The sequence below is a fragment of the Brachyistius frenatus genome, unplaced genomic scaffold (genome assembly GCF_029030835.1).
Source record: "Brachyistius frenatus isolate BFR_SWC_R1_liver_20210118 unplaced genomic scaffold, ASM2903083v1 Contig_45, whole genome shotgun sequence".
NCBI classification, from domain to species: Eukaryota; Metazoa; Chordata; class Actinopteri; family Embiotocidae; genus Brachyistius; species Brachyistius frenatus.
This window is the reverse complement of record NW_027210644.1, coordinates 342,992-466,066: the sequence shown is the minus strand read 5'-3', so window position 1 is coordinate 466,066 and position 123,075 is coordinate 342,992. Positions and strand designations below refer to the sequence as shown.

General features: G+C 39.4%; 1 protein-coding gene across 1 annotated transcript; it reads left to right on the top strand.

Annotated features, from left to right (window-relative positions):
* The first annotated feature begins 25,782 nt into the window (after positions 1–25,782).
* fbln2 (fibulin 2) lies at positions 25,783–89,120 on the top strand. Its single transcript, XM_069703176.1, has 19 exons — positions 25,783–25,830; positions 28,271–28,450; positions 31,543–31,549; positions 31,645–33,492; positions 56,220–56,343; positions 57,040–57,169; positions 58,063–58,249; positions 62,119–62,328; positions 63,388–63,516; positions 66,647–66,748; positions 73,869–74,003; positions 76,419–76,556; positions 78,137–78,280; positions 79,130–79,258; positions 81,273–81,398; positions 82,205–82,321; positions 83,804–83,932; positions 85,282–85,405; positions 86,767–89,120. The coding sequence occupies exons 1-19, from the start codon at positions 25,783–25,785 to the stop codon at positions 87,125–87,127; spliced, it is 4,368 nt and encodes a 1,455-aa protein (XP_069559277.1). The 3' UTR covers positions 87,128–89,120.
* Positions 89,121–123,075: the final 33,955 nt, after the last annotated feature.

Below are 123,075 nucleotides of genomic sequence, written 5' to 3'. Positions count from 1 at the left end.
TCCGACGGTACCGTGGGTTGCCCACTAATTGTAAGGTCGGTGGTTCAATCCCCAGCTCCTCCTGTCCACATGCGGTTAGCATTGTTGCCTCAGAGCGAAGAGGTTCTGGGTTCAAATCCAGGGGGTTTGCATGTTCTCCCTGTGCCTGCGTGGGTTCTCTCCAGGTACCCCATCTTCCTCCCACCATCCAAAAGACGTGCATCTCAGGTTAATTGGGGATTCTACAAATTGCCCTTAGGTGTGTGTGCAAGTGGTCTTTGTTTCCATCTGTCTCTATGTGTTGGCCTTGTGATAGAGTGGCAACCTGTCCAGGGTGGCACCCTGGTGTATCCTGTCCAGGATCCATTATAGATAATGGCTGGATGGATCCATAGTTGACAATTGTGGACGCAGCTAAAAGAAAGGTCGGTGTGATATCATTCGCCCACACAGACCTGCGATGATTCAGAATGAGAAACGCCCGTGTGGATGGACATTGGATGGTTTATTTTGTTGTCATTTGCTCACTGACAAGCAACCTATAATTTATTGCACTAGCAGCAGTGTTGACAGGGAGCTGTGCTGACAATCAAAATATGGTCGCTTCTGCTTATGACATCAGGAGCGGCTCCCTTTTTGCCATCATTATGCATATATACCCGGCTGTTTTGCTCTTCAAAAAAGCTGCAATGTTCTCGAGTTACTGAACTCAAAAATGAATGGTAGAACGCTGTGTTACAAGCTGAAAACAAGAGCCACTGTAGCTAATTTAGAGTAATCACCATGATGTATGGCACAGAACTCATTATAATAATGAGCTCATTTATAATGTTGGTCTTTTTATTCATTAGTGCATATTTAACTAACATCATACTAAGTTGCGGTTATTAAGTAGGAGCTCATAAATGGAAGAGTTAGTGGTGTGAGGATGAATTATCTGGTATTGTTATATTTATTCTATTCCCAAAAATGTGTCTACTCACAAACAAACAGAGCTCATTTCATGCAGACCATGTACTGGTGTGTTGGGACGAAGACATTTTGCAGGAAGCTTAATTAAACCTGATTCCCTGACTGGCTGCATGGCCCCTGGACGCCATCTAACCTCAGATGAGCTGCTATGGGGGTTCAGCTGGACGTGGGCTGAAACTGCCGAGTTCTCCTCGTCTGTGCTGCATCGACCTCTCTAGGAGAACCAAACCAAGGGAGGTATGAACAACATCAAAAATGTTTTACTTTCACGCTAGGCTATGATAGAGAGGTGGAGGGACATTTATACGGTATGGTTGGGGGGGGGGGGAGATGACCTAGATGATGTTTATCTCAGCTTAAAATGTAACTTTTTTTTTTTTTTTTTTCCAGAAAGTTTGAAATTCAAATTGTCACATGAAATGCCCTGTTGAGTTACATTGTGGTAAATGTAGGGTCAAAAAAGTTAAGATATCTCAGCTACTCCTGCTTCGATTTTGACCATTATTTTAGAGCTTGTCTAGTTGTTTTATGTCAGTCGATCGACCGCAACTATGAATCAGAACCGAAACAATTATAATTATTTTGATAATTGATTAATACATTTAGTCATTTTCAAGCCAAAATAGTGGAAACTTTGCTGCTTTTCTTGAGGATACATTATCCATGTCTTTGGTTTATGAACCTTCAATTGAATAAAACAAGTCATGTAAAGACATCCCCCGGGCCTCTGGGCAGTTTAAGTCATAGAATTAATTGATTGATTAATAATGAGAATAGTGTTAGCTGCAGCCCTTGGAAGGACTGTTATGGAATCATATACAGACATTCATGATACTAAATGAGATGAATAATACTGACTTTGATGATCATTTTAAGCCCCACCCTGAGGCTTTTTATGGGTAAAATATCTCACTAATTATTTAATAATTTAATAAGTTCTCTAATTATATACAATACAAGCTGTTTCACTATCCTTCTATATGATTTGATGTATCACAAAATAAAAGATTTTCTCTCCTCTAGTTATAGTGTTAAATATTCCCTTTACATAAACCACACTGTGAATAAATGGGCAGCTTGGTGACTCAGTGGTTGGCATTGTTGCCTCTCAGGTCCTCTCTGTGTGGAGTTTGCATGTTTTTCCAGTGTTTACATGGGGTTCACCAAGGTACTCTGGTTTCCTCCCAACATTGAAGACGTGCGTGCAAAACGTAATAATGCTATCAGTACCCCAAACCAAGGCACTGGGAAAAGAACTAAAGTTGGTCCCCGGTACTACAATTTGTGTAGCTTCCCACTGCTCCGAGTGTGTGTGTGCATAAAATGGCTCAAAATGCATCGGGACAAATAAAGTTGAAATTACAAAAAGGCTTCGGATTGACAGGAATATTCCCGCTCAACGATCTCAGCATCAACATTGATAAGACCATTATCGAGCAACATGTGACACCATGGGATCCTGTATGCGTTGGCAGTATGAAGTACATCAGTCCAGCCTGCACAAGAGAGCGGGGGAGGCAAAGTAATCTGGATGAGAATTTGATTGGACAGTTGAATTAGACATTGCTCAGGTCTTAAATCAGCAATTACCAGCATGCTTTGCATAATGTCAGATCTGGATTTGCGTCCGATACAAGCCCATGAGAAATGTATTCACTGGCAAACAGGTTCAAAGCAGTGTTGCTTATGCTTATCTATAATCCGGAAATTCACGATAACATTGTCACTCATTATTGTTTTCCAAACCACGTGCTGACCTTGGCAGTCACTCAGAAATGCGCTTTTGAAAGAAAACAAGAAAGCTGCTGGTGTTGACTCGATGCCTGATTTGAGAAGTGTTTGTTATGCCTCTGGCCTCTTCTCAAAAAGTCTTCTGCAAAGATAGTTTCACTAAGTAGTTTTAATGACTGTTTATAACAGGGGATCAAAGAGGTTTTCTGGCATGGACACATAATAACTGAGAACATATTTTGCATGAAAGCACCTCATTTTCTGGGTTATTGGCCAGACATTGACTTAATGTTGGTTGACCTGAGAGCTGTTGGTCTCTGGTCGAGCAGAAAGTGTTTTGAAGGAGATTCACAATGATTCGGACTTCCTTGGTTATTTAAATCAGGAATTTAACCAGCCAATCTCAAATATTTCCCTCTGGAGTTTGTGGTAACAGGCAATAACTGAACTGTAAGTAGAACACAAGGAGTTGTTGTTTTGACAGTCTGTGTGGGTGTTTTAGAGGCGAAAGACTACAGTATGCACTGACTAATGTGGAGATTCATTTTTGTCTCTGACAGCTTTGCCAAAGGGGTTTAAGCACTTACAACTGATTTGCATTGTCAAATAAAGATGAACACACCTGCAAGCTATGCGCCCTAACTTAATGTTTACGAGTTCATGAGGATGTACTAGTTTAGAAACATATGCACCTTTTCAGCCAGTGAGAGGCTTGAAAAACTATCCCCTCATAGAAGCTTATATGGCAAACACATAGTGGTGACAAAATCTCAACAAACCAAATGTGGGGCAAAGAGTATGTTTTTGGGGGAACAAAGTGGGACATGTTACCAATGCTGAGAGGTAATCTAAAGTTTTGACATGTCTATCTAACTTAGAAAATAAACACAGTGGACATTTAAGGTTACCGGTTAGGCTGTAAGCATATGAAGGAGTAATGAAGGACTCATTTGAATGCAACTTTCCAAACTCCCACACAAAACTAATACAGTAAGAACACATCTCTTTCGGAGCCACACATTCATTGAGACTCACTTGTACTGTGTTGCTTCACGACGTGAATTTGAGACATCATTTATAAACAAAACAAAAAGTCTCTGAGAATTGCTTCCACTGTTTTCACCTAGTTTTAAGTAGTATCTGAGTCATTGCATTTAGTTTTCTTTCTTTCCTTCATATTTTACAGCTTAACTTGTGACTTTGTGGTCATACTGATAGCAGCAAAGACGGTGACAGACAAACCTGCACTGGACGCACCTATACATAGTTTGACTGACATCCAACGCAGCCGACTGACATGATAACAGCCTTCCCTGCTTTCTTTACAACCTTTAGACAAAAGCCAGATTTTAGAAAAGCTTTCAGTATTTACGATAAAAGAATTGCCAATGAAACTGAGGGACATCGTCTTAATATTTGGGACATGGGACAAGGCATAAACATGCTGTGCAGTCCCTAAAGTGGGACACTTGGTCACACATAGGTGGTGGAGGGAAGGAAGAGGGAGGGACTCACACAGTAAGGGAGAGAAAGTGGTGTGATACTCTGTCGTTAACCAAACTATAAAATCAGGAAAATATCAGAAATTCACAAATGACTGATGGGATTAAAAAACCAAAAACCAAAAAACAACACACAGCTGTATTTGAACCCTTATTTCAGACAATAATAACAGACCTACAATGTGTCAATTTGCCGTGTAAGAACTGTTTCTTTTAATCAGTGTACATTTTTCTCTCATCTGGGCTGAGACACACACTGACCCTGACACTCATCTGCATGACGGTGGTACAGTTGTTTACAATGATACCAAAACTGGACACCATGGGAGCTCTGGTTACCTGGAGTAGGATACAGGAGGCAGCATGTGATGAGTGTGAGCACAGGACCTACAAAATTCAACGCCAAGTTTTCCTATTTTTGTTAAGTTTGCATTTCAGGTGTCAAACATTATTTAACTTCCAGTGGTTAAATTGGTTAAAAGGTCCAAATTCATCAAAATGAGTTAAGAAACCGCAATCCAAAACTCTTGTAGGATGTTGTAGCTGTGTTCCTACGATTGCAGGCAGTGATGGTTCTTCTTCGCGTTGTATTTATCATGAGTGCTCCGGTACTTTGACATGCCCCACTATTGTCTCGTGTCGTGGGTACATCATCTTCACAGGCATTGAATTGGAAATCCTGCAGTAGAGGGCAATACCTGCACAGTTTGCGCAGTGCCCACAAACTGCAGGTATATTTTCTTAGATGCAGATTTCTGTGGCGTGTTTGGTTGTGTTGCTCTTCCTTGTTGTCTTGATAATAAACCTCGCTGTTGAGAGATGTGTTCTTCAGTTGTAAATGTTTCCTCCCCACTTATCAAGCCGTACTTATGCTGTTCTGCTGTGACATTACTGTGCTGTGACATCATCAGATTGTCTTCTGTGACATCATCAGATTGTCTTCTGTGACTAATGAGGTTCTCTTCTGTGACATCATCAGATTCTCTTCCTTTAATCTCAGATGAACATTCTACTACAGTTCTAATGCCTCAGAGGCAGCTGTTTAAAATTCCATGGTTTATCCCATTACTTGAATAACACAACTGATTTTGTGCACCTCATGCTCACATTTACACCTACGGGCAATTTAAAATTGCCAGTTAACCCACCCTGCAAATCTTTGGACAGTTGGGCAGCCGTGGCTCCGTCTCTATCTCCTTCCTGTCCACAACACGTCGAAGTTTCTTTTATCAGAATTCTTAACCTTAAAAGATGACTTGGGCCGTACATGGTAGCTCCAGATATCGATGTCTGGGCGTGTGTGAAAGTGAAATAGAAAACAAATTCACTCTTAAAAGTTTTTCTTTCCCAATTTTAATACAATTATAAATATTTTTCGAATTTTTCTTTTCGTATGTATGTATGTATAGGGTCCTACTGGATGGACATGTTTTTGGTAAGGTGGTTTTCTAGTTTCCCTGTGTGCATGTGTGTTTTCAGTTACGTGATCTATAAAACATAACGATCAATTTCATCAGTAACTAGAGTCAATGAAAATGTGGGACATCGTCTCAATATGTGGGCAGTCACACATAAAGTCACTCTGGGGGTGAATGAGCTCCACAACAGAGTTGAAAATACAACACACAATGTGCATATTCAGCAGATGCAAGTTTAATATTCAGCTCTTCAGCTGCTAAATCTTCAACCGTGACCCTGTACACGCCCGGCATGATGATGCATCTCCACATGCTCCTCAAGTGACCACTTGTGATCGGATCTCACTTCCCCACCCTAAATGCAACTGAACATCACGTAAGCAGACAACTTACGGGAATAGAAGGAGAAGAGCTGAATCAACAGGCAACTGATAAAAGCACAGACCTCCAAACACTCACTGCAACACATTCAAATTAAAAAGCCAGAGGCATTTTTTTCTGACAATTTATCTCCTTTTCTCAGACAGTAAAAGGTACTTAAAAAAAAAGGAGTGAATCATCATTTGAATTTCTCAGGCAGCTGTGCTAATGCTACGTGAGCTGGAACAACAGACAGAGAGAAAGAAAGTATCAAACAGCGAGTTTAGAGGCATTAACTGGATTTCCTGAGGAGAGCCAGTGTGTTATAATATTGCAAAGCAAAGTCTCCTCTAATAACTTTACCATAGACGGAAATAATACCTGTAACCATGATGAATTAAAAATCACAAAAATAAAACTGAAAATTCTTCTGCGGAAAATGGAACAGCGAGAAATTGCATATGGGGAAACCTACAGAGATTGGATATAAGTCTTTGTTGATTTATGGTGAATAGAAAAATATCCATCAAAATTATTTCTCTGGATAATCCCATTGACACCTGTTTTCACCCGCAGAATACCTGACTCAGACCCTGAGCGTGAAGAATTGGTTATTAAGTTAATAGCGTTTGTTCACAGTGTGACATCACTGTGGGACATTTGTGACAGGCTAGCTTGTGTTCACAGCTGGCATGTCTGACAGCAAAACCCACCCAAAAACTAGACAAGTCTTGTTTTCCATTACACCTTTTCCCCTTCTCGGTGTAAGTGTTGAGTGATTCAGATGTCTGTGAGCCCAGTAACAGTGAGATATTTGTGGCAGATAGACCACCTGGGGTGACCAATGGGAACTTTGTGTCATCGTTTCCCTCCAATTCAGTGAACGCCTCAAAGTGGCATTTATTTACAACCTAATGTATGATAGATTTTGCAATTTCTCCTCTGCAATGCAGTGGAAATATTACGTGTTTTTTGCACTATTCTTGTCAGATCTGTGTTACAAAAAGACTGCCTCCTCACAGCTGGCTATTGTTTGGTTCTTACAAGGACTTTGCAATAACCTTCAAAGATATTAAATAAATCATTTATTTTTAGTGGAGCACAGTCTGTCAGATAGTAGTTTAAGAACAGATGTGTTGTGCACTAACAAAGAGCCTGTTCCTTCCACCTCAGAAGCCCATTCAGTTCAAGGGAGAAATTGTCTGAATTTCAGAACCAAACTCAGCTTCAGGAAAGTCGTACGGCAGCTGTCAAAAATCCCTGTGATCACATAATGTTCCTGCCTACCTCCTTTGCCTTACTAAAAAATACACAGGCTGATTTGAATACATTAAATGCAAGTATACAGTTATCATTTGCACCAAAAGGTCACACTTTTGGAATTTAGGTGTTTAAACTAACCGGCGAGCAGTTGATAAATCCTCAAATCAAAGCCAGAATTTAAATAACAACATTTAAATAAGAATTACCGCCTTAAAGTTGTATGCCTCTGCTAACCATTCAAGTTGTAGTTCACGTGCATATCTGTCCAAGTCATATAGATGTTGCTGACAAGAAGCTATACATTCTAAAACATGGATGTTGCAAGCAAAACTTCAGACCTGACAGCACAGACGGTCTATCATTTCTAGATTGACACCCTGGGGTATTATCAACAATTTAGTAGCCATCCTAAATATTAAATATGGTGTCAATCTCCCCCTCTGCTCCTCAGTTATTGGGTTCAATAATAGACAGAAAGTAATATTAATAATTTCATCCTTTTAGATATTTGTATGCGATGTTGTCATACTTATGAATTGTTATTATTATTATTATTATAGAAATGATTGCGTTATGGCCACAAATGTGTTTCGTGAGGTCCCAGTTACTTATAATCAGTTTATCTTTGAGTCGAAGTGAATGTCAATGGCACTTTTTAAGAAATTCCTGTAAGGTGTTCCAGAGATGTCACATTCATAAGAATGGGACTGACAGATAGGATGGACATTACACTATTAAACATTTCCTTTAGAATAAAATAAACTGCACAAATCCAGGTGTGCAAAGCCTGCAAAGACATAACCAAGAAGATTGCCGGCAGAAATTAAAGATTTTAGTTGCTGATTTTGAATAACTTTTCTTTTTTAGAAAATAAATATTTCTACAAAACATATTAGTTATGGGGCATTGAGTGTAAATTTACAGGGGAATGTCTACAATATAAAGTGTGCAAAAAATTAAACGGTAATAAACACTTTCGAGGTGACTGTAATTAAAGATTTAAATAGATAAACACAATTCCAGAATCTTCTAAAGCGCATGCAGTTTTGCTGGGAAATTCAGGATTGTGACCTCAGACTTTCCTCTACAACTAACGGCCCTGGTTTTTCACAAATAAAAAACACCACACCTTTTCCATTTTGATGTTTCAAACTAGAGTCTCTTTCTCACAGACATACATATACAGACACACATATACACAGTACATTCATAGACGTGCATCTAGGGCATTTTGCCAATCTTCCCCTTGTCGTCTTTTATCTTATCTCATTTTTTGCATATGCCTCCTGTGGCAACGATTTTAGTTCAAACAGTTGTTGCCAGGATCTGCATTGTTATTCATGACGTGGAGCCAAAAGAGCGAAGCCAGCAGCTGTGTGTGATTTGTTGATGTCTTGAATGGTATGACTCAGGCTGCCTTGCTGTTTTTAGGGATGCTCTGAATTGTCCCACCTTATGTCCATAGATGATTCATGTTTTTTTAACATGTAATTGTGGCCCCAAACCAGCAGGTGGCTCCCTGAAGAGGGTGGGTACTGTGTGCTGAGTTTATAGTTGCACACTTTGTTGGACTGAACATGCTTTTTCATTTTTTTTTTCTTCAAAAAATTAGATGTCGTAACGTTTAGGTTATGTGAGTGTTCTGGCCAACAGAAACCAACAATACAAAGGCAGGAAGTATGAATAATGGATTCCATTCCCACAACACAAACACTACACGACAATTAAGACTCATCACTTCTGTTAACTATTGACCCTCATTTGTTCACAGACATCATTAAATACACTCTGCCTGAACAAGATCTCATTATGTCTGTGGTGAGAATGTGAGACAATAAGAACATGCACAAGAATGAGGAAGTGCAGCACAGAGGAAAACCGCTGATGTCTTTGTTTTATGGGATGATGTCAGACTTTCATGAACAGCCCCTCTTGTAGATGAATGTGCCATATGGCTGGAGATTGTTGTGGGATTTTGTACATTAGATTATAAAACATCAGAATACAAGTTAACATTTCAGTAGCACTTGACATTGCTGCTATAACTGTCTTTCAGCCAGACTCAATGATAACAACTTTTTGACAATGCGCACAACCATATAATAATATATTGAAATAATCCATTAATTATTGTGTTAATTAATTATTTGTTTGGGAATAGAATGTGAAAACACTAGTAGAATTTATATACTACATCCCATGTGATACTTTCAGGTATCTTGCTTTGTCAGACTAAAAGGCCATTGTAATACCAGATAAAATAACAAGGGCAAGATCCTCAAGAAGCTGGAAACATAAAATGTTTGGTATTTTTGATTAATAACTTATTACTTCTTATGTTTCATATATTCTTATTTGATCGTTGAAATAGGACCGTCCTTGGTACTTTGTCACCTTCATCATGGTTCCAAGCGAGCTGAGCCAACACTAAAAGGTAACATGAAGACACTGAAGATCACTGATTGTACGTAGAGACTCTTTACCAGAATCATCATTGGGTCATAAATGTGCAACACAGGGATATCCTCCATCCTTAACGTTAAGCTACTATACCTCCTAAGCTACTATTTGTATTTTTTTTTCGAGGAGGTGCAGATGCTCCTCTTTTGATAGTCAGTCAAAGAAGCAAGCGAGAGTTTGTGTGTTGTGTTGATGATGGCCATCACGTCATCACTGAGGGGGTATCTACAGCAAAAAATATAATCCAGACAATGTCAATGTTGAGACAATCTCAACAGTAAAACAGAACTATGGGCTGTAATACGCTTCTTAAAAAAAACTATCTATGGGGTCTTATTGACAAAACATTATATGGAACCATACAGGATACCATAGGAAACAATCAGGAAAGATGACAATAGTCACAATAATTACAAAATAAAGTGCAACCACTTGTGGAAGTGTTGTTGTTGGGGGTTCCTGGATGTTTTGGTGGCCTCTGTCTATTTAACTTTTATACTGTTTTAATAGTTTGGCAGAACATGCATGATTGCATGTATATACTGTATGGAGCAAGTGAAAACCAAAAACTGCTCAGGGGATTTTCTTTTTTCTTTTGAGTCTAGTTAGTCTAGTTCATAGCTGGAGCATACGTTTTCATATGATCATACTGTAAGATTCAGGACTTAATCCAAACATTCCTTGATCCATTATTGTGATTATTGGCGCAGATGTACAGTAAATGGCCTACATTCCAAGGTTACAAATTAAGGAGGAGACCAGATTCCTTGACTTTCTGCAGTTCAGCCCATTTACAAAATCTATGGTTCCTATCCTGTTACTGTTCGTGAAGCTATGTATTCCCACTCCTATTTTCTCATAAGATGTATGTAGGTGTGTTCAAGATCGGATGAGGCTGCCAAAGCTGAGGCATCTAGAGCTGCAGGCCCACACAGGGCTCCAGACTGAGCTTTCATCCTTCAATCCACCAACAGCCGCAGAGACATGGCCCTCTGCCTGGATGCAAACCGAACAATAATCAAGCAAGCTGCTGATATATCTAGTCAAAACACTGCCGTCTTCCAATGTTGGAGAGTAAGTGATGAGGTTTTGTTGCTGTAACAATGTTATCTTTTGGGTTTTTTTGAGAGACCACCCTTCCTCTGTTCTGTGGAGATTCAGCAGGTAGTTTTTAAAGGTGTCTGTCCACAAACAGCAGTGAGTAGTTAAGTGTTTGGAAAGTCTGACCTTCAGTAACCAAAAAAATCAAGTAACGTGATGATTTTATAGCAAAGCATAAAAGCCCTTGATGACACATGACTGAGTCTAGCTTTCTTTGGCTGGTACACTGACTGCTGTTCAGAAAACGGTTTATATTTTACTCTGAAGAATGCTCCAACATTTTGGGAAATCTGTTGACAGTCTCTCTGACTGAGAAGTAGAAGGGAAGTTCAATGTCAAATCCATGTCTATGGGTTAAATGAGACAGCTCCTTGATGCATTTAGCTTGTTAGCTTATGCTTAGTACAAAAGGCAGGAGGCAGGGGTAAACAGCTGGGGTCAAAAGTAATCCCCCCCAAAAATAAAAATAAATTTAAAACTTCACTTGATTTGGATGTATATTTCTGGTGAGCATATGAATTAGACATACATCCAAGAGTCAGTAATGAAAGGTGGCTTTTAAGGTCTAATGCCACGTGACTTTCCGATGAAGTCACCATGGGTCGGCCAAATGCCACAGCTTCCTGTATCCTCTTCAAATTAAAAGCCCTTCAGCATTTTAAAAAAAAAACACCCAGCCATTTACCAGGTTTTGACCTAGGCTTATTAAAACATTGAATATACACACCTCTAGAAATTAAAGCTTTGACAATTTTAGCCTTCTTCCGACGGTGGTATGCTATGGCTAAAATGTTGATTGTACTCAAGTGCAGATGCAGATTTTTACACAGACAGTAGATGTGCTGGTGCTTTTATTTGCACTACAGTCAGGTTTAGCCTATACGTATGCAGACAAGTTCAACACCCACACACTAGGAAATAAAATGATCACCCCCTGTTAGCAAGACAGAAAGCTAATGTGTTGGATTTGGCTAAAATATATGGAAAATCTCACAACGGAATGTGAGAGTAAACAAGAAAGACTAAGTACCTAAGAATTCTGTTTTCTTTTGTGGCAAATGTGCAGTGGTAGCGTGGACAGTCTGATTGATCAGAAATGGTGGGCTGCATGCAGTCATCGACGTCCAAGCAAACCCTCGTGAACTTGACCGTCATACCGACAGCTGCAACCATGCAGAACCAGAAACCGTGAATCTGCCTTAACACGTCCCTGTGGGGATATTGACTTTCTGGTCGAGCAGTCTTGTCTAGTAACTCCAGGAAGTAAACAAACAAGCAAAATGTTTAAATCGTTACTTTCTTTTTTTCATTTTCTGTGGCTGTTTACAAAAAGACTACATTTTTAAGCAAAGTTTGTGGCTACATGTCTTTTGGGCTGGGCTCGGTTAAATTTGTTTAACCCTAAATAATCAGAAGAAAATTACTTATTCCTTACGCCAGAGAAACCTTCGTGGTTGCCAAGAACTGTCACAATGTTCCAAGATTTCAATTACTTTGGCGAGTACAATATTATCATAACTGCTCGAAAGAATGGCATGAACTTCAAAACTAAAATTCCTTAAAGAGTTGTGTCCAACTTCCACAAAATCCCAAAACACAGCAAGCAAGCTACAATTTATATACTTACCAGACAAACAGTTGCTAGTTCACTGTTCACTGCTGACCAAGAGTACCACAGAGGTCTTATCCAATTCACCATTTGGCCCCTGTCAAAGTTGCTCAGGTTTTTACACGTCCATTTCTCTTGCAGCCAATAACACAGCGGATGCAGAAGATAATCAATGTTATTCACAATGCAAATGGTCTTAATGTTTTGGCCCATTGGTGTAGGTAGCTATAGCAAAATGATGTCCCCAATTATACTGTTTTACCTATTCTGAGTGTCATAGTTGGAGACTTGGTTTCAGATTCATGTGACTTTCTAGGACCAAAAAACAGTGGTAAAAATGTTTTGAAAAACTGAATATCAGCAAGAGAGAGTGGTGTTCATGTAAACGAGACAAGCAGGGGAGGGTGTTTGGAGACTCAGAGGTTGATTATCTGACCCATTAAAAATATTCCTCTGGGAAACCGGCTGCTCTTGCTGCGCAGACAGAAGGAAGTCATGTTCTAGCCCTCATTTGATTGGACTACTGGTGGGCCTCGGACAGAAGCCAGGTGTTTTTATTCACCCACCTCAGACAAGGCTGTCAGGTACTGTCTGAAACCGAACAAGCGGAGAAAAGGCTATCCACGTCCAAGCAACCACAGTCGGTTAGGAGCAAAGAATTAGGAAAACAATAGGTCTCTCATAACAAGGCAGAGTTTATTAAGTTTTTCTGTGAACTCCAAATACTCTGTTACTGTTGGACAGTGTGAATCTGTAATATAGCTTGCATGATAGTGTTGTGCATTCACAGTGCAATATAACTAAAACTACTTAATATACATAGATTTTGCATGGTCAAGAATACATAAAAACAGTTGATTTTAATTGTAATTCACAGGCCTAACTAAAACACTTAGTATTATATGTGCAACAGGGCTTCATTTATAATTCAGCCAGATTGTGTTGTAATGTTTCTCATTCCTTCCACCAACTGAAGCTGATTGTCTGCTGTCACATTTCTGGACACATGAAGGAATGAGCCAAATGCAACCAGATGGTGTTGCCTGGAGTCTCATGCTGTTGATTCAAAACTTCCACCTCAGGAATTCTTGGCAGGACAAAACAGAAGAAACCTGAGTAAAGAAATCCATGATGTATTCAAGCTACACAATGTCAGGGCTTACAAATGAGGTAGAGCACGACTCTGGATTTAATGTAACGAAAAAATGAATGCATGCTGACTGTCAGGGGGATTATTTATATTTCTCAAAGATTTTAATCAAAAGCCAGAGGCCATTGCAACTGCTCCAAAATGTTAATATGTGGACCAATGTTAGATTACTTGGATCTATGCCCCACTATTCCAGGTCTGCAGGTCATCCATGTGGAGTCAGTGAGGAGAATAATTGTGTGCTTAACTTCAGCAGAAGGTTTAATTGTTTTTCTGACAGTATGGACATTATTTAAATGAGGTTGTCAGGAAAAAGACAGTGGACAATTGTCAATATAATTTTGATGATTTTTGAATGCAATTTTTCAAAATTTGAATTAACCCTCTTAACAACAAAAAGTCAGAATCTACCACAAATACCCATTGCAAAAGTATAAACATGACAATGCATGGATTAAGGTTTGATTAAAGGATAAATCTCTTTTTAACCTGGCATATTTCCCATTTATGGACTCTATGGGTCATGCAAACATTGCATGCTCCACCTCCATTATAGAGGTTTCAGGGAAATGAGGAGTTGCGGGGGGATGAGTCTGAGCTCCCTTCAGCTTTCCATAAAGCATGATTTGTACATGAATCATCCTAGACGTTTGTTTTCGAGTTTGACTGAAAGTAAACGGAGAAATTAGTCACCTATAATGGTCATTTCGTGAACTGTATGAAAGATGTCCAGCTAGGAAAGTGATTCTCATCCATGGACATATGTGGAATTAGCAATTCTAGCATTCACAAGGTATAACTCTTTGCAACAAAAGCTTTTATTCTCAGAGCAAAGCAGTAAGCAGCAGGAACACCAACACTTCCCCGGATACGTTGTATTTCTCCCCCTGCCTCCAACCTCTGAGTTTTCTTTTCCATTTGATTTAGCACCCCACCTGAGTGTTCTGGTTCTGATAATTACAGTCTAACATCAAACGGAAATGAGTTGCGACCATCCTCATAATATTCCACTGGGTAATCTGCCTTTGTATTTAGCTGCTTAGGTTCTAGAAAGTCAGACTCTCACATTTAAACACATTGGCATGCTTGGATAAATAAGCAGCTGATTAGGTCAACCAGCAACGACACTTGGATGAGGATCCCTAATGCAATTTGCAATTTGCGGCTAATTTCTGTTTACTTTTGGGCAGACTCAAAAATAAACATTTAAAAGTCATGGCAAAATGATTTCTTTTTAAACTGTGGAGAGCGTGTGCTTTTTGCTGCAGCATGTACTGTTTTGTGTGACCCCTGAACAGAGTTGGAGAATGCAAAGTTAGCATGACCACAACAGGTACATTATTGGGAAACATGCCAATGTAAAATAAACCAGAATTATACTTACATTTTTTGCACAAGAACCAACTTGGATGAGCTGCCATACTCCATCAGATGCTTATGGGGTGATTTGACTACCTTTTGAGATGTCTTCCCCCATACTTTTCCTTTCCCACGTTAGAACTGAAGGATACTTATGATGGTTGGGCAGGTTTTTGAAGATGAGGAAGGAACTTTACCCAACAGTTTCTGTCTTGAACAACCCAGTGTAACATTATGCATGCCTTACAGAAAGAGACTGTCCTCAAAACTATGCCATCATTCCATTTATCTCATTGGTAACGCTCTATTTCATAGCCCCTACCCCATGAATATGTGGCTTCTGGGCATATGCTGAACCATGTCAACGGATCAACTACATGAACGTTACATGAGGCAACAGATTGAGGCTGCAGTTTAAAAAGACGAGAAGATCAGGAAGCCTTTATTTATTTATAAATGTCCTGCTTATTTCACTGTGATGTATGTATGTATGAAGAGAAAAACTACTGCGTGCATCATTTTTAAGATATTAAATTGAGTTCCCTTGTCAATTTTAATATACATGAATCTTCATTTGTATACACCCTAAATGAGAGTTGAGAAGGTATTAAATTAGAGAACTGGTGTTGCTCACTCAGCTGCCACACTGTCCCTGCAGTGAAACCATAAAAGCAGCACATGCTTTTCCTGCCATCTTTGAAAATCCTTTATTTTGGCTTGAATAAAGAGACAATCAAGGACTTTTATAGGGGTTATCAAAGTCAAAGGTGATACCTAAATACTTTTCATGAAGAGATCAAATGGAAAAGCATGTACTTTTATTGTGAAAATCAATACTTGAAGTGCTGATATTATTCTGCAACATATCCTCTCAGGTGTTTGAACTTCCCTTTGTGACACAGTTCTCCCCTGCAGTATCACAACTTTTGCTACAAAGATAGAGAGGTTAAACATCTTTAGTTGAACAAAGAGGTACAGATGACCTCTAAATGGTCATGCTATGAGATGAAGCAGATGCGGGGCAAAAATACATTTCCGTATGGGACAATAGCACCTCAACAAAAGAAAAGCCTCTGCAGACTTCCTGCACGTCTCTGCTTCCAGCTCACTGAAGAAAGAAAAGCGTTCTGTCTGTGTGGAGTGCAGGAAGTTGTGAGACTGATTAGCTGCTGAGATAGATGGAGTTAGCTGCGTTCCAGTGAAATCCTGCAGGCTGCCCATAGTCTCAGTTCCCAGGGGCCTCAGCAGAGCTCTGGATCACATAAGATGCACCCTGAGAACACACAGAGAGCCGCAAGGAGGTTTATCCCATTTGCCAACCAAAACCAGATTTCCAGGACCACTGGGAGGGTCCACCCTAAAGGGGAATTATTTGTATATCTCTTGTTCCATACTTAGGAAGTTAAGACGTTCTCTTAACATCATTTTGAAATAAATATCCATATGCTCTTTAGCATTCGTTTTGCTTGTACTTGTGGACCAACTCAAATCCAGAACATACTGTACCATTTCAGGTGATGGATTGCTTCTACATAATGTTTTGAGACAATCAACCAATTGCATGTGTGCAAAGACAATCTCAAAACCCTAACCGGTCCAGAAATAGCACATGCTCCTCTCTGCACAGAACAATATATTCACTGGCAGCTGAGGGAGTGCAGATCAAGAAAGGCTTCGGAGCTAGATGCCATCCACTCAATGTTTAAGGTCCAGGCCATTGAGCTTGATCAAGACCAGCCTTCCAGCTCATGGACCATAAATGGACCCACACTGTATGACTTACTGTCATTATAATATGTACATTTAAAAAGGCATGTACCTGTTCTGTATGGCCAGAACAGCGGTCCAGTGGATAGCATCATACGGATGGACAAGATATGATGAATCGCAAAAATGGGGACGATTGGTAGTCATTGTGGTTACTCTCAGGTGCACACATAAAGTTGAAGCAGGAGTTCTGTCGATAATAACAAAATAAAATGCTTGAGGAACAAATAGTTATGTTATTCCTTCTCGCTTCTCTTTGTCCCTTTGTCCCCTCAGTTTTTAAAAGGTTACAAAAACTGTCGAATTTTGTCAGAGTGCCAGTGTGAAAAGGTGCTCCAATGACACCTGAAATCCCCATCAGGGTGAAATTACATATCAATCCTGGTATAGAAACACCTCAGGCCTCCCCACAGGAAGAGCTGAGGCAGGTGGTTGCACAGGAGGACATCTGGGCTACTGACACCCCAACAGAGATGTAGATAAACTAATCAACAGGCTTTAAATGAGATTCCTATCAGATTGTCTGAATCCCTTTACCCTCTCACCTTTTGTTTAACCTTGGAATGATTATAACTTATTGTAACTTTCTGAAATCAACAACCTCACAGGCAAATCCACTTATCCTTATAACTTTATACAACCAACTTTCTTTCATTCATCTCCCTGCTTTAGCCCAGAAGATGGATGGACAAATTACCTGGAAAGTACAAATCACCTGAATAATTGCATTGGCTGTGTGTGGCTTGACATGATTCTTATCTATTCTTTTCATCTAAAGAAATGTTTAAATTTGTCTTTGCCTTTTTGATAACCCTTCTTAGGACACCAAGGTGAAATCATGATCATGACGCCAGGATCACGTTGTCCTTCAGCCCAAGTAGCAGCCACAACATTGCAACTACTGAATGACTTGACATTACATTTTGTACAAACATTCATGGTCTCAGGATAACTCCGTATGTCTTTGCTAATCCCTATACTTCTCTTTTGAAATCAAGAAACTATAGTGAGCCCCCAGACTCTTTTCTAGCACCAACATCAGGTTGAAATTTTAATTTGTCCAGTACTTTGGTTTGGTTAGATTAACACAAAATACCTGCAAGACTGATATAATTGCCATCTGCCTCATCTGTACTTTGTGTTTTGTTCTAATTGGCAGCATGTTACGCTAAAGTAAGATAGTGAAGATAGTAAACATTTTAGCTGCTGAACATTTTTAACATGTTAGCCTACGCTGACATTAGCATTTAGCTCAAAGCCCTGCAGTGTCTTCATCACCGAACTGCTCCTCTTTTTGTTCACTGGTGTTACTTGGTTTTTAAACCATGTTCTTATTTCCTTTCATTTTTAATTTAATTGTCAGTCCTGTATATCCGCATCCCCTGTTTTATTACCCCTGTAATGTGGTGCACACTGGTTTTGTGCTTTGTAACTACTATACAAAAATGGTAACTTGACTAATAGACAAATATGCAGATATGGATGTCAGTTCAAATCTGTCTTGCATGTTTAAATAACCTTGGTTACTCTGGTGCTGTCATCAGCCCTTTCCTGGCTGAAGAAGCAGTTTCATTAAGACATGGGGCCCAGGGAAAGGCTGCCACATAAGCTGGTGCTGAAACACACATCGAAGTCTGACTTTTAACAAGATCAGACGTTGTTACTCTTGAGTTTTATTCTTTGTGCAAATGTACATTGAAATTTGTAAGGTATTACCATCAACACATAATGTTTATACTGTGTCAGATACTTTGTCTGGCCAAACTGGCCCTGCCAGACTGTAGTGACACATTATGAGTAATTTATTAATATCTCCCTAATGTAACACATGGTTGGCACTCTGCCTCCGGCCCTTGCCTCCGGCCCTTGCCTCCAACTTAGTGAATGCCCAGACAAGTCACAGTGACTGAAGTCTAAATGCAACCCCGGTGTATCCACTTTTACACTTTGTGTCCTTGTGTACAGACATTCAAGTTGCTTCTAAATCTTAAATTGGCACAACTTTCCTGCCAAGAAATAGTCCCAATGAAACCTAGAACACTGTTCATGTAAAGCTGTTGAGTTTACACGTCATATTTTTAATGTTTTGAAAACCAGTTTTTTTTCTCAATCAGCCTTTTAGTAAATTCAATGATAGAGATGTTGAATACAGGGACATGCAACTTTCTGCAAATGGTCACCCATGATTATACTGCGAACAGGAACTGTTAACAATTAATTTCTCTCACTTTAATGGTGCCAGTAGGCCAAAGTGTCAAAAAAATATAAGCTAAAAAGACAAGTCTTAAGTTTTGGCCCACATAACTCACTCAGTCTATGTCAAAATAATACTATACAACATTATACCCAAAAACAATATGGGAACTGTGTAACGAAACATACAGCATGATTATCCCCCAAATAGAAGTAGGATAAAGAATAAATATTGAGCTTGGGATTTAGCACCACATACTTCTAAAGAATCAGAGTGGGTGCATAGGTTTTCAGGGATATCTCGTTTTGGACAATGGACTCTTCAAATAAACATTTGCTTTTTCCCAAATCGTCTTTGTTTTGGTGGTTAACCAGCTGTGTTGATAGTTGACTTGCTAAAAAGTCTGGTGTATCAGTAGTAATCGTGAGCTCCTACAAAACCCCAGAGCAAAACTCAGTCACGTCTATCTTTTCCTGCTGAGACAACAAAGACGTCCATTTAGAAACACGAGCAGATGTTCTGTTTTTTATTGCCCAAGAGCTGAAGACCTCCAAGATGGCCGCCCAGGGGGTGCATTAATGTCATGTGAAAGCCCTTCTTATGACCATGCTTGAATGTCCTGAAGCAAAGATGTCACAGCAACATGTTTTAAATTCACATTTACCACTAACAGTCTCTATAAATTGTGGATTTATTACGATCACACAGATGTTTTTGTGCAGTCATCTCCCAGACAGTGTTTCTGCTTTCACTCAGTGCAGATGACACAGGCCAGCTATGTAAACTGCACACATCATTAAGGTGAACACAACCCTGGTCGTGTGGAACCGATGTGGCTCATTGGGTTGCATAGTAATATACCAAAGTTTGTCCCATGCATTCCCAAACAGGAAATGCAGAATGCCAGCAAAATAATGCCCCCCCCCCCCACACACACACACACACACACACCCTTCAGTTCCTGCTGGATTCTGTACTGCAGACAGCTGTGTGGTGCTTCAGGTGGATCTGCTGTCCATATGGGCAAAGTTATGTCCAACTTTATCCACAATCACAGCTTTTTCAAACAGCCTGCTTTGCTGCAGAAAAGAAGAGTGTACTGTTGACATTCAATGTGACTGTTGATTGGGTTGACATTTTAAGAGTTCAAGGGCTTCTAATTTGAATAGCTGTTATAATGAAATGACGGGAGAAAAAAGACACACACATGCAGAGCTGTTTTTACCTTCTTTTTGTTTTTAAAACTGATGAGCCACATAGCACAAATTTATGTTTTTCCGTTACATGTCATGAGTGGTCAATACTGTTGATATTTATGTGAATTAACTTAAAGTAGATTTAATTAACTGAATAATGATTTTAAAAACTGCAAGGAGGAATTTTCCAAAGCAAACAGCATAATATGTAACAGACCTTGTACAACAGCAAAAACGTTCATTCAAGTTGGGGTCAGAGTATGATGACATGAACAGCTCCATGCTGAAGAGGTGATGTTTTTCTGCCTCGCAGAGAGAAGGAACAGCTGACTCTCCTCCAGGTGTTGGTTTGTTTTCCATGTTTAAAGGCTGGCTTTGTCCGCTAGCTCAGCACTGGCTTCTATCATGACAGAGGGAGATGACAACAGAGGCTGTGGATGTTCGCGTTACTTAAAGACCCATTCATCAGTTCATGACAGGAATACATCCACCTGTCAGCACAGGCGATTGAATCGCCGATGTTGTAGCCAGTCTTTTGGGGCACAAGGGTTAAAAGGACAAATAAATATTTGAGGTCGTCTGCGGTTCTTGATGTTAGAGTTTCACAGTCTGAAACTTTTGGGCTGTAATGGCATGGCTGTTTCTTTGCTGCAGTGTAGAGGGCTGAAGACACAGGGAGCCAATTTGGAGCAAGGCATAATTTGGATGCCTTCTCCGTATAGAGCAACATCCCCTGGAAAGCGAAGCTCCCCACTGAGCGCCTGCTGGTAGCCCATGCATATTTCATGAAATCAGAAGCTGATTAACTGAATGGGCACGAATAGTCACATTCATCAAAACAATCACACAATATAAAGAAACATCTTTTTTTCTTAAAAATATAGGTTGACTAAACTTTTACATCATACAGCATGATTCATAAATTTGAATTATTTTTTTATATTTTGCAATCAAAAACAGAGGAAAAATTGGCCATCTGGTGGACAGTAAAACTAAATTCAAGTACTTTCGCTAGATGCCTACAGAGCTGCAATATATAACTGAAGTTTGGGAAAAATTGCATTTACCTTGTTCTTACTGTGTAATTAGGTGAGAAAATGTGAAACCAGTCACACATTATACTACTTTTTCTATGTGTAATGTTAATTAAACATTAAAGATTAGATCTCTTTGATGCACCTCTAGCGACATATTATATCAATACAGGACTTTATTATGTGGTAGTTTTTAACCATGAAAAAGAAGCTCAGACTTGTTGACGTAGCGTCAGACCATTACACATACATTACACAGCTTCACAGTTTGATGCACGTTATGTACGTAACTTATGCACAGCAAGGGCAAGCATGGCTAAAAGTGGCTCCATAGTGGAGGAGAATATAGTTTGAAAACTGGGAGTGACCTCAGTGGTGTGGTAATGGTTTGGATACACAAGACCAGATGTAGAACAAACTATACTGGATATTTGAAAGCAAACTGTAACATTAATGATGGCATGTAACACCGTAACACAATTGTTGGGGTTGTATGTTCTTGACATTAATTATAAAGTACTTTTCAGTATTTTCTTGTGTCATTAATAATACTGATACATATACTGTTATATACTCCTTAATTGTATTATAGGCTACTTATTTCAGGAGATATTACCCACCCTTCGTCAGATGTTTGATATAAAGTTTTACACCCAAAACACGCGAAGCAACATTACCATTGTCTCAGTTTAGCCCCATTATGCTTCAACTTTCCACTATATTTAACAGTCAGTTGTTAAGTAAGGTTACAGAGAATAAATCAGAAACACTAAATTATGAAACAGAACTGGAGAGTTGGCTGACATTTTTCTGTTGGTTTTACAAATTACATCTTTCACAATACACATAATGATCCATGTTGATATAAAAATATTGATGTGCAGCTTTAAGCATGTGCTTCCAGTGAATATAGAGTATAATGTTTCCATGTAATGCTCCTATTATATGTTCCATATCCTCATTTCATAAATTTGTTCCCTCCTTTTCCCTTTGACTATTTTATTCAACTGTAACTCACAAATCCGACCGTCTTAATCTTGACCTAAATGCTACATTCCCTTGTTGCTTGTTTATTCCTCAGTAGTCAACATTAAGCTATTAATCTCAATCAGTGCACAGAGGATAAAAGTCTCCAGCATCCTGTTAACTGGCACAGGCAGTAGTGAGAGCACATGTCTGTCAATGCCTCACTCTTAGCTCACTCTGCTCTGTCCAAACAGACTTTGCTGCCAAACAAGACAGGTCAGCCAGTAACTAAGACAAGCTGACACACTGGCAAACACAGACTGGGCATTATGACGCTCATTTGTCCAATTTGGCCAGTTTTATTCAGACAAATATGCTCAGATTTGGTTTGGTGACTCAATGTTTTAATTATTCTAAGTGGAAAGTTTCATTCCATTTTGTACAAAACAACAGCCTGAGGGCAAAAGCATGATCAAGGCATTAGGCTTTTATTTTTCGGCAGAGGTAGCAATGTGCAGAGTAAAACAAAGATGTAACAGCATGGATCAGGCCTGTGCAATGTTCACCTGAGTCTTGACTTCAGCACATATTCTTATAAAACAGTCCAGTGACAGTGTGCTTCGCGTTTGCTTTTAAAAGGGCCCTCGGCTACTTTTCCAAGTGTTGAGAGAATCTGAGACATGGGTCAGGGCTGCTCTGTCCCCTACAGTGCCGGGCTAATGGAGATTCCAGAGCACGTCACCACCCACTTCCTATTTCTCTTCAGAGTTCACTTTTGTCCTGCAAATCACTGCGGATAACCCTGCAGACGGGGGCCCATGTGAAGGTCACTTCTCTCCAAGCCTATGCTACACAGTATTGTCTCTTTTTGCAGTAGACATGTTTCTGTAATGCTGCATTGATGCTGTCAATCATGGTCTACAGAGGATAAACAGTACAGTCCAAACCGCAGTATTCTGTAGGAAGCTGTCAGCTGAGATGTTCACAGAGAAGAAGATATTTCCACAACTTTTAGTCTCCCACTCAGTCAGTGACAAAAACTATTATCTTTATATGTTGAATACATTACTGCCTGAAAATAATTTTATGCATTTATTCACCAAACTTTTAGCCAGTAACATACGGACTTAATCAAGGACATTCCAGAAAGTTATTATCTCCATTATGTTGCACTGGGGTTTATTTCCACTCACAATTAAATAATGCTATTCAAGGACAAACCAGAGTTTTCTCAGAGGAGACAACAGCAGAGATGTAAGTTACATTATGATACATTATAAAGATATGTGTAAATGACAGAATGTGCAAGTCATGATAATCATGTAACGACAGCCGGCAGCCAATTGGTGACCTCTGTGTGAACTGCTAAACAGATGTTGGCATGTTGTATGTGACTTGTGGCCTGTGCAATGAGGGAGCTGCGTCATGAGGTGACGAATGTGCCCCATCCTCTTTGTGTATGGTGTTGATGAAAACTCAAAAAGTTAAATTAGTCCTAACAACATATAGTTTCATGTATAAACTACCAATGTAATAATATGAGTTTCGAATAGTTTAATAAACTACTATTCTGACCAGAATTAACATTATTGAGGTCAGCAGAGCCCTCTGGTGGCCAAAAATCATAGCGGTAGTACTAAAAATAGCCACCTGGGGAATAGCCTGGCGTGACCCGAATTCATTGTGTGAATACATGGGTCTTGGTAAGCTCCATCTTACGCTTGCATACTACTGGGCAAAGTCTTAAGGTTAATTTTAAAAGTATTGGAACAGCTGTAACCAATTGGTATGCGCCGAAACCAGCTGAAACTACATTTGGTAAAAAAAAAAGTTAGATTTTTAACATCGTTGCACTTAACCATTGACACTCGTTTCTGATGGATCCATCCTTCAGAGTGGCTGAGTGAATGTCAATGCGTTCAATACTACCTTTTTGTCACAATCCGCAGGCACCTTAGAGATACACACATGGTGCCTTAGGTTTAGGCACCAAAATCCATGTGGTGACGAACACAACAGCAGTTGCGGGGTTTAAAAATGCAGTGGAAACACACTTTAAGTCACTTATGGCAAAATCTACTTATGTTTTTACCAGAAAGCTTTTACCTTTTACCTGGCTAAGCAGAGCAGTTTGTCACTGATTCATGATGGGTTTATAGTCATTGCCCTTTTTGTTTGAAAGTACAACACATTTAACCATCTATATTAGTTGTATAGGATCATAAAACCATATGTATTAGGTTTACTGTGCACTGGACAAAGTGCAGGGCCATCAGTCAACAGCAATCAGTAATCTACTGTGTTAATCAATCTCCTTCACTTTCAAGAGCAGAGAATGTTTGGGGTCACAACAATATCCACCCTTCTGCTTTCTTCTAGCAACCAAAGCAGGGAAGTCAGCTCCTCCAACAGGATCCGGGGACAATCCCAGGCCAGTTAACATATGCAATCTGTTCTGGGTCTACCCCGTGATCTCCTACCAGTTGGTTGCGACCAGAATGTATCTTGATCAGATGCTCAAATCACATCTAGTGCTGGTTCCTTTCACCAAGAAGAAGTGGCGGCTTGTGTCTGAGCTATATTACAGCTGGTTTAGATCAAATGACATTAGCTGATTTATCTACAAATACATCTTGCACATATATAACTGACTTTTCTTAAACTCCAGCTGTTTTGGAGAAGACAATGATAATAATCTAGCCAAAACTGGACATGTCATTTATCTTAAGATTGTTTCTTAAATGTTCTTATAAATGCACTGAACTGATGTCCATCCTAAGTAATCTCAACCGCAGGTTACACAGTATAGATACATTACTTGCAGAACATTTCTTAGAAGAACTAAAAAAAAATGACTCAGACATCGTTCCAAAACAAATTTTGAGCCCCCAGCCAATAAAGCATATGAGACGGACACCAGTGAGTCCAGAGCCAGGGGCTCCTTGGTGACCCCACACGTGAAGCCTGGCTCCCCGAGCCCTCCCACCCCATCCTTCCCAGCTATTTCAAAGGCTTGCCTGTGTCTGATGCCTTTCCCCGGAGATCACACCAGGCTTCCACAAATCTCACCCATGCGTTGTGAAGTCCCACTTAGTGTTTTATAGCAGGGCTGAGCCTGATCCTGTTATGCACATGCAAAACCCAAATTTGCCCACTACACCATGGCAACCTCTCTCTCTCTGATCTTGTTATCTTCCACAGCGTCATCTGCGACTTTAGACAAAACTGCAGTTAACTCCGCGGAGCCATGGTGTCACAGCCAAGTCTATTTTTACAAGTGAAAAAAAAAGACGGTTCGCCCACAGTACAGTAGATTCAATAAAAAAAATGAAAAAATAATGAAAAAAAAAAATGTGGGCCTCTTGGCAAGTTTTGACATGTCCTTCCACTGACCCAACCCTGAATACTCCAGATCTATTGTTTTACCTCATCTCTCATCTCCAGTTGAAAACCCACTCCCTTGGCAGTCATCTTATCTGCGAACAGATCAAATCTGTGTATCATAGCACCGACCACCGCTTCACCTCATGCCCTGACAGTTCCCATTTAGGACCTTTACATGAGCTGCTGGGAGGGGTCCAGACTGATGATTGGGTCACTGCGCTCCAACATAATGAGTGAGTCCATTCAAATGTCTAGCATGCCACATTTTATTCCAAACAACACTCACACTCCCTGCGCTCTTTGAATTTAGACGTCCTCTGGAGGTGCCGAATTTACGATGCCCTACAGAGGGGCCACTTCAAATAAAGGAAAGGGCGTCGTGAAAGTGAGATACAAGATAGTTTTCAGGTCGTAAAATTGCTTAGTGTTCTGCCATTTGCTGTTTCAAGAACCCTCCAAAAGGTGGGAGTATATTAAAAAATGGCCAAAGGATGAAATATTTTCTTTTCCCCATGTGAATGCAGAGACATGCTCAGTTGAATGACATGCATTGTTATGCCTCCAGGGGGTGTATAGCTAGTGTGGGATCAGTCACATAATCAAAAACAGGCTTGTATTTGAAGCAGATTCGGATTTTTGTGTGCAGTTGCAATAGCCTATGGCCTTGTGTCTTGCATGGGCTGCAACTGGCAGGAGACAGACAGCAGCATGAGTAATGATGTGAGAACAAGGCTCTTGTTTAGCCGAGGTTATGACCTTCCATTTAAGAGGTGCAATTTTAAAAGGGAAAAACATTGATTTTGTGCCTTCATCTTTAAATTTCACGCAACTTTCATGCTCTATGTTATCTCTTTAGAGACATTGTTTGTCATTTTGATAAATATGCACTCTCTTGCTTTAAGTAGTTGTGAAGATCAATACCATTGTCATGCCTGAGCTTAAATTAGCTTAAAGGGAATATTTGCAGCTTTTTATGTGGATGTTCACTCGGTGTTCATGATAAATGTGGTCAAATGAAACAATACATTCTTCAGTGTATTGTGTATAGACCGAAAAAGCTGACTTGTTCTACGTTTTCCTGCTCGTGGAGCCGTGCTGGCAGTGACTACATGTGGAAGGATGCATTGTGTGCGAGGTAGTGACACCTAAACCCAAAATCCTTTTGTTTCTATGTGGTGTGGCTCAGATGGGAGAACAGGTTGCCATATGATTTTCACTTAAAGTACTGATCATATACAATAAAGCAGCAAAAATACTCCTTGCCCTGCTCTGCCACCCTTTTGCTCAGTAAAAAAAAAAAGTACTCACTCACTCAGTTCTCTGCCCTCTCCGCCCTGCTGGTTTTTAGTTGTCTCTTCCACTCCACGGTATCGTGAAGAAGTTCTCCTGCACCCCTATGTTCAGGTGAAGAGAAAACGTTCATGCATAGTGTCGCACACACCGCTCTCTTGCTCAGCGTCAGTGAAATTCATTTCAGTAGAATGATTCAGTTTCTGTTGACATCAGACTAATGCAGCAGCAGCAGCAGTAGCCTCTCTCCACTACATTTCTTTGGCCGCATACTTTGGCTTGAATAAAAACGACTGAAAATCGGACTCAGCCAAAACACTGTAAAATATATCCTTGTCCATAACATCTTCTGCACTGCCATCTTTGCTGTTGGGAAAGTAGCTAGTTGCAGTGGCATCTAGAGTGCAGACAGCTCAATTGGTTACCAAATGGTCAACGTCAACTAACTCTACTGATTCATCTTACCACTGACCAAATCAGTAGTTCTGGAGTAGTAGCTGGAGTGATTACTCACTTTAGGTCACTAAGCGCACTACTGCCAGCTCCATTGTGACACTGTATGTTATTTCCTTATTAAAAAAAAACAATCATGTGATATGTTGCAAATAAGCTGAGCTGTTTACTTTATGCACCAGACAGTGCTTGTACAGGCTGGTTTTGTACTGAACTAAATGATCTGAAGGTGCCATCTTAAATTAGCAAAAAATGGATTGACTACTGAACGGAAGACAGTCAATCAGCAGTGGTATGAATGATGAGACCGTTGAACTGTGGTGCATTCACTCTTTCTTTTTAATATATTCTGAAGTCAACAAATGCCTTAGTGTAGTACGTGCTGAAGCACATTTGAACTAGGATCCGTTTGCTTCTTTTAGCGTGTTAAGCTTAAGGTACTGAAGTGAATTTGAACTGCAATACATTCAATTAATGTTGTACATACTGATGTGCATTTGAATGGTCTTTTACCTTGGTAAATACATAGATACATTATTGATATTTATGTGAAATTACTTGTATGGAAGGTGTGGACAACAGAACCACCGACAATGAACATACACATTCAAAAACTAAGCAGAAAACAGTGGACAAACTGCATAGTCAGCGATAACAAATCTTTGAACTGACCAAATGACTCAAAGCTAGTGAGTTTTAATTGTGCATTGTGTTTAATTGTAGGTTTATCTTTAACCTTTTGGCAGAGCCAATCGACTTGTTAGCCTACTCCTTTCTTCTTGTCTTTACCCTGATCTTAAGACAGCTGTCTCCTGGCTTCAGCTCCACACCTCATGCACACATATGAGACTGCAGTCTCCTCAAATAAGTCTGAGTTGACGTGCATTTTCAAGCAGTTCATTTGCTGTGTGCTTCGTTTTGCATGTTGTACTCTTGTCTATTGCAATCCCCTTTTTCTGCTTTAAGCAAAACATTTGTTTAGTCTTCCTCGGATAAAAAGAAAATAAAATCTCCACTATCCAAAGCTGACCGAGTCAAATCAACCTCTCCATCCTCACCAGTGGTATTGTGTGGGCCAACAGCGCCTGCTCTTCATTATAGATCACGATGGGATCTCCTGCGGAATCTCCAGCAGGGGAAACTTTTCGTACCTCCCCCTCCGCCCGCCTGCTTGGTCCCAGCAGCGCGTCGATGGTCAAAAGGTTCACACTTGCGGCGCTCAGAAGACCGGCAGCCTGCGGCTCTCCAGAACCATCGACAAGGTAACACAAAGCGTTGTCCCGACGCGGCTTTTCCCATTACTTAAACACATGTATTCCATGGATGTTGTGCAAAGAACGTTGAGTCGACTTACACGGATGAGTTTTTCTCAACTTATTCCTGTGGTAAGCTTTCCCCCCTCTTCTGCTGCTGTAGTTTTGAAATCAGTGATTCAGAAGGACAACTTTTTGCAATCAGGTGGAGAGAGACGGCAGGTTGCAATGCAGCTTGTGCAAGATTCAAAGCCTACACGCAGTCTTTTTTTTTTTGAGTCGTTTTAAGTTTGCCATCAGATATTTAAAGAACGTGTTTCATGTTTCTAACTGCATGCAGTCATACTAAAATAAGTAGGCCTACAATTTTGTTTTGTTACCTCAAGTTTGTTTGCAACACAGTCAGGAGCTTTCAGTGGGTAACTTGATTAAATATGTATTTAAGTGAGTTTATTCTGACATACAAAGAAGCCTGCAAAGGCTCTCTTCTTTTTGTCATTGTTGGCAGAGCTGCGTGACATCAGGGACAGTTTAAATGTCGGATGTGTGTGTGTGTGTGTGTGTGTGTGTGTGTGTGTGTGTGCGCGCGCGCGCGCACGTAGGCAGGGAGAAAGGGAGGAATCCCCCCCTTCCCTCACTTATCTGGGAAACACCAGGCTGCTTTGACTGCTCTGTTTGCATTCATCTGCAGCCATTCCTTACCAGCTTTCATTAGGCCTGTGTTTTGTACAGTAACAGTGTGTGTGTCACTTTCACTGACAGAAACTGCGATCCTTACTTGCCGGTTTAACTCAGTTACTGACACAAGGCCTCCAGGGAAGGATGGAGCAGGAGCTCAAGCTCTGAATCTGAAAAGTTTTGAGTGAGAATGCCAATTACTCAACTACTCTTCCTTTTCTTTGCTTCATAGACTGTATTCTGTATTTTGAACTATTTGGCTTTGATGGCGTAAAACATCAAAATCAGACTTTTTATTGGTATTTATTATAGAGTTTGTCAGGGCTTTTGTGTGACAGTTTTTATTTACTGCATTTTTGCCATGACAAGGAGCCTAAGAAATATATGGTGTACATTCATTATTTTTGTATTACTGAGAGTGATTGACTATGCATCTGTAATAATTTGATAAATGTTTAGTCCATAGCTGCAAAATGTAATAATTGGTTAGCCAAAATAATCACCTCTGCATCGCAAAAGATAGATAGATGGATAGTTATAGATATAAAAGAGGAGATATGTTTTTATTTGTCATGATGAATATTTGTTTTTTTTTGGATTTGGCCATCAAAAGAAGACATTTGAATATGTCACTTTCAGCTCAGGTTTTTTTTTTTTGTAGCCTAAACATTTTACAGACCAGAAAATGTATCAATTTGTCAAAAAAATGTATCTGCACAAAAGTTGATACTGAAAATAATCATTAGTTGCAGCCTGAGTTTTGATAGTTGGCTACAAAAAAAACAGAAATGTGGCTGATGACAAACACAAATGCCTTTGTTGTCATATTCAATGGTTTAGAATATATGTATTACCTTACAAAAAGAACAATTAGGCAACATGCCTACCTTGTTAAGTTGCCACGAGGGCAAGATAAAAAGGTTTTGTTTTCCCTCTGCCATTGTATTATTCATTAGAATATGTTTGTGCATATCAAATTATCAAATATAATAACAAAAAATGCCAAAGGGCAAATATAAAAGGCGAAGGGTGAAGAAGTAGGAGGGGAGAGTGTGTTAAAAGGATGGCACTGAGTGCATTGATAGACTCCACCTTTTTATACTAAATTTGGTCTTCATCTTGTACAAGTGCCACAATTTTTGTATCAAAATGTTGTGTTTAGGAGGGTGTCAACCACCTAATTGTAATACACATTATCGCTGACTCTAAATGGAATTAAATATTTCCTTGAAGCCTTTTGGAAGTCCACAATAAACAAATTAAAAATATTTTTTTTTTTGTTGAATCGCACTGTGGGAAACCTCTTTAAGAGCATTGAATACATCCTTCCAATGATTTCGAAAAATCGTGTCAAGTTTTGGTTGTGTTTTGATATTTTGTAGGATAAAGTCATGGTAAAAGGTAACAAAAGCAGTTTTCAATATAATGCATTCAATGAGTACAATGTATGAACTACTCATAACTGGTTTCTTTTCAGATGTGTTGTTTATGACTCAAATGGGATTGTAATGTGATGATGACATAATGGTGAGAACTGTGTTTGTTTAGAGCATTTGCTGACTTCTAACAGAAATGCAGGTGGAAATGTGGTGTCAAAACCAGTGCATAGATAGTTTACAGACGTCAGCCCGAGAACAGAGCAGTGTGAATTTGATGTGTGGGTGTGTGTTTACTTGCAGAGATGACCTAAAGGCAAAGAAGAATCGCTTTGCATCACTGATGATGAATTAGATCTGTCCAAAAGCATTTTCCCTCAGCAAATAATGTGAAGGTTTTGGAATACAGTGTGAAGCAGAAGGGATCTGTGGCACATGCTTAGCTTTGATTCTTCTGTTGGTTCTATTTTCCAAAATCTCCAAAAGATTGTAGTATTTAATTGATGCTACCTTTTTTTTTTCTGCTGTGTGATGAAATGAACTAATGAAGTGACTACATTCACTTTGTATCTGAAAGAGCAGCTCTTATTAAATACATCACTTAGTACAATAATCATTAGTAAAAGGAGGCCGTGTTCTTTTGTCCCAACTCCACAAATTCAGAAAATGTACTTTGCTTAAAGTGTAATTACTTTTAAACAAACTCAATTACTAAACATTATGAAGCATCTATTTTCAGTGGTTAGACTTCAGGGTTGATTGCAACACAAGATTATTAGTAGTTTGTTTAATGACGATAATCTCGGATGTTGTAGAAATTTAGAAATTGGGCCGATTCCAGGTTTCATCATGTCGGCCTGTATAATGATTCAAAACACTGCACTCCAGCTGGTGTTAATGAGGAGTACATAGTCTTGATGAGAGAATGAGCGGCTGTAAAAAATTGGACTCTAGTGAGCTCAACTACGAAGCCAGATGTTGGTCTGCTTTCATTTTAAGAAATAAGCCTCTGTCTGTCTGTCTCACTCTCTCTCCGTTTTCTTACAGAGTACAGGTGATTCAAATGTGCAGAATGTGCCAGAATCCTTGAAGACAAACTAAAAGCCTCGGACAATACTTGGTCTCCTTTGATTGACGTACAAATACCAGGTGCCATGGGTCAAGCTGAAGTTGTACTGCTGAGGTGTACGCTGCTTTTTCTCTACCTGAGCGTCAGCTTGTGCCAGCGTGACTGCACCGGCGTGGACTGCCCCATGCTTGACAACTGTATGGAAGAAGTGCTGGAGAGTGGTGCCTGTTGCGCTTCATGCTTACAAAAAGGATGTACATGCGAGGGTTACCAGTACTATGACTGTATTAATGCAGGATTCAAGAATGGCAAAGTGCCTGAGGGGGACTCTTACTTTGTTGACTATGGCAGCACAGAGTGCTCCTGCCCTGCCGGAGGGGGCCGGATCAGCTGCCACTTCATGAGCTGTCCTGATCTGCCGACAAACTGCATCGAGGTTTTGGAGCCTGCAGACGGCTGCATGGAGTGTGAACGTGTTGGATGTGCTCATGACGGGCAAAAGTATGACGCTGGACACTCCTTCCACATTGACCCTTGCCGGGTCTGCCACTGCCCTAATGAAGGGGGGAAGCTAATGTGCTACCCTGTACCTGACTGTGATCCTCAGAAAGTCCATAAACCGGCATTAACCCCGCCAACAGAGGATAACATAGCCAGCAGGTCTGATAGCAACCCTTACAGGTTAGACCAACAAGGTCAAACGGATCAATTCTCCACACCATATCACTTTCCTCCTAATGAGAATCTTCCTCTCTTCAAATTGCCACTGGATAAGGAGGAGCCAGAAGACTATGATTATGGTCCTACAGATAAGACCTACCCGCAGTCTTTGGTCTTCCCCACCCAGTCCTCCTCCTCCTCCTCCTCCAACAAGGTCGTGTCTGTGTCCCGAGGCTCTGCCAGACCTGACAGAACCTCTGCCCTTCAGAGCTTTAACAGACGAGGCAAGCTGGAGCTGAGAGAGCGATATGGAGTTCATGACCATCCTGCAGACAGAGAGGAAGTGACAGAAAGTCCCCTGGCAGAAGGGCAGAGCACTGTCAGGCCACATATGCATGCCATCACTGCTTGGCAGCCGTCACAGGGACCAACAAGTGCACAAGGTGTTTTAGTCAGTGATTTCAGTCAACAGACGGATTTAGAGAATCCACTGCATGCACACAGTATCTTGGGCAGTTTTATATTTCCGTTAAACCGAGTAAAGGAAAGTGACAAACACCCAGAGTATCCACATGCGACTTCAGAAAGTGTTGTTCATCATCAGATGGGCACTGAGACCAAGGCACATCACCAAATTGCATTGGATAGTGTGACACTCAGTGGTTCAAACAGCCAAATCAATGTTAGTCATTCAGTGGGAAGTACAGCGACTCCCAGCTATCAGGAAAGTGTATCAGATAGAGTTAGTTTTTCACTGAACACAATGAGAGTCTCAGAGACTCCAATCCATCCAGATGCAAGTACAGACGGTGAAAAAGAATTACAGGGGGCAGTTACAGCAGAGGATGAAGAAAGGTTGAATGAAGATGAGATCGGAGAAGAGAAGGAGCAAGAAATAGTAACTTTTCAAAGTGTCACTGGACCTGAAGGAAAGGATGTGCCCTACAAGATCAAGTCAGCACCACAGGAGATAAACCAGAAGGACTTAGCGAACAGTGATCCAACCAGCATCTACGAACGGACCACACCTGAGCCGGACACTTCTTCCACGAGAATGCCTGAGTATCCAACAACCCCCATGGTCCATTTTATCACTACCAGCACACAGCCACCAGTAAAGATCAAGGTGGATGAAAGTCAGTCCAGCAAAAAGCCAGGTCAGAGGCTCTTTAACCTTCACAGTGAAGGCGGAAAGGTGAAGGAAGAGGTGAAGAAAGAAGACAAAGAGAGGAAGCATCGCCCTGTTTTACTCATCAATCCTGATGAAGGTAAGTCAAAAAGAGCTGAATGCACAAACCTTCACACTCATTCAAAAACAAAACAAAATATTTTGTGTAACACATTTTTTTTTCAGTCATATCAGTTAATAGTAATTTATAATATATATATTTTTTTAATTCAAATCCCTGATTTCTTGGGTTGTGTTTCTCTGCCTGTCAGATGATTTGATATGTATACACAGTCCAATGACTGGTACAAACATGACCATCATAGTAGGAGCCCGGCATCATAATCACACACACAAACACACACAGTCTCTGAAGTAAGATGAAGGCTGGTTAAAGTCACGTGGTGTTAAAACCTTTTTTTCTTTTTTTTAATTTTCAGCATTTTAATATTACTACATACTAACTGAAATTTACATAGAAACCAATTCATGATAATGAAGAAAAAACAAAAACAAACATAAAATGTAGTGGTAAACATGAACGCTGGTAAAATGGGGTAACTTTTGTTCGGTACCTAAGAATGATGAATCTTTCAGAAGTATGCTGCAACCTACTGCTGGTTCTTATGAATTGGGTATTTTCGATTACACTGTGTTGGTGACTGTCCTTGTAAATAAAACAGCAAACAAAACTTGGAAGCAGTTGTAGCTAATGTTAGTGTCACTTGCCTTGTGTTGACTGCACTTTTCAATTACTTTATTTGAGGAAGCTTCGTATGGAATGTAGAACGATGGAAGGAATCGGCCAGGTCACACACAGTAGTGCATGCAACTTAGGGACGTAGGAATACGAGGAAAGACAGTGTTCAGACACACTTGCTTAAGATTTCCTGCAGAATTTTGGTCTGATCAGTGATTTTGTTTCCATTATTTTCAACATATTCACCAAGAACTTGATACTTTTGTACGTCTGTCCTTTAGCACGGGAAAAAAGAGTGGGGTATTTGATCAGTTTGTTGTTATAAAACTACTTTAATGCTGACATTTTACATTATACCTCTTATTGAACAAAATTTACATTTTTAAATCTAAATGACACATACTTGTGTGTACTTTTTCAGCACCTCATGAACCACAATAGTAGCTTCAGTTCTGAAAATAATTTCTGTCATGCAGTCCAGCATTTAATTAAATTAAATTAAATTCTATTTATATAGCGCCAAATCACAACACAAGTTATTTCATGGCACTTAACACATTATAGTCCTTGCAGTAAAACTTTACAACATTAAACAGAGAAACCCAACAATTCAACAATTCCCACATAAGCTAGGAGGGAAAAACTCCTCTTTAAGGGAAAAAAAACAACCTCCAACAGAGGGAAGGAGAAACTCCCTCTTAACAGGAAGAAACCTCCGACAGAACCAGGCTCAGAGGTGGGCGGCCATCTTCCTCGACCGGTTGGGGTGAGAGGAGAGCAGAGAGAGAAAAGGACAGCATAGAGATCCAAAACATGAACTGTTGGTGGGGCCGACAATCACAGAGCAGAGAGATGCAGTTCCATGGCCGGAGACATCTACAAAAGAAAGAACAGAAACTATGTGAGCGAGGAAACTGAATGGAGAGACAACAGATAATAAACAAAAACTATGGGAGAGAAAAAGCATGAAGTTAAGGAGATGTGATGGTGAGATATGAGTGTATAGAGAGTGAAAGTGAGAGGAAAGAAGCTCAGTGCATAACGAGCTCCCCCAGCAGCTATGACAGCATAACTGAGGGATGGTTCAGGATCACCTGAGCCAGCACAAACTATAAGCTTTATCAAAAAGAAAAGTTTTGAGTCTAACCTTAAAGCCAGAGAGTTTGTCTGCTCCTCGAACACAAACTGAGAGCTGGTTCCACAGGAGAGGAGCCTGAAAACTGAAGGCTCTGCCTCCCATTCTACTTCTGTAAACTCTGGGAACCACAAGTAGACCAGCGTACTGAGAGCGAAGTGCTCTGCTAGGATTATATGGTTCTATAAGATCTAAGATACGATGGAACCTGCTTTGTAAGTCAGCAAGAGAATTTTAAATTATATTCTTGATTTAACAGGAAGCCAGTGAAGAGAAACCAAAACAGGAGAAATTTGATCTCTCTTGCTAAATCCCTTCAGTACTCTTACTGCAGCACTTTGAATCAACTGCAGGGTTTTTAATGAGTAATTTGGACATCCTAATAACAAGGAATGACAATAATCTAGCCTGGAAGTAACAAATGCTTGAATTAGCTTTTCTGCATCACGCTGAGGAAGGATTTTCCTGATTTGATTAATATTACATAGATGAAAGAAGATCAAGGATGACTCCAAGGTTTCTCACAGTGGTGCTGCAGGCCAAGACAACGTCATCCAGAGTAACTAAGTGATTAGAGAAAGTGTTTCTGAGGTGTTTAGGACCAAGTACAATAACTTCCATGTTGTCTGAATTTAGAAGCAGGAAATTGTTGCAGACAAGGAGTCTGTAACCGGGTAAAAAAAAGAAAAAGAATAAATACAGTCATTTTCATCAGTTCCATATTAAGCTTACACATACACACGTGTGTACACGCATCACTCTCTACATGAAAAGATAATAACTGATTTTGATGTAACGGCCATAGCTCAAAGGAAATCTTAAGCTTCATCAATTCATGCTTAACACTGATGATGGCTTGTGGCTAAAGGTGTCAGGCAGAGTTTCTTATCAACATAAGTGTGAACGATTCCTTCGTGTTTGTTTAGCGCCCCATTGTGAATCCTACATTAACCATTTAAGACCGTCCTTCTAATGTTTGGCTGTACGTAGTTGTTCTTTCAGAACAATGCTCCCTTACTCTATTCTGCATACCAAGCCAGCCTATATGTCATATGTGCATATGGAAGGAGTGGAGACACCAGCTGGTCCCCAGTTATCAGAACAGGAACATAAATAGTGAGCCATACTCTGTCTGGATGAGGAGTGAAACACTCCTCCCATGGCGAACATCTTCTTATAGAAGTCACATACTTTTCACCACTGTCTCAGCACACTAGGCCTCACCTCCCCCTGGGAGAGAGAGATGCAGGCTTAGGAGTCTGGATTTGGTCATAAATTCTCTCTGGCTCCCAGCTATTTAGGGGCTTTTATTTAAGACATTTTTCTTCAATATATACGTTTTCATCTGAAAGATTTAGAGACTATGTTCCTGTATTTTTTGGCAGTGTGATGACATGGGCTGCATGGTGACATATCTCTTTTTTTTTTTCTTCAAAGTTATACAGGTGAAATCACGGCCCATGTTAAATATTGGATTTTCTGATACATCTACAAAAGTTCCTGTGACTGTATAGTTTCCCTCTCAAACATGTATTTGAAACAGATCCTTGAAATTAGTAAATGTGGCTTTAGGTTAAATGACACATTACACTGATGGTGGGGTGAGCATAAAGCTCATTTATTTAGCTGAAACCATCATAGTCTCCATTTTTAAATATTTGGTCTAAACCCTATACTTGGTCAACGCATTTCATATGCTTTACTTGAGCCATTGCCGATGTGTTTGAACTAGCTTTTAAAAGGTGTGTGCAGCATGAAGCAGCAGTAGATCCAGATGTTGATGCCCTGAAGGGCTTAAATACACCAAGTTATATTTGCACTAGGCTCCAGTGCAGACAAATACAGGGACTGAGCAAGGTAATAGCAACAACTGTACCGGATTATTTTTTTATCTATCGTGCATATGGCACTGCCTATATGTATTGTGCATTCTGGTTTTAATTTATTGTAAATTCTACAGACTATAAATAAAAGTATGTATTGCAGGCAGATCGAGTTTAGATTGCACAAGTGTTACTGTGTGTATATATGAAGCTATCCATTAAAATGTGTCACATTCTGTATACACTCAATACATGTTATCACAGTGTTCTTTAAAATAAGCATAATGAAATTATGCAGTTCATCATCTATTAGTAGGCTTTTGGTAATTAAGTAATGTGTTGATGATATAATGTAATTACATAATCACTGTGTGCCACATCTGATTTGCCCTCAGGCCATTTGCACAGTTATTCATTGTAACAAAGAGGACCTTGTGTGCAGTGGGCTGACTGACCTGACCCTAAAGTTTCTTTCAAAAATGACACATTGCTGTGTCCTCTGCTGCATATGCAGGGGGATAAGGTGAGGAGAAGTTATCTGTCTGAGTGGCAGGGTGCTCTTATTCCAGATAAAGCATTCTTCTGATAGAAACGCTCTGGACCACAGACAGGTGGCTGCTTAAAATCCTATAGCCGAGATTGAGGCAGGGCCAGGCAGGGCCTCTCCATGCTGCTGATAATGAAGTTTATCAGTGCTGATGGCACATCGTCTCAGGATAGCACCATCAAAGTGTGTAGGATTTGGCAACTCTATAACATCTGAGACAAGTAGCCCAATGTTCTTTATGAAACAGACTTTTGAAGATGAAAGGTTAGGTTTTTCCTCACACGCTATCTGCAAGAAATACACGTGCTAATGTTTTGGCATTCGTGACACTTTCTTGACGTGGTCTAAATGTCACACTGAAATGAAGGGAAAGAAAAAAAAAAACCTTAATGCCTTAGTATATTCTTCCGTTATCCTATTTCAAAATAACGTCTAAAAATCATTAGTGCTAAGCTAGATGCAAAGTAAAATTCCTAAAGATCCAGTTCAACCGGATACGTCTATCTCACCTCTCCAGTAAAAGAAAACCCTCTGTATTTCTGCTCGACCGTCACTGATATCAGATTGGTTTACACGCTGATCAGTCGATTAACTGATTAGCTGATTACCTAATCAGTCGATTCATCATTTCTCATGCAATAACAAATGATTTGACAGTTACAGCTCCTCAAATGCTAAAATATTCACTGGTCTTCCATTATATTTAATTTGATATATGGGTTTTTGATTGTCAGTCAGACAAAACAAGGCATTTGATGACATCACTATGACCTTTTTCAACAGAATATTTCTGGCATTTCTCAGCAGATACATTTACATCCAAATGTAGCGCACATTTGACTAAAACCCAACAGAATCAGGAAAATAAAATGCAAATGAATGCCTGTTTTGCATTCACCAGTTATTATTTTAGGAATTGGCTAAAAAATGTTTTTTAAGTTTGCCAAGTTCTCTTGGATGTATTTCCATGGACTTTCAAAGACACATAACAAATGGTGTTAAAAAAAACAAAAAACATGAGAGATTGACAAATAGCCCCAACGTATTTAAAGCAGTATTCAAAGGTATTTTGGCCACCAGGGGGCAGCTTGTCCTGTACCCTGCATGCACTGTGATTTGAGTTTTGACTCTCGGCCAGTCAGATATCCCTAACAGTCTGTCAGTGTGTGGCTGGTCAATCAAACGAGGCTTATTTATTTGTCAAGTAGCTGCTTCACACTCTTCGCTCCAATACTCAGGTGAGTCAGTCCTCAAGTGCCTTTTCAAAGGTTACTGTTCAGACAATTAAGGCATGATGACAAGTCTCTCTCTCGTGTATGTGGCTCAGATTTCCATCTGTTGCATTTGCACTTTGGACAGAGATCTGTGACTCTGTAAAATTTAAAGCCCAGTTCAGTCCAAAGTTTCGCAGTGAGACAAAACTGTTTTAGAATGCTGTTAGGAAAAGTTACAGTAGTATGAACGGGTCTGTCTCAGCACAATTTAAGCCAGCTGATGGTGTTGCCTGCGTCCCCGCTCTTGAAGTCGCAAATGGGTAGTTTAGAATGTAAGCAATCATAGTTGGTATTTTTTTGTGCTAAGTAGAGGAGATGAAAGGGTAAAATCTCCACCTCACATTCATGGCATACATTTGCACAAGCCCTCTTGGTATTTTCTTTTTCAGTTTATACCATTTTCTGCACATATACCGTGCCTGATTACCTTGGCAGTCTTAAAGTGCTTTTCAATTTGCCTCCCATTCACCCCCTCTTACACACATTCACATACCAATAGCAGCAGACCCGCCATTCAACTTGGGTTTCAGGGCCCCAAAAGGTGGAGTCTCTGAGTCTGGAGAAAGACTGTTTTAAATTGAATCTCACCAGCCAAACAAATACGGCCCTTACTTTTTTTTTGAAAATTAAGTAAAAAAAAAAAAGAAAAGAAATACAACCCTTATCAGTGCTCCTTTAAAAGCCCCACCTGCCAAATTAATGGACACCCATTGCTAAGGCAACAACACTAACAGCTGTGGTAGACGTTTCACCCGTAAATATACGGGAGTGGATGTCTCGTTATCATAGCTGAAGCAAAACAAAGACTATAATTTTAAACATGTAATCAAACAAATGCAAAGCAAACACTCAAACGCAGCGTCCAAAACTCACAAGATTTAGTTTTTTAGATATCCTAACATTTCCTGACAAAGCATTTTAAATCATTCATCAATCTAAACAATCCCATTGTGCTAATATTATTAACACAAGTAATATGATTCATGTTTGATAGGTTGTGGATTTGCAAACTGTCGCTACTATTATTGCTTCGAAACTGACTTGCACAGAGGATGAGATGTTTTTTCCAGAGCCAGCATGCCAGCTCAAGACAGAGATACACCCAACCCTCCTCTTATTATTGAGTGCGAGAGAGATAACTGCACGACATGAATGACATTCACTGAAACACTGGCTAATCAGTAGGCTTTCAGTTCAAGGGTATGAACAGAACAGTCATGTAAACAGACAGAACAACTAACTGCAAACTCTGGTTAAATGTGAACACCAACAGTGTGTAATATACACATTAAGAATATTTCTGTCACATTTTTTTGGTTGCAGTCACAAAAAAAATTGTTTTCATTGTGAGTCACAATGAGGTGGGAGAGGTCCTGCTGTCACAGTTTGGCACACACTAATTGTATCCACCTTTCAAGCTCAAATACAACAATCTCTGCATCCATCTCCCTGCCTTGTAACTCCGAGGTCTATCTACTGTTGGAAAGCCTCACCAAAGTTAACGCAGCCTGTCACCCTTGCCTGATCATATCACTTTTATCTCAGCTTTTGTTCTTTTGACCTTCTCCTGTTTGGCTGCTTCTTGGCCACCTCTCTTCTTTGACTTCAAGGACAACCTTACAGCACTACTATGTTGTGGCGTTGGCACGTATCAAATTTACCACCCCTCTCCGCATCCTTGCCATCTCACCTTCCCTCTGTCCTGTACATGAGCCAGATGTTACCAGATGTCTTTTCAGCACACACACAGAACAGACAACTAGCCGGCCCTAAGGAGATATTTGTTGAATTTAGCAAAACGCATACTGGAACAGAACCACCTTTACCTAAAAAAACGTGTTTTTTTTTTTTTAAGCACTCATTTATCTTGGGTTTTAATGGTATTCATTGTTAAAGAAACAAAAACAAATTGCTTGACAGTGTAATTTTCTACTATGTATGCACCGTAACTGAAGAAACAGTACTGACAAATCCATCACATCAAGTAATGAAAGTACATTTGCTTGTTCATGGAAGTCTAGAACTGCAAGTAGAGACATAATAATTTACACCAGACAAAATGTCATCAAGCAGGTTCTCATCATAGCCATTATTGCAGGTTTTGCTATTTTGTCGCTTGCAGATTTTAGTAGCTTTAGCTGGCTAAATAACATTAGCTTGATAAATGAATAATGCTCTACTAGTATTATTATACTACTATCCTACTAGCATTATTGTTAGCACTAGTAGGATAGGTAGTAAAGTGGTTAATCACGCGTTCCATTTCTTGCTATGTAAAAAAAAATTAACAAAGCAAAAAGTGAACGATATAATCCGCTCCTTACACTTTTATTTGTGGGTTTTCTAGATTTGGCAAGGGAAAAAAAAGATGTCACTGATATTTTTAATAATGTGTATAACTATTGACAGGCCTGCCATTCTAGAGTTGCTGGACCTGACAGTCACAGAGGGTTTAGCAAACAGTCATTTACTGTAAAGAGCTAACAGAAACCTGCAATTAAGTGTATCACCATGATAAATAGTAAATTTACAACACCGGTTTGGCGGCTGCTTCTTTGACTTGAGAAAGGAAACATCCAGTCTTCCTGTGAGAAATACTGGTAGCTAGAAGTGTCTTGACACTAATAGGCAGGGACTGTTCATTCCAATACAGGGTACAACCTTAAAAGTGTGTTGGGATGACTGGAATCCTTGCTCTTAATGAAGTAATTGTTTAGTCAATGGTATCGATCAACAACCCAGTCAACTGGATTTATTATGGTCTTATGTCCAGAGTTGTAAAACCTTTGTTATTTCAACTTTAAAATAAGACACACAACTAAGAAAAGAACTGTCTACAATACTCCATAGGAAAAATGTTTTTTCCCTCAAGACGAGGCCCCGCTGGTTCCTGTGTGCCTCTGGGACCCAGATTCAAGGTCCCAGCTAGCCCCCAGAGTAGAAGTGCAATCAAAATGCCAGTCATACTTCTAGGCCCTGACAAATAGGACGGTCATGGAACTTGGCTCTTTGGTGTCCTGACAAAAATAGTTTTCACATCATAATTTACACAAAATCTCTTTCAACTCCATCCTCTAGCAGACTCTCAGACCTGCGTCGAGGTAGTATGCATGTGTTTAGTACATGTTGGTCAAAAGTTTCCATCTGTTCACAAATAATTGCACTGCTTCTCTTTGGATATACAATAGCAAACACTGAGCCTGTGTGCTTCAGAGAAATGTGACTTTAATCTGAACTTTTTTGACTGTATTCCAAGCAGCGAAGTATATACCCAATGCTTTAGCGGCACATTTTTATGTCTGGATTGCTGATAGAAATGATTTACCTCTTCAAAGGAATTACTATAAAAACAGTTCTGACAAAGCTCTGTACAACATACAGTTTAATGGCTGAATTGATTTAATGATTTACCACGTGGGGTTGGCTGAAGTGACTGCGACTGAGCGGTCATTTATCTTACTGACATCACTTCTAGTTGTGTCATGTTGAAGCGCTTGTCTCATACATTAAACAATTCAAACCACATGGAGAACGCGGATCAACTGCAGTATGTTTACTTGCTCTATCATATCTGGTCATATATTAATACAAAATATTCATAGCGTCTCTCTCGACATCCACACCTGTGGGATTTACAAATTGCCACATTGGTGGTGTAAATTTCAGCTTTTCCAAGAGTATGCCAGTTCTCTGGGATATGCATTTTGTTCAAGCAGTTGACAAAATGAGAGATCTGCTGTCTCATGTTTACTGTATTAATTTGTATTTGTCATTTCATTATTGTTTTTGTTTGTTTGTTATTGCCCTGACATCCCTTCTAAAAATGCAATTTTTCCAAGTAACCAAGTAAAGTTAAGTATCACAATCCTCATTCGTGTTTTAACAAATTACAAAAAAGCCTGAAAAGCTGGCAGATAAAATAGAAGTACAGAAAGTCATTACTAGAGAGATGTAACACGGTCTCCTCCGGTTTCTTTGGTGTTAACTAGAAGATTTTAGAATTTTGCAGACTCGCAATCTGTCTCTTTACACTTATATATTGTGGTTACATGATATTCAAGTGTCTTTACACATCGTGTATCATGTAACCAAGGCGGAATTCCACCATAGCTGTTTATGAATTTCTTCATTACTTGCTTCAAGTAAGCAGTGTTTTATCTCAGTTTGTTTGCTAAGTCATGGTGACTTTGGTGACAGAATTGTATGTGACATAAAACAAAAGGTTAATTACTAAAATCAGTGATTTTTTTTTTTAGGCTGAACTTTGTCATCAAAACAATTCAGCCTGTGTATAAGTCTGTCCTGTCCCAGCACAGTACATGGAACCTGCCTCAGTATGCCTCTGCTGCCAGGTTTAAGTTGAAAAAAAAGTGAAATTATCATCCTGAGGTCACCTTTTAAATGCTTGCAAATGGCGATCTCTCATGGCAGAAATAAACAAAAAACAGGAGTTAGCCATTTGCAGTTTGTCTTTGGCTTTGCCGCTTGCAATTTAAACTAACTCTTGTTTTATCATCTCAATGTTTCCTCCAACACCAGCATTGATTAGGGGCATTGGAAGTCTGAATTTTTTTATACTGACTATCTTAGAATAGTAAATTAAAAAGTTGGACTTTGAGAGAAAGAATGGTCATTCTGGGACAGGCACTGTATTTTAATGGTTCTTCAGTAAGAGGCTGTTAAAGCAGCAACATTTTTCTTCAACTGAAGGTGAGATTTTCTCATTTCTACGATTAGTTCACGTAAAATAGTTGTGATTTTGTTTTTAACAAATGCTGTGAGTTCAGTATTTTTGGAATAAGCCTCTAGAGCACAGAAGGTAATGTGTTTCACAGTTTTCAGGAGTAATAGGGTAATTAGCATGCAGACCGACACCTGCCATGGTTGAAGTACGGAGCCCCAGAGTGGCCATAGAGAGAAATCATTAAATCATGCACAATAATTACAAGTTTGAGGTCACGAGATACTAAATCGTGGTCACGAAATAGCATTTTGTGTGCATGTTTTAATCAATTTTTGCTCACGAGATAAAGTTTACAACAGGCTTTCTCCTCTCAGAATGTGCAAGTGCACTGCACTGTCAGTTGAAGGTGTCATAACGATGATATTGAGAGCTTGTGGATTATATTGTTGGCAATATGCTAACTTTGAGGGTGCTATCGACTTTATAGTTGGTCAACTGACAGTTAAAGGAGGTGCAGTGCACTTCATACTTAGAGGAGAAAGCCTGTCTCTCGCTATATAAACTTATCTCATGCGCACAAAATGCTATCTCGTGGACACGATTTAGTAAGTCACGTGCACGATTGGATTTTTTTTTTTTTCTTCTCCTTATGGCCCCTCCAGGGCTCTGGACTGAACACACGAAGAACAGATACAAAGACTTTAACCAAGTTCATTTGCTTTTTTTTCAGTGACCTAAAGTACTTGTAGACGGTTAGACAACCATCTACCACTTTCTCTTTTTTTCATTCTTTCTCTCTGTGGTTTCTGTCCTTTCAACCTGGCATCACACTACTGCAGTTTAATCATAACATCATACAAAAGTAAAAGGCTTGAGTCCTTCAGCAGGTGCTTATATTGTTAAATGCATGGATATTGATATTGATATGGAATATAAAGATATACATCACTTAAACACAAAAGATTGATTTGGCTACAGAGTTTAGTGGCTACTTTGTTATGAAGTAACAACAACTTAGTAACATACAAGATATGTTTAGCTATAGCAAAACAATAAAAAAAAAGTATACTTTGTTGGCTGAAACTACTTAGCGAAGGCATTTCTGTGTTTGTTCGGTTCTCCGGACATTGTTTACCAGTTTTTTTGTGTGGATGGACAGAAACAAATTGTAAAATGAGAACAATTGCTTAAAGACTAGCACACTTTGGGTGCCGAGCATCTTGGTTTTATGCGAGGGTTACAGTAATGTTAGCTTAAAGTCTGAAGGTCTGACTGACTGTAGGCCAACTAAAAATGTTTAATCTTGGGTCAAAGATAGATTTTAGTTTCTAATATCTAACCATATTCTTGCTAAAAAAAAAAAAAAAAAAAAAAAAAAAAAAGGACAATGACACAGCATTGTAGAGAACACCATGGGCTGGGATCAATAAAGTAAATATAAAAGTGATAACAGTCTGTGTATGATTGTGTGGGAGCCAATGTAGGAAACAAATTGGCATTTAGAGGAAAACAATGAAGACTACCTTCATGGTTTTTCTTTTCTTTTCATTTTACTGTAGATTTAATGATCCAAGAGGGTGTGTTGAACCATTCTTTCGAGTACGTTCAGATCCATACAACACTTTGTAGAGTGACTCAGTCTTTGTCTCTTAGCTCAACCCTGTTCATCAGGTTGGCCACTGAATGTAGCTACGCTGGGAGTACTTCCGATGTAATTTAGATCCAAACTACATTGGAAACGTCTACTTCCTACTCTCCACATATTGACTTTTTCCAGATCAAACTGTTAAGGTTAAAAGCTCAAGAGGAAAACCTTTAACTTAGGTCAGCCATACTCAGCAGCAGGCACAAATCATCAGGCTCTCTAATAGTGGTGCCGACAGTATTGACTTGACTGAGGCATGGTGTCAGTAACTTGAAGGCAAAAAGAGCAAAAAAACATGATCCCTGTTATTACGATGTCAGTGGAAGCTCCACCTGATTGTCAGTTCAAAGATTGAGGACCCTCAAGTGTCCTGCATCTGATTCAGCTCAAGACCTTCAAGTGCTCTAAGGTTTTTCTTTTTCTTATTTGAAGTCTGGGTGTCTATGAAAGCAGCGTTACGTGTGATAAAAAAAGGAGCCCTCTCATATTGCCTTGTACCCAGAGGGGAGTCAGTACGACCCCGTCGTGCCCCAAACAGTTCTTGCATCTTGGTGTCCTCAGATGATAACTCTGTTATAAAGGTCCGCTCTTCAGCACACTCCTTCTCCCAGTGTGAGCAAGACCTACTGTATGACCCCAATCACCAAAACAATACTGCATTCTCTGCAGCTTCACAGACTTCACAGATGACTACCTAGAAATACTACCCCATGAGGATGTCCTATTGTAGATCTCTTGTATTGTCGCACACAGTACATGAGCCAAAAGGGTTTTCAAAATGTACATAGTGGCCCAGAAAAAAAAAAAAAAAACTGATCCTAACTTGGACTGATCCCATTTATGTCATTGTATCGTACTGCCTGAGCAGAATATCAGACACACAAAAGGACATGTAGTTCCTTTATTTCTACTGCCTCCATTTTTTTTTTTTTATTCTGAACTCTGAAATGAATAAAGCTCAGTTCTGTCCGGGTGGAAAATCAGAGGCAGATTTTTGTTATTGTTATTCCCAACAATAGAGAGGATGCCTCTTAAGATGTCAGCATTAAAAGCAACTGGCATAGATATTGTAAATAATGGATGATATTGATTCTCATCTACTTTTACATATATTGCATAGAACTCTCCTTGATGACTTCCTTTTACATATCTTAAGTGGATCTGTGAAAGCTTTCGTGTCTCTGCGTGCTGTCTCCCGCTTTGTTTGTGGCTGATGTCAGGGCCATTTTGCTCATGGGGCCTCGTTTGCAGGAAGCAAATCCTCTAAATAAAAAGGGGATGATGATGTAGAGTGGCTCCCTCGTCTGTCACCGGGGTCGTTCTTCTTATCTCTGAATGTGGAGAGATGGGTAGGTCTACAACATTGTTGTGACCCCAGTCACTTCACTTTCAGAGGTGCCTGCCAGCAGTAAAGTGGGGCATCAAGCAGTTAATCATGCAAACACCACATATGTTTCTGTATTTGTAGGACTTGGGCATGAGACAGAGCCAACAAACGCTTTGGAACTGTTATCAAATACTAGACAAAATAAATCTTTTGTATCTTTTGAGGAAAAGTGGAAGTACTCAGGGAGCCGGAATAATATAATTTTTTCAACTAATTATGGTAATAAGGCATCTTTTAACAGCAAAGCTTTTTATTTTCGGCCAAAGGAGTCAGAACTGAAGTGAAAAAAAATGGGTCATTTCACACAAATATAACTTAACTTACATCTATCCGGAGGTCTTCTGTTAAGTCTCAATCAGGTGTCTTTATTTCATGAGTCAACCCTCGGAAACTTATAGATATGAGATATTATAGTTGTACTCAAGGGCGTAGGACTGGTTTCAACACTTCTCTTCCTGCATGGTTTTCCTCCAGTATTTCTCTGCTTGTGTGGTCTCTGAGTCTTTTCCCTTTGTGTCTCCTGTGCTATTTCTCTCAGCATCCTTCTCGTTGTCTTTCTGCTTACCACAGCTCCCTCTCTCTTCCATATCTTCTTTTCTCTCTGTCTTCAACATTAAATTATTTCTGTTAATTTCTCTGTCCTCTGCTCTTAGCTCTCCCTCCCTCTGTATTAGGGTTGCAGCGATATATCGGTATCACAGTATACTATTGGAAGAAAATGAATGGTTATCATACTGCGCATAACCACTTATTACCGGTATCGAAAAAAACATGCAGGCTGATGAGTGAGTGTGTGTGTGTGTGTGTGTGTGTGTGTGTGTGTGTGTGTGTGTGTGTGTGTGTGTGTGTGTGTGTGTGTGTGTGTGTGTGTGTGTGTGTGTGTGTGTGTGTGTGTGTGTGTGTGTGTGTGTGTGTGTGTGTGTGTGTGTGTGTGTGTGAGTTTGAGGTACAGACAGGATGAGTCTGGCTGCGTTGTCATGCACCTCCAGTACACGCCTCAGTAAGTGTCAAGTTACTGACAAGATCATTCACTCCACCCACGGTAAAGTAGTTACACCAGTGATCAAATTAAAGGCAGTTATTTTTTGCTTTTTATTATAAACACCTCAGAAAAAACACTGAGGTCCAGACCTGGGTGGCCTAATGTTTATGCACCAAAAAAATTGCTGAGGACAATTCTGTCCTTCTAAAATATTGGAAGCAATTTTCCTAAAACAGCAGGGTAGAGATGGTAGGTGTCCATAGGCAAACCTATGCGCTAGGTTGTACTGTTATTCACCACATCAAAAGTAAATTGAAAAGTGCCATTTCATGTGGATGTAACGTATAAGCTGATTTCATGGCTGACAGCAAACCTATTAGAGAAATGATAATGTGAAAATATCACTGCTATGCAGCAGACTTAATTGAAATAATTTAGTTGACATAGAGTGAAAGCAAAGCAGTGAGGAATTGAGGAAGTGAAGCACATAAAAGAGCATAAAACTCATCATGAATTTTGACTCGTATAATGACAAAGCAAAAGTTCTTATGAAGCATCTGGATTAGGAAGAAACTATATGTTTTGTAACTCAATCAAACAATACAGGTACGGCAGCTCTGTAAAGATTAGTTAGCAGTTGTCAGTGTGGTTAGCGTGGACAGTATTTATAAATATATTTATTGGGACTGCATTTAGGGCTGGGCAATAAATCAATATCTTATCGAAATTGTGGTAGGAGAATACATTTTGGTATGTAATATCATGAACTGGCACGATAAAAGTGATTTAATTTTCTGAACTTACCAGACTGTTCAAGTTGTCCATAATAACCGCCTGCCCCGACCCAACTTAGTCATTAGATCCACATTACTGATGATGATGATTTATACTTTGTGAAAGAACCACCAGTCACCCCCACAATATTGTCGCAATATCAGTATTGAGGTTGTTGGTAAAAAATATTAGGATATTTGATTCCATTGATATTACCTACAACTCATACTAACAATGTACCAAGTGACAATATGAAAACCATATCACAATGTGAAAGGGGTAGCTTGTAGGTACTTATACAGATGAACTGATTCAGAGTCAAGTTTCTTTCTCATTGTTTTGATTTACTGCTAAGGCTCTCATAGTATTGTTTTAGGTCACAGCAGGCTCTCCTAGAAATGACATTCCTATATGACTAAATGGCAAAAGGAAATACATTTTGAAGGAGACGTGATTGCTTTACATTTTCTTTCAATGTAATATGGAAACTTGGTACTTGAAGTATTTTGCAAAAGGCAAACATGTTGACACTGAACATTAACATTAACATACGTTGTATTTATTTTCTTCTGAAATATATTAAACAAAAAGTGTCCACTTGTAGCTACAGCATATTAGGATAAGACAAAATAGTTACACCATACAATCTAGTCTAAAACCAAAAAAAAAAAATAGTTATATTTCAGGTTCCAAAGGTTGAACTTTGGATAGAGTCAGGCTGCCACCCCTTTTATTGAGATTGATATCTAAATAAGCTAACGTTAAGTGTAGCCAGGTTCTCCAAACAAATCTTTGTCCAATAGCATCAGGTACAGTCGGCACTATTATCCCTTTTAGAATATAATATGAGTAGCTCAGGGTTATCTTCCTCTAATGCCAGAATATCTGCCGATCGACTGCTGAAATTCTTATTTTTTTCTACTGTAAAAGCATTCAAAATGGATTAATTTCACATTTTCAACTTTGGAACCAAAACCCTCCACAGCGGGACTGCTATGAGTGGCAGATGCGAGAGGCCGGTTTGAGAGAGACTCACATTTTGTTGCCAGTTGGGCAGCTTTTTCAAACTCCATACGTTCAAGGCTGTGTCTGGTCTGCAGCTCAGATCTCTTCCAGACTGCTGCTGCTGGTTGATTCCGACCAGAATGTTCCTGCCTGATGCAGACAGCATTGAGCATGATGAAGTCTGACACATAGCGGATGTCCCAGAATATAAAGGAAATTACTTATTACACACTCACTTATTCACTTTTGCTGTGAATAAGTTTAGAGTTCATGTACCATCCCAGCAAGGCACTGTAGCATTTCATGACACGTGTCTGATGTACACCAATAAACTTGATGAGCTTATCAGAAAGTGAAATAAACTTTTGAGGCCAAATTGGGAATATTGACTTTCATTTTGTGTTGCAGCCTCCCTGCTGTCTCATATTTAGAGGAAAACAGCAGCAGCAGATGGAGATGGGCCTAAGGGTGCCACTATGGACAGGCTACTGTTGACAGGCGTCTGGGGCTGATACATTGCCAGATATGAAGAATGCCGGTGGTGGGAGGCCGGACAGGCACGCTGGGCATTGCAGGAGATATGCATTTGAAAGACAAATATCAGTTGAGAGCAACAGCTTTTTGTGAAACCACTTATTTCAGGGACAGCCCTGGCTCAATGTAAGGACTTTCAAGCACACAGTTCATTATTCTCATCTACTTTACAGATGAGACCCTGGGGGGCTGAGTGGGAAGACAGGCTTAGAAGAAATGATACATGCATATCACTGTGCCCATGTTAAAACCTCATATGAATTTGGGAAATTCAATCCAAACCTAAAAAAATCTGTGACTAAAACAAGACTGCTGGTTTTGCTAGTTCAGCATGTGACCTCGAAGAGACACAGCAATTCCGCATCAATGCACTGATTGAATGGCTCGTTGCACAAAAAGCAGGAAAACAATTTGTTTATGTAAAACCACTCCAGTCTTTCCAACTGAAATTGGTCGACCAAAATGAAATGGTTGTGATCTTTGGCTGGGAAAGTATTAAGTGGAAGTTAAGAAACTTAATAAACATACTTTATCATCATAAGTTATTTAATGTTGGGCAACTTGTTTCAGAAATTAAAAAAATATGAAATGCCGACGTTCACACATCAGGCTGAGTCTGGTGCCGTGTTTGGTGAGACGAGACAGAACATAACAAGCAACTGATAATATGTGCAGTGAGACCAGTAGAGGATAATAAATTCTGTAAATTGAATGAATCATACTGGACTGAAAATTAAAAATGTACAATGTTTTCCCAGAACTCAGTAGGCTATACTATATGTTAGCAACTTGAGATCTAATGTTGAAAGATATTTGCTGCATTTGAATGGTCATTTCTACCATATCCCCATATTGTTTTGGAGAAGGAGTTAGTCAGCTCTGTTCTGGTTATTTGTTTAGGAAGCACATTGATGAATGACTGTCAATGTGTGTTTTCTACAGCAAGAAACGCGTGCAACTGTGCCAGAGCAGTGGGGGCTGAGGCAATTAGCATCCTTTCATTGTTTTAAACCACTCCCCACCTTGTCTGTCCATTCATAATGGCCAGCACAAATAAACACATCAAGACAGAAAGCCTTGCGAGGCGGGAAAGATAGTATCCATCATGTTTTACGTCTGTGAAAGTTCAGCAAAAATAAGGAGGGTTTTGAAAACGTGGTGGAGACGATGTTCTTTTATCCTGGTCCCATTTGTATATGTTTTCCGCATGCAGTTCACTTAATACCTTCATTTCTCAATTGTTTCTCCATTTTCCAGATTTAAATTGGGGTTGAATGGCCTGTGAGATGTAAATGTATCGTGACTGCAGAAAGGTTAATACAAGTTTTCCCAGAAGTTTATATTTGTTGTAAACACTAAAACTGTGCACTGAAGACGTAGATACATTTTGCTGCCCTTTAAAACTTCACTAGTTAATAGTTTAGCTTTGCAGATTTTTTTTTTTTAAAACTTTCAGTTCATTGTTTTGGTTTTAGAGGCCCACAGCATTGTTGTTTTTGTCCAGCCTTAGTACCCTCAGCAGTCTCCTACACCACAGGAAGCAATTTTAAGCTTAAACATGTTTTACTGAAAAACTCACTTTACGCTACCTACTCAGAACTCAGAGCTGCAAACAGACATAGCAACTAGCTGGGAACACAGTGGAGCAACTAAAATATATTTCTTCAAGTTGGAGGAGACCAAAACTGAACAAGCAGGATAGTAAATATTGGACTTGTGAGGTGGCCAAAAACATGGCTTTTTAAGAAATGCAGACACTGCTCAAACTCTGAAGAATGTGTAAATAGGCAACAAAAATCCACTTTTGTAAGGTGATAATATGTCTATGTTGCATGTGAAGATTGTTCTTCTGGTAAACAAGTGGCCCCTAAATTGTGTATTTAAACATTCAACACATATTAAGAAATATTAGCATTTGATTTGGAGTTTCGCAAGACTTTCAACTTTCTTAACAGTTGTTACATAAAATGTTGATAAACTCTGAATTTTCTCTGTAGAGTCAAAAGGACTAAAGATGCAAAAAAGGAAATCTGTTCAGCTTACGGTGACTGCAGACAACATTTGATGCATGGTGAATATAAAAAATATATTGAATCATGCAGCTTTAAGGCGTATTCAATCCATCTATTTAATGTGAGTAAAAGTCTGGAAACATCAGTGTGTAAATTAAGAATTCATTTAAACATGATTGGAAAATGAGGCTAAACTGCAGATTTTATCCACTTTATTTCTCTTGTTTTTTGGAGACGAACCTCCACCATATCAGCAGTGGTCAACACTAATTGCGTGATATTTTTGGACAGCCATATATCAGCATGATAAATTAGTAAATCAATATATTTTCACCTCATTAGGTGCTAGCACATCCACTCTAAAGAGACATTACTGGCTGCGTCACATGCTGCATTTGGTGCCTGGATGTTGTCACACATTCTTAGGCGGCGCAGATGTGTTGATGTCTCTCAGTGTGGCATAAGGCAGGTCTGTGTTTGGCCAGACAGAGTAATGATGGGCGAGCAGTGTGAGACCGGGCTAATCTGTCCAGAAAAATCCCATGGGACATCCTTAAGGGGATGGATGTCTCTTATTTTTGGTTTATCTCCAACATAACAGGCTGGTTTGACAGGGAGGCAATACTCCTTCAACAATAGCTATTGACAAAAGTGTGGTTTCTGAGCTATAAATATATGTCCTTGTTTCCATTGTTTCTCGGATAATTAGAAGGCTACTCCTGACTGTTAAGCTGCATCTGACCCTGTGGCTGAACCTCATGTTTGGCTTTTGGCAAGCACTCCTGGAACATACTTCACATAACAGTGGGACATTGTATTGCTTCCAACTTTCCCGTTCAATGCCAGTGTGAAAATATTAACTTTTGACTTCAATTCAATCAATTCAAATTCCTACAATTTCTTTTTACTCTGTACAAAATAAGTCTGGGATTATTTTTTTCCGTCTTGAAAACATTCAGAGGTCATTGATTAAGACTGGATTACCAAATGGGCAGGGGGCAACTGGCCAGGGATCCCAGAATCTCAGGGGCCTGAGAAAAAAAAAAAAAAACAACAACAACAAAACAAAGCAAAGCAAAAACAAGGTTGTTTTACATCAGCTGGGTCTACAGCGGGTAAAATAAATATTGAATATGTCACCATTTCTGTCAGTAAATATATTTCCAAAGGTGCTATTGACATGACATTTTCACCAGATGTTGGTAACAACCCAAATAACCCATACATACAAAGAAACCAAAACAAATAAATTCAGATATTAAGTTATGTGTAATAATGTGAAATGACACAGGGAAAAAGTATTGAACACGCTTACTGATAGATAGTACTAGATAATAGATACATGTGCATTTGGGATTATTCCACAAACCTGAAACTTGAGCAAAGAGTGCTCATCAAATCATGTTTAAAATGTTGGGGGACTAGAAAGAAGTGGCAGGGAGTTAAATCTGATGAGTTGGGATGGTGGGGAGCTATGATTTTGTTGTTATGGGCTCTATGGGTCTGGTTGGTTTCTGTGTGCCAAAGGTAATAATGAAACTACATTGGAGTTTACATCAACAGGGGCCCAACAACACCTTTGCCCTGAAGTTTGCCTGAGGTTAATCCAGCCATGTTTAAGAAACGCAAACTGATAGAAAGAGTTGAGATGTTGGTTGAAAAATATTTTCTTGTTGTATTCATTCATCTACCCTCAGAGGTGCTGTTAGAATGAAACAAAATATAATAGATAACTTTACCTTGTTCGTTGGGATTAGAAACAGATTTCCCATATTGCATTGAGACTAGTCTGTAAAACATGGATACGGCAGCTGCAGGCACTACTGTGTTTGAGATTAACATCTTTTTAAAGTAGGTTCTCAACAAGAACAATGATTTTACAATAGTAATGTTTTACACAGTAAAATAAATGTTTTGGAGGTTAAATGAGAAGCTGCTTTTAATTTCAGACATATTCATCTTTTAATTGGACTCTATTTTCTGAGGACAGTGCTTAAAAATTATGCACAGTAAACTGGTGACTGCCTTTGCTTTAAATCATTGTTTACCGAGCTTTAAAGAATCCGGGCCTGGGATGAAACTGAATGCAGCCAAGTGAAATAAAAAAAGAGTTTCAAAGCGAAGTTCAAAGCACAACTATGTAAGGCCTGTCTGGCTCTGTGGTTCTTTTTTTTTTAATCCAAATGTACACTGTGCAGTATGGGATTAGCATAGTTTAGACGTATTACACTTCGAGGTGAATACAATGGGTATTGCATCAAGGAAATAATAAATGCATTAAATCTGCAGCTAAATCTGATCACAATTCTATATTTGACTCCGCGAGGAGCAAATTCTCTGATATAGCTGGTTTTAATTACTAGAAATAAGCTTCATGGTACAACAGGAATTCACAGTGAAGTGTAATCAACTATGCTGTGTGTGTGTGTGTGTGTGTGTGTGTGTGTGTGTGTGTGTGTGTGTGTGTGTGTGTGTGTGTGTGTGTGTGTGTGTGTGTGTGTGTGTGTGTGTGTGTGTGTGTGTGTGTGTGTGTGTGTGTGTGTGTGTGTGTGTGAGTCTGTTCATGTCTAAATGCTTTTATGCATTAGAACAGTATGAAATGTATTATAATTGTTGTTGTTGTTGTTGTTGTTAATGGCATAAATTGGGTTCATGTCCTCAAAGTTATAAAACAAAGCTTTATTTCACGGCAGCATGAATATGAAGAATATGTTCTGCACCGTATATAAGCCAACGAAGGTTTATTGAGTTGAAAAACAAAAGCTCTTTGTCAGTGGCTTTTCTTAAAAGGCCATGGAGTGAAGTTCAGTGTGTGCTTGCTAATATGTGGATGAAAGCAGCAGCGTGAGACGGCTTGCATCTGACATGGCGGCGGTGGGAAGGCTGACGAGCTCTAGCAGCTGCAGCGGCGTATCTCATGCTGCGTTCATCCTCCAACTGAGCTCCATGGAGAGCAGCTGGGCTTGTTGTTACATACTCAGTGGTGGTGGTGGGGCGGCATTTCAGTCTCTGTGGGCCTGGCAGTGTGGCAAAGAATATCTGTGATTGGTTTGAAGGCTGCCACATCAGCATCTTCTTGATAGAGGCAAGCTTTGCTAAAAATCAGTTAATTGCTGAGAGAGTAAAATATGGTTTGGAAATACATTCATTCAATTACGGGGATATAATGAGTTGCGGGTATAATATACATTTTTTACTCATTTTCCCTGGTTGATTATATTGAAATGATACCATTTTTCTTCTGAATAAATCAATGACAAAATGGAAGATGCTTCTGAAGAGGAGCCATTACTGGAATTCTATTTTGGTATTCTTTCACTGAATGATTAAAATGGCTACTTAATAATGGCAACTGAATTAATTTACAGGGTTATTAAAAATATAGTTAATGTGAGCTTCATTTCGCAATATTACTTTTATAAGAATGGACACTCATCTCTGTGTCAGTGATTGGCTCTCTTCCACATAGTGTTTTTCTCAAAACAAGTACAAAAATACAACAGTTATTAAACGACCTCTTTGTAAGAGAGGCAGTCAAAAAGTTCAGGGACTGCTCCTGTTGCACGCAAATGGAGTGCAGCACAGTGATGTGCATGAAAAAGCAATTACCTTTGTGAGTAAGTATTCCAAATAAGGTGAACATTAGGTCAAAATCAGCCTCTGTGTTACACGTTTTGTTACCTTTGGTACATGTGCATTTGGGATTATTCCACAAACCTGAAACTTGAGCAAAGAGTGCTCATCAAATCATGTTTAAAATTTTAGGGGACTAGAAAGAAGTGGCAGGGAGTTAAATCTGATGAGTTGGGATGCTGGGGAGCTATGATTTTGTTGTTGTGGGTTTGAATCTTGTCCTGTTATCAAAGACCCAAATACTAACACAGTTGTTCATGATGATGTATCCAAAATCAATGGAACTGCTACTCTCTGACTGATTAAAAAAACACGTCCTTGCCTCTGGCTGCTCTAATGTGTCTCCTGGTTGCCTGCATGTAGATATTTGCTGACTCTTTGCCAGTCCATTGCACTATTTATAGAATGTATTGCTCTCCCTAGACCTGAGTAAAAACTTTCCAATCATAAAATGGACTACTGTATTCTGCACCTCTAGTCAGCTGGAGAAACATTGAAGGTGCCTGTGAGGCCTGTTGTAGACTACCATATGTTTCTCTCAGATAGCTTACTGTATTCACCGCACTCTTCAATCTTCTGTCTGTTCCATACTGTTTAGCTGTGTGGACACAGAGGATTTACTGCAGAACTTTATTATTTCACCATTCTTGTGTGTGCTGATGTATGCATACCTGCATGTTTCTTTGCTGCAGGTCCAGGTGTCTCTGCTGAAGACATACTGCAGAGATGCTGTGCTGCTGGCCAGAGTTGGGCTGCTGAAAACAGCCACTGCAACCACATGCCTCTGCTGACTGACGACAAACACTCTGTTTGCAGGTAAATCACATGCATTTATGTGTCAGAAAGTAGTTTTGGTTTAACGAATATTCTATCGGAAGCTGTATTGGAAAGACATTCATCCTAATATGAGATTATTTAAAGGGGCATCCCAGCAATTTTATAAATGATCATCAGTTTACTCATCATGGGAAGCAATACTCATCTGTAAATTGTAAATGGTAAGCTTACATTACAATCTGGAGGTGTGGAATTATCACACATAACTCTGCACATTAAGGAAAGGGTAGGGTCCAGGGTTAAGGCACATTACTCATTCAGCACGAGGAGGCAAAGTCAGGATATCTTGATGTCTGCTCCTTCAAAGTCCCTTACAAAACCAGGTATGTTAATTCCGTAGTAATCTGGTCATTACCATGATGCAATTCCAACCCAATGCCATTGCACACAATGGTACTACCATCTTGGTGACCAAATTACTATGCCACCGGTCTGAGCTACGAGTTCACATTGAAATGACAAAGAGCTGCATGGAGAACCCATGTAGTTTGGGGCTGTACCTCTGACACAGTTCTTTCTATGCTGATGTAAACCTACACAAAGCTGAAACTTCCCACTTTAATATAACATCCATAATTTCAAATTGAAAGTGCTGAAGCACAAGAAATGTTTAATTGTCCAAATACCTACGATCTGATGCACGTAACTGTGCATGTTTGCGTATGTTTGTTTCAGTGTTGCACAGAAGCAATGCTGCCTCATCTCTGTGAAGGAGAGCCGCTGTGAATCAGGTGTTACATCAGCGAGAGGAGGGGACACCTGTGAAGTGTCTGAGGAGGACGCATGCACAGATGACTCCTACCAGGTACAGTCAGTGGACAATTGACAAACAAGAGAACGATGACTGAATCATGGCTAAAAGACATAACGTCATATGCATGCGGTGCATGCATTTTACTCACCAAATTCTCTAGAAAACAAACATTGAGCTGATTAAAGGTTACCTCAAGAAGACAATATAAACTGTTTTTGTGAGTCATGTAGGGTATGACTCACAGTTTTAATTGGTTCAAGATTACAAAATTGGACAAAGTAAGCAGTTCAAATCATAGAGTCAAGTAGGGTGGACTCTTTGCCGCAATAACAAGGTGAAAGTTGGTTTTAATAGTTTATTTTGGACTTTAAACAGCTTAAAGATCCTAATGTTCTTTTGGTCAAGGTGAGATTTCAATTTCAGATTCTGTTGCCAGCAGAGAAGCTTCCATAAAGGTTGCACCGTCTTGTGTTTATTGGCAAACAGGCTCAACTTTATTAATAAAAAATGGCCAAAATCTCCCATTACTGTTTGCATCTTTTAAAGCTATGAATACTTCCATATGGAAATAAGACTCATGCCTTCACTCAAACAGCATTCCCAGCCTCTCCAAGAGGAAACCCGGTGGTTTGGCACCCGAGCAGAAGCCTGCATTCATGTGTTGAAGCAGCCGAGCCAACCCATCATGCCAGGTCATTCACTCACCGAGTTTTAGAGGAAAGTTACAAAAAAAGGTGAACGTCTGGTTTTCCCTGCGAGACATGTGGTTCAGCTTGAGGCAGCAGCTGAAATCCTTTACAGTAGGATGAACCAGCATGCCTGTCTCTTGTTTACGAAGCAGGGAAAAAAGTGGAGGGTCATAAAAAGAGGTGCTGATTAGAGACGTGAAGGGCACCCGGGTGACACACTCCTTACAGGCTCTGCTGTTGTTTGTGGATGGGCAGGTGTGCTGCAGCTGCTGTGCACTTGGCTTACGGATGCGCAGCGAAGGACGGGGTTGCGATTCCCACCAGCACCTGGGCTACCCCTGCGGTCACATCTTCCTCAGCTGCTGCGAGGAAGAGGAAGGTCCGAGCCAGATCCTGCTCAAGAAAAAGACGAAGCCCAGACCGACTTCCCTGCCCAGAAAAGGTATCTGTTACTCTCAGCAGAGCAATTTTTCACTCAGCTTTCAACATGGAAAACACATTCATCATGCACATCAATGGTGTTAGGATTTACTATTTGTTTGTGCCCCATTTAATTTATCCCTGATTCATATAGTGCTAATTACATTATTTACAGCAGGAGCTATGTTAATTGTGACAGTGTATCACGCTGGTTTTAGAGTAGGCTGCTGCAGGAAGAGAGGAAAACAGTTTTCAGGCTTTCCAGTATATGAGGTCATGTTTAATGTATCAAAAATAGTATAATTACAATCATAACGTTGATATTTCTTAAAATTGTTGGATGTGTAATTATTCGCATAACTGTAATAAGCCTCCCTAGGCTCCTTTCTTATCTGAGCAAACTTTGCATTGCATTATAACATAAGACTGAGGATGTTGTCCTAATTGTTAAAAAAAAAAAAAAAGTCCCTTACATTGACTGATGTCAGTTATATGATGACTTTGGAAAGCAGAGACGTTTTCCTAAAAACTTGAAAAAGGAAAAGATTTAATGCTTTGTTTTTCAAAAAATTTCACAGACTGTCTTGCCACAATCAGCAATTAGTTTAACATGTTGCAGCTGTAAATACCTTCTGCATTTTCTTCATGCGATGCATAAAGGGACAATAGCTGACCTAATTCGGTCCAAGAACTTCTGTAATGGGGCTTGGATTGCTGAATGTCACGGAGTGCTTAAATATGATAAGATTTTTCAGACAAGTTACAACCGCAATTTTTAAAAACCTGCAACTGCAAACAAGCTTACTGAGTTTTTGTGTCCTGAGCTTCAACGCAACAACACGGACCTACAAAAGAAGCCTATCATAGATTGACCGATGACAACGTCCAGGCTGTCCAGCAATCCATAATGAAAAGGCCTCCAGTAAAATGTCGTCAAAATCGTCTGTGTTGTGTATGGTCACATGCATAAATGATGAGGTAAAACAGCCATTGCTTTTTGAAAGTTTTTTTCTCAAGTTTGCCAAATGTTCATGGGTGAAAGTGCAGATAACAAAGGGCCAAGGAAAAGTTCCTGGACAAAAGTAAAACTTCAAAACTAAAAGATGTTGGACACAAAATTTCTGCCTTCTCCACAACTCTGCCTTGTGGCAGACAGACTGGGCTTGGGCCATCAGTATTTTTGTCCTCATTGAAGCTTATGTCAGAGGTGGAGTATGGCCCAAGCTTGATGTTCCAAAAGACAGATGCTCTGGGTTGATTGGTAAGGAGTCAAGTTACCGTTCAGAGTAATGGGAAAAGATGTATGTGAGCTGTGAGGAATCAGGAGCAGATGGCAGCTCAGGCTGTTGTGTCTTTGCTCGTGCCAGCAAAGTTTTCCTCTGTCTCTGATCCATCAAGCACTGAATACCAGTCACATTTACATTGATGCATTTTTAGGCATCTGAGGTTCACTGCAAAAGTATTCCAACAACCATTTTCATCTTATATCTACAAAAGCATGACTGTTTGTTGAACATCTCTCTGAAAATACAGCTGTAAATTCCATGAGATTTTTTTTAAATTTAATTTTGTTTTATGTTTATCATTGGTGACATCAGAAGCGTGATGGGTGAAAGAAGACTTGTGTGACTCCACATTTTTTTTTACTGTGTTGGTCTGTTGGTGATCAGCTGTGGAATTAGGGCATTAAATGCCTCCCAGAAAAGTGCAAGAATCATTCTAAAATTATTGATTTGTGTTTTGGTAGATCTTTGGTGGAACTTTTTAGTTTTATATTGAGACCAGACACATTGCATGCTTATTAGTCAGCCTTTGTGGTTGCCCTTTATTGGGAGTATAGTTGTATCCAAGTATAATGGTGAGGTAAATTCAGTATCCTCACTGCCTTAGCCTGTTATTTCATTCACAACATCAGAGGAATTCTTCTTAATCCTGCCCTTTAATAAGCTCTGCTCTAACAATCCACTGCAGCTCATTTCCTTCAGCTTTAAAAGAAATTTGAATGATGTCATTCTGAAGTGGGAATCAATTAACCTGCTGAAAGTTGTGAAAGGTTTAGGAGCTGCAAAATCTGGTGAAGCTCTCAGTCAGTTGGTGTAATAACTCTCTCGCTCTCTCTCTCTCCCTCTCTCTCTCTCTGAAACACGCACACTCTGTCTCAGGATGCATGATGGATGCTTTTACTTTGTGAGCGTTTTATGGATGAAAAAATGGATGAGATGCACTGTAATTATTTCCATGGGGGATATGTTTTCAGTCTTATGACTCGCTGCCTTTTAATTAAAGCAGGAAACATTTAATCGCTTTGCTCCTCTGAATTTAAACCCCAGGTAATGACTGTGAGAAACATTTTCATAAAACCTGCAATTGGACCCATTTTTAATGGTGTATTTTTGGATCGTATCGCTTGATGCTTTTGTCCAAACAAAAGCAACACCCACAAAAGTCCCCACATATTTGGCCAAAACTGTAGACGCTTTAAATGACTTTCCGATGTCTGTTTAATTATGTGAAAAAATATTACTCCACAGAAATTATTTGCTGTGGAAACACCTTTTTAAATTTGAAATAAATACAAAACGGACCTAAAAACGTATTCTTACCCAGGCTATTTGAACCCCGCTCAACCATTGTTTCATGCAGAGAAATCCTTAGCTTGACATGCTTGCTGAGCTACTAGTTGCTGTGCTATCGTGAGGCAATCATGAAAGTTCAACTATACAAAGCAAATGTAAGTAATTTGATGCACTCTCCTCCTAATTGTGCTGTGTACTGACATTCAGCGCTAAGTATATTCTGCAAAAACACTATGACAACCTCATCTGTCCTTTGCGTGCAGCCAAAACATCTCTAATCCACAGAGGCTTATAACTTTATGAGATAGATAAAATTGTTGAATGTTCCATGGTTACATTCAGTGTGAACACCCTATTATGGCCTGTCGATCAGACTGCACAGTGTGACTGGAGTTTTGTTTGTTTGTTTTAGCCGTGCAGAAGAGTGATTCACACATGTAGAGTGAGGTAATGCAACATACTGGTTTAATTAAGTGTCAAATGCCTGATGAGTTTACGCTAAAAGCTCAATTTACTCAGGTAAAAGTCCAGCTGAACAACTTTCACATAGATATGGATATGCGCTGTGATATATTTATTTTTCAAGCACTCCTGTCCACATGTCGAAGTGTCCCTGGACAAGACACTGAATGGTCAATTGCTCTCAATGGCAGACTAGCACCTCGCATAGCAGAACTGTCGCTATTGGTGTGTGGGTGTGTGCGTGAATGGGAGGCAAACATTTTGAAGCGCTTATAAACCTTGAAGGTAAAAAGATGCTATATAAGTGCAGTGCAGTCTATTCACTTCACTCTCACATTAGTGTCCTGTGCTCACAAGGATTATGCTGTAACAGTCCGACCATTGCAGTCCTTGCTCGTGGTTTATAACATCATAATTATAGGGGTATTTAAAACCCTCCTGTTGTCCTCGGGTCAAAATGACCTGCAGCTGTGTTCAGCCAAGTTCTATTTTATTATATTTTTTGGGATCATTGGCGATCATTCTTTAAAGAAACCCTCCCAGCCCCCTTGTCAACAATGATCCCAAAAAATATAAAAATGAAATAGAACTTGGTTGAACACAGCTGCGGGTCATTTTGACCCGAGGACAACGGGAGGGTTTTAAGTAGTTAAAGATCTGGATAAAAGCATCACTTAAAAACTCTGAATGTTAATGTAGAGGCGGAGCAGATGTTTTGTGGCTTCAAGTCAGTTTCATGAGGTAAGTGCTCTGGATAAATTATACAGGCAATCTGGTTCCGTTTCTAATTTGAGACCTCCCCCCCCCATCTCCCACCCATCTCCCTTCCAAACTCTTCTCTCACTCCCTCCAGTCTTAGACAGCAAGTTCCCCAAGGAGGCCTTCTCCATCAGTGCCACAGATGAAGCTGCCAACGCGGTGGAGGAGCAGGAGGATGTCGATGAGTGTCAGCTTTACAGCGGCCAGCTGTGCCAGCACACATGTGCCAACACCTGGGGCTCCTACCGCTGTGGCTGCCACCAGGGCTACATCCTGCAGCAGGACGGACACTCCTGCGCACCAGGTACTGTACCTCACCTCGGTAGGTTGATCAAAAGTACAGCATTAAACCTATCACTATTAGAGCCCTATTTTGGTGTGGAAAAATCTGAAGAGTTGAACAGGTTTGTGTGACATGTAAACCCACTGATCCATCAAATTTTGTTTATCACCATCTGTAGAATCTCTCATTACCCTCTCATCATTCATGCATTTTGAAGTAAGCCAGCAATACATCACAGTTTTTGTTGAAATACTGGATTAAAGAGGCAAGGTACCCGATGATGCGCAATCTTAACATTTCCCTAATGACACCAGTAATTTCAAAAAGTCATCCAAAGTCACTCAAAATGGCAATGACCTCACATTCACAGATTTTGTAATGTGTTCAGCATAGATTCTTCATGATTATCAATCCAAATGAAACAAGGTAAAAAACTCCCAGCATAATATTTAACATATAATAACCGAACTGACTTAATCACATGAAGTTTGGTCTGTTAGACTTGTGTTTTCAATGTATACACATGTAGTGTTCTTCACATTTTTTCAAAATGCTGTTCATTTTGCCTCCTATATTTGACCCTGTGCTCATTCTGTTTTACTAAGATACAGATGTGTGATCAAAATCCACTGACAGGAAATGAGGCAACAGCAAAACAATACAATTAGAGTATTTTATTTCCACAAACAAATTGAAAACAAGATTCATTTAATCGTAATCTTAATTGTATTGGCAACCCTGGTTATCTCATGGTTATGCTGTGGTCAAACCAACAACACATTTTGTCATCATACTTATGGCAATTGAGCAATAAGCATTTAAAGAGACTCATCAAAATTCCCCACAACCTCAAATGAAAGGTAACAACTTCACAGACCTCTCTTTGCTCTATGAAAGGGAATGATGACACAAACATCCAGTATGGGTCGAATTACGTTTTGGAATATCGCTCTTTTTCAAATTTACTTCATATTTCAGGGACATTAAATAGTCAAAAGTGGCTTCCTGTTTGTAGTTTAACCCCTTCGTTAGCTGGAATGCTTAATGTTCCTCATGGGCTCTGTTGTCATTGTTGTGCAGTGAGTCCCGAGGAGGACAACAGAGTCAGAGAGGTGGATCGTCCTGCTGTCGGCCCAACTCAAGCCACTACTACCACAACTTCAACCAGTGCAACCACCACCTGCCTCGTCCGCTACGATCCTTGTGCAGGTAATCCAAACAGTGCACCATTTTGCGTGTGGCATTACTGTGACAGACCCCCTTTAATAATAAACAGTTTCAGCATTTGTGCATTCTTATACAAAATGAAGATTAAATTCAAGTTTAGACCATTTCTTTCTTTGAAAATGTGAGACAGTCTTTCTTTTACTCCCTCCCACCATGTTTCACCCCATTTCTCTCACACACACACACCCTATTTCCTCCCAATCTCACATGCACGCACACTCTCTTTCTAACTACCCCACTTGTGTGAGAAATACAGATACTATTTTGACGCGAACCTTTTTTTTTCCCCGCGGGAAACCTCCGCCCACACTTAGCAGGAGAGGGGCAAAACATACAAAAGGGTTGCTTAGGAGTCCTACCAACTATACACTCTGCAGTTACATACAACTCAGCAGCTTACTGCAGGACAACATGAGCAACAGAAACAAAAGGATGACAGCCCTGGAGGCTCTGGAGCACATCCTTGATCACGACAGTGAAATAGAGGAGGATGTGTTTGAAGATGAAGAACATCTTCAGGTCAATTCAGATTATAATGGTACTGATTATGAACCATCACATGAGGAAAGTGATAGACCTGTTCCTCCAAGCAAGACATTTGTGTCAAAAAAAATCGTGAAATACAGTGGTCATCCTCACCCAATACACATCAGCCGAGACTGTCTGCCGAAAATATCCTAAAGACAGTGCCAGGCCCAACCAGGATGGCAGTGACTCATGTCACAGACATCAAGTCAGCTGGTCATTCCAAACTCAATACAGAAAGTAATTCTAGAAATGACTAATCTAGAAGGGAGACGTGTTTTGGGGGAGAAGTGGAAGGAGCTGGATGAAATGCAATCCTTATGACTCGATTTGGCTTGATTTTGAGTGAGCGGGTCAATATGACCCTGAACAGCAGAGGTGTCTCATCTCTATTTATCTACATCACCCCATGAAAAAAAGAAAGTTTCAAAATGCAAATAAAATTTAGGAAAAAAAATACATGCTATGGTAATATGGTAATTTATATCTAGGTTTTTCCAGTGTACCTAAAAAATTGTTTGAACATGTATTTTTCATGAAAGCGAGTGAGTTATCCTAATTGAACTATGATCTATGGAGGGGTGAATAACTCCATTCCACTAAAAACTGATTGAATTGTTAGTAATGGTGTTGGTGATGAGGTACAAACTATATTTATTAGGATTTTTTTGGTTTCTGACAACTTTTGGATGATTGAACATCATTACCGTACCTAAGAAACAAACATAACAGGAGGGTTAATACGATGTAATGTATGAATGTATAGGGAGTGAAAGAGTGAGAGGAAAGAAGCTCAGTGCATCACATGGGGTCCCCCAGCAGCCTAGGCCTGTAAATTTAAGATTCAGGAAGACATTTTACAGATGCCCCTAATGAAAAATAGCAAGGTTGATCATTTTAGTGCTGATTATGGGCATCCTGTAATCGTAATTTTTACAGAAAAACATAACATTTAAGGTGAAATCATAATTTTAAATCTTGGATTGTAAATTAATCCTGATTGCCCTGCTTTATAAATGGATCACTGGACTATGGTACCTACACAGTACCGTGCAAAAGGTTAAGGCATGAAAAGAAAAGTGAGGATGCAATGCAGGGACAGTTTGATGAATAGGAGTTATGCTTTCTGCTGCGAAGGTTGTTTGAGACTGGCTGTAAATGTATGTATGACTGATTTATGTAACGTGTGTAACACAAACTCTATGATGTCTGAGTGTTGCATTAAGGCTGCTGTATTCCTTAAGTCCTGCTGTGTGTTGGTAACACGTGTCATATTTCATTGAAGCACTGTGGTTTCAAATCCTGTGTGGTTTAACGGTGCAGTAAAGAGAGACAGCGACTGTAGCCATATGTTATAGTCAAAGGCTCAGGTCCTGTTAAAGGCTTCACTAAAAATAAGTGCAGAGGTGGATTAAATCATCCTAGACCATGTTGAAACAGCTATGTAAAACTATATTAAACATACACTGGTGATCAAAACAGCACAAACTCTGGTTTAAGGTTTCTCCACCTAGGGCAACTTGCTGGGTAGCTTTCTCGCATGAGTTTAGTGATTACAGAAAATAGTTAACACAGTAACTATCACAACTTTAGATACTGTGTGGAAACAAAACACAAAAGTATTACCCCTGCTCTTGCACCCTCTGTTTTGGGATTTAATTCAAGATGCACATAATCATCCCTTTCAAAAAGATCAGTTCATACACAATAGTTTGTCAGGTGGACTTCCTGCTGTGAGACTCTTCTTCATGGACCTCTGCCTTGGCTAACATGTTCTGTTATAGTTTTATGTGTAATGGGAGATGAGAACATTTGGGGCTTTAGAGAGTGTTTCATGTAAGGGGTTGAAGTGTACAAGCAGTCACTGGTGTCTCCACCATCTTAAGAAGCCCACGAGGCCGGATACATCGGCTCACCACATAAGGTCTGATTTTAAGCAAGCAGGCTTGGCAAACATTATGTGTCCCATCGCTGCCTACCGGCCGTAAGGCGATGCACTTCTCATTGGCATAAGTGGAAGCAGGCACAGTTTTATCACTGCACTGCTTTTGCTGATAAACTTTCAGTCGTATTTGATCGACCAGTTTACGCTGCAGCAACTTCTTGAGCTGAATCTTGTTCACGTCAGAGGAGATCAGCAGAACCCTTGAGCTGTTGAAGTCTCTACTTCAAGCACCAGCAAAAGCCCCCACTTCTTCAAAGTGTCTCTGATTGTTAGTTATGAGAATATCCTGACCAATGTATTGAGCATTCTTCACCACCACAGAGCTTTAGAGGGGGATGTATTAGTGAGAGATTGTGGGGAAACAGTTCCTGGCCCATGCATCTGTGTGACAAGGCTATTGAGGTGTTAAATAGGGAGAATTGATTTTGTTGTGTGATTGCAATAGGTCCTTCCTGCAGGGAGTGATGATCAGTGCAAGGGAGTAAAGGAGGGTTCCAAAGCAGCCTCTGGGAAGTAAGACAACATGGCAAATAAACTGAGAAACGGCACAAAGATGAGAAATAGAAGAGTGAATGACTGTCCTGGAGGTGCAGCTGCGTGAAATCCAGAGATGTTTATGATCATGCTGGTTGTCTCTTGCAGAAAATGGTGACTGCAGTCAGCAGTGTACAGCGGTGGCGGGCCGGGCTCGCTGCTCCTGCTTCCCAGGGTTCTCATTGATGACAGATGGACGCATGTGTGAAGGTAAGGGCCAACGCTCCTTCTTGTCATGTTAGTATTGGTGGTAATTGGAGCAATTCACAAAGCTTCTATGTATCCATTAAGCTGTGTCCCTCAAGCTGGGTTTGCACGAGGTAACAAACAACCCAACACCAGCAACAATACCCGTCACTGCTGCATAAATGAACAACAACAAACACATACAGGCATGACGACAGAACAAAAGTGCAGTGGAGCAGTTGGTCCAGAGATGGGGACACTTTTTAATTGGATTCAGTCACTCATGAAGGAGGGAAATGCAGGTCTTGGGATACAAAACAATGCACAGACTGATTGGGCTCCTGCTACCTTGTGGTGGAGACTGTTGCCTAGAGCATGAGTCATTTACTCTGTGGCAGCTATGGCTGCAATAACAAACAGTGCTCATAGCATTTGCGTATTTAACTGCCCTCCTTTCATCAGGCTCTGTGTGGTATCTTGGCAAAGCAGTGGTACCTCTGACATAAGGTCAGAAATCACAACTGCAGTCTGTTACACTACAAATGGCAAAAATTAAGAAAGAGGCAGCAACAATATTGTTTTCATCATATCAGCTTATTATAAACCAACCTTTTGAAAGTATCTTTGCACTGTCACGCTTACTGCTCCTACACTGGTAAGAAAAAGTAAATGAACCCTTTTAGAATTATCATTTAGTGTATCTATAACTTTGTCTTAAAATAGAGTCCAATTGTCATTCTGTATTGTAAATTCATGTTCAAGTGACAATTACAAACAAACACATTCAATTTAAACCAATAAATTGTTGTGCTTTTTTTTGTTCATGATGAATCCCTTATTGAAACATGCTCAGTGTAGGTTGGAAAAGTTTAAAGACTCAAGCAGCTAATGACATCAACAAAAACAAGCTCGTGTCAAGAGTTAACAAACCTGGAGTCCATTCAATAATACCAGGAAGTGTTGGGCAGTTCTAAAAAAAAAAAAACTCAAACATTTTCGGTTCTCTATTCAGAAAAAACTTTTCACTTGCAAAAAAGGGAATCTCAGAAGACTTATCATCAACAAATGTTCATTGGCATAAAGCTTTAAAGTAATCTCATGAATTTAATCAACAAGTAAACAGAATATTCATCAGCCTACAGTTCAACTACAGATATAGAACTGTAGTTACTTTCCTAGAAGGGGACGCCAAAACCACAATGCAGAATTCTCTGTGACATCATAAAGAAGCCCAGAGTAACAGCTAGGCTTAGAGGAATCTGGTTAACGCATCCATACATAAATCATTGAACAGGCATGATGATGGCCATGGCAGGACACCACGAAGAAACCAGCTCCAAAAACCAACCCAAAAGAACTGTTCTTTTGACTGATGAAACTCAGTTAAGAGCCATTAGACATCATATGAGTTATGGCTGAGTTGAGGCAGAAGGGTCCAAGGTCTGAGCAGCCACTGTGTCTGAGTATTCTGACCTGTTTCTAAATAAAGGATTTAATGCTGCTATCTTGGACACTAAAGAGGTAACTTTGAAGGGCCTTAAGTTAAGCTTAATGTTATTTAACTTCCTGAAGGAGTTGCCTGCAATGCTAGTGAAAATTAAAATGTGAATATAAAGATATATAGATTATAAAGATATAAAGATTACCAGATAAATATGTACTCAGGGAGCTGGGACTGAAAATAAACATGAAATAATAGGAGAAGCACCCCCACTTAACATTTTACTGTTGGTAAAGTCATCACACAGATACATCATGGGTGTTAAAACTCTCCCCAGAAGAGAATGTAATTGTTCTTCTGCCAAAGACCATTTTCCACAAGGGGCCTTACAGTAATAAATGTGCTGCAGTAGTTAGTAAATTGATCCATAAATTTGCAGAAGGGCTAAAACTTGGCAGCAATGTCGGTGTGAAAAAAAAAGTGATGTATGTTCCAGCTCTGGAATTCAATACACACCCATTTGAGATGCGTTGCTTGTGCAAAACTGACCCAGCTTCCCAAGTACTGTTGACAGTATAAAATGGCATCACAAACAGGGCAGTTGGAAAGTGAGGGATGTTGGCATGAAAATTGTTTGTTAGTCAGATTATATACTACTCTAATACTGAAGGCTGTAGTGAAAGGCTACGCAGCTGTTACCCAGTTAATGTATATGCTTGAAGTGAAGTCCTGGCTAAATTTATTTAATCTGTCTGTTAGCAGATGGGATAATACCTCTATATGCATAAACACTACAAAAGAGCAGTGTTTCCTCTCTGATCACTTCATTCAGTGAGCCCAAAGTGTTCCCACATGTGGACCTGTGGGTGGGCCACATTTGGTATTGACTGGAATGAAACAAAGGAAATACCGCGACAAGATGTGAATGTAAGGGGCGGGGGTGTTAGAGGATTTGATAGAGATGTAAGTAGACTGTGAGGGCACCTTTATCAGAAAACCTGACGTGATTTATCCCTTATCAAGGCTGTCATATTCTAATCTACAGGTTTACAGGGTAAATAAAGCTGCCCCTCTCTCTCCATGGCATATTCAGCCACATATAAATGAGAATGAATGTTAACCTCATACACAGTTCTTCCCATGCAGATGTGTGTGAAGCAAGGGCGGTTTATGTGAAGAAGGTTTTACCTGAATAGTTAATGTTTGGGTTAGATACTCAATCAGCACTCTGACATTATGTCTGCTTATCACCAGGCTGTGAATGAATATTCTGAAGTTTCCCAGGCAAACACACACTCTCACTCTCACACACACACACACACACACACACACACACACACACACACACACACACACACACACACACACACACACACACACACACACACACACACACACACACACACACACACACACACACACACACACACACACACACACACACACACAACCTAATACATGTGGCTGCCACCTACACCCATTTACAAACTGGGACTAAACAAACCATTGCAGGCAGGGTTGGATTTGTTTTGCATTCCTCAAAATGCTGGAGGATGGAGAGCTTCGAGAGTTATTATATGGATGATCACTATGAATGAGAGCCTGCAATAAATAGTAATCATGGCCTGCTGCGTTATCCTCTCTGCGGTCACATTGCTAACGTAATCTTTGGATTTACATGGGTGGGATTGTTAGTGAGATATGATTCGGCTCCACCAAACTTTGTGAGATGTCAACACTGATCGACCACAAAGTATTCTGAATCATGGATCCACCCAGTGAAACAGATTGTGTTCCCATCCAGGCTGAAGGTTGTCTCTTTAGCTGTTGAAGGGAAAAGTCCCCCCCCCAAAAAAACACAAAACTCTATATCTCCGTTTACAGATGTTTCACTGGTGTGGTCTTCAAAAGGTGGGATAGGATCACTTTAAAAGTACCGTTTTTATGGCAGAGCAAGCTAGCCCCTTTTTTTTTTTAAAAATCCCTCAGTTAACAGAAAGGTCAGCTTTCTTTGTGTTTCTGAAGCTGTACGTATCATTTCATAGTCTTCATCAGCAAAATGAGTTGCTCATTTGACAAGACAATTTAGTTGTTATCATTTGCTCCTACACTCCTGACTCTCTTCGAGGATGTTTGGTATTGGATATGAATCTTGCTCTCAGTCTTTCCCTAGCTGTCCAATGACTCCTGCTCAATGACCGTTATGCCATGTTTCACAATGTATTGTAGCTACCATTATTATAATGAAGCACCCATTTCTTACTTGTAAATAGCTGTTAAATAGACATCCCAGTCATAATTACAACAGTAATAATTCACTTTTCGACAAAAGCTCAGATATATTGAAGATTTTGCAAAAAATTATGGAAGCGTGCAAAAGCAAACAAACATGGATGTCTCCCATCAGTCAAAGTTTACCATTAAAAGGCCGGTATTGTGTAAAACAAGAAAAAATTGCCTTGGGGGGGAATTTCCTCTGTGCTCTAAATTCTAAAAGAGCTCCTCATCTTGACACTTTACTCTTCATCATTAACTGTGAAATGCTCCTTTCCTTTGGAGCTACTTTTAAGGTTGTATTTTGCTCTGCAAATCGGAGGATACCGCTTAGTTTTAGCATCAAGATGATGAGCAAAACAAGAAGGGAAGTGTGCTATTGCTGGTTGTTCAGCAGCTAAAAAGTATTCCCATAGCCATCCAGAGAAAAACAAGCTTAGGAAAGCTAGCTTTGCTTAGCTATTTTACTTCATCTATGAATGTTAATCATGTTTTGGCACTTCAGTGTCGCCAAAACTTGCATTGAGCTTAGATGAGCCAACTTGTGCTTAATGTTTTAGGAATAAAGCCTAAAGAATTATTGCCCACGAGTCCATCTACACTTTTTCTTCCTGAAGTCATCCTTATCACTGGAATTTCATTACTGATTTGGAAAGCATCCTCCATCTTGCACTTTGGTCCCACCAGTCTGCATCTGTGTAACTAAAACCTCCCCGTCTCAAACCAGTCCTGCAAATAAGCCAAGGCTGACTTCATCCAATGCAGCGTGAACTTTTGAAAAAAAAAAAAAAAACTCTCCTCGTCTGCTGGGTCTGGTGTGTAAAACACACTGTGTTCTGTGGGTCTGTGTTTTCTTATGTGTCTAACAGGGCTGCCGGTCTGATATCTCCCTGTGCATAGCCTCCTCTGCTCTCTGGATGGGATTCTTCGAAAACTGCTATCTCCCTTCTCGAAGCATTTGTATTTCTCAAAAACAGATTATTTATTTCCACCTTGTTCTTGATCACTTTACTCCTCACAACTGTGTAATGTGGCTGTGCCCAACTGAACAAGTCAGGAAAGGTATTGGCACGTTTTCCTTTGCTTTTCCTCTTCAAATGACGCACTGGAAATAATGCAGGCCACCACAGTTTTTCGGTGGAAGGAGCAGGCGACTTTATGCACCACTGGCAATCCCCAAACATTGGAAACAGTCCCGTCTATCCCGGGCTTGAAGGCGAGCAGGGCCCGGAGGACAGGGTGGACTTAACGCTCAGTGTGATTTGCCCCTGGAAATATCCCTCCCACAACATAGATAACAGATGTTCCATTTGAGAAACAAATAGGGACATTTGCAAAGGCAGCTCCCAAGAGTTTGTCACCACTGCAATGCTTATACAGCACACGTTTTGTAGACTACAATATCAAAAGGGGAAAGTGTTAATTTTAGTGAATAAGACAAATGTGCTGCAGCTCCACAGAGGTTTCATATAATACAGTGAAGTATGGTCTATGCTCTGAAAGGTGTTGCCTGGGTAGGTTTATGAGGTGTACCTTATAGGAAAAAAGTTGCAGTATGTTGCTCACGCACCAGGTACACACTGAAAACCTCAGATCATGTTTTTTTTTCCTCATCTTGTTCCCTGTGGGAAGGTGTTGTAAGACACAGTTCATTCAAATTCCCTTACAGCACAAGCTTTGAAAGTCGAGAAAGACATTTCATTAAGTGACTGCCAGCAGACGCACAAGGCAACGCAGGAGAATATGTTCCCTCTTGTTCCTGAGTTTCATTTTTCAGCCTTGGCTCCTTCATGCAGATTTGTACAATACCTTTTTCGTCAGGTTCCCTATGGGATGTGCCTTATTTTGGGGTGATCTTCAAAACTGGATGTCTGCCACACTCTCACATGCACACAAATGCACCCACAATAATCCAAGTCAGACCCTATCAGCGCATCCAGCTAATCGGCTGTGCACCGTGATGCATGATAAGAGAATGCAGCAGTTTGATAAAGACAAACCACAACAGAGCAGCGATCCACTGTCTCAGCATGAGTCCACTAGTGTCATAAATCAACAGTGCGTGCTTACTGGCCGTGGTGCTGCTTGAATGATAAAGATTTAAAGGTTTGCGACTGGGTATTTTATTTTACACAAACAAGCATAACAAGCAAAATATCTCTTGGCGTTTGTGATTTGAGCTGGGATTTACAAAGCAGCTGCTGTCCAAAGTTGATATAATGTTCCGCCAAACAGCACTCCGGCAGACATTATGTCAGGCTCATGTGTGCGGTATCAGTTGGACAAAAAACAAATCTTCATTTAATCCAGCTAAAATAAATTTTCCTTTGGTTTTGTGCCACACTATACAGATCGTTTTTTTGTTGTTGTTGTTGTTGTTGTTTTAAATGCACAAAAGAGAAGAACTTATAGTTAAAAAATTTTCAGTTTATTGACAAACTCTAATAAATAATGAATAAATCTCATAAATAATTAATATATAATCATTTCTCTATTAATAGCATTGTATCTGCATAAAAAGGTATTCGCTCGGCAACATAACTAAAAGAACCTCAAGCCTCAACTGATATTAGCTATGTATTCACTTTTTACCTCGATGTATGGTGGGGTGTACTGTGTTGCTCCTCGGCTTGCTCATGACCTATTTAAAACAAAAGACAAAATTTGAAGGGTAAATTATAGTAATTATAGTGTATAGCAGCTTCAATACCAAGGACAGGATGGATTGATTTTACTGTGGGTTTGTCAACATACCCCTTACACATAGACATGGTCATTAGAACGATTGTTATTTGTAAAAATATTGATATTCTTTCATCTTTAGTACCACAACTGTCTTTGGTATATAAACTAGAGTTAGTGCATGTTGTCTCTGCGCTTCTGCTGGCCCACCCACTCACTGGCTTTGAGGCTATAAAAGTATTTCTAACATCTCCTCCTTTCAGTGATCATCAAATTATTGACAGCAAATTTGAAAACAATTTTCTCATGATTTGTGACTGTACCAACCAATGACTTTTGTCAATGATTTTCAGGCGAGCAAAAGCAAAACATGTAATTCCCTGGTACGCCTCAAATTCTTAGTTGTAAGAATGACTTCCTTTGTTAGTTTTCGGAGAATAATTTTTTGCTGACGCCCTTCTGCTGCTGACTCATTGAGCCTCATCATTGTGACAGTCAGGGAGCAGGAGCACGGGAGCAGAATTATGTACGGGACCGTTCCTTCAACAAACTCTGACAGTTGCGTCCACCGCCACCTCGTTATTACGCTCCAAGCCCCCAACCCCCTCCACACACACACACACACACACACACACACACACACACACACACACACACACACACACACACACACACACACACACACACACACACACACACACACACACACTCATCTACACACACAGTCACCTTTGTGTTCTTCTGCAGATGTGGACGAGTGCGTGACCAACACCCACAGTTGTCGGCCCAGCGAGCACTGTGTGAACACAGTGGGTTCATTTGTATGCGAGCTGCAGGTCACTTGTCCTGCTGGCTACCAGCTGAGAAACAGTGTTTGCGAGGGTGAGTTCATTGTTCCTGATGTATTTCATTAAGCCAATTTACCCAGCAGTCATTTCCAGAACCTCTTAAGTAGTCAGTGGAAATGTTGATGATGTCTTCTTTAATTTGCAGTGCGGGATCTTTTTCATTTCTTTTTACTGGTTAGAGAACAGAAATGGGACAAAAAGGGCAGTAACACCAAACCCCACATTCTGATATACAAACCCTACTGCCTGACAGGAACGTCATTGAACTATCCTGTAAAAACTGATTGCACTGTGACGTTTTCTTGATTCTTATGGCAGCTACAACATGGGTAAGTTTGGGAAACAAACTGATTATTGGCATTACAAAAATATATATTTTAATGAATGATTGCAGGTAGCATTAACATATATGAAAAAATATATGACAAATTAAATAATTGTGATTCCTTCACAATAAAACTGACCCTGTATTTTACCAGTTGAATGCTTCTAATGTGAAGCATTACATTCGCATTAGCTTTATCTTTAAATAGATTCAGGTGAGCGGACATGGAACCCTGCGACTAATATAATTCAAATTTCAAACTGTAATTCTGTATTATGTGAATGCAACAGAATATCCACTTGAATTGAGCATGGGAATGGTGGAGCTTGACACTGAAGAATGTAAATACATGTTAAAAGAATGTAAACACATGTTTGTTACAGAAATAATGCTGTCCATCGATCAAATACAGCATGTGACTTTAAAAAGTCATATGGCTTATTAATTTGAATGCTCACCCTGTGCTAGCTTGGCGCCGCCCAACCATCACTGCCAGCTTCAGTCTTTGCTGTGATTTTTTTTCTGAAAAGATTGTTTCCATTAAGGTTTCCTCAGCTACTCTGTTGGGCAGGTAAATAAGCGACCAGTTGGGACAGCTCAGTGTGATAACATTGAAGTAGATCCAACAATGGCAGAGGTGCGCCCATTCGGATGAATATATGAAAACAATTCTCATTTATTCACGCTGTGGTCTGGAAACACAAGACTACCTATATGCTCATCCACCACCATGACCTCCACACATACTATTTTCCTCGCTATGTAAAGGCGACTGGACTTCCTGCTTTTGGCAGTGACCATATGTTGATGACCTAAACATTACCTGCAGTGTATTTCCACCTCACAACACAACTTGAAACTCATGAGCTGAGGCTCATGTTTGGGTTGGACTGTGACACTCAGTGTTGCAAGTTTCTCAGCGATTTCAAAAGGATCCAGAAACCTACAACACACAAGCCATACACCCCTGGCTCACACTGAGGTAGCGCATAAAAGATGCTCATGCATGTGCACAGGGACTATTCTGGTCCTAATGTTTATTATCACCTCCACTCTACTGCTCTTTCTAATTGTATCATTGAAAACCCACAATAACGTGTCCTTAAAGGGACATGATTCAGACTAACAAATCCCCAAATACAATACTGCAGTGCATCATGGACACTGTGTTGGGCCCTTCAGCGTGTCCTGGCATTACTGATTGCAGGCAGTTGTTCTGAAAGAGGCTCATTCTCAGGAACAGGGTAGGTTATATTTAGCCAGCTCATTTTCACCCTCAATCCCTGATGGAGACAATCAACATTAGTGACAGGAAAATCTACATAAATCCTTTTCGTTCCGAGATTCCTACCATACTTTGGCAATTGCATGTCTGTGGTCATGACATAAACTTATAAGCTCAGTTAGCAAATCTTAATTAAGATGTGCAGTATGTTGATGTTGTTTTTTTTTGGCCGCAGTCATGATGCTTGTACTTGAGCAGATGTCAGTTTAAAATGTGACAAGATAATCACCAAGAGAGATGCAGCACTTTGAAGCTCTATGACTCCTGTCATCAGCACTTGGTACCAGGGAGGAGTAATCAATGTAGCTAGTTAATGAAGGTAATATTTAGTCGACCATCTAACGTCAAAGGGAAAACTAATTTACTGCATGAAAGCGAGAGATCTCTGCTAACATTTCCGTCTGTGTCCCTCTGATGATGATTGATCGAGAAAAAAAAAAACAATTAAGACCGTCCACTCCAAGCACAGCATAGGTGAACTCCTGAGAAAGGTCCTGGCAGCACAAAACACAAATATTCCCTTTAAACTGCATCCATAGCTCATACGATCCCACGACTGCTTTAAAACATTTTTTTTTTCAACTTCTGTTAATTGCAGAGTTGGCTCAACTCAACACATTTTTCCTCCTGTTAAACACTGACAGAGTGAAAGTTTGAATTTCCAGAATGCTGAACATGTTTATTCTATGCTTAAGCCACAGTGCCACCTGCTGTACTGTTAACAAGCTGAGAGCTCAGTGATACTGAGAGTTGACAGCAGGTTTAAGGTTCTTACAGCAGATTAAAGAAATGTATTTGATTTGTCATTGAATTTATGTTAATCTGTTCTCTATCTGCAGATATCGATGAATGCATGGGGAGAACCCACGACTGTGGAACAGGCTTTGTGTGTGAGAACACAGTGGGCTCTTTTCTGTGTAAACCCAAACCCAAATGCATTAGCGGCTTCACGCAGGACCCTCATGGCAACTGTATCGGTAAGAGTCAGTGCTGCGCTCTGTTGGGTAAATAAACTCCCTAACACATGATCAACAAATAGCTAATGGAGAAGAAGGCCAAATGTTAAAAAAAAAAAAAAAAGAGCTGTTGGGACCCATTAACAACCCCCTTTCCTCACACCCTATGAACAGTTTGTGCTCTTTTTTTTTTTTTTACACTGTAATGCTATCCAGGTTTACACTTACATTAAAACATAATAGTTGAGGTTTATTTAGGGGTTGGGTGGGTGCTGTGATTTTGTGGAGATTCTCCACTCGCTACTTGGTAATTCATACAGTAACAATATTTCCTAGAAAGCTCACAATAAAATATCAAACTGTTGTTACATTTCAATTTTTTTCAGCTTCTTCGATGCCCAATACTCACTCACTATAGTAATTCAGAGGTTAAATAAATGATTTTGCATTTTTCTTTAAATTACCTACAATTTTCTTAGCAGTGTTTAGGCAAATATTACAGAATGAGGAGGCCATAACGTTCACCCCTGGGTCCTCCTAATGTCATAAAACTGTCTCCTATACATTGGCTGATATACAACCAAGCAGAGCGAAGTAATCCTCAGTCATATCGACTCCCAGCAGGGTAGACCATATATTACCGATCTGTCACAGAGTGAAATGCTCCCTCTGGCTCTTTCCAAATCTCCAAAATCTGTCTTTTAACAATTTCCTGTTTCTTCGATGTCTCAGAAGTTTTGTTTTGTTTTGTTTGCTTGTTGTTGTTTTTTTCACAATTTTGTAACTAACCCCTCTGCTGTCAAGCACTGTTTTGTGTTTTGATGACTGTTAGTTGCCTTAAAAGGCTTTTTCAGGTGACTTTGAATTAATTACTTAGCTGTGTTTTGGTTAACGAAGCATCTACATGCCTATAGTCACACATACGTAGTGTTTTTACATGGACATCAGAATCCCATCTATTGGAGTTAAGTGTTTAGGTAATTTAGTTATGCTCACTCCTCAACATTGTTGCAGCACCTGATTTCACTATATTGGATGAGTGTTCTTTGTTTACTTTGGCATTTAATTAAAGCCAGTTTGGTGTCTATAAGACTCAGGTTTTTGTCTCATATCATTAAATTACGTCCTGCAGAGGTTCTGATGATACCATGGGAAGAGGCATTTAGAATATGTTATCTTTTCCTAAGCCAATTCAATATTATCAGCTTTCGGAAGCTGACTCGTAGTACCATAAAGTCGGTGATTACAAGCCTGAGCCTCCAGGACAGGTACTGTATGTAAGTTTCCGCCTGCGTAAAGTTCGACTGCTCCTTCTTCCTCCATCAGACACTGACGATACGCAGTGCAACAGCGGTTCTTAGGGAATCAGAGGACCTGATTAGATTGGCCATGACTAAAGTCGGCTGTGACACGCCTGCTAATCTTTCTACCTCACCACTGTGCCAGAGTTGTGCCTGCACCAAAATGCCAAACAAATTGACCACACCTACTTGCACTCTTGACGCACTTGCGCTTGCACTGCATCTGTGCTACACCTGCATCGTTCCTGCCCTGTGCCCAGGCAGACGAAAATAGGCCCATTTGTCTTTTCGATTTTGCAGACATAAATGAGTGCAGCAGCCTGAGTGAGCCATGCAGCTCGGGTTTCAACTGTATCAACACCGTGGGATCCTACACATGCCAGCAGAAGATCATAATGTGCAGCCATGGCTACCACGCCAGCCCCGATGGAGCCAAGTGTGTTGGTGAGATTTACTGCTTAAACATGCAGCAGTAACAAACTAAAACATCATATTTGTCATGTGCCGTATTTCAGGCAAATTTCCCTCAGAGATATAAGTTTTATAAGTATGTTGTTTTATACATTTTATAATTTAAGAGGTACAATATGCAGGAGATGATAATAATATTGAACCATTTTAAGCTTGTATTAAGGCTGCAACTATCGATTAGCAATGAAAAAAAAGCCTTGATGGATTGAGTTTTTCCATCCTTTCAGTCCCAGCCAAATTGTTTACTTCCCTTTAGATGATGTCTTTGAACCTCATGAAAATGCATACAAGTTAAAGCAAAGTTTTGTTTGATTTAATTTAATTTTGAGGATTAAATGAATAAGTAGAACATTTAGAGCATGGGCCAATGTCTGTGAGAGGGCTGCAGGTAGGCACCAATGATCATTATTGATTAATCTGTTGATTTATTCCTTACCTTGGCTACAGCAGTTGTGAAAACATTCCTGCCAAAAGGTAGATGGCTGCTCTAGACATTTCAATTCTGTTACAGGATTGTACATCAGTAGATTAAGTCTTTAAAGTGCCAAAAAAAAAAAAGGAAATTTGAGCATGTACACTCCCATGAAAAGTAGGCAAACTCCCTCTATGAAAAGCTCCAGAGCAACTACTAAATAGAACTGGAGCGATGGTTTTCCCTGTTAACACAAGTCCACACAGCAAAGAAAGTGAGCCTTCGAAAGAGCAATGTGTGTATTTTGTGTTTGTGCTGTGAGCGGGAGGTTGGCTATGTTTAGGGAAGACCCACCCATGTGCACAGTGGGTCACTGCTGAGGTGCTTTATCTTTCTCTCTGACTGTCCAGACATTGATGAGTGTCAGATGGGAACGCACCGCTGTGGAGTGGGCCAGATCTGTCACAACCTCCCTGGCAGCTACCGCTGTGACTGTCAGACGGGCTACCAGTATGACACCCTCCGCAAAGTCTGCACTGGTACGTACTGTTGTATCAGGTCTGTGAGAAGATGATGAGAAGACGGAATGTTCCGTCGCACCCAGCCTTTTTCTGCAATGGTTAAATGGCATCTAAATGGAGAATTAGTGCCAGCACCTCTTTATCTTGATGGCCTCAAATCCTGCAGATAGGTAGTGGATTTAGAAATGCATTATTTGCAGGCAGTTGGATGCAGGGATGAGAACAGGTGCTTAAACAAAAACTGTCAGGTAGGTACAGGAACAAGAGCAATCCACAAGAACAGTCTCAAGTTCTGGAAAAGAAACAGGAAAAAGGCAATAATTACACCTCAAAATGTCGGTGATTTCACAGAATGACAATTCATAAGTGACTTTATTCAGTGTTTTACTGCTGTCACACTCAAAACTAGGATTACAAGGTGCTTCGCAGTCACTAAAGAAGATGAAGCAATTGCATAAATGAGATGCAGCAAACAGAAGTTCTATGTTTTGTCAAAGCCATCTATGTAATGTGAAGCAGAGACATCTACTGAGGTGTAGCATCTAGTCTGCCCTCAGTTCATAATGAGAGGAAGAAGTCGCGTATTCTTATGTTGAATGGAACAACAGACACGATGACAAAAAAAATTCCCTCGGGGATTAATAAAGTAACTACCTAACCTAACCTAAAACTCTTGGCAAAACAAGAGGTAAAATTGCATTACTCTTTACTGAAGGAGACAGCTCTTCGTGAATGAAGGGATGAAGTTTGATGCTGAATCTCGGGGGGGCCACCACATTGGTGGGCCATTGGATGTAACTAGTTCAATAAGCTGTTCATCTTGCTAGCTTCAAAATTGAGGCAATATTGCAAACAAAGCATGTTTAATGACTGTGTTTGTACAATTCACAACAGATTTCTAGAGCAGCTAATGACAACATAAAACATACCAAAAACATTCCAAATGCGATTGGTATATGGTTTTGCTGTGGCTTTTTTTAAATTCTTATTATATTATTGCTGTTAATGGAGATAAATAAACTATAAGTTAAAGTATGACCTTTTATCCCTTCTAACGTGCAGAGTGCAATTTAATTCCTACAAATTACACCTTTGAAAGTAATTACAATGATTGTAAAGTCTTTCCTGGTGAGCATAAATCAATATCACATCTTCCTTTGAAAAGACAAACAAATCATTATTTGTTGAGTCTCTTAATTTTTGTTAGTTTGAATGTTTAATTTTTAGTTTGAAATACAGGCATTTCTGTGCACCTAAAAACTATAAGTATGAAATTCAACCAGTATGCAGAATCAATGTGTGTATTTATCGATTATCAAGCAGACCCATAAAATGAAGTTGCTTCTGAAAGAGTATATTTTAAAGTTTTTTTAATGGAACTGGAAAAATTCAGTTCATGTTAACATGTTTTTATTTTAATAATGCAGTCATTTATTTCGTAAAATGTTAAAAATGTGCGCAAATTCCAAGTCCCCAAAGCCCAAATGTTCATTCCAGGTATTTTGTTTGAAATAAATAAAAACTGTAAAATAAAGAAGTCCTCATATTTTGAAGCAGGAAATCATGGAAACCAATATTAGATTTTATTTATTTTTTTAATAACAAATTACTCTAAAAGTCGGCATCAGCATTTCAAACAAAAATACTATTCGAAATACTATAATGACTAAACTTTTAGACTGTTTTTGACTATTTACTTACTAAACTTTGACAGCAGTATTTATAATTGTTTCAATAAAAAACTAATTTAAGCACAAGTTTATGTAATTTACTCCTAAAAAGCAAGTTGCTCTATTCCTTAATATTACAAATGCCCATCGGTAATTTATCTTTCTCCTTTTTCAGTCATAAAAGTTTAATATTGCTTGATTGTAATTGCTTGACTGTGATTTATTTTTTTAATTTTTTTATTGAACCATGTAGAAATTTTTGAAATTTGATACCAAAGCGGACAAGTCACCTGGAGTTGAGTGCTTTGTGGCCCCTGAGGTATCTGTCTGCTCTCTAATAGCTCCTACTCCTTTACTGACAGATGTAAATGAGTGCTGGCGCTATCCTGGCAGGCTGTGTGCCCAGACCTGTGAAAACACCCCGGGCTCCTACCACTGCTCATGCACAGCTGGCTTCTCTCTAGCATTTGATGGCAAGAACTGTGAAGGTAAGCTGGACAGTTTTTTTTGTTTTTTTTTTTTTTTTTTCCCCGAATATATTACGATTATAAACACCATCTTATTTAGACGGGACTGTCTTATTTTCCTTGAAGAAGGTAAGGCGTAGAGGTAAACCTCTGGGGAGAACGTCAACATCAAAAGACATGCAGGCTTCACACAGACTTTGAGATTATATATATTGATGGAAAACTGTTTACGAGTCCTTTGGAAGTCTTTGTTTATCAGTGAAAACTATTTTCTGCCAGAATTTAATTTAGTCTTCATCTCTTGGATGCGAAGGCATCTGACAGTGCATACATAATGGTTTTTAGGTTTAGGTGCTGTCAGTCATCGGTGTGTTGAAGATGTGGTTGTGCTTTACAGAGCAAAGCTGACCAGGAGCGTGATTCACATTACGTTCAGCTTGTTACAGCAATTACCGAAGGAACTTAATCAAGTTGTAAAGGTTTCTATTCACAGCCCAAAAGTGAAGCAGGGTTTATTATGAAAGCTTGTCTGAGAGGACATGATTAGGTTTTGATTAGTGCTTTTCAGATTAATTTGTTCCACTCACTTGAAGCTTGTCTTTTTAGTTTAATAACAAATATCATTAGAATTGCACAATTCAAATTCCCAAATTATTAATGCGCAAAAATCCTCTTAATTATTTTTTTTTAACTTTTTTTTTTTTTTATCCTTCATAGAATAATGTTCAGTTGTATGTTCTATATTTGTATTATTGTCACCAAATTAACAATGTATTCAAAGCCTGATATACGGTACCTTACTCCGAAATCTTTTTTTCTGCATTCAGATATAAATGAATGTGACAAAAACCCTTGTAGCCAGGAGTGTGCCAACATCTACGGCTCATATCAGTGCTACTGTCGCCAAGGTTACTTCCTGAAGGAGGATGGGCACACCTGTGAAGGTATGGTCCTCCGGGTTTACTCAGTACCGTCTGGTACAGACCCTACAATATCTACAGTACAATGTGTTGCTCTGTGTCTATACCAGAAGTATAAATACATGATATATTTTTTTACTCACACATTTGTCACAACAAATTGGCCATGTCCACATGTACTATCTAATGCAAACAAACATGACAGATCAACTACAAATTCAACCTTCACAAATATAATGAGGTGTTTCTCTAGTAATATTTTGCCCACCCCATTCACAAACTGCCAACCAGCACAACATCAGTACTAACTATAACCTCAGTAATAACACATTCGATGTGCCTGAATTAATGCGTCTTTAAAGACAAAACTCCAAGTATGTGTCAGCATTGTTGAAATTAAGTGCATTAGATCTTATAAATGTCCCTAATAAAGTAGCCAGGGACAGCAAGTGGCCAAAACAAAAACAACAACAACAACAAACGGAAAGTGCAGCTTTCAAGCTTTCATTTTACACATTTCCGACGTTGCCTCTGGTGTCTAAAAACACAATGTATGGACACTAATGCAGGCCATCCAATCTAGCCAGTAATGTGTAGAAAAGGATGCTACAATCACAAATCAATAGAGGTGCATTAAATTAGACTTTAGCTATGGTATGCTTTTCTCTTCCTTTTTCCTTCCCTTGCCTTCGCTAAGGCAGAAAAAAAAAATCATATGAGTGATGGATGAAACCTGTCGGCAGAATCAATATCAAAACTACCAACTTAGGTCAAAGTTTTTCATAATTATGTGCAAAAACAGAGTGAAACATCAATACCTATCTAATAAATTCCATCATTTTTAAGATAAAAAGCATTTAGGAGAAAACTGTCTCATGCCGGAGGATTGTCTGCCTCACATTAATAATGTATTGAAGACCTGAGGAAAAGGTTGTCAAGTCAAGATATATTCACAACATATACCAGAGTTGAGAACAGTAAAGATTCAAAACAACTTTGCAGTACATTTCAGTATCCAAGAACTTCTCCGGAAGAGACTTTAGTTGATATTTTTACAGTAGTATGATATTATAGAAATTTCCCCTCGGGGATTAATAAAGTGTATAAAAAAAAAAAAAAAAAAATAAAAATAAAAAAATAAAAAATGATTAACCATTAAAGTGTCACACTTTAAGAGAAGGGAACTCTGTGGTAACATTCCTCCTATGATCCAAATCATTTTATAGTTTCTATTTCGTCTTAGGTGACACAGGGCCTGAAGGTAGCCTGTGTTGCTAATCCCCCAGACAGGAAAGCACAGTCACGCACACACACACACACACACACACACACACACACACACACACACACACACACACACACACACACACACACACACACACACACACACACACACACACACACACACACACACACACACACATACAGATTACTTTAATCTAACTAATTAAACATGTGTTTTTGTGCGTTGTGTGTGTGTGTGTGTGTGTGTGTGTGTTTGAACAGATATTGACGAGTGCTCTCAGAGCATCGGGAACCTCTGTGCCTTCCAGTGTGTTAATGTTGCAGGCAGCTACCAGTGCGCATGTCCTCCTCATGGATACAGCATGTCAGCCAATGGACACACCTGCAAAGGTGAGGCCACATCTTCAGAAATGATTTTCACAGAAATTTCCACTAAAAAAAACGCATTAAAAAAAACTTTCCGTAGACGGTGATAGTAAACGATCGGTGCAGCTCAGTGGTGCATTTATTTATGATGCCAGTTACTCTGCAGTATGCCAATTCTCATTTATGTTATGTCTCTTCTTAGTAGAAACTTTCTAACTTTTTTTTTTTTTTTTAAAGGGAATGAAAGTAAAAGTGATAAAGAACTTTAAAAAAAAATGCAGTGGCTGCACTTATTGTGAGAGGCTGTTTAAAAGGATGAAGAGGATTAATGAGAGAAACAGAACCACACATCCCTAAAATATACATAAAGAACATCCTCAGTTTTACAATGCAAACAGAGACAGTGAAGTTTTTAAAGCACTAGTAGAAATATTAAGATTTAATGAATTTATCATTTTTTTGGTTGGGTATCAATAGTTTGTTATTTGTTAAAATTGGTCTTCACTTTTTAATCTTCAGAACAAGTTTCCTGCAGATTGCCCACACAATCCCAACTCAAAATCCACTCAGTAGTTTCGGATGAAGCATGTTGCAGTTTTTACAGTGTCAGCAGATAGTATTAAGAAGTTGTCATGGAGGTGAATCTGTGGACATGAAATATTATTAGCTCCTTTGATTCTTTCTGAATTCATTGTTTTGATTCTTTACTGTTTTATGAACTCTTCTAAATAGCTCAGAAGCTTTAAATGAACAAAGAGAAATTTGCTTTCTCACACTTTCACTGGAGCCAGAAGGTGATTTGCTCAGCTTAGCATCAATATTTGAGTGCAGGGCATCACAGGTAGCCTGACTTTGTCCAAAGTTGAAAAGAATCTTGTTTGTTTGCTGTATCTTGTTTGCTTAATTCACACACAGAAATACAAAAAAACACTACGGTATGTATGGGTAAAATAGTGGAATACAATTTATTATTATTGTATTTTCTTCTTTGCTGGACGCCAGACAACCAGCTGAGTCAGAGTGACTCCTGCAAGTCACTCTGTTGGCAACATGCATGTATTATAAGAGCTGAATAGGAGTTGGATGAAAATTCAAGGTGCTCAGACCCTTTTCTGAAATTTCTTTTCTGAAATGTCTATTCATAGATGGGCTTTTAAGACACACAAGACTCCTTTACAAAATGCAAACCAAACAATATATGCATACATTAAAACAAAGAACGATATGATATTGTTTAAAGCTCAGGAAGTAGCTAGAAAGTAGACCCTTGATTTAAGACTGTTTTGTCAAACTGTGTCAAACTTGAAAGTGAATCTGTTGCAATACATTTACTCATAAATTCATTCTACTATTGGCTATTTGTTTTTTTCCAGATATTGATGAGTGCACAACTGGCACCCACAACTGTTCCTTCAGACAGACCTGCTATAACCTGCAGGGAGGTTTCAGGTGTCTCTCCTTAAACTGCCCTGACAACTACAAGAAGGTGTCCGACACGTGAGTCACATCTCGGCAACTTTTAAATCTTGACATGTTTTTCTCCACTGGTGTCTTTTCCTGATCTTACTTAAAGTTTTAGTCAAGCCTTTGTCTGGGTGCCACTCTTTTTTTTTGTTTGTTTGAAGTTTTCCTTGGTAAACAGGTCCAATGAAGTCTCTCCTCACAGATGTACTGCACTATATTATGTTTATTTGCCGTATCCAGGCATCCCCCCCCCCTCTTAAGCATTAACCTTGTTTAAGTGTGTTTAAGATTATATTCTATATGTTTCTATCTAGATCTTCTCAGGCTGTGAAACACTATACATCCATATACAGTACTTACAGTGCAGCATCCTGCACAGAATGGCCTTGTTAGCTGTGTGCCTTTGTCGGCTGACTCCTATCAGGCTGCACGATGAAGTCAGATGGCTTTGATCAGCTCAGTGCTTCCCGGGGCCGTCTCTGCAGCTCTCCCCACTCTACGCTCCGCTGAACAGAACCAGTTCACACACACAGACTCACAGGCATACACCCTCTCCGTCTATCTCCGGTCAGACCACGAGGGGCGTCTTATCAATGTTATCTGGAGACACCTTATTAACCTCAGTGTGACGTGGCTTGGCTCACCACAGAGAGCCGTCTTTCACTCCTCAACAGCCTTGGCAGCCACAGACAGACGCCTGAGATTAAATGTTTCCCGGTCTGTCCATATTAGGTTCCAAGACACTCTTGTTCTGAGTTGTGCAAATTTCACAGTGCATTACGTTCAGGTTTACTTTGGGTTTTAAAGTCTGATTTGTGATGGATAATCAAACACAAAGCATGCCTCTGCATTGCTGCTCTTTTTTTTTTTTTTAGTGGCAACCCACCCACTGATTAGTGAACAGCTGTTTTGAAGCCTCGAGTATGGCAGTTTGGCCATCATCATCTTGGAGACAGAAGAGACCATATTTTGAGCAGTTGGGGATAAGTGAGGGGTGGATCGAACTGAAAAACCGTGGACAATATGCCCGCCCGCCTATTCCGGCAACCTGGCCGCACCCCAGGCATATCAGTCAAACCATTCACGCCCCAAAGGCCCAATGTGATTAATTATGAAATGATTTTCAAAAGAAATAGCAGAACACCGATCAGAAGGAGTAAATGTAACTAATGACAACATAATGACTTATTATGGAGTCATTATAAAACATATTAACTTAGTATTTTATAAGAGAAGTTCACACTCTCTGCATGGGAGTTTACGGAGCCATCCCCTCATGGCCCTTGGGGGTACTGTTTGATGTATCCTTTCAAATCACCCAAGACATCTGCCTCCAAATACTGTCTCACTAAATTCCCATTTTTCTCTCGCTGTCTTCCCTGGCTCGTTTCCAGACGCTGTGAGCGGATCACTTGTCCTACCAACTCCATGGACTGTCAGAACTCTCCTGTGCGGATCACGTACTACCAGCTCAGCTTCCAGACCAACATCATCACTCCGGCCCAGATTTTTCGAATTGGACCATCCCCTGCCTACTCTGGCGACCACATCGTCATTGGCATCACGAAGGGAAACGAAGAGGGCTACTTTAGCACCCGCAAGCTGAACAGCTTCACAGGGGCTGTCTACCTGCAGAGACAAGTCCGTGAGCCCAAAGACTTCACGATAGACGTGGAGATGAAGCTTCTGAGGCAGGGGACATTGACCTCATTCCTTGCTAGGATCTATGTATTTATCACATCCACCACTATGTAACACCAACCAGATGGAGACAGAGACTTGACATTTCATATGGTGCTAAATTTCTATTGGTGCACATTTTTGTAATGCCTCTCAATTTCCAAGCATGATTTAAGAATCTTGTAGAATGCTGCCAAATATTTAAACTGTTCACTTGGTGCTTGGCAGATTTTTTTTTTGGAGTCTTTCTAGGACAATCATATTTCCTGAAAGACCATGTATTTGTATGTACCAAAGTCTTTTTCCGCATTGACTGTTACTAACGTGCTCTTGCCTTGATGCCCTTGTAAGGCTCTATTCACATGGTTTGTACAGACAGTGGTAAGGTGCAGAACAGGTCACCGCGCAAGTCGAAGTAGGTGGTTTGTGCTGTGCTCTACTCTTCTTCTTTGACCCCTCTATGATAAATGTTTATTTTCATGACAATTATTCTTGAAGAAATGAACACAACTTTGCAGCACTAGAAATGTAGGGCACTTGTCATTTAGAGGCCCAAAACTGACAAAATATAATAAAAATGTTTCAATATGAATATATATCAGTAGTGTTAGGAGTTGAATAATTAGAATTAAGTTCCAAAAGAAATATAAATATTTGTCATTGACTCAGAATTACATTTTATACATGTTTCCTTCTCCACCAATCAGCTGTTAAAACAATTCAATATGTTTTCATTTAGTTTACTGTAATATAGTTAAAACAATTGATTTTAGTCTTGTGTTATTTTCACTTGCTCACTATTGTGTTTTCTCTTTATTAACTGTTATTGAATTGTATTCATTTATCTGTCAGTATTCTCCAGGGGTGTAGGTTTGCATATGGACGGAAGTGACATGTCTCAACCAATATTTCTAGACCAGTTTGTATTATCTTTGGACTCAATTCATCGTCAATCATTCTGCTCATCTCCAAGTTGACCAATTTAGGCTCTCTAGCATTTAACTGGCTGACAGGAAGAGGGCAATCTGAGGACTCATGTCATATGCAAATATTGTACAACTACTGTCAGACAAGCATGAGGTGAGAGCTGATCAGTGTGCTGACAGCGGTGAGTTATCAGGACTGTCAGTTCACACCTCAACCATTGGTGAACATTTTCAATAACTTCCTCCCTTTGCTTTATTTCCTGCACTACAGCACATAAAACCTAATTTGGTTCAGGCCAACATGTTTTGTACTTTGTAGATATTATTCCATCCAAAAAGATTAGAAGCTTTTTCAACACCCAGGGTGTAAGTATAGTTAGTAACTATTTATACATATTAATGTAAAATTATGAACTGCTAGCTACCCAATGTCACCAGGTTTTCTGTGGAAAATAATGTCAACTGATGTTAGTTAACCGTGCTGGTTAACTTTACCTAGCAAGCTAACCCCAGCTTTCTGCTAGCAGGAGTAAATACAAAATCTGTGGATATATCAATATTACGAGATAAATTTCAGTCAAGAAATCCCATGAAAGTGTCACTATTAATGAATTGTACTGAATGCAGGAAAAGGGAGCAGGCTAGAAAAGTAGCGCAAGCTGATGAGGAAACAGGTGCATTTTCAGCGTTTCAGGAGAGCTCCTAATTATGAATTATGGTTCAACATTTTAGGGAGGCATCAGCATCAACACTCTTCTTAGGATTTTAGGCAACCTTTGAAAGTCACAACAAGTTGTTTTTTTTACTGAATATTTAAAATCGTTCGCAAAAGTATATGGGACCCTAAGATATATACTGTAAGACATTTGGGGTTTAGGATTGAGTGTAAATTACCAACCTACAGTTAATGTAACTATGATCTGCCCATGTATGGTCCACCACTACCTCGATGTGGGGGTAGGGAGTGGGTTGTTTTGTCCCTGACAATGTTAAAACTGAACCCACACCCTTAGTACGTTGTAATGTCATTACCTTGTGTGTATATAATAATGTGATGTCCATGTATATATATATGACCAAAATAAAGTTTCCTATTATTATTCAAATCTATGAATTAGGTTTACATTTATTTTAAATTTTAAGAAATGATTTATTTTGCCATCTGTTTGAAGGTTATAGGATAATTCCTGTTTATTTCAACCTGGTGTATTTCCAATTATTGTTGCTCAACAGAGCCAACAAGTCATGCTAACTTCGAAAGTCTACTGGAGAGAAACCAACAGTTGCACGAAACAGCATATATCGAGGCAAAAAAAACACTTCTTTTTTTTTTTTTGGAAAAAAAAATATTTTCTTTTCTTTTTAAAATATGTTATTTTATTCGGTCTCAAAGTAAACAGAAATTACCCCCCCTGAAATAACCATTTTGCCAACTGCATAAATGGGAAATACATCAGGTTGAAATAAATTGTAGCTACTTGAAATGACAATTGTAAATTATATTTTTGTTTTACTGTTCATGTAAACAAATATAAATCAGTATGATTTATTAATGTCACTTATTGGATTTTTCTTGGCAGTTTTGGGCTTCGATTAAAACCACCCAATTTTTTCATGTGTTTGTAAAAACTCCGCAGATCCTTCATATAGGACATTTTGTTAAACATTTGGTGTATTATGTTTTTATAAGATGTGATCAGATTAAATGTTTTGAAATTCAAGGCAAATCCCACAAAAAAAAAAATTTAAACAGTCATGTATGGTAAATTCCAGCACTGAAAATATCATTGAAGGGGATGTTACTGTTGCTTTTTTTATTGTTATGTTTTATATTTTTTCCTCTATGACAGAACACATCTCTCTATGTTACTGTGTTGTAATTATCTCAGGGTAAAAATCAAGCAATTTTGTAAACACTAGGCAATTTCCTGTATGCTCTGCAGGAATGAATCTGTTTGCTGCTGTAACTGGCCTCAAACAGCATGGACAGTTTCAGCTGCCACATGACATTTGTATCTATGACCAAACCAATAAATGATGATCGAACTGCTTTCATTTGCTCAATACAAGTGCACAGTGTCAGGGTCACTTTTTCCACAACATCAACACCGTCACATGCTGCTAGCTGGTTCCATGTAATATTTGAGCCAACATTCCCATCTAGTGGTGACCAGTGACTCACCACCTAATACGCCACCCTAACAAAGGCAGAGAATATTCATTTAGCTTCTTTGAAATGTTTCAGATTTCAATTTAGATGTTATTTACAAAATAAATTGCCTGACACTAACTTAGCGAACTTCTTATCTCAACTGTTTCCATCACCTTTTCCACAGCTACACAAGGAACATTTAATGTGTGTTACACCCAGTGGTATTCCCACCCGGAAAGTGTGTGTGCTTTGCTACTTCAGTCTATTAATACATCCCAGTAGATGGCCTTTCAGCTGGAAACTGGGTGGGGGGTCTCTCACAGGTCACTGTATAAATAAACACCACTGTTGGACTGATAGGTGGTTTTAGGAAATAATCACACTAATATTTTTGGGCACAAGATTCTGAGTGATTAATCAACCCACATTTAGAGTCAGAGCACCTTCATTGGGCATATTAGTATTTATTCTAGAACTGGAGCATCATTCTTCAAAAAGATTTGTTGTTTAGACGTTGGCGGTGGAGAGCGCCATGTAACACGTCGCTCCAAAATCTCTTTCACTCCAAAAGGCGATCAATTGAGTTGGGATCTGGCGACTGTGAAGGCCATGGTGTATAATTTACATATAAAATCAGTCACATTTGTTATCTATCTGTAGTTGTTCAATATTAAGTATTTGTAATTGTACTTTTGTCATTGGACAGAGGCCAGAAATTTATTTTAGCAGCTCACATACACATTTCTGTTTAGCCTACAATCAACTTAAAGTACAGACTTGTGATGTTGTTTTATGGTTTCCATTAAAAAAAATACAGTAATGGCCAAGGACCTTATGAATTGTTAGGGTCTCATCAGCATTTAAATAGCTACAGTGACTTTGTAAAGGGTTAATACTGTGCCGTTTAGTTTCCATCTTTGGTACTCAGTAATCAGTGCTAGGAGGATCATCTGTCGGTCAATGTGTCCACCACTGTGATCTTTCAACTGTGAGTTTCTGGTGTGTTTTTTCTGTTTAATTGCAAACCACAAAAAACACATCCCTTCCTGTGAATCAGAGCAGAAAACTCCAAGAACAGATTCCAACTCTTTCAGACTTTAACAAAATAATGTTTGGAGAAGTGAAATTTGATCCATTTACCTTCCTGAATTTATTATAACAAATAAAAGCAGATTGTAGGGAGCCTGTAAGAATATATAAGCATAGTAAAGGGTCTTTATAGTGAATCAATGGTACATCACTGTGGTTTAAGTGACTGGATGATGACAAATTTGTTCAGGAAACTGGTCAGCCACTGCAGCAGTGACACTGGTCTTCACTGGGTGGCCTCTTTCCTTTCTGCTGGAACCCAAACACATCCGGCTATTGAGGTGGCGCCCCACATGTGGGAGTGTGATCTCTGATTGTCTGTCTCAGCTTCAAAGGGTTATCAAGACAACTAAATATATGTGGTGAGGAGCCACCTTGTTACAGTAACATGAAAACAACCAGACCTCCAGTAACATGTTTCAGCTAACGCCTAATGGGTTCACATCAGCACGTCGAGTTTTATGGCACTGCTTTTAAAGGATGGCAGAAGAAGAAAAAAAAGACAAAGGTATAAACTTATGAGCCAAATAATTAAGACCCCCCCCCACTCCTTAATATGCTGGTGGTCCATCACATGCTGCCAAAAACACTCCAGCCCATCAAGACCTGGACTCAACAAGACCTCTGAAGGTGTCCTGTGAGACGACAGCAGCTGATCCTTTAAGACCAGGATGTTGCAAGTTGGGGATGCTGTTGATCAGACTTGTTCCAGCTTGTGCCATAATTTATGGTTCATAACTCTTTGGACCCCTAATAGCAGGTACTCACCACTGCTGAACGGGAGCACACCACAACCCTTCTCGTTTCAGAGGAGACCCAGTTGTCTGGCCTCAATAACATGGTCAACAATGCACTTTGTCTGACATGAGACATCCATGTTTGTTTGCTTCCATACTTTTTACTGAATACAAACTACTGTTAAAAATATTCAGTGAACCACTGTAGATCATTGCAGCAATACAATCCTGATAAATAAATATATATTTAGTGTGTAGATAGATAGATTTATGATACCAGATTTATTGATGGTTTGTGGAGTTTAGATTTGACTTCCATCTGCTGGGTGACTGAGGGACAGGTGCAGAACCTACATCTGAGGGATAATCCACTGAAACTTCATCCTCAGTTGGATATTATCCAGTAGCTGTGGCTTAAGATATTGTTGATGGCAGATTTTGCAAGAACCTTTGAACATAAAAAGCAGGCTTACAGTGACTTTGTTATTATCTGCTTGTTGTATCAGTATGTCATGTTCAGTATCGTTGTTCCCCACTGATATCAAGAATGATGAGTCTATAAAATCTCCCCAAAAAAATATTTTTGCACATTATCTCTTCCTGCTGGGGTTCAGTAATGTATAGCCTATTAATTCCAGAGCTTCCCTTTCAATTTTATAGGTGTAGTCAGCTATCCCTTTTTATCCCTTCCAGCTGTTAAATTTAGCTCATTTGCCTGATTTCAGTGGAGGACTTTACTGTCCTAAATGTGTACTGCATGAGGAATATAACACTTGATTGAAAAATTTGACAGCCGACAAGGATAAAATCCAGAGTAAAAGACAGACTCCTTGCAGAATTTTGGAGGGCTTATTAGAAGACCTCCTGAGAGCCACAACAGAAAAAGTCTAATAAAAGCTCATCAGAGCATATATTGGCAATGAAAGGAAAACCGTGTGTTGTTGAAAATGATCAGTGACCCTGATGTGGAGCTTTCAGGCCAGCTGACTGACTTTGATCTTAAATAGAGATGTGAAGAAAGTGGAACGTGGCTCTTACTGGTGGATGGAGAAGGCATGGAGCAGAAGCACTATTTATTTTAGGTTTTCTTTTGTTTTTTTTTACAACAAAAACCAGTGAATATCCACTAAACCCATAAATGATTTACTTTTAAATAAGACACTTCATTAATCAAATTAGATGTAGCTTACATGTATTACAGTCTTACTGAAACCCAAACCTCATGATTATATTAAAATGTTATTTTCATATTTGAAAATATGAAGTCACGGACATAACAAGGTTAGGGGTGCTCTTGAATTTCATCTACGGTAACTCCAGTGAGCTGCAGGTTGACAACAGAGGGCAGCAGACTGCACCAATCTGACAGCCGTAACATGGTGCTGAAAGAATGTTCACTTGCACAATACACTTGCGTAACCTGTCTGAACGTCAGCTCATTAAATGCATGCCTACATTTTCCATTCCAGTACATGTGAGCACAAACACATTCCCCTTCTTCACACAAGGACTTCCTCTCTGCAGAACTACGATTGCATTTAACTGCTGTGATCAGTCGCATTCCCACTGTAATAATGTATCAGTCCAATCCCTTAGTGGGCGGTTATCATGTGTGAAACCATGAGTCAGCTTTTCCATGGACTGATGTGATGGGTGTCTTCCAAAGCAGAGAACTCCCTCTGTCACAGCTCCGTCAGGTCTCCTCGAGGGGACCAGTTAAATGACGCCTTTGATTAGCTGATTATACACTATTCATCTTCTTCTCTGGTTAATCACAGAGACACTAAAGTCCTCTTTTATCATGCTGTACCAGTGTGTGAGGCCTGTGTATGTGTAACAAAACCCAGTGGGAAATCAAAGAGATTCTGTTTGCGTAAGATCCTCGTTTTGTTCATCACACAGCCTACCTTCCAATTGTCTGCACACTCATGATTAGTCATACTTATTTCAATCTTGCTGGGTTTATGGTGTTTTGTAATATTAAATGACAGGCTGTGTCTCCTTTTGATTAATTCTTATTTGTCATACCTGCAATTAGGATAACACGCAATTTCAGGTCGTACGTTTTTGCTTGGATAAGCCTTATATAGAACCCCACACACACACACACACACACACACACACACACACACACACACACACACACACACACACACACACACACACACACCTCATTTTTACCATAATTGCTCTCACTGCCCATCTTAATTGTACAGTATATGTAGAAAGGTACATAGCCAGAAAAAAATGCAATTATACACAAAACTAACATGAAAGATAAAATGTACTTTTCTGGTTTAAAAAGCGAACACCAAAGTTCAGCAAGTCGAGTGTTCAGCAGTGGAAATTTGTAATCATCAGGTGGGAGATTTTTGTTCAAACACATCCAGCCAGTGGCAATAACAAAACAGAACATGGAAAAGTCATGACTGAGTGGTTTCTGAACATGAATCTACATACTTTGGGATAACTGAAACAAAAGAGAAGTATAAGCAGTTTTTACCGTGAGGAAGATGGCTAATGTTTTTTCTCCCTTCACCTCTTGTGATGTATTGTAATTCCTCCTGCTGAATCAAGAAGTGCTCCAGTTTAAAAGGCTTTGATTTTGTAATAAATTTTTTAAAAAAGAATGTCTCCTGACAATTAAACCCATAACAACTTATCTCTGTTAATCAAAATAAATAAAAACTTAAAATGTTCAAACAAAGAAAATCATCCAATGCCTTAAAGTGGCTTTTCTGTAACACCTTTCTTTCAAAATCCAATCGCCACCCCTTTTTCTATCCACCCCTCCACCGTTTGCCTGTAGAGATTTGTTCCTTAGACATTTCAATCTTAATTCTATGAATCTGTGTTTCTGAGACTGTCGATGGTACACATGTTATGCTACATCATAGGTTGTTTACCTATGGGAAGAGACTCTAGACATATTTAAGATGACACACTACACATTTGTATCAGGTGCATTTCCACAACAGGAGCTTTTGCCTGGAGAGCAGGAAATTATTTTAGACCGCTACTGTACCTACACACACCATCATCAACGACTTGATCTAAATAGAACCTATATTGGGTTTCTGTTATGATTATACAGTGCCTATGTGATCACAGATCTTCCCCTGTCTGTTTTTGCTGGCAACCACCAGCATTACGCATAAAATAGAGTTTATTCTCCCATCTGTTGTCTGGATGTTGTGCTGCAGATGCACCAATGTAACCTGTTAACATGGGTGCTGAAATGACAATCAATACATTCCACAACTGCCACACATGTAGGCAGTGTGTCCTAGGCCTTACTTCTCTAACCCACCACTTCATTCCTTACATTTAACATCACACTCTTCAATGTCTTTAATGGCACATGCTAAGGACAGCCTATCTCTTACAGTATACTCTTTTTTGTTCTTTTATTGCCCCTTTTATATTCATTCTTTCTTTTTTTTTAGCCTGAACGGAAGGAATGCAGAGTAAGAATGTCATTGTTCACTGTAACTATCTGTTGACTCCAAATGACAAGAAATCTTTACAGAGTCTTGAATCTCCTGCATCTCAAATCTTGCATGTCTACCTGTGTAACGAAGTTCTAAATTAAGTTCTGGGGAGATTTTTACCTCAAAAAAGGGTAAGTAGGTTTTAAAGGTTCAAGAAACTTTAGAATGTTTACAGTACTGAACAGTCTTGATTGGTCAAATATGATGCATAATATGATGCATTCCCGAGCATTGTTACACACTTGGCATTTTTAAACCCCTGCATCTTCAAATATTTCATGATCAGTGGTTGTCAGCAAAGTCCACAGGACAACATTCAGAGGGAATTTGAGACCATTGCACATTTGGACCTGACTGACCTTTGGCACTGCTGTGAAAATGCAAATCTCAATTCTCTGGAGGGAAAGTTCCTGTGAATTTTGATGGAAAAGCACCTTTGCTTTTCCCTGTGCAGACTCATTTTAAAATAGTGCTCTGAGTGAGTAATGCTTTTTATTTCACAGGGGAGTTTTTGTTGCATGACTGCTTAACTCCTCTCCACCTTGGTACTGATGTTTTTCAGACTCTATAGTACCCATCCACCTTGTTGCACTGTTCATTTGGGCTTTAAAGAAGCATTGACAGGGAAGAGCACAGTTGCGCCTGAAAAATGGGGCATTCCCAGTAAAAATACGCAACTGGTCTTCTCAATGTCGTTCTTAAAAAGCTTAACAGCAGAACAGACATCCAAGAAACAGATTAATACCAATCAGTCATCAAGCAAACTGTTTATTTATTGATCAGCAACACGTGTTATATCTCTCTGACAAATCATTATCATTATCATTAAGTATTAGCAGCCAATGAAATAATCCTGCAGGGACCCTTAAATCTGAAATATTCTAAAGGCTCTGTGCTTCATCAGCATCCCATACAATAAGAGTCAAACATGTAAAATCCTCAATGTAAACTGATTAGCTACAATGTGAACCAAGAGGAATGAATCTCAATGTACATATTACATACATGGATATATAACCAGAGGAAGGGGGAGACTTTGCTCAACATACCAAGCACTGACTTTCCCTAAGGCACTGACAGTAAAAAGAGGGTAAAAGACTTGAAAGCTCACTTCATCATGCCTTAACATACTTGTTTCCGGCCTTCAGGGAACCTGGCTGACATGTAGTTCATCATTATTGTATTTAGTATTTGACATGAACACAATTTGTCAGAGCAAAAAACTTTCCATGCAAATTGAGGCATTTTCTAAAACAGAAACAAAAGGAACAAAGTTAAATTGGTAAAATATGTACTGATTCTAAGTGTATTTTCAGCTTTTCATTCAAGACTTAATATGATATTTGAGACTCATTTACAAAGCTTGGCAGTTATAGACGATGAATAAGAAAAACCTTTTAGCTGCACTGATTCATATTTTCTTATCTTAACAAGGGATTAAAATGTTGTGTAGTATGCTAGTCACTCAATGTGGAAGAATTATCACCTCATTTTATAGTCCCCCCTCAGCACTGCAACGCCTTTTTGTTTTTAGTGCTTGTCAGCTAACTGTTTTAGTTTTTTATGCCCAAAAACTGCTCTCTTTTGTTTCCATTTTCAAACAGGCAGCTGTTTTCAGTGAACTCTAAAAATTCCACTGGACGCTACGTGCCAAATAGCAGACCGACTAAGTTGGCAACTAAGTGATCACACAAGGATACATTTTGAACTCTAAATGAATGCTAATATTGCTCCTTTTGGGGGATACAAAAGATTGCTAACATTTGCCACAAAAAGTTGATGATGTCAATGTTGTGTTTACAGTTTCTTCTGTTGCCCCCAGGTACTAAAGGTAATGGGAACTAAAGGTCTGTGGTTTTGTCTCAGAAGTCTTTAAAGTGCTGCCAGGCAGCTGAGTAGCAGAGTTAGAACATTGACTTATAAATCCAAACCTGTCAAAAACATATCTTGCATGCTGTTTATCAGAATGCAGGTAATCAACTGTTGTGTCTGTACAGGGGCATATTACATATTGTTCCTAAAGGACTTACTTTAAAGAACAGCGTGCTTGTGAACTTCAGTAGCTTTGACAAATCATTTCCAAACTGCCATTCTGCTTCAAACAGCCCTGCCTGGCTCCCCGTGGCTAAGTGAGAAAAATGACCTTCCTACAACTCTGAAATGTTTTGCTTTCCAGGGTCACTGAAGAGTAACTGCCTCATAAGAGCCACTGCCAAAGAAACATTGGGTGAGCTCCCCTATTTATATCCACAGTGGAGTGTGATGAGGGCATTATTGTTTGTCAAATGACTTTGTAAGAGATACATAATTTGGGGGGCTGGTGTTCTCTATGGACAGAGAATCAGATGCTGAACTTACTTGAATTGTGTCGCACTGTATGTGCATTGTAGTGATGTAATGTGACAGACAGTCATGAAGCAAACCTGCAATGTGTCCATATAGGTCATTGCATAGCATCAAACGAAATGTCTGCCTCAAAAGAAAGATGAATCTTTGTCTTTCATGTGAGGTAATGAAGTTCAGAGCTGAGTGCTGTGTTTGAAGTTGTCCAACAGTGTGTTTGTTGAGGCTGGGTGGGTTCGCCTGTGAGTCAGCTCAGGTGCCGCAGGTCAGCCACACCGAGGGCCGGCCTGACAGTATGGGCCTTTGTACTCAACAAGTGATGCTCGCACCGGTACGCTGAGCTGCTTTGATCCTTGGGTCAGCTGAATCATCCAGAGCTGTGATTATGAAGCTCAAAGCGGCACTCTGAACAATATGTCTCCGTTTCAGGGCAAAGCATCTACATCCACAAAGAAGAATCTTTTTTTTTTGTCAGATTTTTAGCATGATTTTATCGCTTTTAGCTTTTGCCAGTCACGACTAGTTTAATGTCACTCATTTAGGGCTGCAAAAGCTTCTAGCAATCCAAAATGCCCTACTGACTCGTGAAATGTACAAATTTCGAGCATAAAAATGTGATCTAAAAAGGCTCAGATTTATAGCTGCGTAGCTTCATATTAGCAATGAAATTCATGTTAAAGATACTTAAAACAAGAAGAAGATTTAATCACCCTGAAAGACATTCTCTTTTTGTACCTTCTCAAGCAGCTCACACAAAGAAAGTGGCAAGTTATTTTTAGGTCCAGGACAGCCATATTTCACCTGCTAAATATCATCCAAATTAGGAGCATAATTTCCGCCAGCAGGAATCAAACCAGGGACTGTCATGTGGCATGTGCCCTAAACACTCGGCTTTTAGATTAAATATATAGTAATAGTAATACACCCACCGACAGTCACTGCTTAAAATCAAGATTATGAGAGCATAATCTGGTGGTAACCAGAGCAAAGCTGAAAAAAAATGAAAAAATGAAAAAGATCTGCAAGCGGGTGATAGAAATCTGTGAGTTTGTCACTGAGAGGGATCTCTTTTGCTCACAGTCTTGAAAATATTGATTACTCCACCTTTAAAAGTATCCGATATCCGTTTCATAGCCTAAACTGTTTGTAACCTGTTTTACTTGGAGAAGCCAGCACATGATTTTATGACAGAGTGGAAAGTAATTCTTCACTTGACCTTCAGAGTTGGTCACATTTTTTTGTAAGGCAGCAAGAAACTACAGGTAGCTTTTTAATTACTCACTGCATGCCATGATGAGTGCAGTGGAGCCATTATCAGCTCTACCTGAGCCCCTGCAGGGCATTGTGGTAATTCCATCTGCTCTTCTTCCAAAAGCGCTTAGTTTACAGGACGTACACATGATGAGTTCGCTGTGATAATCGAGCAGGGATGTTCTTTCTCTAAGCACCTTCTATCTGCCCAGATTTCAGCATTTCAATTCAGTTTCAGTATGTGCACATGCAACCAGAATTTTAACACAGCAAGCATGCCAACTTCATATGTGCCACGAACATGAACTGAAAGCTTGTTTTCTGCTGCATTATTAAGCAGTTGCACGTCATTTCTTTCTTTTGATTTTTCATGTTGTCCATCAACACAACAAACAAAGTTCAATTCATTTCAATTAAATTGCATCTATATAGCGCCAAATCACAACACAAGTTATTTCACAGCAGTATCTTACAAAATCATAGAGAGGAACCTGACAATTCAACAACGCAACTCCTCTGCTTGTAGTTGGGAGGACATCATCAGTATGTGGAATTATGCAAGTCAGCTGTTTTGAGTTCCAGTCTGCAGTTGTACACAGAAATGGATGTAAAAATTGTTAAATTGATATAAGTATCCAAAATCTTAGTTTACCGATCACTGTTGAGAGTCCATACGTAATAGGGAATTGGAGAATAGGGATGAACAGTTTGTGGGTTTCTTTTTGTGTTTTGATTTTTTTTTTCAGACACAGCTCTCTCTATCTCAGTATACATCATCTGCTCTGTTAGTTATCAGGTTTGGGTCTTTTTTTTATCAACAGAATGGGGAAACACCTTTCATTAACTTTCATGATTGTATTGTCTGCAAATTGTTGCTTTTCTTTCAATATCCACTCATTACAACTGAAGCATGATTCACATTTTTGCTGTTGTTATACAACTTAAATCGCTTAAAGCAGTAATTTATTTTAGTCATGATGGCACGTTACCTTACAGTTGATATGGCAAATAAAATGGCAAAGTCAAGTCTAAGACAGTCGTGATGCAGCAAACACAAAGCAACATTAGCAATCGTTTGACGCTGTGTTTACGTCCAAGGTCTAGTATTCACTTCCTATCGGCTCCGTTTTGGTTTCTATCAACTCCCACAGGAAATATCTGGCCATTATCTGCCAAAAGCTCCAATGTGTTCACCAACCTGTTACTAACAGAGTTGGTGTAAGTGAGACTGAGCCAAAAAAAACACATTTGTGGGACAGAAAACCAAAACAATGACCCTAAAAGAGACTCAACAGCTCTGTAAAAGTGCTAATAACCAAAATCTAAGGGGCAGTTCTGTTATATACCTTCATTTTAGTTGTTTAGTTGTAAGGATCTTTCACAGGTGGCTTAAAAAGTGTGCCCAAAAAGAGTTTTATCAAACATTCGTGCCCTTAACATAACTTAGCTGACTTGAGAGGGGCTTTTTAATCATATCAAGATTGCTACAAACTCTGTTAAGCATAGATATAAGTGAATGTGTTGATTCACTTCCGTGGCAAAACCTTACCTTCTGTGGTTCTTTTGCAAAACTGAACACATGAATAGGCTTATGTAAGAAAATTACACAGCTTTGCAAGACTTTCCAAATGTTAATCATTGTGTATGGGGAAAAATGTTTTTTGGGCAAATGTGCAACTTGGCCACTGTGATTATACCATAGTGGTCAAATTGTGATATAATTGTAATACGTATAATAAGTGAATAATTGTGTGGCTTGTAACAAATTCACGTTACACTCTTATTTCAAAGTACAGTATATCTACCTCGCAGATTCAGAACAACCAAAAATCTATGGAATGTACGCTGTATGAGATTTTACCTTTGGCATTTGTTGCATGCTTATTCATATTACAATGTGTGTGTGTGTGTGTGTGTGTGTGTGTGTGTGTGTGTGTGTGTGTGTGTGTGTGTGTGTGTGTGTGTGTGTGTGTGTGTGTGTGTGTGTGTGTGTGTGTGTGTGTGTGTGTGTGTGTGTGCGCATGCGGGTGTAAGCTGTCACCTTTTTTTTAAAAGACATGTCATGTCAACAGTATTCCAAAAGGGCAAGATCTTATGTGGGAAAAACCTGCCTTCTTGTTCGACCATTTTCTACGTGTCTGTCTGTTTGGAATGATAAGAGAGTTGTATATACCAGTTAGTTATACCTGAAAAATGTCAAGAAAAGTTGAAAGGTTTTGCTTTTAGATGAAATGTTCATTTGAGATAAAAGTTAAAGCAATTAAAGTGGTAATAAATCAGATCTGTCTATCTGACAAATCTGTTATCGTTTTGCATGCTTAAGGGGTGATATACTTTTACAAGTGAGGTGTTTGCTTGACTTGGTACATGAAGCAAGGGTAGGGGTCCCGTCAAGAAAGGAACTCTGCTGTATGATGGGGGATAAACAGGTATTGAGCTGCAGATCATAGATAACCTCTGCTTTATATTGACTCTTATAGGAAGCCAGGAGCGGAATTGAAGTGTCTGGGCATTCCCCGCGCTCATGGTTGCGTTGATGCGAAGAACACAGTAAATTCTACAGATCACTATCAGGGTGCCGAAAAAGATGAAAGGCTGATTTTTGTAGGCCTGTGCTTTTGCTTGTGTATGCTGTTGTTAAAATACACATATCACCTCTAGGACTTGTAACTACTTATTATGATGAGGCACTTTGGCACTGGAACAAGTATATGTTTTGAATAAATGCAATTTGATTTTGAGATTTATTACCTATTATCCAAAATGTGATTGGTGATCTCGCCCACTCTTCAGACTTACTAGGGCCTTAAACTAGAGCGGTACGACTAACAGATGTGAGCCTGCAGATGGCATTGGGAGAATGACGTTTTTACCTCCGTTTTAAGGGTTTAAGCCTGCATGGTGATCATTTTAGACCATATTGGTCTTGCATGGTGCTATAAATCAGACACACAAATGACAGAGATTTGTTAAGAAATTGACAATCAAGCTCGCAAAGTCACAAAAAATGTGACATTTCCGAATCAGAGAAAAACGTATTAAGGTACATTAGCAGTGCTTATGACAGATTAAGTACACACAGGGACAAGATAAAGCAGAGTTTGGGATGCAAAGGGTTTTAAGGCCCTCATGTTACACAACACACCAGTCCTTGTGGGAAAATAATAATAATGCCTGATTTAATCAATAATATTATCCAATATCCATCCAATATCTATACCCGCTTTATCCTAAACAGGGCATAGGGGTCAAGGACTTTGGGCGAAGGCGGAGGACAAACTGGACAGGTCGCCAGTCCATCGCAGAAAGACAGACAACCAATTTAGAATCACCAATTAACCTAACAAGCATGTCTTTGGAGTGTGTGAGGAAGCCAAAGCGAGGTTTGCACCCAGAGCCTTCCTGCTATGAGGTGACAGTCCTATCTGCTGGACCTCGGTGGCAGGAGGAAGCAATAACTTTTTAGCTTCCCTGGCTCATCTTTGTATCGTCACACTTGGCTCAACTTTCATCAATCAGAGCAGGAGGTGTGTAGAAGGTTCAGAGTGTAAGATTTAGAAGGATCTCATGGCAGAAATGCAATTAAATATTAATTCTCTTTTACAAGTATTTGGGTATAATATTTACCCAAAACTAAGAATAGTCGTGTTTTCATTTCCTCAAAATAAGTCCTTAATAGCTACTAAGGTAGCAGCTCTACAGAAGGCCTTTCATGTTTTTCACAAGTTTTGCACTTTGGTTTATTTTGTTCCCTGTCACCTTATCCTTATGCAGCATTTTTGCACTTGAAAACCTGTGCTCTAGTTCCATCAAGCTGTGCACACAATTTTGAAATATGTATATTTACTGGTTACTCATCCCTGTAAAATTCAACTTAACTTTTGTTTGTTTTTCTCTGAATAACTCCCACACTTATCTTTGTTAGGAATAGCCCCGATAAACAAGATATTAAAATATTAAAATAGCCAACCCTAAATAAAAAAAAAAATGTGCCCATTCAATTTTCAGCTATAATTTTGCTCTGATAAAAGCGCAGCCTGTTTAAATTCGTCAACATCCGAACTGCGCAGACAACAGCAGAATAAGTAGCTGTTGTTGGTGTGTGTGATGTCTGAAAGCTTACACAGGGGTCAGAGAAGAGATGACACCTGACCGGCCAACAAAGCACAACTCAGCTTCCGTTCCATCAGTTGTCTTTCGACACACGACTTTGTGTTTCCTGTTAATTCCCCCTTCAAGACCAGCCAGACAGTGCTTTTACCCTGTGAAGTGGCAGATATTTTACCAAGCTTTCTGTTTGATAAACAAAAAGGTTTCAAGGATCCGTTTCATTCGTTCAACATGAACACATCAGAGGTGATAATGAATTTAGGGGTTTTAGCAGGTGCACAGGTCTAACACTTAGTCTCAAGATTGAAAAAGAAAGTAGGTCTAAGTTTGAAACACTCCTTATTAGACATGACCTATATGCATAGTTTGCTCAAATACTTCATATTAGAAAAAATAAAATTGCGTTTAGTATCTTAGTCCCCACTGAACAAACTGTACATCAGTGTGAGGAGCAAGGTGATCCACAAGAGTTGTTTCAACTGATCCCTGAACCAGATTTCTGGAAAGCATTATTGCCTTTAGCTGTGATGAATCCTCAGCTGAGGACCAAGTTGGGGTGTGGCAGACTAAAGAGAGAAAATGTTGACCAACTGCTTTGCACACTCCTGCAGTATTTACAGTGTAAACTAGGAGGCTGGCAGAGGAAAGTGTTCTTATTTATCTTGGCTCTAGGCTTATCAGTAGAGATTGGAGCTGTTATGAGAAACATTTTTTTGTGGGTGGCCTCTCTTGCATCTATGGTTTGGTTGTAAGGCTTGGAGAGAATGATCTGCAGCCTTGAATGCTGTTGGTGTTCTTCTGTGCAATCAATCTATAATCGTTTACCTCATCCCAGATCTTGTTTGCTGATGGAACAAGAACTTGGGAGCAGAGAAGCAGATACAATTAGAGATCAAGCTGTTGTAATTGATATTTTCAACAGTACTATGGGTTCCAAGTGGCAACCCAACATGATGCCACCCATTTGATTGTGAACTACCATTTTGAAGCATAAAGTCTGGCATTTCATCCAACACCATTTAGTTTTTTTGTAGCCAGAAGCGACCATATTTGGATGAACGGTGGATCTGACGTGGAACCCAAGGACATTATGCCCACCCAACTATACACAAGAGATCTTACTGCACCCCAGTTATGTCAATAAATGGATGCACCCTCCAACATATCTCTCTTTGAAGCCTATTATTAACTTAATTATGGAATCATTTTCAGATAATTAGAAAAAGTGAATTTGGTGAATGACATTTATGAATGATATTGATTGACTTTGTATTACTTGAGAGAAGTTAAATGATCAAATTTGGTGGCATTTCTAGACTGGCTATACTTTTCAGTAACCTGAAGGAAAAGTCATTTTTACAGTGTATTATAGGTTCCCATTCAGGGATCATATACATAAAAGTGTGAGAGTCATGGAAAAAACTGTATACATAAAGATAGAAATATGCATGTGTTTTGTTTTCTTTTATGAAGCTATGCATACATATTGTTCTGTTTTACAAATCGATTTCAGTCATTCTGGACATAGGCCCATCAGTCTCATTTGTACTCCCACAGTTAAGCCTGGATCATACTAAAGTTGCCAAGAACTGTGTGATGATTTTAGCGTAGTTCCAAACTATATTATAACAACTTCAAGAACAAAAAGCATTGTTCTATGCACAAGTAGTGGAAAAAGGTGTGGCTGTTAAATGGTCAGTATATTTTTCTGAGCATCACAAACTCCGGCACTGCTAACCAAATGTTATGCAGGAGTAAACTGAAATACTTGTCTGGGAGGTTTAGGTTTATAACTAAAGCAATCATGATACAACAAGTCGGCCTCCATGGCTGATGATATTAAATTGGCTTGGAAAGAGATAACTAGTATTATAAATAATTGTTCCCTTGATATTTTGAGAACTGTTGCCCAGCGTAGGAGGTAATTTAATGATACAAGACAAAGTACCAAACAAAAACTTCAGTCTTATAGATGCCAAACACTGGCATTAATTAAATGTCAAAGTGAAGAAAGAACACTTATCCAATACACTGAAAACAGATGCTGGGAGGATGTTGAGGAATGAGTATAGGTCAAATAAGCACACTCAAAGCTCTCTATGTAATTAATTTATTGACAAAAATGATGTTATTGATGTTATGTGTTGATAAATAAACTGCATTGGTAGCTTTGAGTGTAAATAAGTTACCTTTCAATCATTAATTACAAGGCCTAAACTGCCAATGTAAAATGCCTTAATCTTTTGTGCATAAATAATGTAGTGCCACACTTTGTGGCTTTGCATGCCTGGCTAGATCACTGAATGAGTAGGTGAAAAGGCTTTTCAATTGTTACCCCTTTTTATGTAATTTATTCTATTTAACCAGAGTGCTTTATATTTTTTATGACTGAGATTGGCTACTGCCTGATTCACATCCAATTCAAAAGACAAGAGTCACCTTAATTATTTACATAATTAACCAAATCAGTAGGTTACATTCAAAAGATCTTGTTTTAATTATTCATGTAAGTGGGGTTACATTTGTAGGACATCCATCAAACCTGTGGAATTTGGATAGATCTGTTCATGTGCGCTCTTACCCACTGAAGCAATGAAAATAGGCCTGCATCTGCTGCACTACACTTACCTGGATTGAGCTGGCAGAGGTGCAGGTGCAATTTGACTTCAAAACTGACACCAAAATTCCACTGCACTGGCATATCTTTACTGGCAAACCCCTTGTGGTGTTGTCCGGCCATCTCGGCACACCCAGGTTCATGTTGAGGCACATAAATTTGAAATCGGTGCAAGCACGGAAAAAAGCCCCTTGTGCTGCACCAAAATACCAATGCGGCTGTGTCTGCACTGTATGAAAATAGGGCCTATAGTATTTTATGACTTGGCAAAGACACATAGCAGAACACATGTTGACTACCAATCATAGCTTGCCATCTTTCATAGCACGTATGCTGTTGTTAGAAAGGATGAGCCAGGGACTACTTTAAAACAACAATGAAATCAAACACTAGCATCTAAAGTGATTAGTTCTTCGCTTCCATTACAGAAAATAGTATCTGAAAACACAAAGATTTTAAAGCAGTTCCTAAAAGTTCCACAGTCAAAATGTTTAGCCTGTGTTGATGAGGATCAGATGATACGTGAAACCACTTGAGCGTGGTATTGATGCATTTGAGTCCACAAGTATTTGTTGTATTGTTTCTTTTCCCTGTGAATTTTTATGTTTTACCTTTGTATTTAGTTTTGTTTTCATGCTTGCAATGCTGATTCCAGTGGAAAAGGTCTATGGTGCACATAGACCTTTTCCACTGGAATCAGTTTAAGTTATCGGGTGAAACCATTTTGACAGTAATGGCTCTGTTCCTTCAAGCATCCCAGAAAGCCAGCCACAATGCCAGGACCTTGGAACCAGCTCACCTAAATGGAATGCAATTATTTTTAATGTCATTAGTAATACCTGCGCTCTTCCTGTTGTGACATGCCAAAATGTCTGGAGCAACCAAGATCTTTTATGTACAAAGTGTCTGCAAGGATTTATTTATGTTCTTGGGCATCACCTATAGTGCACCAATGGGGTATTTTATAGTAAAATACAAAACCAAAAATAATCACTAAAAAATGAATGTGTTACTGATTTTTATTGTGGCTTGTGTGTTCATAAAGCTAGAACACTTTCAAATATGAAACTGTATTTGTTGCTGAATAACATGTATATTTGTGTCATTCAGACATTTAGGAGAGTGCAACACATTGATGTAGTTGACCCGGACAGGTCAAATGCACACGCAGTTTCCAGGGTGGACGTGCACACGCTCAGACAAGCTCTGATCGCATAAGAAAATGCAGCCCTGAAACTTCAGTTTGAGAGGCTCAACGGCATGACTGGTAGGAACAAGGCAACAGATCCATGAGAAGAAGAAATTGGTCGACCTGGAGAGGAAGTGAACTGCTTTTATGAAAATCTCCACTTTTAGATAGAGGAGACCAAGAGAGCCTGAGCTCGGTGGCAATCTTCCCAGAAGGAGGACAGTGAAAAGGTTAAAACTGCCTTTGAGAACAGCTGAACGAAGCTGAATGTGCTCTGTGAAACTGTGGAGAAGTTGGCATTCTGAATAAATGTTCCATGGGTTCTAATAACCTGTTTGGAATTCACTTTGTGAGGATCAGATATATGTATCTTTAGCCTCTTTCCAGGAGGCTTTGTTAAATTTTTTTTATTTTTTTTAAAAAGACGCGGGGATTCATAATCTCTGGAAAAAATTTTGATTACAGCAGTGACTGCTGATTACGGCACCAATAGAGGATAACTCATAACGTCTGTCCGATATTGTATGAAGTTCATACTTGTACACTGCCTTCCAAAAGCATGAAATAAGTAGAGGGAACCTGATATTTTTGTTACTTTAGGTTTTTGAATATCAGATCAAAACACAATGAGACAAAAGTAGAGATTGGCTTTAACTTTTATTTCACACTATTTATGGTCAAAAACTAAATGACTATACAGTATCTATTTATATCTATACACTGCCCCTCAAAAGCATACTGGAATACACTTTTGGAGGTCACAATGCTTTTTTCAATGAAGCTGTTACCTATACCTATTCTCTGTTAATATGTATTATTCACTACTACCAGTAAAAGCAGTAGTAATAGCAGCATTATAGATTATGACAGTGTGATAAATGCAAATAAAATGATTATTGATGGCCGGCAGATTTCCAGAACTATTTTTAACTTTCAGATGGAAACTGAACAATCCATCTGATGAAAACATGTCTAATTGTCACAAATTTGCATTTCAAAGGTGTGCTCACGTCCCAATCACAATGTTGCACATTTTTTCATAAACTTTCTCTATTTCCTCTTGAAATACTATAGCGCAGTGTCCATAACAAGAAACTTCATTGTAGTTCTTGATAAAATGTTCTTCTCCCTTTTTCTAAAATTGGAAGTTAAAAATAAACTGCCATTTAGAAACTTGAAGAATAACATACATAAGGGGAAATTAAGAAATGCAATTTCTGGGATGATACCGCACCTACAGTGTTTGATTATATGTTTTGTTTAAATTGTTTTTAACTGATGTCAGTAAAATGTGTTAAAGCAGCTGGAAATTAACTTGTGCTCCTTTTAAGATCCTTGCACAGTGAGTCATGCAGCCTCGTAAGGGATGCAAACATTTCCGCCCTATCAAGCCAAATTAATTTGGGAATTTGAGAAAAAGGAGAGCAGACAGCTATTCTCAGCCGAGTGCACTTTAACCTGAACTTTCATCGCCTGACGTAGGTGGGTCTGGCTTCAACAAAGGATAATGGTTCTGATGACGGATGCCAGCGCTGTCTCACTGTGTGGCATGTGGTCTGTTTCTGTGCCTCTGCTAATGCAGCCGTAACACACACACACCGCACACGCACACGCACACACACACACACACACACACACACACACACACACACACACACACACACACACACACACACACACACACACACACACACACACACGGACTGAAACATTACTTTTGGCCTCAATCAAAGCTTCTTGTTGAGCTCTGAAAGATGAGCTCAGTTTCAAGGTGATTTATTTTACTCTGAGAAAAGACTTCCTCACAGTCCCCTGAATACAAATGAATCACACTTCCAGAGAATTTGGCCCAAGTGCGTACATGCACACGAAAAAACAGGAAGCCATGGGAATCAGGGTTATTCATTGTCCCGCAATATATTTTTCGGCATTTGAATCATAATATAGTAATTTTTTTTTAGATTTATCATTTAAGTCAAGTTCTGAGGCTTCTCCATTCATATGTTGTCAGTATGGCTTTGTAGTTCAAAATGTGTCCTCAAATATGTTTAAAAATGTGTTGTTGTTGTTGTTTTGTTTTTGTTTTTTGTTTTTTTTTGGGGGGGGAAGTTGGGGTTGGTGAATTTTAAAACCTTTACAAACATATTTTAGAGTTCTGTTGTGGTAAAAGTGACAACTTTTATTCAAAATTCAACTTCCATTTGCAAATGGGAAATAATCAAAACTCTTACTGTTACTTAAATAGTGTGCCTTGGGGTGAAGGCACTCTTAGGTAACATTGGGTGCGAGTATTCCTCGCTCCTCCCCTGCTTAATCACACATGGTCACTTCGGGCTCCAAAAAATCAAGATGGCTACGGCCGCCCTTTAAAATGGCAGTTCACAAACCACTTGGTGATGCCACTGTAGTTTGACGCTTGGTTCATACTTGATAAGCAATGTTACCTGAGCGTGATCTGACAACGTTCCAAATAACTTCTTGTGGTGTCAGGAATGCTTGGCTTTCTTAGTCTTCAAGGGCCCTAATAATGTTTGGTGGGGTTGACTTCAGGTGACTGTGTATGAAAGTCCACGGCAAGCTCTTTGGTCAGAATAAGTTCTTGCAAAGGTTTGAGGTGTATTTGGTCTCGTTATCCTGTAGCACTATGAATCCTTCTCCACAAAGAGCTTTCTCTGTAGGATGGAGTGCAACTTCTCTTTGGTCAGAGCCGGTGTTATGGCCCATCCAGGTATTTGGGACTACCAGGAGAAATCAGAATTGTTTTTCTTTTTGCCATATACTTATTTATTTGGTTGTAATTTGCAAAAGTCCAAACAAACGACTCAGTTTCTTATATTATGGTCTAAGTACACGCTCTGCTGGTGATCTGCTAGACTAGTTAAAGTTGTATGTTTACATGTGAGTGACGTCAACCTCTCGAGACTTTTGCATGTTTTCTTTTTTTTAAGGTTGGTATGATGCTACATGTCAGCCCACACCAGTAATAAAACGGGATGTGTGCTGATGTTACAACCAATCTAGCAAATGCAGAATGGATAAGTGACTTGATTGATCAGGGCCAGTCCATAAAAATCAAGTGCCCAGTCAATAACTTTCCTTCTGGTGCTGGTACTGCCCAGACTTGATTATTTCCACCACCATATTTCATTGTAGGATTGATACACTGAGGTATCATACTTACTCTCTCCTCTTTGTTTCTTTACTCTTCTGTTACTGCCACATATCTCTAACTTGGACTCAGTAAAGAGGACTTTTTTCTTCTCCAGAGAAATCTGAGAAAGTCTGAGGCTAGCACCAGACAGCCTTCTTTAGACAGGACGTTAGCTGATTGGAGTCTTGAGTTTTTTTTACAAGCAAATTATGTATCTTGCTTGAAGTACTGATTTTCTGATGGAGTGCTCATTTTTGGTCTGTCTGATCGTGCTTTGGATACAAGGGATCCAGTGACGAATATGTTTTCTTTTTTGTGTGTGTTTTAAGGGAGACTGAAGTGAATTGGGACTAGAGACTTATGTCACTGTTTCAGAAATAATACATTGTAAACTGACTTGCAATAAAAGACAGATGTATACTTTGAGAAACTTCTGATACATAAAACATGTATGTTGGCATGTTAACAGGGATGTCCCGTGTATTTCTTCTTGCCAGTGGGGGGCTAAACCTATGTAAGCCTTGAATATGCAATACATATTCAATGTTAGAATCACCTATAGAACACCCAAAAATACAAAAATAATCATGTCATAAACTTGAATTATTTGTTCACATGAATAATCAAAGAACCCTCAGTTTCTGCCAGTTGTCATGTGTTCGTCCATCCTCCTTATCTATCCGTATCTCTATCTCAACCTTCCTCTCTGGCCGTTCCTATATGCTCACGTTGTTGTTGCCTCGAGTAACAAATCAGTTCAGGAATGTTTGGTGTCTTTTGCAAATGGATTTAGGGCCAATAAATTTCCCGAACCCATGTAATGGACAGACTTTCATAATGATGAAGAGTTGGGCTCTGCCCTGAAGTATTATGTTCTCTTGGATTATTTTTTAGTCCAAAAGGCATTTTTCCTCTTTAGTGTGGAATCTTCACCACATTTCAACCCAAGCTGATAGCTCCTGACTTCCTGTGAATTAGAGCAGGAAGCCCCTCTGAGATTTACACTTTACCATCTCCCAGCACAGACAAAACCCTCTAAATGACCATGTATTGTAGGCTAAATAGCCTGACGTGGCTGGAGGGACTCTGGCTGCAGTCGACCACACCACAAAGGCCAGGTGCCCTCTGCTTTGGCTATTCAGATTGGCAACAGCTAATGAATATCCTTTTACTGGATGACAAATTGAAGGGACAAAATGTGTGTCATAAAGTATTCTCCCACAGAGCCGTGCAGAGTGCTGGCTGTGGATGTGGGGAATGTGAATCTGCTCTGTTGTGCAGCAGTCAGGCAGACAAAGAGCTGGGGCCGGGGCCGTCAGCGACTGTGGGACACACTAAGCATCTGGTGACGGATCTGTCGGGATGCATGACCACTTTACACTGGGCTGCCTGTGTGTGGGAGTCCTGGACAGATACATGGAGTGTTTTTACTGCCGACTTAGTGCACACCTCAGAAATTCCAACGTCGTCCTGTCCTCACTAGTAAAACCTGCTTGTGTGCTCAACTCTAAACAGCCATGTGTTTAATTGTCTGTGGTAGGAGCCTGCAAAGCTCAAGTGCCTTCTTTTTCTCTGCCTGTCATATGAAGACATCATTTGGTGTTTTTCCAAATAAATATGAAATAAATAAGGACAAAAAGCAACACCCTGCTATATTCATGCAACTGCTGCAGTTGTTTATGGGAATCCAGAGGGTTCAGACAGTTTCCTCATTCATTGCGGATGATTCAGCTGAAAGGTAATCAAATGTTGCTTTTAAAAATCAGAGCTTGTAAAAAAAAACTAGTTAAAATAGAGCTATGAACCTCAATGTAATTCATTTAATCTGTACTTCCTGTTACATACAAAACTACTCAGGTATATGATTGTGTCTCTTTGCAAATTGTCAGTCGCATCCCATCTATATATTACACCATACAGGATATGTCATCAGGCAGAAAGTGAGCCATTTTATTTTTGCAGTGTAGCTTGCTTGTATTTTACTTTTGCTGTGTATCGTTTGCCTTTGAGTAATTCACATTGTTTGCTTTTATATTGGTTTTAGCACGGGTTGTTTTTATTTGCACTGTGTGGTTTGAGCATGTGGTGTTTTATTTGTATGTTTTTATAATCTACAACTTTATCAGGCATGTTATTGGCCACTCTGCTCTGAAGCTGCTTGTAATTACTGATCCCCTTGCACCTGCAAAAGTTCAGCTTTGTTTGAAGGACAAATCATAAGTGCTGGCAGGGCAGAAGCATCCAACAGTGCAGGATCTCCCCTCCCCCTACGTGGACATCAATTAATGGAGCTGGTATATAAAGGCCAACTACTCAACAGAGGAGAAGAGCAAGGAGCACTAGCACCAGACAGGAGCACCAGACAGGAGCGCCACGGACGGGAGGAGGACTTGAAGACGACAGGTGCAGTGTCCCTGGTGGTTAGACTCAGGAGAGGTTGGGTGGCTGAGCCACAAGAGCCAGAAGCATCAAGACCCTGACTCCCCACCCGGTGGTGAAGCTTTTAGCTGGTGGAATCTTTTATTAGTTCCCTTTTTTAAATGTAACTTTTGACCCTTTTCAATTTGATTTATTGACATTACACTGGACTTTTATTCTTTTAACCTCTTTTAATTGAGCAGTTATTTTATATTAATTCAATGGGTTTTGATCTTAAATTAAAAAAAAAAAAACAATTACTTAACTGTTATGTGTTAGTGATCCCTGCTGCTCTCCCCCTTATTTTATAAGAGCTTGTGTTTTAAATGGAGACCTAAACTCCTTAAACTAGGTGGTGTTGTCAGGCAACCTTTAACTTCTATTTATTTCATTTTAAAAGTTTTAGTCTGCTAAAATGATCTAATATTATGCCCCCCTCCCTACTGGGCTGACATATACATCAAATGCATATGCATCATACAGTACATCAGATCAATTAACATTACTGAAGTAACACTAATTTAAAATTCTGGTTCATCTTAACCTGATGTATTTATGTGACTACTTTGGCTCTATGCGTAAATTCGTACTCTCCACCCTCTAAAAATAAGTCATGTTCTCATCTACCATTTTAAAGGTTTCACTGTGATTGATGTGGAACACCGAGATTAACCATATTCAACAATTATTTTTATAAATGCATTAGGAATCCTCATACTGGAATTAGTCTCGACTGACCCCCGTGAATACTCACCCATGCATAATAGTTTGATATGTGAGTCTAATTTTATGCCAATAATAGCTAACTGCAATGGCAGATTCCTATTTGGACCATTAGGAGGACCGTTGCAAGCAATAATGTGCACGTCACCAAAAATGAGTGAATAGGTACTATTACTAGTCACTTATTTCAAAAGCAATTCAATTTCTTCTCCAATTTCTGCATGCAAAAAGCAATTACTTGGAAAAATTTGGTTGCCTTGACATGTCAGTACTCAATTAAATTATTTGAGTTTTTCCGGCCCTGGATTGCTGATGGTTTCTCATTTGGTCCAATTTTGGCGAGGCATGACGGGGGTGTCAGTTACCATCTAACCCATCTTCCTGTAGGTTGGGTGGGAGTTAGCCCCTCACCCCTGGTCACCCTCCATGTGGCTTCCATGTGGGCTAAATTGATATAAATATACCTGTTGTCTGAATTGATATAATGATTGAGGCTCTAGCACTTCCTTTAAAGACAGTCGCTTACCCAAAGATATGAGATAAATCAGAATTTTCCTCAGTAGAGATTAAGCTCCAGCAATGTTGGAGCCAACAGTTCCCACAAAATATATGTAGTCTACAAGCACAAATGGAAATAAGCATTGATGACTTCACTAAAAGTGGGATATTTCATACTTGTCAAAGACCATCCAGAGCCATAGAAAACATATAGTATGTGTATAGTATACTGATGTTAAAGTGTACAACCCAATTGGAAATATGATACAATGAATTCATATCAGGGAGGATCCTTTTGTGGGTTTTTTTAGTGTGTGCAAACTTTATTTGTAGATGAGCATAAACACTAAAGAGGTGATGAACCGGCAAAAACACCTGCCAAGTATCTCGCTATAAAAAGGCAGAGAAGTTTATTTTATGGACTTTGGCTCAGCTGCCAAATTGTGAGCAGTCATACACCTCCTCCTCAATCTGTAACTGCTGTACGGCTGCTCTGCTGGAATCCAGCTTCCACACTCCTGCAGCAGCACAGTCAGCCTGATCCAACTCATTGCCCTCAGCTCAGAGTTTATTTTACATATCTGTCTTACATGCTGCAAGGTATGCAGACATTTTTTTTAGACTCACATTATCTCCTAGTAAAATGCTTAGGCATGTACAGGCATTACTGTAAACTTCATAAACAGACTTGTTTATATGTTTGTATGAAAATGAGGCGACATTCCATCCATGAATCCCAATCAGTTGGGGTTCACAGACTACAGAAGCTGGTACAATCCTGCCTTGTGTTTTGTGCTGCTGCCTGTAACTTGATGTACTATTCCTCCGGCTATAAATATCTAAGTGTGACAAGCACACAACCTTTATGTGCAAATTATGTTACAACCGATTATTGTGGTCTACTTCCAAAGCTGAAAAAGAAACAAACAACCAATTTGTCAATTTGAAATATGGAATTTTTTATTGGTGATAATATAATCATCTATGGGGCTTTACAATCTGTTTTAGCATACATTTAGCCTTAGACTCTTTGTTTGGAAAGGGACACATTTTCTACACCGATTCACATTTAAAATTTAAAATAACCAGAGGCTGGCAAAAAAGACACAAAAAAGCTCCTTATTGTGGCACATAGGATCATATGTGACCACTAAACATTTCTGTCAAAGTGTGAACAGATTTTAGAGGAGAGATGTGTATATTCTTCCTGTTTTGTAGCAATTCTCACTTGTTGGAAGTGGACTCAGTCAGAAAGGAGGCATAGTATGTGAATTCAAATCTGTTAACAGCTGTTTTTTCACTGGATAGCTTTTCATCCAAATGTCAAATGTAACAAAACATTTAAGGAAATTGACGAAAGAAAAGGCAACTTGATGCCCATCACCATTAAAGCACTGCAGATAAAGGGTCTACAAAGATGAAATAACTAAGGAGGCATCAGACAAAGCTGAAAAAGGTGAAAAAGAATGTAGAAAACAAATATGACATTTCTGTTTGTTAAATGGATTATTGAAGGTGACAGTTTCCTTACAACTGCCCATAGATCTGATGTTTTTTTCTGCTGTTGTGTATTATCTTTCCAGTTGATGTTTCATGTATGCCATCCTTTATTTTTTAAATCTGTTTCCATCACACTTTATTATTTTAACAATAAACCAACTTTTCTATCTAGATTAATTGTTTGGCAATACTTCAAGATATTTCCAAATGCTCTTTTTTTTTTTGATGCGCTAATGTAAAATGCACATAGTAACAGGTGGATGAAAACTACACCAACACTGATGAAGATATATAAAGAAATAATGAAGCCAGACTAATTTGAAGCAAAATTTTCTTCATCTCAAAACTTTTTTTTTTTTTTTTAATTATGCCTTAATATTATCAGCCTCCCCTGTAATGTGGCTTTCTTGTAGTTTACTTTTAGAAAGAGATTGTTTCATACATTGAATTTGAAATACAGCTAAGAATGTGATTTGCAGTTTGTAAAAAAAAAAACAGGAATGCAATGAATGAGCAAATATTTAATCAAGGTGAAATGCTGTAAATGTCAGTTTGAGCAGGAAAATGTTCTGACAACCAGCAACATGATCCTTTCCTTGATATGAGCTGCAGCCCAGCAGCAGACTCTCCCTTTTTTTGTATAAGAAACTTCAGGTAAAAATATCAGGGCTATGTTTGGTGGAAGTATCACAGCCTGAGGTCGCAGATCTGGAATTCACCGTTTGTTTAGTGGTTAAGAGAGCATTGCCGGTGCTGCCGGCTACAGCAAGAGGTGGTGCAGAGTTCATCTGCAGGTAAAACTTACCTGACAGACTGACCTGGAGCTGTCTGACTGCTGGGAAACAAAAAAACGGTTGGAGGGGGGAGGGGGAGCTGACAGACGATCACAGGAGGAGATACATAAAGGGAACATTGTTCAAAATTGGCCACCTCTAAATCCAGCCACTCACATTGTATATCTTTGTTTATAAATGAACTGGTGGCTCTATTAAGATAAATGTTTTACTACAATTTTTTAAATGTAAAATGTCTTCAATGCAGAGGTATTATTTCTTACTGAACCATGCAGAAAATCCTGTATTAGGAGGATCTCTTCTAGAGATTGTTCAAACAGGGTGTGCATATTTCTATTTCACACAGTCAAAGCATTCAAATTCCTCAACTAATGACCTCTCAAAACCTTTAAAAAAAACACACATAAAAGAAGCATGTCCACTGAAGCACAACAGTACACAAGGCGTGTTGCTGTTTGTCATCTTCCAAACTGAAGGAATGGTGTGTTTTACGAATAACCAAATCTTTCCCTTTATGACCCCTGAGGCTGTTGACATGAAGATATCAGTTTGATCTGTAGGACTGGTGCTTATACATCTTCTCGAAGATTGGGATCTAACTTCAAAGGGAAGCTCATTGCTTCCTATCATTACTGGTGACTTATAAACCTGTAATTAAGTTCAAATTATATCTATTAATAACCTGCATGGGAGAGGCTGAGAACTTAATGACTTAATATAGAGGTAGGATCAGTGAGTGAATGTCTATGAAGACATGATAATTTGAGGAGATAGCCTTCATGCGCTCACTGTGACAAGGAACAGCATGGACCAGGTGTTGAACTTCCTGAATAGAGATATTCAGCGTGCTCGTGACAGGGCTGTCACACTCCCTCTCATTACTCACACATACCTCCTCCAGGTTACACCAAAGGTAGAGCTGTGACTGAAACTACAGCTACTTTTAAACTACTTTGTACACATTCTTATGTAAACATCCTACAATACTTAGAATTACAGACAAAAAGATTGCAAGTGCCTTCCAGAGGCCATATTTACACATTTCAAGGATGAGATTTAGTACAGGGCAGATACTTCAGTACCAAGTTAATGCAAAAATTCTGAAAACATGACAGTCTTTGTTTTTCTCGGCTGAATATGAAAAATGGATGTAGCCTCTCTATGACATCACACATTGGTTTCCTGAAGGTAGGTTTTGAAGTTCAGTTCTGGGTGTCTCTGGCCGTCACTATCTTTGCAATGGCTGACTTAGCTGTACTTCCAGCTCCTCCAAAAATGGGCAAAGAGCTTGAGCGTGGATGGAGTTGAGGCGGGTCGAATGAAGCCAGGTTGCTGAAACCTGCAAGCAGCTGGCCAACTGTGACGGCACCCACCTGTCACTCAAAGCAATCATGCTTTCTTCTTTGAATTCTCTGAATCTTTTAATGATATTATGTACTGTATATGACGAAATCCCCAAATTCTTTGCAATTTTACATTAAGAAACATATTTAGATTGTTGCACTATTTGCCCATGCAGTCTTTCAAAGGGTGGTGAACCACTCTCAAGCTTCACTGCTGAGAGATTCTGCCTGTCTTGATGCTCTTTATACCCAATTATGTTACTGACCTGTTACAAAATTAACTTGATTAGCTGTGAGATGTTCCACCAGGTTTTACCCAGCGTCCCAACTTTTGGAAACAGGGTTGTGTTTATTATACTCTGAAAACCTGGGTAGCGCTCAACTAAATGGTACCACCTTAGCAACAATGTTAATGCTAAACTTATACAGCTTATAAATAACTACACACACAAATATTGTAGAAGGAAAACATATTTTTCCTTTTCTGTCTGTCTATGTATTCTCTAAAAGGACTATTTTGTTCAAGTCCATAAGATGTTTTGTCAGATCATGTTCAGAATCAGAAGTGTTATAGCTTTTCTGAACAGCCAAAGTTGAAAATTAAGTGAATAGTTGTAACTACAACATAGAGTACAGTCAGTGTCAGTGATTCCCAGCACAAACCCATCTGTAACTGTTTTGCTGCTAGTTTGGGGTGAACCACCTCTTGGTGGGATGCCAGGTGCTGTATTGCACTCCTATTAATTATCACTCGTCGCCGTCATATCAACAGTTTTTATGCCTGTTTGCCACTGAGAGCACCTCCACCTGCCTCTAAAAGTCTGATGACTAAGATTGACCCCTGGTGTTTATCTTCTCTGCTGTCTGTGTGAGAAGCTGTGATGTATAACCGGGTACCATCAGGCTCTATGTTGTTGTCTTTGCTGTGGCTAATCTCTCAGCCACAGTACTCCCAGAGATTTCAGGAAAGTGACAGTGCTTTCATCGCCTTCTTGGCAGGAAACAGGGGGAGGACTCGTGCGTCACATTAATGATGTACCGTTCCTCCCCAGACGGCCCTTTTGACTGATGGGGACAGCTCAGTAATTTTCCTGCTGTCTGAGTCATCAGAGTTCATGAAGACATAATTATCTCCTTTGCTGTCAGACGAAGGGCAAGCTTTGGTTTTTAGACTGGAACAACCACCACAAACATTTCTCTTTTTAACTTCTCTTTGACAAACAGGTGTGGAGGCACATCTCACTGCGGTAGATTAGACGATTGAAATAATTTAATTCAGTGCATTATTCCTTTGTGAGTGTGTTCACCTGCAAGCTTCCTTCTCTCAGCACATGCAATAATAACGACATCAATTTAGCTCCAAAGTACAGCTATATGCAGGTGGTGACAGAAAAGATAAAACACTTTTTAAATGCACTCTATAATTCACATCATTTATGTCATTAAAGCCACCAGGTGCAGATGTGAACTGTGACCTTGATTTCTCATAATAGTCCTCAACCAATTTCACTATTATCAGCATTACAAAATAATTGGAAGATTTGTAGCCATATAAGCATCTATGCTAAATGGATGGTTTGCTTTTGGATTGTTGTTAACACCATATCAATTGATTTGAACAGCCTGTAATTGTGACTTCTTGCTTGATGCAAATTCCAAAAGATTTGAGGTATTGACTGTGGTCAGAAACAACAAATTACTGTTTGGTAACCTGTCCAATTCCAATCTAACTGAACTGCTTTGATAATTGGTTATATAATTTCTTACATAACTGTGCAGAAGAGAGTGTACACATTTCTGAAGGTAGGTAGGTATTTACTTTATTAATCCCCGGGGGGAATTTTTTTTCGCTACAGCAGCATACAGACGCAATAAGATAATAATAGAAAAGTGAAGTCTGTATTCTGATCATTTGGGAGGTAGAACTAGTTTTGGGCAGAGTGAGAAAATTGTGGGCAACTTTTTTCTTTCCTCATGGTTCTGTTTCATAAATGTGTAAATGTCTAACAGGTTATTCTCAGGGTTTGACCCTTCTGAGGCTCTTCCTTGGCAATCTGAGACAGATTTCTGCACTCACTGATGAATTAGAAAGAAGCAACAACACAATAAAGCCCCTCTAAAGCCCTCTCAGTGTTCTAGGATATCATCAAGTGCCACCTGCCGACAGCCTAGGATCTCCATGAAGCCTGCAACTGCTGCCTTCGTTGGCAGAACCATCCTGGGCTGGCTCACTCAGTGGTACGCTGAGCTAATTGCTGAGGAGACTGTCAGGGTCCAAACTATGACCAAAGCTGTCTTCCACATGTAGGTGTTTGCCATGGATGAAAAGTCACATGTTGCACAAGCTAGTCACCTCTAGCTGGGCCTGTCTAGTGTGAAGGAGAATGAATGAACAGTCCCTCTTGGTCCCCAACATCCAACTCATGATTGACTGGCTGGAAATGCTGTCAAAGGGATTTGCACAGTTGGTCTTCCACGTCCGCTCCAAACAGCCTCCAACTTGGCAGCAGCAGCCCTGGGTGGATTCCACCGACAGAAAGTTCATCTATATTCCAATAAATCAGCCCCTCCTCGCATAGCAGCTGTGATTAATCTTAATGGGGCATCCAAAATCTCATTTTAGTTTATCCAAACTAGCATATACTTTTTTTCTCATTCTAATTATCATTCTGACATACCTCTATCATGGAACAGATATAATTGAGCACTTCCAGTGTTTATTGTAACAGGAACTAAAAAGCGTGTATTTATTTTTCAAGTTTTACTTTATGCCTTCTGTGTTACATTATGCATAATCTATATTATTATTTTTTTCTTTATCGTTAAGTTTAATAAATTAGTATAGGAGGTGATAGGACTATTAGTCTTTTTGTTTATATTCAAGTTTGTTTGAGGACCTGCCAGGATTTAGGCTCTTATTAGGCAACTTGGTGTTCGTTAAAATGGGAAAAGCTGGATGCATGTAGTTTCAACTGACACAAGAATCACAATTTAGCTATATTTGATGCTTTAAACACCCATCCATTATCTATACCTGCTTTATCCTGAACAGGGTCACTGGAGCCTATCCCAGCTCACTTTGGGCAAAGGCAGGGTACACCAGGTTGCCAGTCTATCACAGGGCCAACACTTATAGACAGATGGAAACAAAGACCATTCACACCTAAGAGCAATTTGTAGAACCACCAATTAACCTGAGGTGCATGTTTTTTGATGGTGGGAGGAAGCTGGAGTACCTGAAGAGAACCCAGGGAGAACATTCAAACTCTGCACAGAAAGGCCCAGGCCTGGATTTGAACCCCTAACCTTTTTGCTGTGAGGTGACAATGCTAACCACTGCACCACTGTTCTTTCTACACAAATGGTATATTTAATTATGTCACATAGTAAATGTATGAGATGGAACTAATTCACAACCTTTACCTGCGCAGAAAAAGAGGGAACAAAATCCAACTGGTTTCATTTCAATACATATTCTAATGATTCAATATCTCAGCAAAAATCCAAAAGCCAAAAACTTCAAATCACTGTTGCTGTAGATGGCTAGATGCTTCAAAAACTACTGGAGGAAATATCCAAAACAGTTAGTTTCAACTTGAACATCTGGAGATATACTGACCAGGTGAAGAAAATAGATCATCCAAAAACAATGCCAAAATCTACCCTGAAAATTGGTTAGTTGTAATTATTGGAGATTACCACCATATTTTTTTACTCAAGGGCATCAAAGAGACAATCCTAATCCTTCACGGCTTCTCACAGGTCCAATAAACAACTGCAGTTGCTTCTGATAAACATAATAAGGTTAAGTTGTTTTGCATTAGGAAAACAAGGACCCCAATATATGGATCCTAGAGCTTCAGGCTAAATTTCTCCTCATTTGTAGAGTTCAAACTCGAGTATCCATGCTGCTTTAAATTCCTATATTATGTTCCATTTGGTCAGTTTAACCTTCTTTGCCAAAGTGTGTCTCTGTCCAAGGTGCTGAAAGGTTTGGTCTACTTTATATGTTCTCATTTTCTTAGCCACTTAAGGTTGAACACACATTGATGCTAATGTTCACATATCTGAGCTCCTTCTCAGCCCTAATGGTTCAATGGCCACTGCTCTGGTGTCACCTGCACCGTCATTGGTGGTGAAGTATGGCGAGCCAAGAGAGATGGCCAATCCAGCAAATGCTACATCATTTGTGCGAGTTTGAAGGTCTCACCTGACATTTTTATAAATGTTAAATGTGTGAGCGGAGTGTGGTACTAAATACCCAGGCCCGAGTGGAGGAGGGCCTTGAAAAGCTGAGAAGGAAACGTTTGTTGTATTTCTAAGCATTTATTGTAATGACTGAATGGAAATTGGCTGAATAAATCAGTTGAGAGCCTGATAAGTAAAAGAAAACAACAGTGAAGGCTCTCGGAGGCTCCTTTCAGCCCTTACAAAAGGCTCAAAAGTTTAGTCCGCCTCCCACTAGTATTCATCTCTTAAGGCAGCCAATTGAGCCGAGTAACGGCTGATGTTGGAGCAGATAAATGTGGGTTGTGTTACAGACATGTCTTTCCCTGAGAAAGGGAAAGTGGGGTACCAAAAAACAAAAGAAAGAAAGAAACCTTCAGGAAAAAACTGATAACTAATTTCTTTCAAAAGAAAGCTGAGCAGAACTGACACAGTTTAAGAAATGTGTCAGCTGCAAATATCAGCAGCTCTTTAGATTGAAGGCAGCCAGGAATCTAGCTTGGAGCATATTTGCATTTTGTGACAAATTGTTTCGTATCATAAATAAATCAGCATCATAGCTACAATGTCATATGACATACAGTATCTATTAATATTATCTAGCAAAGTGTAACATCAGGCTCTCCGTTTGAGAAATAGACATAGAGAGTGGAGCAGCAGCAGGTCCCTGATCCCCTTGATGATGCTACTGAGAGGTGAAACAATGTGAGCTCATATTGTGGCAACTAAAGTTATTCCAAACAATCATTTGTAGAGTTTCAAATGAGAGAAACCTACCATCACTAACATCAGGTTGTCTGTTTAACTAAATCAAACAAATGTTTTGTCTAAAACATGAATGAAATCTTGTTCAGTTGTCGTTTTTTTATGCAGTAAATTTGTATTTTCCCATTGTAGGGGTTAGAAAACTAAGATTGCGGGGTTTTTTTCAGCTGTGTCATGGGTTGGGACTGATAAATAAACATGAAAAACTGAATTTTCTCTTATCTGTCACACTCCAAGTAAACCTCATTCAACCATGGTAAAGCAATTGTGGGCTACAGTATGTTGAGAAAGGAGGGAAGAAATGTGATGAGATTTCAAACTGCAGATTTAAGCATATATCACAGATTATCATTACTTGTTTAACTACTGGCAAATGTTCAAAAGTAATTGGGCACTCCGTGACTAAATGTTTCTATGTGTCAGTTCAGCATTAGTTCATGCACAACAGGGCTCACATGTAGTAGAGACTAATTGAGGGTTGTCATTTAGATTGAGGTCAGGCACTAAATCAGTGACTCGAAAACACCATTTAGATGTAGAAAGACTCTCATACCTCTCCAAATGTTTTTATTTCATGGAGACAAAATTAGGTTGTCTAAAGGAGAACTGATTGGTCGTAAATAAACATAATTTTTAAACAGGCAGCTGGAAACTATGCACATATTTACAGGCACAAAAGTAATGCACTGTAATAGCGTT

Bases quoted from the DNA above. Each gene is read 5' to 3' on its own strand.
- fbln2 (XM_069703176.1), top strand. From the start codon at position 25,783: ATGCCCTACAGAGGGGCCACTTCAAATAAAGGAAAGGGCGTCGTGAAA. The intron at 57,170-58,062 runs GTACAGTCAGTG...GTGGATGGGCAG, and splicing joins GCACAGATGACTCCTACCAG to GTGTGCTGCAGCTGCTGTGC. The intron at 79,259-81,272 runs GTACGTACTGTT...CTTTACTGACAG, and splicing joins CCTCCGCAAAGTCTGCACTG to ATGTAAATGAGTGCTGGCGC.